This window comes from Lithobates pipiens, unplaced genomic scaffold (assembly GCF_037356315.1).
Source record: "Lithobates pipiens isolate NorthernLeopardFrog02 unplaced genomic scaffold, aLitPip1_a1.2 Scaffold_22, whole genome shotgun sequence".
Taxonomy (NCBI): Eukaryota; Metazoa; Chordata; class Amphibia; order Anura; family Ranidae; genus Lithobates; species Lithobates pipiens.
Genome location: NW_027507784.1, coordinates 332870669 through 333013168, shown reverse-complemented (window position 1 = coordinate 333013168; position 142500 = coordinate 332870669). Strand labels below are relative to the sequence as shown.

At 44.9% G+C, this 142500-nt stretch overlaps 1 protein-coding gene across 1 annotated transcript; it reads right to left on the bottom strand.

The window, feature by feature from the left end:
- Nucleotides 1-33509: 33509 nt before the first annotated feature.
- On the bottom strand, nucleotides 33510-107783 carry MAP3K2 (mitogen-activated protein kinase kinase kinase 2). The gene is made up of 16 exons (XM_077449653.1): nucleotides 107115-107783; nucleotides 99634-99752; nucleotides 99304-99344; nucleotides 93980-94079; nucleotides 82692-82805; nucleotides 81170-81269; nucleotides 78604-78728; nucleotides 72465-72544; nucleotides 72298-72365; nucleotides 67739-67831; nucleotides 53138-53344; nucleotides 50444-50592; nucleotides 44299-44430; nucleotides 41243-41372; nucleotides 40865-41042; nucleotides 33510-37812 (listed from the first exon to the last, which is right to left on the bottom strand). Exons 1-16 carry the CDS (start codon nucleotides 107116-107118, stop codon nucleotides 37587-37589), a joined length of 1866 nt encoding a protein of 621 aa, XP_077305779.1. The 5' UTR covers nucleotides 107119-107783; the 3' UTR covers nucleotides 33510-37586.
- Between the last annotated feature and the right edge of the window lie 34717 nt (nucleotides 107784-142500).

The window sequence follows — 142500 nt, the reverse complement described above, 5'->3', positions numbered from 1 at the left end:
ACTAGGGACAAAGGGGGTATGTAATTTTTTTTATTCTGTACTGTAATCTGTAAGATTACAGTTCTGTATGTGTATTGTGTGTTTTTACTTTTTTGAATTTGGCGCCAATCTCCGCTCCCGTGCGTTGTAATGTCGCAGGGAACGGTGCTCGGCGGCACTCGGCCACTGTGTGAATCGAGCGGAGGACGGCTCGCACACACAGCGTGGAGGACGTCGCTGGATCCAGGGGACAAGGTAAGCAAGTCTCCCTGTATCCTTCAATGCGATTCCGAGTCTGGCTTGGGGGTTACCGCTCATAGTACTGAAATTCCACCCCAAACCAGACTCGGGAATACCGCCAGGCAGGTTAATGAAAATGTCAGAAAAAAGTTGTAACTTGAGTGTTCACAAATTCTCAAAAAATCCGTGCTTTGTATCTCTTCACCTCAGTGCTCCTCCCCCCATAAGAAATGCTCTCGCCCCGCAGTGTGTGCCCTCACACTTATGCCGCGTACACACGTAGCCGACTATCCGGCGGACTTAGTCTGGTGGACTTCCCGCAGGACTGTCCGTCCGACTTTCTGAGCGGGCTACTTGCCCACACACGGCACTTTTTCAGCGGACTAATATGGCGTACTATCCGCTGTACTTTTGAAATGAACGGACTCGCCCACACACGCGGAGGAAAGTTCGCTCATTTCTAGCGCGTCTCCAGGTAGGCGGAGCCCGTGAAGGAGACGTCGCTGACCCCACCACCTGGTATGGACTTAAAGGGGAACCCCGAGTCTGAAAAAAATCGGCGTGAGGGTCCCCCCAGGTCCACATCAGACCCTTGTCTACCTGGAGACCCGCTCAAAATGTCCCTATATGTCGCCATGCGTCCGGTCCCCGCCATTGTGAGCGGAGGGAGCGACGAGTCAACATCTGAAGAGAAGAACAGAAGGCGACGACAGCGGCGACAGAAGACCGGGCCACCGCCTGTAAAAGAGCTATAAGAAGGCGCGGTGGCCTGGCAGAAGAACCGAAGAGGGGGACAAGACCCCCGAAGTCGGAAGAAGAGGCCGGCGGCGAGGAAGAAAGCCCCCCTTTCCTGGCCGGCCAGGTAGCGTGCTCGGACAAGGGTCTGATGTGGACCTGGGGGGGCCCCCACGCCGATTTTTTTCGGCTTTGAGGTTCCCCTTTAAGTCCATACCAGGTGGCGGGGTCAGCGACGTCTCCTTCGCGGGCCCCGCCTACCTGGAGACCCGCTCAAAACGAGTGGACTTTACTCCGGGAGGGAAAAGTCCGTTCATTTCAAAAGTACGGCGGACTGGCATACGCACGGCCGCATGGTCCGCCGAAATGCAAGTCCGGCGGGAAGATTAGAGTGCAAAACTACTTTCTAAGTCCGCCGTACTTTCGGGTCAAAAAAGTCTGCCGGAGGCTACACACGGGGGGATTGTCCGGCGGACTTGAGTTTGCCGGACTTTTCCACCCGATTGTTTGATCGTGTGTACGCGGCATTTCCAATACTTTTGGTAATATTTTTTTTTTGGAAAAGCCAGTGGCGTGTGAAAAAAGTGCACACACATAAAGATTGAGACACAAAACGTGCAAGGGGGGGTTACACTGTCCTCCACTAGGAAGGACCTTACCCTGATCCCCCGGGACGTTAGGCTCCAGACAGGGACTGAGGTTCTCACATGGGACCATCTGGCCGAAACCAGACAGTCCCCCCTTTCTCTGGAGGGTCTGCCGAAACAGACCCACCCAAGTACTTGGTGGGGCTCCCCTGAAGGGAGACCCCATGAGAGAAGGCAAACCAAGCCAGAAGGCCATGTCCACCACCTCCCAAGACTTTCAGGGTTGGCCCGACACCCTACTTATCACAACGTGACAAAACGTGTAACACATCTAACAAAAAAATGCAAAAAAGTGACAAACATAGGGAATAAATAAAAGAAAGTGGGAGAGAAGGAAGTGGGAGAGAGTGAAAAGTGACCATTGTGGAATACAATGGCCGGCCCTCCAGCCAGGAATAAAAAATTCCTCTGGTCCTAGCCAAAAGGCTCGGCCCTAGAGGCAGGTGTGAAAAACGTGTGTTGTGGTGAAGTGACCATGGTGCCATAACTCAAAAGTGATCTCCATCACAGTGAATATACGGGGCACCTCTGAACTGCCACTTCAGGGGCACATTCACCACTGGCATTTCGTCACAACCCTGACCGACAGGCCAGACTGATGCAACCCTACCCAGACAGGAAGGTATCAGAACATCACAAACGCCATATGGGGAGGTAAATTGGCAAACTCTCCCATAGGTCCCAGTGCTCCCAACTAATTATATTCGTCGGTACCGGCCAATCCCCCTCATTTTTTCTTCTTCTATTGAAAAGCCTGTGGCATGCAAAACACACCCAAAAACTTCCACCCGGTGGCAAAAAAAAAAGTGCACACACAAAGAGTGCATCACAAAAACGTGCAACGGGTGTACCACTGTCCTCCACAAGGAAGGACCTTACCCTGATCCTCCGGCTCCAGACAGGGACTGAGGTACCATACAAGGTCCATCTGGCCGAAACCAGACGACCACCTTTCTCTGGAAGGTCTGCCGAAACAGACCCACCCAAGTACTTGGTGGGGCTCCCCTGAAGGGAGACCCCCTGAGAGAGGGCGAACCAAGCCAGAAGGCCTATGTCCACCCCCTCCAAAGACTTTCAAAGTTGGCCCGAGGACCGACACCCTACTCATCACACGTGCACAGTGACAAAACAAAGACGTGACACAACACACACAAAATAAATAAAGTGGGGAAGGGATAGTGGAGAGGAGAGTGAAAAAGGTGGTCATTGTGTAACACAACAACCAGGCCCTCCGGCCAATTCCCCTCACTAACACCGAAAAGGGGCAGGCTTTCCCAATCGAAAAACTGCAAGGGGTAGAAGCCCCCCTTTCCCACCAGGAGGCATGGAGCTTCTGGCAGCTCAGAGAGAGCACTCTTCGCTATACTCTCCCCTCGCTCCCATAACTCCTACCCAATTATATTCGGAAGGTACTAGCCAAAATTCTGACCCCTCCTAATGAAGGGGTCAACTTTCCCTTCCCGAAAAACTGGCAGGTCCAGGGTTGCACCAAATCTAGGCCAGAAGGCCAGGGACCCGACCCTTCAGCCGGACCCAGTGGTTCTGCATCCCCATCAGGCGGCTTCCCTTTCGGCTACAAACCGCTCCAGGTCACCTTTACGCCAGCAGGTTTTGCATAGCAACCACCACCCCTGATCCACCTGGCAGTAGAGCAGGGACGGAAGCAAGCGCCACCTCCTGGCAACTGATAAGAACAGATACTACACTTGATCTTAGCCAAAATACTTTTGGTAATATAGTTTATCTAGAAGTAGTTGGTCACTAGGGATGAGCTTCGTGTTCGAGTCGAACATACGTTCGACTCGAACATCGGCGAATTCCGAACGTTATGGGCCATTCGCGCCAAATTCGTGTGGCGCTCACGGCCCACAATGCACTGCGTCATCGCAGTGCAATGCTGGCTCATGATTGGCCAAGCATGCACTGTGACCCCGCATGCTTGGCCAATCACAGCGCCAGCAGCGAGGAGAGCCATGATTGGCCTCCAGCACAATATACACCTGTATCTACCCTTTATTGCTGTTCTCTAATAGAGCCATCTGCAGGGCTTAGTGGGTGTTGTGTGACTCCATTACAGTATACCCCTTTATCTCTGGTGTTCTATACTAAAGGCATCTGCAAGAGTTAGTAGGTGTTGTGTGCCTCCAGCACAATATACACTACCCAACTGCTGTTTTACCCAACTCCCTTCAGGCCATTACCATGTCTGGAAGGCCAGCAAGGAGAGGCAGACAGGCGCGAGCCGATAAAAGAGGGCAAGCAGGCTCTGTGTCTAGAGACAACAGTGCTGGTCGTGGACGTGGTGCATTGTCATCAGCACGTGGCCATGGGACACGCTTGTCCTTCTTTTCGGCAGCTGGACATGTTGAACCGCAACATGCCAACGACTTGGTAGAGTGGATGACCAAGCCCTCTTCATCCTCCTCATCCTCTCTCACCCAGTCTCAGGGTACTAGCAAAGCAGCTGCCAACGCATCGTCTTCCCTCGTCTCAATGTCATCATCAGTGACTCCTTCCCTAGACCCACCACGTCCTCCTGAGGAGTCTCCTGAACTCTTTGAGCACAGTGTTGGGTACATGCTCCAGGAGGATGCCCAGTGTTTTGTAGGCTCTGATGATGACACTCAGCTAGAGGAAGGCAGTAGCGTGAATGCAGAGAGAGGGGATGCTCAAGAAGGACAGCAATCTGGCAGTCATGTTCCACAAGCTGCAGCATATTGCCAGGTTTGCTACAGCGATGAAGAGGGAGGGGATGATGAGGGCACTGACTCCACATGGGTGCCTGGTAGGAGAGAGGAGGAGGAGGAGGAGCTACATGTCCAACGAGGCAGGATGCCCTCCGGGGGCCAGCTTAGGGGCAGCACACCGACTGAATCACACCGCAGAGCTCTGCCTGTGCAGGGCGCTACCTCTGCGCGTTATTCTAAAAGTTCTTTGGTGTGGGCCTTTTTTGAGACGAGTGCATCAGATCGCACCGCTGCTATTTGCAACATATGTCTCAAGCGTATCTCGCGTGGCCAAAACATCAGCCGCTTGGGCACCACATGCTTGACCAGACATATGTTGACCTGCCATGCAGCTCGTTGGCAAGCGTACCTCAAAGACCCACACCAAAGAACAAAGCGGACCTCTCCTTGCTCCTCATCAGCTGGCATCTCCAACCCCACTAGACATTCTCTGAAACCTGCTCTGAGAGGAATGAAGGTGTAGAATTAGGTGTGTCACAGCCAAGTGCTTCCGGGCACTCTGCTAGCAGTACACCCACGTCCGATTATAGCAGGAAAATGTCCCTGCCCCAGCTGCTGGACCGGCGAAAGAAGTTCACTCCCAGCCATCCACATGCCCAGCAGTTGAATGCTAGCTTGGCTAAATTGCTAGCACTTCAACTGCTGCCTTTTCAGTTGGTAGACTCGGCCCCCTTCCGTGAGTTTGTACAATGTGCGGTTCCTCAGTGGCAGGTCCCCAAACGCCACTTTTTCTCACGGAAGGCGATTCCAGCTCTCTACCGGCATGTGGAAGGCAATGTCCTTGCCTCGCTGGACAAGGCAGTCAGCGGTAAGGTGCATATTACCGCTAACTCATGGTCCAGCAGGCATGGACAGGGACGTTACCTGTCTTTCACGGCCCATTGGGTCACTCTTCTGGCAGCTGGGAAGGATGCAGGACAAGGTGCAGTAGTGTTGGAGGTTGTTCCGCCACCACGCCTCCAAAATGCTACTATTGGTTGTGACACACCTCTCTCCTCCAAGCCCCCTCCTCTTCTTCCTCCATGGCCTCTTCCAGTGCTCTGTCCTCAGAACCAGCGGTGCTCTGTAGGCGTTCCAGGGGCTACGCAAGTACGCAGGCAAAACGATGCCATGCCGTGCTTGCGCTGGTTTGTTTGGGGGACAGGAGCCACACTGGGGCGGATGTTTTGTCAGCTCTGCAGGGGCAGGCCGAGAGGTGGTTGACGCCAAGCCAGCTTAAGCCAGGAATGGTGGTTTGCGACAATGGCACCAACCTCCTCTCCGCCCTCCGACAGAGACAACTGACCCATGTGCCCTGTGTAGCTCACGTCCTTAACCTGGTGGTGCAGCGGTTCTTGGGCAGGTACCCCGGCTTACAGGATGTCCTGAAGCAGGCCAGGAAAGTCTGTGTGCATTTCCGCCGATCATTTAATGCCTGTGCTCGGCTGGCTGAGCTCCAAAAGGAGTTGAACCTGCCCAAGAACCACCTTATATGTGACATGCCCACCAGGTGGAACTCAACGTTGGCCATTCTGCAGCGGCTGCACACGCAGCAGAGGGCCATCAATGAGTACCTGTGCGACTACGGCACCAGGACAGGGTCAGGGGAGCTCGGTTTTTTTCTCACCACGCCAGTGAGGCATGATCAGGGATGCATGCACTGTCCTGTCACCGTTTGAGGAGGCCACAAGGATGGTGAGCAGTGACAGTGCATGCATCAGTGACACTGTACCTCTTGGAGCATACGCTGCGTGGAATAATGGACAGGGCACTTGAGGCAGAACAGAGGCAGGAAGAAGAGGACTTCCTTGCCTCTCAAGGCCCCCTTTATCCAGACAGTGTTCCTGCTGTGCCACCCATCACACAGGAAGAGGATGAGGAGGACGAAGAGGAGGAGGAGGATGATTGTGTCAGCATGGAGGTGGAGGCTGGCACTCAGCAGCAGCAGTCTTGTAGGGATGATTTACAGTCCCAAGAAACACGTGGACTTGTACGTGGCTGGGAGGAGGTAGCTGCGGATCATGTTGCCCTTAGTGATCCAGAGGACTCCGGACCGAATGCCTCAGCTAACCTACGCTGCATGGCCTCCCTGATCCTGCAAAGCCTGCGGAAGGATCCTCGTATTCTTCGGATCAAGGAGAGGGACCATTACTGGCTGGCCACTCTCCTTGATCCACGGTACAAGGGTAAGGTTGCCGACCTTATCTTGCCATCGCAGAGGGAGCAGAGGATGAGACATCTCCGGGAGGCCTTGCAGAAAGGTCTGTGCAACGCGTTCCCAGAGACTGGGAGGTTACAAACTTCTGGTCCTGGACAACGTGTTGCTGAGGCATCGGTCAGAAGAAGTGGCGGAGAAGGTGGCCGTCTGACTGATGCTTTCAGACAATTTTTTAGTCCGCAGCCCCAAGGTATGATCGGTTCCAGCAACCATCGCCAGCGTCTGATTTACATGGTGCAGGAATACCTAGGGGCAAGGTCAGACTTGGACACCTTTCCCACCGAAAATCCTCTGGCTTACTGGGTCTTGAGGATGGATCACTGGCCAGAGCTTGCACAGTATGCAATTGAGCTACTGGCCTGTCCTGCATCCAGCGTTCTTTCGGAACGCACCTTCAGTGCTGCTGGTGGCTTTGTTACCGATCACAGGGTGTGCCTGTCCACCGAATCAGTTGATCAACTGACCTTCATCAAGATAAATCAGTCTTGGATCACCCACAGCTACCAAGCACCTGAAGCTGATGTAACCGAATAATTTTTTTTGAAATATCACATCCCTTCAAGACTGCCTATGCTGATGCTGAGTGACTGTCCTGTTATGTTGATTGTCTATCCTCTTCCTCCTCCGCTGATATGTTGGAAGAACATTTCTGGTTCTGGGTGATGCCATCAGCCCAATTTTTCTGCCCCTGTTTAACAGGGGCGTTTATTTACAATTTTTGATGCAATGCTTTGCAGCAGGGCTAATTCCTGCAATAAAACTAGAGTATATGGCAGAGGTTACAGTGTCGTGGCACCAGCACCAGCGCCTAAGGCCCAATTTTTCTGCCCCTGTTTAACAGGGACATGTAATTACAATTCTTGATATAATATTTCACAGGAGGGCCCCTTCCTGTGCCCACCCAGAGTAAGGCTGCTTTCACACTGGGGCGAGAGCAGCGTCGGCGGTAAAGCGCCGCTATTTTTAGCGGCGCTTTACCGTCGTTTTAGCGGCGGTGTGCGGGCGCTAGCGGGGTGGTATTAACCCCCGCTAGCGGCCGAAAAGGGGTTAAACCCGCCCGCAAAGCGCCGCTGCAGCGGCGCTTTGCCGGCGGTATTGCCGCGGTGTCCCATTGATTTCAATGGGTAGCAGCGGTATAGGAGCGGTGAATACACCGCTCCTTCACCGCTGCAAAGATGCGGCTGGCAGGACTTTTTTCACCGTCCTGCCAGCGCATCGCTCCAGTGTGAAAGCCCTCCGGCTTTCACACTGGAGTTAAAGGGGCCGGTTTTTTTCAGGCGTTACACAGGCGCTATTTATAGCGCTGTAACGCCTGAATACCGCCCCAGTGTGAAAGCAGCCTAACTGTGAGGACTTATAGTATTGTGGCACCAGCACCACAACCACCAAAGGTCAATTTTTCTACCACTGTTCAACAATGGCATGTAATTACAATTCTTGATATAATCGTTGACAGCAGGGCGCTCCAGCGCCCACCAAGAGTCACTTTGAGGGCTTACAATGTTGTGGCAAAACTAACACCTTGTTCCGCCATTTCTGCAGAGCATATAGGGCAGGCCCCTACTTTCAAACATCCAACTTACAAACATCTCCTACTTGCAAACGGAAGGAGACAGCAGCAAGTGAGATGAAAAAAGATGGACGACAAAACAAATTATACAGGGGTGATAACCCTTCCCTAAGTTTTCCAAAAAGCTTAAAAATAGTTTTTTTGACTGGAGCTACACTTTAAAAATGTACCAGTTGAAAATTACAAACAGATTCAACTTAACACAACAAACCTACACAGTCCCTGTCTTGTTTGCACCGCCTGTATACTGCTGTTCTGAGTATATAGGGCCTGGGGGCCACACGCATTTCCTTTTTTAATATGGGTACGGGGTTCCCCTTAATATGCGTACAAGACCCAAATAGGCTGGTAATGGGCAGGGAGGGCTACCCATGCCATTTTTCTCAATGATTTTCAACCATATTGCAGGAACCAGATATAACATTAAAACCGCAAGCAGTTTTAAATTATGTTATTTCCGTTTAATGTCATTTTGTGCAGGGACTGTTCTAAACACGGGAAACACGTGGCACTTCACAGGCATACTACAGACACCCCCCAGGCACCATATTTAAAGGAATATTTCACTTTTTTTTTTCACTTTAATCGTCATTAAAATCAGTGCTCCCGCCAAAACGGCCATTTTTAAAAACATTTTAGGCATTGACCCATGTCCCCTGGGGCAGGAGCCAGGTCCCCAAACCCTTTTTAGGACAGTATCTTGCATATTAGCCATTAAAATTAGCACTTTTAATTTCGAACGTTCGAGTCCCATAGACTTCAATGGGGTTCTAAAGTTCGTTCGAATTTGGGGTCCGTTCAAAAGTTCTGGTGCGAACCGAACCGGGGGGTGTTCGGCTCATCCCTATTGGTCACATTCAGCCTGACTCATTCTGTAATGTTGAAGATGTTTTGTAGCCTCTCCAAGCAGCTTCTCTTCTAATCAAAGGTGTGCATTTAAATCAGACCATCCATTAAAATGCACTTTATTTTTCGTATGCATTTTATTTGTATTTTCTAACTGACAAATAAAGCTTTTGTAAACAAAAAAAAAAAAAATGCACTTTATTTTATTTTTGTAGGTCCTCTGCCCCCAATAAAGAACTGGAAGAAACATAGGAAAAAAACATGTATTTTAATAGGAATTTTTTTTTATCAAGTCTTACCTTGGTCACTGCTACCTCCAGGGAATGCTGGGTACTCAGAATCCACGGTAATGTGCTCCTAAGTACATTCTTGGCGAATTGCAGTACCCAGCTTTCCCAAAGGGTGGCAGTAAGACACTGTGATGTCACAGCCGCCTCCAGAAAGTGGAAGGAATCCGGGGTTAGAGGAACTTTTGTATTTCTTTCACTTTTTTTATTTTATTAGGAAAGGTGGTAAGCCCAAAATAGCTGACACAAATTTTGAACAAATGGCCAGTTCACTATCCGTCAGACCTTAGAGGCCTGAACAGTAGCCAGCAGGAGTAGAAAATGCTGGCAGTAGCATAGCCCATCATTGGTGTCAGTGGAAGGAATAGTGAACCATCATTGGCGTCAATGGAAGGAATAGCAGTGCCCCATCATTGGTGTCAGCGAGAGGAATAGTGTCCCATCATTGGTATCAGTGGGAGGAATAGTGTCCCATCATTGGTGTCAGTGGGAGGAATAGTGTCCCATCATTGGTGTCAGTGGGAGGAATAGTGTCCCATCATTGGTGTCAGTGGGAGGAATAGTGCCCCATCATTGGTGTCAGTGGGAGGAATAGTGCCCCATCATTTGTGTCAGTGGGAGGAATAGTGTCCCATCATTGGTATCAGTGGGAGGAATAGTGTCCCATCATTGGTATCAGTGGGAGGAATAGTGTCCCATCATTGGTGTCAGTGGGAGGAATATTGCCCCATAATTGGTGTCAGTGAGAGGAATAGTGTCCCATCATTGGTGTCAGTGGGAGGAATAGTGTCCCATCATTGGCGTCAGTGGGAGGAATAGTGTCCCATCATTGGCGTCAGTGGGAGGAATAGTGTCCCATCATTGGCGTCAGTGGGAGGAATAGTGTCCCATCATTGGTATCAGTGGGAGGAATAGTGTCCCATCATTGGTGTCAGTGGGAGGAATAGTGTCCCATCATTGGTGTCAGTGAGAGGAATAGTGTCCCATCATTGGGTGTCAGTGGGAGGAATAGTGTCCCATCATTGGTATCAGTGGAAGGAATAGTGCCCCATCATTGGGAGGAATAGTGTCCCATCATTGGCGTCAGTGGGAGGAATAGTGTCCCATCATTGGCATCAGTGGGAGGAATAGTGTCCCATCATTGGCATCAGTGGGAGGAATAGTGTACCATCATTGGCGTCAGTGGGAGGAATAGTGTCCCATCATTGGCATCAGTGGAAGGAATAGTGCCCCATCATTGATATCAGTGGAAGGAATAGTGCCCCATCATTGATATCAGTGGAAGGAATAGTGCCCCATCATTGGCATCAGTGGAAGGAATAGTGCCCCATCATTGGTGTCAGTGGGAGGGCCACTTGAAATGGCTTGAAGGGCCAAATTCGGCCTGCAGGCCTTGCCTTGTGTTTGAGCCAAAGCCATCCTCTCATTGTGGCTGCATGGAGAAGAGCAGGATCTGGCGGAGTTCTGTCCTCCTCTCTTCTGCAGACTGCTGAGACAAAGTGGAGATGGAGACAAGAGGGTTGCTGCAGCTGCAGGATAGGTGCAAGAGCCAACATGGATTTGCCTGGAGGACCAGGTTTTCGGTGCAAGGGCCAACATGGATTGGCCTGGAGTACCAGGTTTCGGCCCGCGGGCCTCGTGTTTGACACATTTGCTTTAAGACAATCACAAATTGAGACTTTTTGGGGGTAAATCCAATTTATTTAATGCTAATTAAACACAACAGGACATGAGGGCGCTTGCATGTCAAATTACTTTGCTATATTAAATTCAGACAAGCAGTTCGATCAAGTGCAACCATTCAGTAAGAAAAAACAGGAAAAAAAAAAAAGTTTTTATAAAAAACAAAAACATCATATTTTCATCATAAAACATAACAAAATAGTGTTGGATCCAGCCTTAGACACATTATATAATATGTATTCAAGTTGATTAGGTTTCTTCGCTATGACAGGTTTTTGCTTGCTGCCACGACGGCGGCTGCCAGAAAAAAAAAAAAAAAAAAAAAAAAAAAAGCCGACCGTGGCGTCAACAAGCCTGGTTTATAAACTTCAGTACATTATATTAGGTACAAGAACACCCAGAAGCGATGAAGTAGCTCAGTATAATAAAATCTCAATGTTTTCAACAAGCATAGACAGTAGTACATCGCACCAACGCTTCCATACGCACATTTGCAGCTGCTCTGAATTATTTTTTTTTTCTGTTTTTATTTTTTTTTTTACAATCAATAAATCATTTCAAATAAAATCTTTAAAAAAAAAAAAAAAGTGCAAAACGTTTACAGAGTAATAAAAATGCTGTACAGTGAGATATACATCTATAGTGCCCAAAGACTGGCATACAATCACATTTAGAACTGCATAAAAGGCCGACGACGCTCAAAATTGATCATACGGTTCTGTGAGGTTGCTGGCGATTTCTTTTTATTTTATTTTTTGGACATCTCAGGTAACTTCGGTGTGCGTACCCCCCCCCCCCCCCCCCCACACCCCACAGTCTGTTTAAAGGCTAAACCGAAAAAAAAACATGGCATCGCCCCCACCCCTAGGAGGTTTTCCATACTCAAGAGGAAACCTCCCTCCGTTATTGTGTAAAGGACAAGGTTATGTGAGGTCCAGTATATTTAACTTGATAAAAGATCAATAGGTAAAGCCAACGGGTTTCGGGTGCTCGCAACTCTTTATCAAGGCCTAAATTGTTGGCAGCGATAGACAAAATTACTGGACATTGTGAGCAAAGGCTCAAGCATTGGTATAAGTGTCAGACTGATACCCCGCACTGACATTTCATCCTGGATCCTTTCTACCCATTGTCCAGCATTTTTGCCTGTCACAGGCAGCATTTAGTCCCCCGATAAAGAAAGGAGGGGGAGTACCCGAAACCCGTTGGTTTTACAGGCCGCTTTACACACAATACATTCACATCAATCTCTACCCTGAGGCTTAGGCCCAGTGTGGTTGGGGGTAATAAGTAAAAGCTTGCAAATGAACCATGTTTTTACTCCTCCCCCTTAAAGCAGAGTTCCAACTAAAAGTGTAACTTCTTATCCGATTCCTCCCCCCTTTGGTGCCACATTTTGCATCTTTTGGGGGGGAGAGGGAGCGGGTACCTGTTTTTTTTTTTTTACAGGTACCAGTCCCCACTTCCGGGACACGGCGAAGTACATCAGCAGCTGGCCCCCCTCATCCTCCTCCTTCTGCCGGGCCAATCAGAGAGCGCAGCGCACTTCGCGCCTGCACAGCATAGACCCGGGCATGAAGCCGAAAGGCTACACTGCCAGGCTCCCTCATCAGCAATGGTGGCGGCAGCACCCGACCAGCCGATGCAAACATCACCTGCGGTGCCGACTCCAGGACAGGTAAGTGTCCTAATGTTAAAAGTCAGCAGGTACAGTATGTGTAGATGCTGACTTAATTTTTAAAGTGGCGGGTGGGACTCCTCTTTAAGCTGCAAAGGCAGCAGAGGGTGATGTGCATATACTGCAATGCTTTGTGTCACGCCAAGGCAAAAATTATCCCTTGCTGTTCTGCTAAGGGCGCAACACCGACTGCGAATGGGACCCATTCACACTGGGTGGGGGCACCCCACAACTCCATACAAGGGTTTAAAGCAGGGATATCCAAACTACAGCCCCTCAGCTGTTGGGCAAATACACGTCCCATGAGGCATTGTAAAACTGACTTCACAGACATGACTAGGCATGATGGGAATTATAGTTCCTGGACAACTGGAGTATGGACACCCCTGGTTTAAAGGGTTAAAACAGGTGGTGAGGAAGCAATATAATGCCTTTTTTCCTCTTGCCAAATGCCTTTCGAAGAGCGATTCAACACGGCTAGCTCTTAAAAGGGCAATGCAAGCGTAAACGAGGCCCGTCTAACCAGTACACACTGAGGTGTACATGTGCCATGTTCAGCAGGCAGTACTGCCTGCCCAACATGACCCAATTACATGAGGGCGCCCTGTAAACCGCGTGCAATGAATTCAGGTACAGTGCATACAGGTGAGAAGCTGAAAAAGCATTAAAACAGGCGGTGAAGAGGCGATAAAACACCTCCTCACTGCTGGTGAAATTACATCTGAAAAAGGGATTCAAGGCAGACCACTCTTCGGTGGGACACCACGTGTGTAAACAAAGCCTTAAGGAGTTTTTAAATCTAAGGTCCCCATCTCACATCCCACTGTGTGCATGTACGAATTTACGTTAGGGACCTTAGTCACAGGCTGTGCGCTGGAGATGCCTCCCCTGTCACCTTCTTTCTCTTGGTGTCAGGAAAACTTGTCAGAAAAAGAAGACTCGTGCCGATAGTAGAGGAAGGAGGCAGCAAAAAGAAAGGACAGTGCTCTGGATTGAGACAAGTAACAGACTATAGGGGGGATATGCTTTGTTCATATTACATGTCTGAGGTTTACAACCACTTAAAAGGGTATGGTGGCATGTAGAGTGATAAGAAGCTGGCACGTGATCCAACCAATCAATGCCCCTGGCCCAAGATTCCAATATTAGTTTTATATGATGCTAATCCTCGATAAGAGAAAGGATTCGATAGCCAAAATGGATCAGAGCGCCATTTTCCTAGAAAAAGACCATCATCTTCACTAAGGCCTTTATTCAAATTTTTCAAGTGGGGGAAGCCAATTTGCAAAAATTGCCCATAACTGGCAGATCTGATGGAACCACATATTCCGATCTGCGATCTGTTTAGCCCCACCCACATATTCCCAGCGATAGCTTTAGCCCCGCCTCCCCCCACTAATTCCCAATATTTTTTTAGCCCCACCCACATATTCCCAGCCTCATCTTTTACCCTGCTCGCAAAACGCAATCACACAAGTAAAAAGATGAACTTACAGTGATTCAATATAAGTGTTCTTAATGAGAGTAAATTTTAAAGTGAACCCGCAGAAGAAAACAATTGAATACATGAGCACTTTTAGCAGATAACGAACAGAATTTTTTGCATTTCAGGAATTGCTCCTTCAGCATTCAGGAAGTGATGAGGAAATGGCATATTATATATTTACTTATTAATGTTGGTTCATGATGCCGAATAATGAATTGTAAACCTGGCTAAGGGGGCGTACAGGGCAAAGTCTGGTTACCTTAGCCGACTCATACCAAAGGAATGCCGTTGCAAACTGACTATATGGACAAGCCAGCCCACTAATCTTTCAGGAATGCACTATTTTTCTTAGATGGTCATATTGTTGCTTGCAAAGGGAGTTGAACATTTTACACACACAAATCCTATATATTATAGTTGTAACTTGGAGCACTCAGTCTCACATCAGAGCTGACATTAGGCATGTGTTTAAACCTGAGGCAATGGCCACGCCACCAAGGGTGGGACCCCGTGGTAAAACAGCATCTTTGGTTGAGTATTCTTGTTCTATTTTCTAATATTATCTTTATTTGTCATTACTTGTATTAAATGTTATACTTGTAAGTATTTGTTTTATCTCTTTGCATGTACTGAATGCAACCCCAAAAACAGTACCGAAATAGGAAGCCCTCCTAAAAAATGTTATATACTTTTTAAAGTCCTTTCATTAGCTGAAGTTCAACCCCCCCCCCCCCCCATGGTAATAATGGCCAAGACAACCAGCTCTGCATTGCGAGATGGCGGCAGGAGAGCCATTCACCACCACTTAAGCCTACCGTTCCAGATTTGATGGGGCAGTCCTGCATCGTGTGCCGCTGTGGTTGTGTCCTGGCATCAACCTAATTGGGGCGATTGTACATGAGGAATTCATTGTGGAGATCTGGGTCATGAGTAGGTAGTCCCAGCATATATAGAGGCAAGCCCAGTTAATGTGGGTGTGATTTGGGTGAGCCCACTCAATGTGGGCGGATGAAATGCAGACCATGTTAACAGTGGCCCAGGATCAGGTCACTGTCAGGGCTGGCTTAGCCCTTCCTTCTCTGGGCTGGCTACTCAGCAGTCAGCTAATTGCCAGCTCTCATCTCTCTCCACAATTACCAGCTGTTCCTGATGATGCTCGTCTGACCTGCCTACTTAAAGCTGTCCAGCTCACTTCACCTCTGCCTTCGCCTTGGTCACATCACAAGAAACCATCTCCTGCGGTTCTGTTTAAAGACTGGCTTGCTGACATCCCTTCTGGCTCCTTATCCTGCTTGCTGTTGCTCTACTTGGATCCCTGACTTCTGGCCTGGCTGATTACCCGATCTGGTTATTGAACTCTGGCCTGGCTGATTACTCGATCCGGTTACTGGACTCTGGCTATGCTTTGACTACGCTTTTTCTTTTTACCCTTTTCTTTTTATTTAACAAGTGTGATTTAATTGTACTTCTGTCTGATTCATGGTTTCTGACAGTCACAATACTAAAAGAGGTTAAGCTCACGCCATCTGCTAGAACTGCAAGTTTTCCAGATTGCGCCCCCTCCAGGTTCACTTTATGTTTGTACCATTTTCAATAGGCTTGTGTTCTCATGGGTTGTGAGTTTGCCCTGGAAGATCTAAAGGTGGCAACAGTATCGATACGATTGTACACTTTATTTTAAACGCAACTAAAAACGATCAAACTGAATTAGAAAAAAATTGCAAGTGAAAGATCTTCTATTTGAGTGCATTTGTGAGCTGTTTATAGATTTAGATCAGGGGTCTCCAAACTTTTCAGTACTAGGGTCATGTCATATATTTTATGTATAGATTTGCAGCACGAAAAAAAAAAAAAAAAAGAGTTTTCTTTGGAAGTATTTTTTTTTTTTTTTTTACTTTTTATACTTTAAAAAACAAAACCCCCCCAAAAAAACGCAATAGAATAAAGCAAGAAAATAAAAATCCAAATCAACCTGACCCCATAATAGTTCCCTTACATCAGAGGCCCTATGACAGTCCCCCTTACGTCAGGGTCCCAATCAGAGTTCCCCGTTAGGTGAAAGTCTCCATCATAGTCCCTCTTAACATCAGAGAACCCATCATAGTCCCCCCCTTGCGTCAGAGATCCTTAGACAGTCCCCCTTACGTCAGGGTCCCAATCATAGTCTCCCTTTACAAAGATTGCAACATAGTCCACCTTTACATCAGTGACCCCATCATAGTCTCGCCTTGCGTCAGAGACCCCATCATAGTACTCCCTTATGTCAGAGACTCCATCATGGTCCCCCCTTATATCTAGGTCCCCATCATAGCCCTCCTTACATCAGAGACCCCATCATAGTCCCCCTTACATTAAGGTCCCCCATCATAGTCCCCCTTACATCAGGGTCCCCCATTATAGTCTCCCTTACATCAGGGTCTCCATCACAGTCCCCTTTATATCAGAATAACTGGCTCATAGCTCGCTCCCCCCACTGTAGTTTGGAGACCCCTGAATGAGACTGGTTGTGGTGCAGAAAGGTTGATGGCTTCTGTTCCATCCAACACATATTTGTGTGTGTCAGGAGAGCCAATCATAATTGTGATCATTTTTAATACATTGCGTTTTCAATAGATATATTTCCAGTCAATAGAATAGTTCACGCCGTGTGTGTTGCACTGGTCCAAATTTTTTAATCAACAATGAATCACTTGTTTGCAATCACTTGGACCTAAATTGACCAGAAAGCCCTACGCCTATGGCCACCTTACGATTGTACTAAGCAATAATTATACCTTGAAACAATTCTTTCACAAAGAGGACCTGTAACCTGCTACATGTAACTTGATTTCACAGAGTCAGCGTTCAGATAAACGATGTGATGGTCTCCTTAAACGCATGTCACACTTGTCCCTCTTCCTACCTATCCTGCGTAAAAAAATAAAAATAAAAGCTCTGTACACTTACCTTTAGTCCTTGGTCCAGGGTCAGGTGAGCTGCCACTCCAGCTTCCCTGCATCAGAGAGCTCTCATCAAGGGCTGGGAATTCGGGGAGCCATGATATCACCCATAGGCTTCCATGATGCGGTCATCGTTGGCGCTCCCCCCTCCCCCCTGCAGTAGCGGCTCAGTGATACAGGGAAACTGGAGCTGCAGGATCACGTGATGGAGCAGAGTGGACCAAACAAACAGTTTATATACCTGGGAATCCAAAAGTTGTGACGTCACTCAGACGCCCATGGAGCTGTTATCTACACTCTCTCCTCCTCCCTGCAGCAGCTGCTCACTGACACAGAAAAGCTGGAGCTGCAGGATCATAAGACTGAAGAGATGTACTTCTACTGACAGAAGAGATGAGCACAAGAACCATTCCTACTGACTGTTAATGTCCCTTGTGCTGATTCTTCTGTTTTTTTTTTACATTAGCTACGCTTAGGCTCTAAAGATCCTCCAGGAGCGTTTGGCCAAAAAAGGGGGTGGTTGGAGGGCCTCTCTAGAAGGCCAAGCTGGTCACGCGGCCAAATATCAAGGATGAGGCTGGACAGCCAAGACTCTAAAAGTTTCCTTTCACACTTGTGCAACCCGAAAGTCGTGCAACTTTGCCGCAATTTTTGCTGCGAGTTTGACGCAATGCCTGTGTACTCTTGAGGTCTATGGACCTCAAGTCACACAGATACGAACGGTACACAATGGAAATCACGGGGTACGATTTGTCATGTGATTTTGCAGTCCCAAGTTGCAGGACAAGTCGCACAATTGTGAAAGGGGCCTTAAATGTATTTAGGCCTGGGCTCCACGCTAGTCCCAAAAAGGTCCCAGACTCACATGGCAAGAACCATTTTTCAAAGGCTCTGCCTGGATAGCTAGCCGAGACCCTCCCTTGGATGCACCTGATATTTCGGTTCCCCAGATTCAAGGAGCCCGAGGAGTGGCAGTCTTAAGCCCCATACACACGATCGGACTTTGTACAAACTTTTCCTTGGATTTTTGTACAAAGGACGTCGGCCATAAGTTTGTATTGCATACACACGATCTGACTTTTTAGGCAACAAACGCGAACGTAGTGACGTTTCAACGTACGGACAACACTTCAAAAGAGGACATTCAATTACTCCAGCGCCACCTTTGGTCAATTTCTGTATTGTGGTCTGATCTTTTGCATTGGTTCTGAGCATGCATATTTGTACTTTGTACAAAATTCCTATGGTTTTGTTTACACACGATCGGACTTTGCTCCATCGGACTTATGTTGTCAAAAAGTTTGTCCATTCACATAGCCTACAAAAGTCAGATGAAAACCGAAAAAGTTTGTCCGATGGAGCGTGCACAAGGTTGGATGTTGCCTCAAAACAGCTAATTTGCATGTTGTCAAAAAGTCTGATCGTGTGTACGGGCCTTTACAGAAGCAAGGGGCATTAGCTCCAGGTATACAGACTGTCCGAGTAACGGCTCACAATACTTCTCTATACTTTTGTATAGGTGACACAAGTACCTGTGATATATATTACGAAGACACTTGGCTTTTATAAGATATAAAAAAAATAAAAACTGTACAGTGTAAGTAACCCAACAAAGCTTCCAATATAACAGTCTGAGAACTGTACAAGAACAGCAGCAACTGTGCAATCTGCCAACAACCTGGGACAGTATAATGGAATACAGAGGACACAACAAACAGCGAGAGAAAGCACCAGATATTGCAGCACATGACATAACTGCCTTCCTCTACCAAAACCAGATCAACTTTATTTAGTATTGGAAATGAACATGTGATAAAAAAAAAAAAAGAAAAAAAGGGGACCGAGGGGTTTAGCGAGTTTCGTTAAAGCAGTCGTTTTTTTAGTCGGATGATCCATTTGAGTTTTGATCTACTGGAAAATAGGAAATCGCTAAGAAATGAAAACGTGTTATCAGCTAGTTTCACCTCAGTACTCCTCTCAAGAGCCCTCAGCCCAGATGCAAACAAATATCAAAATGCCCCGATGTGTGGCTGTGGAGAAATGGAAGGTCCCAGGCAGATTGCATTTGCATGAAGACTTCTCTAAGTAATGCCAAGTCCCCCAAAGAGACAATGCCTCCCCCACCTTCTGTCAAACACTCTCTGAAGAGTGATCCAAATGGAGATTGCTCATGTCAGACAGCAAAGCTGGTGTGAAAGAGCCCTTAAATACACACTGCTCTTGTGCAAACCAAACCATTTGTACAAAACCACTGTGTACAAAGCCTCTTAGCTCTTCCAGCTAATTCATATGATGTAATATTCAATGGTCTCAAACTGTGGCCCAGGGGCCAGATATTGCACTTGGCTTATCCTTATCTGGACCTTTGGGCACCATTCCTCCCCACAGAAGCCATCGTTGGGGCACCATTCCTGCCCACAGACGCCATCGTTGGGGCACCATTCCTCCCCACAGACGCCATCGTTGGGGCACCATTCCTCCCCACAGACGCCATCGTTGGGGCACCATTCCTCCCCACAGACGCCATCGTTGGGGCACCATTCCTCCCCACAGACGCCATCGTTGGGGCACCATTCCTCCCCACAGACGCCATCGTTGGGGCACCATTCCTCCCCACAGACGCCATCGTTGGGGCACCATTCCTCCCCACAGACGCCATCGTTGGGGCACCATTCCTCCCCACAGATGCCATCGTTGGGGCACCATTCCTCCCCACAGACGCCATCGTTGGGGCACCATTCCTCCCCACAGACGCCATCGTTGGGGCACCATTCCTCCCCACAGACGCCATCGTTGGGGCACCATTCCTCCCCACAGACGCCATCGTTGGGGCACCATTCCTCCCCACAGACGCCATCGTTGGGGCACCATTCCTCCCCACAGACGCCATCGTTGGGGCACCATTCCTCCCCACAGACGCCATCGTTGGGGCACCATTCCTCCCCACAGACGCCATCGTTGGGGCACCATTCCTCCCCACAGACACCATCGTTGGGGCACCATTCCTCCCCACAGACACCATCGTTGGGGCACCATTCCTCCCCACAGACACCATCGTTGGGGCACCATTCCTCCCCACAGACACCATCATTGAGGCACCATTCTTCCTCACAGACACCTTAGACCTTTTCCTTCCATTCAAAACAATAGTACTCTACGCCCACTGATGCCAAGATACTCCCTGCTACCACTGGCCACAGTCTGGCCCCCCTCAAATCTGACAGACAGTAAACGGCCCCTTTGCTTAGAAAGTTGGGAGACCCCTGGTTTAGAGTATACAGTCTACACAACAGCAGGTTTAACACTACAAATTTAGATGCCTGCTCTACTTTTGAAAATGCCATAAAATTATAAAACTGTCCTCCACACCACCAATATCATGCCAAGCTAAAAACTATTTGCCAGTGATAGACATTTTCTATTGAATGTAAACAAAAAGAAAAAAAAAAAAAAAAAACACAACAGCTCTGCTTTTTTTTTTAAAGAATGGTGTAGAACCGTTTCAAATCCATCACGTGACAACGAGCAGACAGGGAGGAAGTGAAGTATAATAAATAACATTCTCTTCTGAGATCCCCGACACATGAAAAGAATGAATCCCAATTCCAGACAAAACCCATTCCTTTTTGAAGCGAGAAATAGTTAGGCCCCATTCACATCTGAACGTTTTGTAGCTTGAAACCTGAAGCTACAAAATGCTGGAGGGAAAAAAATCAATTATTCTCTTATATGGAGATGGTTCACATCTCCACTCCAAAACGCCTGAAGCCAGAAGCTCCAAAAAGTCTGAAGCTCAAACAAGTTCTGGAACTTTTTTTTTTTTTTAGGCAGATTTGGGCGTTTTTCTGCTTTTTACATTGGTGATCTTTTGATCTGTACAAAATCGTGGCAAAAATGCGTCACAATCGCGGTATAATCACGCGACTTTCTGCCTGAAAACACTACGCTCAAGTGTGAATGGGGCCTTATAGCCTCGGCAAGGGTTTCACCGGCCTAAAACGCTCCTACTGGGGCTGCATGTCCTTTTCCATCTGAGCCACTGAATGGATGGCCAAAGCATTCCAATACGTCTGTTCTCAGCGTTTTTTTGTCGGACTGGACGCCCGGTGAATGTCATCTGCTGCCCCATAGAGGACAATAGACGGTCCGAACTTACAGGCGGAACTGGTCGGTCCACTGGTGTGAAAGGGTGCCTTAGAACCCCAGACACAAATGGTGATAAAAAATACATTGCTTCTCGCCAATCCTTTGATGTGGTGGTTGCATTTGTTTTTGGTAAGCTGCAATATAATAAAATGTTTGCCTTTGGGTTTAATAGCGCTATAAGCACTAAACGTGACCCCCTTAACAGACCTGTATGCAGTGACCCCGTATGTACCATGATATTAGCTGCTCACAAACACAGCCAGGAGAAAAGATTTAATCTATCCTCCACCCCCAACCTCGGTGAAGCCTGGAACTGATCATCACACCAGCAGTAGGGTGCCAAGTAGTAGAGCGGAATATGATAGAGGAAGCAGCTTACAGCTATTAAGACCGCGCAAAATCGACATTGAACGTGCGCACCCTGCAAGACGCAGTAATCATCGTGGAGCCTCGGCAATCGTTTTCAAAGGCCTTTTGTGAAAATAGTAACATTTACAGTGAAATAATGTCATATTTCCATGACTTACAACAAAACATCTTTGGCATTTAAAAAGTTTAGAAAGTGCCTCTTCTTATAAATGTGATCAAACGTTTGGTGATGTCTGTGGCTAGTCTGCGAAGGACCTGCCGAAAATACGATCCATCCAAGCCGTTTAAACCTGACGTTTAGGTATGGCAATTTTTACATAGTTACGCTGGCCTATCTTGGATCAATGCATGTATATACACTATATTGCCAAAAGTATTGGGACACCTGCCTTTACACGCACGTGAACTTTAATGTGTCAGTCCGTAGGGTTCAATATTGAGTTGGCCCACCCTTTATAACAGCTTCAACTCTTCTGGGAAGGCCGTCCACAAGGTTTAGGAGTGTGTCTATGGGAATGTTTGACCATTCTTCCAGAAGCGCATTTGTGAGGTAAGGAACTAATGTTGGATGAGAAGGCCTGGTTCGCAGTCTCCGCTCTAATTCATAAAACAAGTTTTTGGCGCAAATCAAAGATGATATTATTATGTTCCCACTACAAGAAAAAGTCTATGAGAATACATGGAGTAATCAAGTCCAAGAGAGTAATTGAATACTCTTAGTTCATTTTGTGTGTGGGGGGGGGGGGGGGGGGGAGAATCTGCATGCAGGGCTGCCACCTTAGAAGAGCTGAAACCAAGCTCCCGGATTGCTTTAGATAAGAAGAGAAGGGCGCCTCTGGGTGCAGATTTTTCCAAACGCTTTATTTACAATGCAACAATAGTAAAATTTGCACTTACATTTGGTAGGTTAAAAGTAGGCATTTATAGAGAGGTGTAGAAACACATACTCATAACGTCACAGCTCTGCGCCCTGGCCGTCTCTGCTTCCCAAGCCTCGTTTTGAATCTACATACTCTGCGTCCACCATAAGCCGGCACTTATCTAACATCAGTAGTGGACAACGCTGAGAGGAACAGGAAGGATGGCAGATGTGGACCGGATCACTGGCTGACGTTTTTAATCAGATACACGAGATGACCCCTCTTGTGATAAATGCCTACTTTTAACCTACCAAATGTGAGTGCAAATTTTACTATTGTTACATTGTAAATAAAGCGTTTGGAAAAATCTGCACCCAGAGGCGCCCCTCTCTTCTTCTCTTATCCGCTCTAATTCACCCCAAAGGCGTTCCATCAGGTTGAGGTGTAGACCAGTCAAGTTCCTCCACCCCAAACTGGCTCATTTGTGTCTTTATGGACCTTGCTTGCCTTGAGTCCTGACCTCACAAATGCGCGTCTAGAAGAATGGTCAAGCATTCCCATAGACACACTCCTAAACCTCGTGGACGGCCTTCCCAGAAGAGTTGAAGCTGTTATAGCTGCAAAGGGTGGGCCAACTCAATATTGAACCCTATGGACTTAGACACCGTTAAAGTTCATGTACGTGTAAAGGCGTCCCAATAATATTGGCAATATAGTTTATGTGAACTCCCCTAATGTTATCCAATGTGCCCATGCATGCATGGACCTTTTTAGCAGTTTAGTACATTTTTTTAGCTGCTTCCTTGTTTCCATGCCTAGGCAAATTTCCTACATCCCAGGAAGCTTCAGGAAGGGAGGAGGAGTTTTCTCAGCTAAGCACACCTTCCTGCCTGAGCTTAAAACAGATGGATTTCAGGAAATAAATGCTACAGGATCATTGGCCCTTACTCAAGATGGCCACTGCTAGAAATGCTAGGGGAGGGTTTTTCAAATAAAAGCATGGACGGATGGATGGGAGTTTACTTTGGATAATAAAACTGAAATAAACAATGTTTTTGGTGCTCAGATGCAGCGAAGTTCAACTTTAATGGCACCTGTGTCAAATTAGAGACCGCCTGTGTTCGGTAAGCAGCAGGGCAGCTACTTGGCATAGGACCCAGGAGCAAGTGGAGATCACAGTAGTAGTGGTGCCTACCTACAGCGATGTTCAGCTTCCAAGTGAATCCAAGAGGTATGGGCACATACATACTTACTAATGGTGCACAGAAATGAAAATTCCAGTGCAGAAACCGAAAATGGACACGGACGTCGAGGGGACGCCTCCTCGCTCCGACGTCGAGGGGACGCCTCCTCGCTCCGACGTCGAGGGGACGCCTCCTCGCTCCGACGTCGAGGGGACGCCTCCTCGCTCCGACGTCGAGGGGACGTGTTTTTGCATTGACCGCAACAGGACGTAGCATGCCATTATTGCCAAGGGGACGCCTCCTGGCGCCGACGTCAAGGGGACGCCTCCTGGCGCCGACGTCAAGGGGACGTGTTTTTGCATTGACAGCAACAGGATGTAGCATGCCATTATTGCCGACTTTTTGTTTCTATTGGTAAACCGCTGATAACCCCATTTTCAGCCAATATTGCACCCCTAATACTTACATTGGTCCAAGCTGGACCAGTGCAATTATGTAAAAATTGCCATAAATAAATTTCAAAGTTTTAATTATTATTAAACACTTAATATTAGTAAAACATTTTTTACAGACTGTAAAATCCCCCACACAAAGCAGAATCTACATAAAAAAAAAAAAAAAAAAAACTACAGCAGGCTCTCTGTAGACTCGGAAAGCACTTGTCCTTGCATTCAATCAAGATTGCAGCACCAGACCATACAATATACAATACAATATTAGAGGAAATCTCAATAATTACAGGAATGTACAAAAAAACTAAAAGTTTACATTTTGGCACTTCTGTGCAGCACATCAATGTACCGACGCACGTATACACACCTCATCAGACGTACAGATATGTGCAGGTATATAAATACACGTACAAAACTAGGAATCACATACACAATGTTGACACACACACACACACACACACACACACACACAGACAGTGAGTTAGAAGGCACTGTTATAAAAAACGGCTGAAGACCGAAGATGGCCGATAATGGCTTTTGACATAAACCTGTAGCTACAAAATCGACGCAACATTTTAACCCGAACGCAACATTTTCATCAAAACCACCACAAATAAACTCAGCGTCAGACGTGCCTGCATGCATTCAGATCACATCATTCATAGAGGTGGTCTCGGTTCTCAAGCAAGACTACCGGAATTAATAGAACAAGGAAACCATCACTTGCAGGGGTGTTCTTTTTATAATAAATGTGTTAGTGCAAAAAAAAAAAAAAAAAAAAAAAAAAAAGGGGGGGGGGGGGAGGGGATAAATTGGAGATTACAGAAGCCATAGACAACCTGCAGTGCATTAGCTGTGAATCAGATAACTAGGCCAATGATGGCCGTAAGGCCTCCATACTGTTTCTATACCCAGAGATACACCAATCAATTTTTATTTGAGAATTTCACTCAAAGCTATGAAGGCCAGTTCACAAAGGCGTTAGAACATAGAGCAAAACTCTTATTTTTTCATTCTGGAGTGAGGGCGGGTTATAACCCGTCGGGGTGTCTGTCTGTGTCCTACTAGGGAGATTTCCATTAATTTCTTGTCCATTAGCCAAAAATAGATAAAAAGAAAGGAGTGCCCGGTGTCCAGAGAAAAGTGACTTCTAAAGTATGGTTCATGAGCTTTTATTTAAAAAAAATTAGCAACATGTACATCAAGCCAACGCGTTTTGGAGGGAGGTGGATAGACTCCCCTTCCATCAGGGCTGTTGCTGCATACTATTTGGTGGGAACACTTCCCATGAGCAGTCATGCGGGATCAAAGTTTCTGAATGGTAGGGCTTTAGTTGTATAGGCAGCAAACCTGCTTGCTGCAAGAACAGCCCTAAAGAAGGGAGGAGTCTATTTCTCCGCCGAAACGCGTTGGCTTCATGGAAATGTTGCTAATTTTTAATAAAAGGTCCATGAACAATATATTTTTAGAAGTCACATTTCTCTGGACACTGGGTGCTCCTTTCTTTTTACTCAAGTCTACATGCTGAAACGACTTTAAGGTGGCACAGAAATCCCCCCAATGCGGCCCATCGCCACCACCACCCATCACTGGGCACTATCCTCCATAATGCACTCCTACCTCCCCCCCCCCCCCCCCACACACAAATAACCACTCAGGAGCAGTGATCAATCCAGTCAGTCCAGTGTGGTCTCCAACAAGCTAATTAGCCAAAACAGGAAGTAGAGAGGAAATCCCTCCAAAGTGAGGAAATCCCGGGTTGTCACCAAGGTCACCAGAACAAGAGACCCCATTGGAAAGATTTCCCCTCCATTTCGGTTCTGAGGACAACCCGAAAATTGGGATTTTCTTTTACGTTCACTTTCAATGATAAAAAGGTTAAAATGACCAATAGGGTGAATCTCCCCAACGTGGGGCACAGACAGCAATAAAAACTGACAGAGGTTCTAATCTGATTTTAGTTTTACTTCAAAAGATAACCCAGTTTACGCAAACGCAGTTTAGGCAAAACGCAGATTTGCTTTATGGGCTTCATGAATGCTGATGGAAGCTTGTAAAAAGCTTGCTCCGGGTATACACCGGACTTCAGAGCAGTGTTTATCAGAGGACGCCGGTGTGATCTGGGCCGTCATTTAGCTTCAGGTGGAAGAGGTTTTCTGATCCATTCACATCCATTGTTTTTATCTCTGGATCCTGGTTGTGAACGTCCTTTGTCAACTTCACTTTCTGGACCATATACAGCCTCCTTTCCAATTTATTTTCCCATAGGCCCCAATCTTTTTTTTTAGCCTACAGATATTTTGAATCTCTATGACCATGGAATTCAAATAAGAGATAATCCAAAGACCAAAACTGAAAAAGTCCAAGTACAACTAAATTTCTTTTCATTTTGGACAGAGCAAGAGAAGACTCTGCAAGGGCTAGAAAGGAGGGGTCCAAAAGCGTCAGGTTGAGAGGGGAGGGGGGTCCAAAGGCGTCAGGCTGAGAGGAGAGGGGGGTCCAAAAGCGTCAGGCTGAGAGAGGAGGGGGGGTCCAAAAGCGTCAGGCTGAGAGGGGAGGGGGGGGGGTCCAAAAGCGTCAGGCTGAGAGGGGAGGGGGGGGGGTCCAAAAGCGTCAGGCTGAGAGGGGAGGGGGGGGGTCCAAAAGCGTCAGGCTGAGAGGGGAGGGGGGGGGGTCCAAAAGCGTCAGGCTGAGAGGGGAGGGGGGGTCCAAAAGCGTCAGGCTGAGAGGGGAGGGGGGGTCCAAAAGCGTCAGGCTGAGAGGGGGGGGGGGGTCCAAAAGCGTCAGGCTGAGAGGGGAGGGGGGGGTCCAAAAGCGTCAGGCTGGGAGGGGAGGGGGGGGGGTCCAAAAGCATCAGGCTGAGAGGGGATGGGTCCAAAAGCGTCAGGCTGAGAGGGGAGGGGTCCAAAAGCGTCAGGCTGAGAGGGGAGGGGGGGTCCAAAAGCGTCAGGCTGAGAGGGGAGGGGGGGGTCCAAAAGCGTCAGGCTGAGAGGGGGGGGGGGGTCCAAAAGCGTCAGGCTGAGAGGGGAGGGGGGGTCCAAAAGCGTCAGGCTGAGAGGGGAGGGGGGGTCCAAAAGCGTCAGGCTGAGAGGGGAGGGGGGGTCCTAAAGCGTCAGGCTGAGAGGGGAGGGGGGGTCCTAAAGCGTCAGGCTGAGAGGGGAGGGGGGGTCCAAAAGCGTCAGGCTGAGAGGGGAGGGGGGGTCCAAAAGCGTCAGGCTGAGAGGGGAGGGGGGGTCCAAAAGCGTCAGGCTGAGAGGGGAGGGGGGGTCCAAAAGCGTCAGGCTGAGAGGGGAGGGGGGGTCCAAAAGCGTCAGGCTGAGAGGGGAGGGGGGTCCAAAAGCGTCAGGCTGAGAGGGGAGGGGGGTCCAAAAGCGTCAGGCTGAGAGGGGAGGGGGGTCCAAAAGCGTCAGGCTGAGAGGGGAGGGGGGTCCAAAAGCGTCAGGCTGAGAGGGGAGGGGGGTCCAAAAGCGTCAGGCTGAGAGGGGAGGGGGGTCCAAAAGCGTCAGGCTGAGAGGGGAGGGGGGTCCAAAAGCGTCAGGCTGAGAGGGGAGGGGGGTCCAAAAGCGTCAGGCTGAGAGGGGAGGGGGGTCCAAAAGCGTCAGACAGAGGGGGTAGGGGCCAGAATCTTCTAGGTTGAGAGAGAAGGAGGTAAAATCGCCAAGAATGGGAAGGAAAAATTTTAGAATCCCAATTTCATCGAGAGGTAAGATTCCCTGCAAGGTTGAGAGGGGTTAGAATCAGTTAGGGGAGGGGCTAAAACCGGTTAAGAGAGGGGGTTAAGGAAAAAGGTGAAATCTCCGTAGGGTCGAAAGGGGAGGGGTTAGAATCTCAGTAAGATTGCGAGGTGGGGTTAGAATCTGTTAGGTCAAGAGGGGAGGGGCTAAAATCTTGGTCAAGAGGGAAGTGGTTTGAATCTCTGGTTGAGAAGGAAAGGTTAGAAGCTCCAAGAATGGGAAGGAAGAGATTAGAATCCCTGTAATGTTGAGAGGGGAGTGGTTAAAATATTTTTAAGGTTTAGAAGGGAGGGGTTAGGGTCTCTTAAGGCAAAAGGGGTGGGGTTCAAAGCTGTCTTCGGTTGAAAGAGGAGCGGCTAAAACTTGTTCGTTTAGGAGGGGATAGGGTTGTATTCTCTGTAAGGTTGATAAAGAAAAAGGTTAGGAGAGGGCAGGGATTAGAATATGCTAAACTGAGAAGGAAGGGGTTAGAATCCCTTAAATTGAGGGGGGAGGGCTTAAAACCAGGCTGAGAGGAGTGGGATTAGAATCTCTATCGTGCTTTTATTGCTGTCTGTTGTATGGAGATCTCTCTTTACTACCCAGCCTGGTAACATACAAAGTGTCATTGGGACAAACAGTAAGGGGTAGTTTCCTGAAAGGAGAGACAGCAATAAAACTTTGATATGGGGTTCTAAACCATCCTTACTACATAATAAAATAACAAATATTTTTATTTTAGCAATAGATGGACTTTAAATAATTTGAAAATGGCTCGACTGAAGTGTTTTAGCTGAACTGCCTGAACAAGCAGAAGGAAGGCCGCTGCGCACAAGCGCCCCATCTAATATTAGAGTGTTAAAACAAACCCTAAAAAAGTAAGAAGAAAAAAAAAAAAAAAGTGTAATAGTCCTGTTGATTACGATTATGGGCCGCATCTTAAACTGCTGATAAATGAACACAATTGGTAGTATTACTGTAGAGAAATCAGTCAAAATCCCGATGAATATTTGTTCAGCCCAATCACTTAGAAAGGATTTGGTGGCATCACTGTGGAATGAGGACTCGCAAAGCCCAACGCTTCAAAAAGCGGCAATTGTTTCTACTGAATACGAGAACAAAATAGAAAACTACGGCTTCCAACGGGAAGGAAACCAACAGATTATTAAGCAATTAAGTTACAGTCCTAATTAGAATAGAACCAGGATACATTATAAAAAAAGCTGAACTCCAGGCACTAAATCTTTTATATAAAATATAATGTATTACCCAACAGCCACAAAAGGATATAAAATCCACTGTGTGTGCACCAATTGCCTTTATAAACCCAGATATTACCCTGTAAAAAGTAGCGGTGATGGACCAGGCAGATTTGCTCACAAGTTGAGCGTTAACCAACACGAAATTAGCTTTAACTCAAGCCTTTAGTGACCTCTGTAGGTGCTGGCACAGTGGAGCAATTCATTCTCAAAGTATACAGAAAAAAAAAAAAAAATTCTAATCTCTAATGCCGCGTACACACGACCGGACTTTGACAGCAAAGTTCCGATGGGAACGAATCCAGACAATTAGATCGTATGTGGGCTACATCGGACCTTTTCTGTCAAAAAAAATCTGACGGACTTTAGAAATAGAACATGTTTCAAATCTTTCCACCGGAACCAGTTCCTATTGAGAAAGCTGCTCGTCTGTATGCAGGTCCAACGGACCAACGACGATGCAAGGGCAGCTACTGGCTACTGAACTTCCTTTTTCTAGTCTAGTCGTACGCCATCGCGTTAAATGATCAGACTTTGGTGTGATGTCCGGTCGTGTGTATGCAGCATAACAGATGCACATAACAAGAGCATGGGAAGAGGGGAGGGAGGGGCAGAGTGCTGAGACCTCCTTTAATAACTTCACCGCATCTTTGAATTTTGAGGAGGAATTGCTCCACAGTTCCGGTAACTACAGAGGCCAGTGAAGGGTTTTAATAACGTTTCTCTATGGCTTAAGTATGTGCAATTTTTGGACTATCCATAGATTGGCAAGAGTTCTATTTATAGTCAGATGCTGAATATGTGTGAATGGGTCCTCAATGCTTGCCACAGTGCCACTAGTGTCAACCGCACTGACAGTCTGCAGCAGGGAAGCCACCAATACCCATAGGCAGTGATAGCCTACAGCAGTGATACCACCAGTATAGCATGCAGGGATAGCCTACAGCAGTGATGCCACTAATACCAAATGGGGTGAAAGCCGACCACAGTGATGTCACCAGTACCATATGCAGTGACAGCCCACCACAGTGATGTCACCAGTACTATATGCAGTGATAGCCTACCACAATGATGCATCTAGTACCATATGCAGTGATAGCCTACCACAGTGATGTCAACAGTATCATATGCAGTCATAGCCTACCATAGTGATGTCAATAGTACCATATGCAGTGATAGCCCATCACAGTGATGTCACCAGTACCATATGCAAAGATAGCCTACAGCAGTAATGCCACCAATACCATAGGCAGTGATAGCCAGCAGCATCATATGAAGTGATCGCCTTTAACAGTGATGCCACCAGTACCATATGCAGTGATAGCCTACAACAGTGACGTCACCAGTATTTCTACATGTACACCCTAAAACCAAAAAACAATTCTTTCAAGACTGCCACCGGTATGTACTGAAATAGCAGCCTGCCACTGTAACCCCACCAATACCAGCTGAACATACAAGTCACCTTGGTGATATCAATTCACATTCTACTTGTGTCCCACACAACCTGAAGGCAACAGGTGAACAATAAAAATCTGCTGTTAGGACTAGGTCTTGGAAGTCACATATCTCCAACAGTGGATATAATCTCATCAAAGACATAAAGACATGTTAGCCTGAGACCGAAGAGCGAACAACTAAGCCACAGGTTATAGAATGAAGAAACACCAACCAGGTAAATGGTAATGTGCTATATGCAGCCAATAAAATCAACAATAATACTATGAGCAACTAGGAACACTCCCGAACCAAAGGACATTGGATGGTGTGTCTGAAGAAAACGGTTCTTTCTACCAACAACAAATGCAGAAGTAATAATAGGGCTTAAAGGACAACTTCAAAAATTATACAAACCCTTCATTCTCCCCTCCTTAGTCCCCCTAAACTACCCTAGGCTAAACAATATCTCCAGGGGCTTCCCATATTGATTACATTCCAGTTTTGGGCTTCCTATGCCTGTTTTTTTAGCCTTTACTAGACTTGAATAGGATATCCCTGAACAGCTGTATCATTCTAGTCTATGGGATGTTACTGGGACGGCATGGGCAACCGGGCACTATATCTCTGCTGGCCAGGCTGCAAACAGTATGAAAGTTGTCGGTGGTAAGCGAGCCCCAGAGGGCTAAGCTAAATTAGGGTGGTTGGGAGGCTTTATATAATTAGTGAATTTGTCCTTTAATCTTTTAATTGTCAATGATCATTCTGCAACATAAAAGTGAACAGTAAAATGCACATAAAAAAAAAAAAAAAGTCAGAATGCATTTGCTTTGCGTTTTGGATTTTGCCATCAATGTTGGGAGCGAGTTGACATTGTGCAAAGCTGACTGGAATCAACTCAAGGCTGATTCAGGTCATTGACAGCACACCCCTAAATGTGCCTTAGACCACGGCGGGGGGGTAGGCAACATTGGGCACTCCAGCCGTGCTGGAACTACACATCCCAAGAGGCATTTTAAGCCTGACGGGCGCAGGCATGACTCCGAGAGGCAGGTGCACGATGGGATTAGTTGTTTTAAAACAGGTGGCGTGTCAAATGTTGCCTACCCCTGCCTGAAGGTCTTTAGAAGTAGTTTGAGAAGCTTTTGCTTGTAAAATTTGCTTTAAAAAAATAAAATAAAAAATAAAACTCGTCAGCTTGTAAAAATACCTTTTGGTAGTTCTCCCTTCTCTAGTAATCAGCATGTTAGGTGTCCTATTCCTCCCCAATGGATGACTGGTCCAGCCAAGTTGTGTGGCCACCCATCCTGTTGATGTAACCAGCATTTATGTGAGGATGTCGAAAAATAGACTTTGCACCACTCCACCCCCCCCCCCCCCCCCACATCCACAATGCAAAGCTTGTTTCATTTACCTTTTTTTGTTGCCCCCTGCTTCAATAGTCGCATAGGCGAGAATAGCGTTCTCCTGCAGCCACCTGGGAAAACCGCGTCACAAATCCCAGAAGGCATCAGCTTCCCCAGCGCATCATCAAGGGGGGTGGCTTGGAAGGACCAGGATGAGACGGCCTGGACCGGAAAACTAAGGCCCCTTTCACATGGGCGTCTCCACTAGGCAGAATTCACTTGCTCAGTGGAAGATCTCTCCGCCGATCCCCGCTGAGCAGGCGATGTCCGCTCCGCTGTGCAGTCACCACCCCGCTCTCATTTAAACAGTGCATTTTTATAGCACTGATCGCTGTATAATTGTCAATGGTCCCAAAAATCGCTGATCGCCGCCATTACTAGTACAAAAAATAATAAATCATTTTAAAAAAATGCTATAAATCTATACTTTTTTGTAGACGCTATAATTTTGTGCAAACCAATCAATATACGCTTACTGCGATTTTTTTTTACCATAAATATGTAGAAGAATACATAGCGGCCTAAACTGAGAAAAAATTAGCTTTTAAAAAAAAACTATTTATATATATATATATATATATATATATATATATATATATATATATATATATATATATATACACATATATACAGCAAAAAGTACAAAATATTGTGTTTTTTTCAAAATTGTTGCTATTTTTTTTGTTTATAGCAAAAAAATAAAAATTTAAAAAAAAGCAGAGGCACTCAAACACCACCAAAAGAAAGCTCTATTTGTGGGAAAAAAGGATGTCAATTTTCTTTGGGAGCCACGTCGCACAACCGCGCAATTGTCAGTTAAAGTGACGCAGTGCCCAATCGCAAAAAATGGCCCAGTCATTCAGCATCCAAATCTTCCAGGCCTTAAGTGGTTAGTGTATCAGATTTTATATTTTTATTGACTGTAGGAAACGCGGGAGGATTTTAAAATGACTGGTTGCTCGTTTCCTGGCCAGAATGGGGACAGGTGACTTCTGCTGCATTGCTGAATAAGGTAGACTGCTCATTTTAAAATTTAGATTTCTCAGGTTTACAACCACCATCGCATAGATCGGAAAAGAGGCCTTTGAAATCAATAGTCTGCGACTTTATGGGTTTTATTTACTAAAAGGCAAATAGATTGTGCACTTTGCAAGAGCAGCTGCTCCAGAGTTTAGTAAATGAGCAATAGCAATGCTGACTTCCATCAACCAATCACGTGCAAGCAAAAATACTGTTTTCTTTTTTTTTTGCTTTTTACGTGATTGGGTATTCTTTGCAAAGTGAATCTTTACATCATTTACTAAGCTCTGGGGCAACTGCACTTTGCAAAGTTCACAGTCTATTTGCCTTTAGTAAAAATCAACCCGTGTGTGTCCAAAGTCCCATTATTGTGAACAGAGCATCAATGAGCATTAGCGTATCGGTAGAGAAAAACGGGGAGGCTACACAAATTTTTTTTTTACAAGCTGATTTGAGTTCAGAAAAAAGTTTCCGCTAAATAGGTCTTTAGCTCAGGTATTGTGGTCTCCCGTATGACAAGCCTTCTACAAGGATTTCCACAGTTATCAGTGTTGCTATAGAAAAGTATCTGACAGAACGGAAGATAAAACAGTTGACTTAACAAAACATCACATGTCAAGAGTCAAGTCTAAATGGCAACTTGCTATTCTGTATTGATAATCAAAATGTAAAAATGCTACCCAACCTCCTTTCAGAATGGAAACTACAAATAAAAAGCCAGTTATCCTAAATTATCATCTGAATAGAAAAGCAAATCAATAACATTCACAAATGTATACATTCCAATACATCAGGAAAATTCTAGACACTTGTTAGGAGGTGTTTAAGAAATAAAAAAAATATATAAAATAAATAAAAAAGCTGAGAACGGGATGGAAATGGATATACTGAATATTCCCTCCTGCCGGGAATGCCACAAGAGGACCGTGCAATGCCGCACATGGCTCCCCTCCCCCATACTGCTTGAAGCAAAAAAGTGAACATTGTCAGTTGCTTCGATCTGCATGTACAAATACAATTTTCTATAGATTTGTGAATGTTATTAAATATCATATCATTATATATAAAGGGCATGAGTTAGTTGAACTTACAGGTCCTTCAGCTAAGAAAGGTCCCAAATTTCAAAAGTGATTCGTACGTACAATACCTTATACAGCATTGAAGTGTATGTATAGGCAAAAATTTGCATTTTTAGATAGAGTAGGAAAAAGTTTAAAACCCTGTTTGCTGTCTGCGTCCCTGTTGGGGAGAATGACGCAACCAGAAGTGAAAAGGAAATCTAACAAATCGGGACAAATTCCCCTCTTAGCCCTTGTACACACGGTTGGAGATTCCGACGGAATGTGTCCGATCGGACCGTTTTGTCGGATATTCCGACTGTGTGTGGCCTCCATCGGACTGTTTCCGTCGGAGTATCCGACGGACCAAGTTTTCCAACTTGTTGGTAAAATTTTCAGACAAAATGCTCCGATCGGACATACTCCGACCATGTGTAGAGAATTCCGATCGGACAAAGTGCCACGCATGCTCAGATCAAATTCCTACATCAAAGCTATTGGATACTAGCCTGAACGTAGTCCCGTCGTACCGAAATAAGGTAATCACGTCGGATTTTCCGACAACTTTGTCCGGCCCTGTGTATGCAACAGTTTCGGACAAAATCCGACGGATTTTGTTGTCAGAAACTCCGACCGTGTGTACAAGGGCTTAGGGGCCATCAAACTCGGTGTTCCCATTGGGAGCTTTGCCCTCAGTTCTTGCCCTTGTGCAAGCACAATTTGTATTACCTCTCACTTTCCGTCCTTGTGATAACGGTCAGCAGGGCGAATCTTCCCAGCGGGGACACAGTCCGCAATAAAAAAATAAGAAATTTAGGAGGAATTGATGTGCCACTCCATGTATAGGAGTCCAGAGTAATGCTGTTAAAAATTCATAAGAATAAATAAAGAAATCTTTATAATAATTTACAGGATTTCTCTAATATTATATATATATATATATATATATATATATAAATAAATTTCCCCCTCCACCCCATGTGTGTTAACTCAAATTTTTAACAGTAGTCCGATATTGTATTCGTGCTTTTTTAGCTTTGAGGGGGACTATCACAATATCACAATCCCAGAAATACATTGACTTTCTTGGCGACTAAATAAAATATTATTCTAGAACAGTGGTCTCCAAACTGCGGCCCTTTGCTTGTCTTCATCTGGACCTTGGGGCACTATAAACATCCACTGGCACCAACGATGGGGGCACGATTCCTCCCGCTGACACCAACGATGGGGGCACGATCCCTCCCGCTGACACCAACGATGGGGGCACGATCCCTCCCGCTGACACCAACGATGGGGGCACGATCCCTCCCGCTGACACCAACGATGGGGGCACGATCCCTCCCGCTGACAATGGGCCACGATCCCTCCCACTGACAATGGGCCACGATCCCTCCCACTGACAATGGGCCACGATCCCTCCCACTGACAATGGGCCACGATCCCTCCCACTGACAATGGGCCACGATCCCTCCCACTGACACCGACAATGGGCCACGATCCCTCCCACTGACACCGACAATGGGCCACGATCCCTCCCACTGACACCGACAATGAGCCACGATCCCTCCCACTGACAATGAGCCACGATCCCTCCCACTGACAATGAGCCACGATCCCTCCCACTGACAATGAGCCACGATCCCTCCCACTGACAATGAGCCACGATCCCTCCCACTGACAATGAGCCACGATCCCTCCCACTGACACAGACAGGCCACGATCCCTCCCACTGACACCGACGACGGGCCATGATCCCTCCCACCGACACCGACGACGGGCCATGATCCCTCCCACTGACGCCAACGACGGGACACGATCCCTCCCACTGACACCAACGACGGGACACAATTCCTCCCACTGACACCAACGACGGGCCACGATCCCTCCCACTGACACCAACGATGGGGGCACGATTCATCCCACTGACACCAACGACGGGCCAAGATCCCTCCCACTGACACCAACGATGGGGGCACGATCCCTCCCACTGACACCGACGGGCCACGATCCCTCCCACTGACACCAACGACGGGCCACGATCCCTCCCACTGACACCAACGATGGGGCACGATCCCTCCCACTGACACCAACGATGGGCCAGAATTCCTCCCACTGACACCAACGATGGGGACACTAAACTGGCCCTTTGTTTACAAAGTTTGGAGACACCTGCTCTAGATTTTCATACATGGAATGGCTCTTCTATTCCTTAACCTATAATCAATATTTCCTAAGGCCCCTCACAGAAATCCTAGGAAAACAATGATCTGCCAGTCAACTCCAATATACGTTTTAAGTACACAATGGAGTAATCTAGCACTCCTCGTGGTTTGAAAATATACTGACCAAAAAAAAAAAAAAAAGAAACCCAACAAAGGTTCTAAACCTTATGTACTCTATACATATTTTTTTATCATACATCCTAAATTAGACCCAAACATAGAAGCAAACGTCTTCTGAGTGAGGCAGGGTAGGGGCAGTAAACTCAAACTTGCCTCATGTGTACACAAATGGTTCTGCAGAGACCAGGCTCTGGATCACAGAACATGTAGTTGCTGCGGTTCTGCACTGGGGTGCTCTGCATTTGTTTGCATCCACCATAGAGAACAGTTGAGGAACACTCAATGTACTATGGGAGCTCTGGGTCACTAGGCCTGGAAGTACAGCACCAACAAACCTGCTTTACAGGTCTAAGGAAAGTTCCTCTGATCCTACAGCCCCCACCCTGCCTGCCTCATCTATTAAATCAGATCTAACATGAGTTTGGGATTCTTTTAAAGCCTCAAAGGCTTGTTCGGTAAGCACTGCGAATGGCAAAAAAAAAACAAAAAAAAAAAAAACGTACAAAGAGCAGACAGTTGGCTTATTGCACTTTGCCAGATGGATTAAGCCCAATGGATCAGATAAGTAGAACACACCGACCACACTCCACTGTCGCACTTTATTCACATCAAAGTCTGTCTTCTCTGCAAGGTGCAACTCTGCACCCAACGCGTTTCATCCACAAAATGGGCTTGGTATAGGGTACAGTGGCGTGGGGCCTGTATATTTCACTTGTCTTGTAGGGAGGAGGTGAATCCCGGAAGGTTAGTTGCCTGCAGCAATGCGGTTTGCTAATGCTTGCCAATGGATCAGGTTATGCATACACATGGAAACAGAATGACGGTCAAAAACTGAACACCAATAAAAAAAAAAAAAAAAAAAAAGGAAAAGCAGCGCTGATCCCAAGCAGTGCTTATACCGGGTACATAATCTACACAGAAAAAAAAAAAATTATTAAAAAACGGAGCTGCCTTGTGCCGACCTGCGTCTACATGTCCTTCACAACTTGTTTTGTGTCCTTCGTCCCGGAAGGTTCCCGTTACTAAAAAGGACAAGGAATGAGAATGTTCTAAAGTGCTTTGACTTGGAGTAACGTAGATGTACCATGTTCCAAGCTTTGAACATCAGGAAGTCTTTGTCTTTACCGTGACCAGTCCAAGGAGCCCTCCAATAAAATGAGCAAAAAAATCGAGAGAATCTCGGTTATCTCTCTTGTCAATACCATACGTGTCTTTAGTTGGCTTGTAAAGTGCCATCAGCTTTGGAAGGACGCAGCGGAGAGGAAGAGCTGAACGAGGGGCGGGGGGGGGGGGGGGGGAGTCACTAGTGACACTGGGCAAACGTGTGCCTTAGCAGTTCTTCAGCCGACGGCCTCAATCTGGCCTCTACAAAAATCCTTTTAAGGAAGTCCCTGGTGTGGTCGGATACGTGTGCTGGCAGCTGCGGGTTGGTGCTCTGGGTGGCAATTTTAAAGATGGCGGCCATGGCCTCAAACTCCGCCCAGGGTGGCTTCTCAGTCAGCATTTCTACAACTGTGCAGGCCACGCTCCTGGTAAAAGGAAACATAGAAATTAAAAAACAAAACAAAAAAAACAATCCCCACTGCTAACGTTTTTCATCCAACAAAAGGCGCACAATTCCTTAACCGGTTCCCGACCGGCTCCTGTAAATATACGTCGGCAGAATGGCACGGCTGGGCAAAGTAACGTACCCGTACGTTACTTTGAATTGCCAGCAATGCGCGCCTGCCGAGAGCTCCGTGACTGTGGTCGCGGGTCCCGCGGACTCGATCGCTGCGGGGATACCCGCGATCGTGTCACGGAGCTCAAAAACGGGGAGATGACAATGTAAACAGCATCGCCCCTTTCTGCCTAGTGACAGCACACTGATCACCTGCTCCCTGTCATCGGGAGCAGCGATCAGTGTGATGTCACACACGGTCACGCCCCCATACAGTTAGAAACACTTAACCCCTACACGGCCACCTAGTGGTTAACCCCTTCACTGACAGTGACATTTTTACAGTAATCAAAGCAATTTTACAGCATTGATATATGTATTAATGCCAATGGTCCCAAAAGTTGGTCAAAATTGTCCGATGTGTCTGCCAAAATGTCGCAGTCACAAAAAAAAAAAAAAAAAAAAAAAATATCGCTGATCGCCGCCATTACTAGTATAAAAAAAATAAAAGAATAAAAATGCCATAAAACTATCCCCTATTTTGTAGACGCTATAACTTTTGCGCAAACCAATCAATAAACGCTTATTGCGATTTTCTTTACCAAAAATATGTATAAGAATACGTATCGGCCTAAACTGAGGGGAAAAAAAAATGTTTTTTTTTTATATATTTTTGGGGGCTATTTATTATATCAAAAAGTAACAAATATTGCTTTTTTTTCAAAATTGTCGCTCTATTTTTGTTTATAATGCAAAAAATAAAAACCGCAGAGGTGATCAAATACCACCAAAAGAAAAGCTCCATTTGTGGGGGAAAAAAACCCACCAATTTTGTTTGGGAACCACGTCGCACGACGGCGCAATTGTCAGTTAAATCGACACAGTGCCGAATCGAAAAAAGTGCTCTGGTCAGGAAGGGGGTAAATCCTTCCGGGGCTGAAGTGGTTAAGGTCTCACTAAACCCACATCATTAAAAACGATCAATAAATGGTGTATTACATGCTGTTCATACTCACTCACTTGCTATGAGATTTGTTTTCTGTATTCTGCAAATAAAAAACTGGTTGATCCTGCTGCTCTCTGTCTCCCCCTTCTGTCCATGCCCCCAATTCAGTTAGGGATTTTGCAGAGCAGTGTTGGCAGCTTTGCACATGCTCAGTGAGTTTCTATGCTGGGCATTTCCTCCCTATCACATCTGGGCAGCCCATGCGACTATAGAATCACCCATGTGGGCGTATACACAGTGGTAAATGACAGCCCACTCCCTCCCGCGACCACCATGCCCATTAACCTCCCTCTTATTAGAAGACAAAGGCTGGAAGGGGCGTGACACAGCCTATGACTGGCAGAAATCCAACCCACACCATGTTATTGCCAAAAAACAAACAAACATTGGATTTCAAATATATATTTGCATGACAATTTAAAACATTTTATTACTATTTATTTTTACTCTAATCTAAGGCTGGATTTACATATTTGCAGTGCAGAACGTGTTCCATAGGAAACAATGTTAAATGGACTGTAGTGCAAATCTGCAAAAAGCACAAAAACTGCATAGGTGTGAATCCAGCACAAAAGCAGTTTTTTTTTTCCGCCCCATTTTGAACATGTGACCAGCAGCAGAGGACCAGAGATGACTCCTGCTTATGTTTTCCTGCAGAAAGGTTGGGAGAGAGCTGGGTCACGTGAAAGCTGTAGATCGATTAGGGGAAAAAAAAAAAAAAAAAAGGTAAAGATTTTTTTTTATTATTTTATTAAAGGATTAGTTCACTTTTCAGAAAGTTACACCCATATTCGGGGAGAGGGGGGTGTAACATGTAACACTTTATAAATGCGCCGGTCTCCTCTGTGCCAGCTAGTGGGGGTTCTTCTTCACCCGCTGTCAAAAAAAAAAAAAAAAAACGTGGCCATGCGGGGCTCCGGCTTCCCATCCGTGGCACTCAAACATATTAACTGCTTCCCGACCAACTGCTGCCGTTGTACCGCGGCAGGTTGGCACACTCCCGCAAATCGCCGTAGCTGCGCGTCGGTCCCTTTAACAGCTGTAGCATGCACCAGCTGCATGGCGGGGGAGCTGATGCGCGTGTGGTCAGCAGCCGCGATGTCTGCCGTCCACCCGTGATCGCTCCACAGAGAGCCAGAACGGGGATCTGTCAATGTAAACAAACAGATCCCTGTTCTGTCAGGGGAGCGATTGTCTGTTCCTAGTGATCTCCCAGTCAGAAACACCTCCCAGGGAACACATTTAACCCCTTGATCGCCCCCTAGTGTTAACCCCTTCCCTGCCAGTGTCATTTATACAATAATCAGTGCAATTTTATAGCTCTGATCGCTGTATAAATGTCAATGGTCCCAAAAAAAAGTGTCAAAAGTGTCTGCAGCAATGTCGCAATCCCTAAAAATCAGTGATTGCTGCCATTACTAGAAGAAAAATAATAATAATAATAGAATTGCGATAAATCTATTCCCTATTTTGTAAACGCTATAAAGTTTTGCGCAAATAATTCAATTTACACTTATTGCGATTTTTACCAAAAATATGTAGAAGAATACATATTGACCTAAACTGATGAAGACTTTTTTTTTGGGGATATTTATTAGCCCAAAAAGTAAAATAGTTCTTTTTTTTTTTTTAAATTGTCGATTTTGTTTTTGTTTATAGTGCAAAAAATAAATAAAAACTGCAGAGGTGATCAAATACCACCAAAAGAAAGCTCTATTTGAGGTAAAAAGGACAATTTTGTTTGGGTACAGCGTCGCACGACCGCGCAATTGTCATCTAAAGCAACGTAGTGTCGCATCGCAAAAAATGGCCTGATCATTAAGAAGGGGGGGGGGGGTAAATCTTCCGGGGCTGAAGTGGTTAAAAGAGAAAACTCAGTTACACTAATAAAATAATTGCTCTGTGTACTACTTACCAGATGTCCGCTTTCCGCCCATACCCTTCCCCACTGATCACTTCTGGACTCATCCAGTAGGGGGTGCCAGTGACCGACTTCATACCTGTACCAGAGAGGCAGATAGTCTGCAGACGTTTGCTGGCTCCAAAGTCTCCCAACTTTACATTGCCCGAAGAGTCTCGCAGAATGTTAGCTCCTGGCAGGTAAAACAAAGTAAAAAAATAAAAATAAAAAATGAATGTGCTGCAATATACAGTCCGAGGAAGAGCACGGTTTATACGGTGACCATGTATGTAACAGTCCTTTATTTGGGAGGTTTGGCCTCCTGCTCGGATACTATACACACAAAAGCAAAAACTTCTGCACAATCAAGCGTTCACCACAGACCACACCCACCTTTGATGTCTCGATGTACAATCATATTACTGTGCAAATAGTGCACCCCCTCCAGAATCTGGCGGGTGTACTTCCGGGTCACGAATTCTGTTAGTGCTCCGTAAGCTTTGAGTTGGTCCTTTATTGATCCCTATGTGGCAAGAGAGACATTGACACTTAGGACTATGAACTGGAGAATCCACAGAGTCCGCCGCCCCCCCCTCCCCCCTCCCATTTATAGATGGTTATAAATCATGCTGCTATGAGAAAATCGATTGTGAAAAAGAATATTTTTATACTGTGGGGCGGGAATGATCCATGATTGGATAAAGTCATGATGACAGTGTCCAATCATGACTCTGATAGTGCTCTGTGCCCTGACTGGCTGAAGCTTTCACTGCTTCAGCCAATCAGGGCTTGCAATGTGAAAACGAATATAACGGGAGGCGCTATAAAATAGATTATTAATTACGGACCAGTGAATTAATTAGCGTGTCAAAATAAATACAAAAGAACATATAAATTCCAAATAGACCTTATTATGTGACTAATACTAAACCATGACGCTAGTATTATACCTATATTTGTAAAAACCCTAGGTGCATTTGATTACACATACGTTTGTATCTTATGTATAAAACAATGTGAAACAATGTCAGCCATGGGAAACAATGTAAAACAATATGTGCACACCATATGCTAGGAAATAAATATGTAAAGTCCAACAATATATATACAATATATGCTGGTTGATGTGGTCCACTAGTATATTCACAACTTGTGCTGGAAGTGACGAATCAAAAAATAAAAAAAAGAGTGTCCAATCCCGTCAATGAATGCTAACCAATTTTTTCCTTTAAAGATAGGCCACCTTCACCGATGTGTTATATACCCAAATTGTGCTTATAAAAAAATCTGTAGGGCAATTTAATAATAAGCAATGAAGTGGTAAATCAAAAAAACATGTTTATTCTCCTGAATTAGGCTGGGTTCACACTGCTGCGGGGGGAGATCCGGATGCGATTCGCACAGCAAATCACATCCGATCTCCGTAGCAATGCGAGTTCAGCCATACAGATAGTATGGCTGAATTCGCATCGCTCCCGCAGCAAACTCGCACGGGACCCTTTTTTGGGTCCGCAACAGAATCGGATCGCATGGGGGTTCACACCATGCGATCCGATTCCTGTGCGAGTCGGCAGATCGCACTGCGATATGCCGACGGATCTGGGGGTGTCATTAACATAACATTGACACTCCCAGCCATCCGCATAGGGCAGTGTGAACTGCCGGCGGGAGGTGTGCGATGCGGGAAAACGCCGCGGATTCGCGGCGTTCCCGCATCGCAGCGGTGTGAACCGGGCCTTAAATAGAATTGTAATGTACTGTAAACATTTTGGCAGGAGGAGTATGAGGCTGGGTTCACACTGCTGCGGTGTACGAGATCGGATGCGATTCGCACCGCACTGCAAGTCACATGCGATCTCTGTGCGATGCAATTTCAGCCATACAGATAGTATGGCTGAATTCACATCGCATCAGGCCCCAAACTCGTACAGGACCCTTTTTTTGGTCCACAGCAGAATCGGATCGCATGGGTGTTCACACCATGCGATCTGATTCCTGTCCGAGTTTGCAGATCGCACTGCGATATGTGAACTGATCTGGGGGTGTCATTAACTTTTCACTGACACTCCCAGCAGTTCGCATAGGGCAGTGTGAACTGCCGCCGGGAGGTATGCGATGCGGGAACCCGCAGTAGATTCGCAGCGTTCCCGCATCGCAGCAGTGTGAACCCAGCCTAAAGGGTATGATAGCAAGTACTTTTTTCCAACTCAGTGATTGTTATTTATTTTTTTTCCCCTGACATGTTGACGTTACATATTTCACTTTGATCTTATAAGTTGCAGGAGTAAATACAGCTGGATAAAACAAATAAAAAATAAAAACCTGTGCATGTCTTCATTTCAGGCTGCAAAGTAACAAAATGATTATTTTTTACAGTACAGTCATACCCCACTTTTAAGTACGCAATGGGGGTTATTTACTAAAGCTGGAAAGTGCAAAATCAGGCTCACTTCTGCATAGAAACCAATCAGCTTCTAACCCCAACTTGTTCAATTAAGCTTTGGTAATAAAACCTGGAAGCTCATTGGTTTCTATGCAGAAGTGAGCCTGATTTTGCACTTTCCAGCTTTAGTAAATAACCCCCATTGTGTACTTAAAAGTGGGGTATGCCTGTATAGGGGCGAATTTACTAGGAATCTGGTGCAGCTGTACATGGTAGCCAATCAGCTTGTAACTTCAGCTTGCAGCCATGAAGCGGACTGGTTTCTATGCAGGGCTGCACCAGATTTTGCACTCTCCAATTTAAGCAACACCCCCCCCCCCCACCCCGCTCCCCCCGCCATAGTGTTTATGTGCGAGGATTTTGTTATTCTTGCATTCATACAAAGTTTAAACAATAATTAAACAATAGTTTACTCCACTCATTCTTCAGCGGTGATGGAAGCTGGAGACAATATTTTTCTTAAAGTGTAAGTTCACCTTTACAGAAAAATCTGTAAGGTGAACTTACACAGGACCCCCTTCCTCACCTCACCCCCCCCCCCCCCCCCACCGTCGCACTGACCTGAATGGTGGCAACCGAATCGCCCGTTCTGAGCCCCGGTATAGCCACCTCACGGCTCCAAGGCTTAGAAATCCTTTAAGCTCTCTCCTCCTCTTCCTCCCCACTGGGAGGACCAACTAGGAGGCTTCTGACTGGTCCATGCCGCCCATGTGACGGCGCTGACCAATTAGAATGCTCCTAAACGTACCTCCTCACGGGGTGCGTTTAGGAGATTAAACACAGGGGATTTCTAAGCACCCGAGCCGTGAGGCAGCTATACCGGGGCTCAGAGCGGGCAATCGCTGCCATTTTTTTTTAACCAATTTTTTCAAGGCAGACCTTTAGTATCCGGATATAATTAGGCAGAATTTTCTGTGAAAAGGGTCAAAGTGAAAAGCAACAAATCTCACAGATGTTTCTGGATAGGCCCCGGCACGTCGTGTGGACTCTGAAAATGTACACTTACCCCAGGCATATATTCCATGAATATGGAAAGCGTCCTCTCCTGGCAGTCCCTCAAGCAGCCATAATATTGTACAATGCGCTCGTGCAGCAGATTTTTCAGCAGTTGAATTTCGCACTCCAGGGCGTTCACCTCCTACAAGACCCATAGGCACAATGAATGATAAGGATTTGGTTCAAGTGTATGTCTGGGCAAAAAATGAAATAACAATATGCTGTACATCACTTCAATACACAGACTGACCTTCCTGAAGGAAATGACCTTCCATCAGATGCTCCAGAACATTACAAGCCTGGTGATGTCATCAAAAACGCCACCACTTTGAAGACGAGGCGTTTTCTGGCACTTTGTTTACATGTAACAATTTAGTTTTTGTTTTTTTGCTAAAAAACCCCCCAAACATATTCTGTTTTATTCTTTGAGGCCCTAGAGAATAAATTGGTGGGCTCTGCAATTTGTTTTGTGTTAGACGATATTTGCGCAGTGGTTTTTCAAACGCAATTTTTTGGGGGAAAAAATTAACTTAAAGCAGAGTTCCACCCAAAAAAAAAAAAAATGTACTTTGTATTACTCAGCAGCATTAAACCTAAGAAATATAAAATATAAATATAATTTTTTTTTATTTTTTTTTTACACACATTTTCATGTCTGTTGCTAAGGTGTGCCTTGTAATCTGCCTCTTCCTCTCCCATTTCCCACGGCTGCCGGGCTCGCTAGTGCTCCTGGCAAATGTTTGTCATCATTTCCCAGAAGCCAGTGGGGAGCGCCGAGGGCTTCGTTGCCACCACAGTGGGGCAGGCACTTCGACTCCACCGCCCATTGCGATGGCAATGTCAGAAGTGTACGGCACTGTGAGCCCTAACATACTGCGCATGTGCGAGAATGGGCGGTGCATGCTGGTCGCTCAGCTGCACCAGAGCCCAGAATATGGTGCTTGAGGGCTTCACATGCCCACAAGCAAGATGGAAATTACCAAGAATGAGCAATATAAAATATCGTCCTCCATTAAATCGGTAATCGAGCGGTGATTGATCTAAGAAACGCGAGTGCTATAAGATTTTGAAAATAAATATATTCATCCAAAAAAAATTTTTTTTTTTTTTTTTTTTTTAACAGTTGTAACTCCGCTTTCAATTTTTTTTTTTTTTTTAACAGAAAATTTTATTAGACAAATCAGCATTACATTGCAAAGTACAGTAGATCCGATATTACACAGTTGTAGAAAGGAAAAAAAGAAAACAAAAAAAACAAAAACACCTTCATCCAGTAACCATTCTTAAATCAATAATCCAGCAGTACAGATAACAGGAGCATCCATAACTCTATCATAAATGCAGGACATTCCCAGCGAAACTTCACAGCCATCATGCAGGTACCTGACATTTGCGCGAGCACGCGGAAGGGGGGGGGGGCCAGGGAGGAAATGGTCGGGAGAGAGAGGACAGGGCGGTCAGCCGGGGGGGGGAATCACCACCGTCTCAGCTCAACTCAAAGTTAGGGGGAGGGGGAACCAAGATCAGCGGACGCATCTATCCAGGATGACCAAATTTTATCAAATTTCCCCGGGCATTGTCTACTTTCATAGGTCAGCTTATACAGGGGGAGCACCAGGTTCACTGATTTCCTCCACAAGGCAGGGGTAGGGGGGTCCTCGAGTTTCCATTTCAATAGAATCTCGCGTCTGGCATAATACAATGCGAAGGTAAGGCACAGTTTACAGTACCTGTCCCCCTCAACGTCTGCCAAATGGCTCAATAGTAGGGTTTGAGGGTCGACCTGAAGGTTCGACCCGGTCACAGCATTTAGCGTAGAAACCACTTCCTCCCAGTAGGGCTGGATTTTGGGACATGACCAGACCATGTGCCAGAAAGTGCCCTCCTCCTGTTTACACCTTTGACAATTAGGGTCTCTTTGGGGGTAAATCCGTGCCAGCCTCTGCGGGGTGAAGTATGCCCTATGCAGGAATTTAAATTGTATAAACCTGTCTTTCGCGGCTATCATTGTTGGAATGTAAGAAGTCAGGCACTCCTCCCATTCCTCCTCCCCTAGGGACGGAATGTCCGAACTCCACTTCTCCCGGGTCCTGGTCAAACTAGTATCATGTTCCACCGTTAGGTAAAGATATAAGGTCGACAGAGTTCTCCCCATCACCCTGGAAGTCAGTAGGCGTTCAATGGAGTCCGATTCCAGAGTCAGAGGGGCAGGAAACTGAGCCCCAAAGGCGTGCTTCAGTTGCCAATATCTGAACTGGAAAGAAATTGGAAGCCCATATGTACGTCTCAGTTCTTGGAAAGTCATTAGCCTACCCTGATGAACTATGTGCTTTAAAGTAACGATTCCTCTTTTCGCCCACAGCGCTTTCAATTTTAATGCAAAAAAATGTTTATTTTATTTTTTTAAATCACTTTTATTGCTCTCACAAGGAGTATAAACAGCTTTGTGACAGCAGTAGGCATGTGACAGGTACTCTAAATAGTGAGAGCTGGGGGTCAATAAGACTCCAGGTCCCTCCTCTGCATTTAAAAGCATTCAAAACCCCCAAGATCTGTGTTTTTGAAAGTTCTCGATTTTTTAAAAATGGTGCTGAAGAGATTCAGGTACGCCGGAAGTGATATCACATCATCGCTTCCAGGTTACCATAGCGGAGACCCAATCAAAGCCTGACACAAATCATGACATTGTTTGGGTGTTCACCTAGACAGCGGATGTGCCGGATGGTAACGGGTAGCCCAGGCATCATCCCGGTACAACTACTTGAAGTGGGCTATAGCTGACTTACTGCAGCTTCTAAAGTACAACGTGACAAGCTCACGTGCAATAAAATTAGAGCAAGCCATTTCTAGTACAGGAGGGGTAAGGTAGGCCTGGAGTTTAAAGCCAAAGTAAATCTTTAGCAACGAGTTTCATCCGTATGTATGGTGTAACATGTTTCTAATCGCTATTCCCCCTTACAGCAAGTCACCTCTCCTCCTGTGGCAGCGATCAGGGGGTTCCTCTCCCTGCAGCTTCTGTCACACTTAAAGTCGATGCGGCCGTGCAAAGCGCCACCCACACATCCGCATCATTCATTTACTGCAATCTGTCAATGAATAAACTACAAGTCCCGTCTTCCAGTGTGGCAGTCGGACTTGTAGTTCTCAATGGACAAGGGTTGCGCTGATCGGCATCCTAGTAATCCATTGACACTTCTTGCAGCTCAGTAACTGACTGCCCATACAGAGGTACAGGCAGAGAGCTAAATGTAGAGTCTGCGGGAGCCCGACCTTGCACCTGTAAACCACAGATTGTGGGTGCATTACTCTGCAGGCTTCTGAGAGAAAAAAAAATTATATAAATATATAACACCGCACATTTTTTCACTTACAATTTAAAGGAGCTGTAAAGGTATTTTTTATTTTAATACATTTTAGGCATTAAAGCGGAGTTCCACTCATTTTTCAGTTTATTAAAAGTCAGCAGCTACAAAAAGTGTAGCTCCTGACTTTTAATAGACACTCACCTGTCCAACGGTCCAGCGATGCGGCCGCCTGAAGCCTCGCTCCTCTCCCTTTCCTCTCTGCGTGGCCGTCATTGCAACTGTGGGCACCCAGCTGTAACAGCTTGTGGCTTCCCAACCAGGCATGCACCGTGCATGCGCTCTCCTAGTGGCCAGGCAACAGACCTGTGACATGTCCCAAAAGATTGCAGAGGGAGGGGGGCAGCGAGAAGACAGAAGGAGGAAGTGGGATAGGAAGTACCTGTAAAACCAGGTACAAATGACATGCCAAATGTGGCATGTAAGGGGGCGAGGAGTGCTTAAAGTGGAAGTTCCACTTTTGGGTGGAACTCTGCTTTAAGATAAAAAAAACCCTGCGTTTAGCAGCCTCCCCAGCAACCCCTAATAACTTACCTGAGCCCCATCTCTCTCCAGTGATGTCCACAAGTGTCTAAGTGTCCGGGACACTTCTCCCGATTGCGCTGCTGCTGTGTCTGAGCCAATCGGCTCTCGTAGCTGTCAAAGGCAGTCAGCCAATAAGAGAAGAGAGGGGGCGTGGGGCCAGGTCGGGACTCAGTGTCTGAATGGATAGACAGAGCTCTGACTCAGCTCGGGTGGTCCCATAGAGAGCTGCTGGCTGAGGGGGTGACACGTAACATTCGGCTACCCATCACATTTTGCTACCCGCTGGAGTGCGCATGCATGACGCCGCCATATGCGTTCCAATACAGGGCCACTCACCTCACTTCAGGCACGGCCTCACTTCGCTCGCCGCGCTTTGGGCACAGCCTCACTTCACTCGGCATAATTATAATCTAACTCTATGTCCACTTGGATGGTGGGGCTTGAACCTGGACTCGGGTGGAACGCATATGGCGGTGTCGCGCATGCGCAGTCAAGCGGGTAGCCAAATGTGATGGGTCACCATATGAGATGAAACAGGGGCACTCGATAGAAGGGAGGAGCCAGGAGCAGCAAAGAAGGACCCAAGAAGAGGAGGATCGGGGCTTCTCTGTGCAAAACCAACTGTACAGAGGAGGTATAACATTTTTGTTTTTGTTTTTTAAACTAGACTTTACAATCACTTGAAAAAAATGTGCATTTATTCTATTTTTTCTACAAAAGGAGAAATTAGGCCAGGCATACATTCTGAGCGATTTTTCGTTTGAAAATCACACCTCTGTACATACTTACTGGACACATGTAATTAGATTTCTACATGATGAAATGGGTTCCCCAGTGGTACTGGACTCTAAGTTATGTATACTGGGCCCTCTACCTGATGCAGAAGTAGACAAGTTCCAAGCTACATTTATACATATATATATACATATACATTTATTTAAACTCTATTTCCGGCTAGAAAGACTGTAGCTCGAACCTGGATGCAGAATCTCCCCCTACAGTACTGGATTGGAAGAGGGACGTCAACGCTACCCTTCCGTACAAAAAGCTGATCTATAAGCATGGAGGGTGCACACAAAAATACTCAAAAGTCTGGGATAGGTGGTTGGAGGATGGAGAAACATGTACATAACAGCTAAAGGGTATCATATAAAACATTTGCTATATCACAATGAAAGGATGGGCTACGGGGGGGGTGGGTCTCCCCTTGTGCATGGAGAATAGCAATATGGGTATCTAGCTATAATCTCACCAGGAATTCATAACTGGGTGTTGATATTGGTGTCTGGGAGAACGGGTTACTTTGATTGTGAAATTTGTGCCGTTATACTATCTTTGAGGTACATGCTCAATGTTTGATGTATATTTGTGCATTTTCAGTTAATAAAGTTGGTTTTCCCAATAAAAAAAAAAAAAAAAAAAAAAAAAAAAAAATGCACCTCTGAATAATCGTTTCATTTTTGACCATTAGTGGGGCCGCAGCAAATAGAGGATTTCATCGCATTTGAGTGATTGGGCCTGTTGGAAATGGTTTAAAAACCTAACAAATTTCTAATGAATGATGGGAGAATCGTGTGAGAAATATAAAATCGAAAAATAAATTTGCATGGATTTGTGACCAGGAACAAAAATATCCCCGTCCACAAATTTTCCTTTCTGTTACATGAAATTGAAGGCTTGGTTGGTTGAATCTCAAAATCAACGGTGGCACCACCAGATTACAAAAGGCACAAATTCTTGATTGACAAATCGTTTGGTGTTCGACCCACGTATGGCCTGCATTAGCTTCTGTTTGATTTGCAACTGCCATGGTGCTGCACATGTGATCTGTTATGACGCCAGCTATTTGATGGTTTGAAAGTTTAGTTGAGAGCACAAGCAAATGACAGTGAGCAATCCAAGCATGCTGGAAATGGAACAGTTTTTTTTTTTTTTAAACCATCAAATCAATAGGTTTAGTTCCGCTTTAAACCCTTTCAGTAGCAAGAGATTGAAACCGCCCATGTAGTTCTGGCCTTAAAGACCCCCCACTGTATAATCGGCCTTTTGATATAGACAGTGGCACAGGCTGAGGGACTGAAAACCATCGAGTGTGACTTCTGCTGGTTATGACTGCAGGAACCCAGAGATTGATGCAATCAATACAGCCGTTTAGGAACATAGAACTGACTAAGGATGCTGAAACTTGTCAAACCATTAAACTGTTCAATACTATCCAACCATGGAGTAGAGAAGATTCCAGGAGCTGACAGTTGCTCAGTATCTTACCTTACTCGTCTCTGGACTGTCTGGGTCAAACAGGACTTGTTTCACTGCCAGTTCTCTGCCAGTATCTGCGTCATAGCACAGGTACACCCTGCCAAACGCCCCCTGTCCGAGAAGTTTTCCAAGCCTCCAGTTTGACGGTGCACGTGGCGCTGCAAAAAAGCACAATATAAATTAGGGGTCAGCAATTGATGTTTTCCAAGGGGCCACATACGAAACTGGGACTGCTGTGGAAGGCCGAACCTAATTCTGCTCAATAGGTCTGCCAGTATGTAAACCTATGGAAAACAACCCCCTCTGTTGGTAATAATAATAATAATAATAATAGGTACTATTTTATGCTAGAAGGGCCATAGTGCTTAAGTATAAGTCGGCTAGGCCCACTAACTTGTGGAAAAAGTCAGTAAGCCAATGCTGGGATACACCTTAATAAAGCAACATACTTATCCCGGGGATGCCCCAAGCAGTACGAAAAAGTTTGGCACCTGTGGACAGACTTGGATTCCGTGGTAGATGACCAGGAACTAGAGGATTAAAATAATTCTACCTCCCGAGTATCTATTCGGATTTATAGTGAACTGAGGTCTATACTTAAGGGGATTGTAAAGTTAATTTGTTTTTTGTTTTTTTGAAATAACAAACATGTTATACTTACCTCCACTGTGCAGCTCGTTTTGCACAGAGTGGCCCCGAACCTGCTCTTCTGGGGTCCCTTGGCGGCTGTCTTGGCTTTCTCCCGCAGGTACTTCTCACGTTCATGGGAGCTCCCTCGCATGGTGAGAAGCACCTGCTGGGGCGCTCCCGTGATACAGCCAGCGGCTATAGCCGCTCGCTGTATCACACGGCCCCGCTCCCCGGCGCTCCAGGTCAGTGGATGTGATTGACAGCAGCGCGAGCCAATAGCTGCGCTGCTTTCCATCCATCCACTCCAGCCAATCAGCGGCCAGGCTGAGTGGTGAAGAGGAAGTCGGGGACGAGCGCAGGACTTTCGAGGGGTGAGGTAAGTAAAACGGGGGGGAGGGGGGGGGCTGGGGGCGCAGGCACTGTCAGATGTTTTTTCACCTTAATGCATAGAATGCATTAAAGTGAAAAAACATTTACCTTTACAACCCCTTTAAGCGGAGTTCCACCCAAAAATGTTACTTCCGCTTTTCGGAATCCCCCCTCCAGTGTCACATTTGGCACCTTTCGGGGGTAGGGGAGAGCAGATACCTGTATAATCCAGGTATTTGCTCCCAATTCCGGGAATACATAGCCGCAGTATTCCTAGATATCTATCCCATATCCGGCACCTCCTCCGTCACCCCCCCCCCCCCCCCCACTGCTGTCTTCTGGGAGACACACAAGTCCCAGAAGACAGCAGGGGCCAGTGGGATCACGCAGAGCGACCCGTGCATGAGCAGTAGGGAACCAGACTGTGAAGCCACAAAAGCTTCACTTCCTGATTCCCTTACCGAAGATGGCGATGCCTCCACCCGAGAGCAGAGGGACAGATCGGCTTTGGGTCACAGGCGCCCTGAACAGGCAAGTGTCCATATTTTAAAAGTCAGCAACTGCAGTATTTATAGCTGCTGACTTAAAAAAAATAAAAATAAAAAAAAAAACACATTTGGTGGAACTCGCTTTAAGCTGCATGGGCAGTTGTGTGAGCTCGGAAGTCAGCGCAACACCACCCTAAACCTATTGCTCTTGTAGTGCCATGCTCTGGTAGATAGGGGGGCGAGAAGGTCCTCCAAGAAAAGTTACTCCTTATCATAATCCTATCTAATGTAGATCTGAGCAGTGTGCATTTAGAGTTCTATAATAAGATGCAAGTTGTGAGTTGTATTCTGTTACGCACGTGGCTATGTGCACCAGTTAGCCGGGGTAAGCCCCATTGGAAATGTTTTGTACCTATCAGCCATATAATTTTCTAATAAAGAGAATTTTCAAATAATAAAAATTAAATAATAATATTATTATTATTATGAGGTACGAGGGGACCCCCTCCCCAAAGCTGTAAAATAACAGCTGGACGGGGCACTTTTAACAAAAAGGTGCAGGGTTTGACAAGCAGCACCGCTTCTCAGTCTTGCCCATTGAGTTCAGTGAGGACGTGCGACAATCGTGTGTAATACACGTGACTTTGCAGCGCAGTAATGCAGCATTATAGGATTAAATCAGGTGATGAGCAGATTTAACACCTCCTCCCTGCCTGTCAAAAGCCCTCAATGGAAGGAGAGACCCTATGATCGGTACAGTGGGGATTTCTGCATATCCTGCCTTGGGGTGAAGAACAGCTGCACTGCTTCTGGGGTTTGCAGTGTGCAGGTGCCAACACAGGAAAAACAGGTAGCAGAGTGGCGGGAGAGTGTTGTGACAACTCCTAGGCAACTCTCTTCCATCAGAACCCCGACACCCCGCTGTACTGATTGGGTTCTCACCTTCCAGTTCTTGTAGCTCTCCACACAGACATCTGTCACTGTTTCTCTATGGGCCTATCAGCTTCCTTAGTGAGGAATCGGACCGGCTCGGAGAGACATGCAGGGCTACATAGGGACAGCCAAAGTGCCGGATGTGGTCCTGGGGCTGCAATCTGCCCAGGTCCGATATAAAAAAAGTTTACTGCAGTTGCTAGTTGTATCTTTATGAAACAATATCACCATTTTAATATCCAGGAAGCACAAGAGGTGATACAAAATCCAATAGAGAACTTACATCGACTGGGTGGGCTTATATCCATCACAGACAGGGTTGGATTGTCAATGTCGCTCCCTCTTCTCCTTAACCGGTTGTCCTCGTATTCTGGTGTAAAGACGCTGCTTCCGCTGCTGGTGCTTAGGGAGTGATCTGTGGGGCTGAAGCTCACAGGGGAACGGAAGTTGGTCCCTTGGGTTCTTCTGGCCCTTGGGAAGGTTTTCCTGCCTGAAATGGACATCAAAAAAGGTGTGTTGGTGGAGCAACAGACACAAACAGGAGGGGGTAAGGTTCTTATATCTGGAACTCAGAGGAAGCTATCAGCTGGGGAATCTTTGGGGCCTTTTTAAGTTTAAGTCAGCTTAATACATGCAATGTTAGAAAAGTCTCATAATAGGTTTTCTATATAAAGCAGTCACAGCCTGAGTAGAAAAGAATATGCCCTGCCAGAATGCGGCAGAGAAGGATCCTTACTCTTGGTTTAGAAGTAATTTCTTAGCAGAAGTCAAATACGACGCCTGCTAAGTTAGACCCACCTGCAATCAGCACAGTTCATACTCCCGGTTGATAGGAGAGCTCTGGTTCTGACTCAGCAGAGGGGCATCAGACCTTATCAAAGAAACCACTACTTCAATACAGAGAACAAGGGTCCTCTACAGCAGTCCCCAACCTTTTTGGCACTAGGGATCAGTTTCACAACACGCAAATTTTCTCAGGGAGAAAGGGGGAATTCAGAGTCTGTACTCACAGTCCTCTCTTTACAGTACACTTTACATAAATGCAACAGGGACTGCACTGTAAAGTGGGCATTGTGATGTAAAGGGGCACTGTATCGATTACAGGGCAGACCCCTTTACATAACAGTGCCCCTACAGTCTGCCCCGCCCCCTTCTTCCCTATTCTAATCTCTGCCTTCCCTGCACAGGACTGCGCAGGGAAGATTCTGTGATCAGTCCATGTCCTCCTCTGGCTCCTCCTGATGAGGTCATCCTATTAGCAGGAAAGGAGGAGCTCTATTCCAATCTGCGTCTCCCCCCCCCCCATCCCTGCTGACTGGTTGGCATTAGCCGGGTGGGTGGAGGAGCCGGGAGAGGAAACAGGCATGGCCACACAGCAAGTATAGCCGTGTGCGGACTGCAGTCACAGCTCATCTCCTACTGTGCGACCCGGTCAACAGGCCACAGGCCGGGGGTTGCTGACCCCTGCTATACAACATGCTGGCAGGGGACAGTTTTATTTTTACTTAGGCTGTGGCTGACTTTAAGGAAAAATAAATAAAAAAAAAAGACTGGCCATGCACGGCTCGACTTTCATCCGATTGCAGTGAATTGACTTTATTTCGAGAGGACCCGTCAACACCACTCATCAACAAACCTCAATTTAAAAAAGTAGCAAAGTAGCCAAGCAGAAAAAAAAAAAATAAACGTCTAAACTGTGCAACCAATCAGCTGTAGTCACTGTTCAGGTCTGCTGAATCTGTGGATCTCCGTCAGTCCACCTGCTGGGCTACATGAGGGAAATCTTAATATGTATGATCAGTTTAAAGTGGTTATTAAAGCCTAACCATATTTTACATTAAGGTAAAAAAATGTTTAGGTAGTAGTACAAATAATGAGATTAAAATGACAATATGGCTTGTGTCGCAATTGCATATACAGCCGGTAAAATAAATATTTAACCAGTCACCATTTTTCTAGGTAAATACATTTATAAAAAGGTGCTATTGACATGACTTTTTCACCACATGTAACAATCCAGGCAATCCATACATACAAAGAAACCAATACAAATAAACTCAGAAATGTTATGTGTAATAAAAATGGAATGACACAAGGAAAAAGTATTGAACACATGGAGGTGCAAAAAGGTATGGAAAGTCAAGACACCAGCTGAAATCTATCAGTAATTAGAACGCAATTCTGCCCCTTGTCAGTGCAAATTAATATCAGCTGGTTCAGTCTCACCTGATGGCCTATAAAAGGTGTCTCATTACCAAGGTGTCACACATGAAAAATCCCATTATGGGAGTAGCGCCGGGCTCCTGAAGAGCATGCGCTATATTTTTTGTAAATTTAGTTTTTCTTAAGACCATAGTTGGGTCTTACGGTTAATTTCAGTAAATTGTGGTCTTGGCATCAGTTTGGCTGGGCTGTATTATGTTCTGCCTGGTCATGGGTGTAGGTATCACCTTTGACAGGCATTGGAACGCAGTCTGGTTGGACGCATTGGATACCAATCTCTCTCTCTGAGCCAATCAGCGGGTGCATTGTCTCTCTGTGTGTTCCGGGAGAGGGTACTTAAGGTGTTGAGGGCACATGGTTCTGGGTTCCAGTCCAGAAGTATGTTCTGACTCCATGGTCCTGGTCCTCCTGACCAGCCCTCATGGCCTGGGGTGCGGATCCATCGGTTTCCAAGTCTCGGGCTGGCTAGCCCAAGGCACAGTAACTGGAAGGAGGATTTAATGGTGGTCCGGTGCCGTCTCAGGTTTGGAGAGGCCCAGCAACTGAAAACGCAACCAGGGGAGGACTCTTCAGAAGAGGGCCACACACAAGGCTGGCTGCTCGGTAAGAGCCTGGAAGCCAAGCTGAAAGGACACCAAGTAAATCCGCATTCATATGGTATCGTCAGACCGGCTGAAAGATACTGGTACTGCAAGAAAGTTCCTAATTTCATCCTTCAGTTACACCTAAGGTTCTGTACTAATTTAAAGTTCTACAATCTATGGCAGAGACTTTCCTCATTTAAAGTTCTACAACCAAGTCTGTGGCAGAGACTTTGTTAAGCTTAAATCACCCGTCGGCTGCTAAATCCACAAACAGGGATTTATCCGGTAGTTGAAATATCCAGTTGTGAGTGGCTATTCCCTGGATCATCTAGAAAGAGACATTTCAAATGTCAGCAGTTTCCAAAAGTACCGGAGCTTTACTACCCATACCCTCTATCAGGGGTTGACAAATTTGCTTGGAATCTAGGAGCCAGCTAAAAAAAGTTAGGAGCCAGGTCCGTGACGGCGATCTGGACCTGTCCCTGGCCTGACATGGAGACGAGTGAGGGGAAGATAACCCCCAGCCCCCCACCTGTCTCCAAGTCATTGCCCATAGCTCTTAGAGGGACATTTTTAAATTGCATTTTAGTGTAAATATGAGATGTGAGGTTCTCTCTGACCCCAGATCTCATATATAAAAAGAGGACCTGTCATGCTTTTTTCTATTACAAGGGATTTTTACATTCCTTGTAATAGGAATAAAAGTGACACACATTTTTTTTTTAAAAGAACAGTGAAAAAAATAAAAATAAAAGTTAAAATAAGAAAAAAAAATGTTTTAAATGCGCCCCGTCTCGCCAAGCTTGCGTGCAGAAGCGAACGCATATATGAAAGCGGTGTTCAAACCACACATGTGAGGTATCGCTGCGATCGGTAGAGTAAGAGCAATAATTCTAGCCCCAGACCTCCTCTGTAACTCAAAACGTGCAACCTATAGAATTTTTTAAACGTCGCCTATGGAGATTTTAAAGGGTAAAAGTTTGTCGCCATTCCATGACCGGGCGCAATTTTGAAGCGTGACATGTTGGGTATCGATTTACTCGGCGTAACATTATCTTTCACAATATAAAAAAAAAAAAAATTGGGCTAACTTTACTGTTGTCTTTTTTTTTTATTAAATAAACAAATTTTCCCCCAAAAAAGTGCGCTTGTAAGTCCGCTGTGCAAATACGGTGTGACAGACAGTATTGCAACGACCACCATTTTACTCTCTAGGGTGTTATATATATATTTTTTTTATTTTTTGTTTAGGGGTTCTAAGTAAAGGGATGGAGAAAGACTGGCAGGCAATCTATTAGCATTGTTGGTTGTAATTCCAACGGCCACCACAAGAGGGCGCCAGATTCCAGAAGGAACCATAGGATCACAGAAGGCCTCAAAGCCGGGGGCTCAATTACCGGCCGCCTGCGGCGCGGCCCGACGCGATCGCGCGGGGGGGGTCCACGGAGACGGGATACCCCCAGCTATGCTGCCCCAGGCGCAAGGTCGCTGATTCTAGTCGCCAATGCGACCTGGCGACCGGGTTTTGTCGAGCACTGCCCTCTATTCCAAACTGAGAGACTGTGTTCCATTCAACGTTTTATGCAAATAAAACTTCCTAAAAGGGATTCAAGTGTCGGTCTCTGCAGTTTATTGGGCTCTCAACCTCGGGAAACCCCTAGACAAGAACGAGGTGGAGAAGGTAAACTGAGCCCAGCAAAACCAGCAGCTCCTTCGGGGGTCAGTGCTACACGGGTAAAAGCAAAGAGCTTTTTCAAGACCTTTGCAACCTTATTGTTGTAAAACATACTACTGATGGCATTGGTTACAGAAAGATTTCTAAACTTTTGAATGTTCCATTGAGCACTGTTGGGCCCATAATCCAAAAGTGGAAAGAACATAATTTCACCATAAACCGGCCACAACCAGGTGTGCTCCTCGCAAGATTTCTGACAGAGGAGTAAAAAGAATTATCACAAGAGTTGTCCAAGAGCCAAGGACCCTCTGTGGAGAGCTTCATAAAGATCTGGAATTAGCAGGTACAATTGTTTCAAAGAAAACAATAAGTAATGCAGTCACTCGCCATGGCCTGTATGCACGCTCACCCCGCAAGACTCCATTGCTGAAGAAAAAGCATGTGGAAGGTCTTTTAAAGTTTACTGCACAACACTTAGGCAAGCCTGTGTAATACTGGAAGAATATAGTCTGGTCAGATGAGTCTAAAATTGAACTCTTTGGATGCCATAATACACACCATGTTTGGAGGTCAAATGGCCCATCACCCCAAAAACACCCCACCCCATACCAACAGTGAGGTTTGGAGGTGGGAACATCATGGTGTGGGGCTGTTTTTCAGCATACAGTGCTGGCAAACTTCATATGATGGAAGGAAGGATGAATGGAAAAATGTAACAAGACATTCTTGATAAAAATCTGCTGCCATCTACCAGGATGACGAAGATGAAACGAAGGGGGGACATTTCAGCAAGACAATGATCCCAACACACAAAGCCAAGGAAACTCAATAGGGTTCAAAGAAAGAAAAAACTGCTAGAATGGCCCAGCCAATCATCTGACTTGAATCCAATAGAAAATCTATGGAAAGAACTAAAGATCAGAGTTCAAAGAAGAGACCCACAGAACCTTCAAGATTTGAAGACCGTGTGGAAGAATGGGCCAAAAATCACACCTGAGCAACGCATGCGACTCGTTTCTCCATACAGTAAGGGTCTTGAAGCGGTCAATGCCAATAAAGGATTTTGTACCAAGTATTGAATGAATTTCAGTTAGCGTGTCCAATATATAGTTAGTCAGGTTGAAAAAAAGACACAAGTCCATCAATCAAAAATAAAAATTATATTATAATAAATTATATATATATACACATATATACATATATACACACACACACACACACACACACATACATACATACACACACACACACAAACATACAAATAATATACACAATCCTTCAGGAAGGCGAAAACCCCCAGCAAAGCATGATCAAATTCGTTACAGCACGGGAAAAATTCCTTCCTGATCCCCTGAGAGGTAATCTGATTTTCCCCGGATCAACTTTACCTAGAAATAGTATTAGTAAAATTAGTATCCGGTTATATTCTGTACATTTAGTAAAGAATCCAGGTCTTTTTAACGCAATCTACTGAGCTGGCCAGAACAAACTCTGCAGGGAGTCTATTCCACATTTTCACAGCTCTTACTGTGAAGAAACCTTTCCGTATTTAGAGATGAAATCTTTTTCCTCTAGAATACTTTTTCCCTGTGTCATTCCATTTTAGAACACGTAACTTAAAGTGGTTGTAAAGGCAAACAAAATTCGCTGCCAGCCCCTCTGTTTTATCATGCCCTAACTTATTGTGTACATGTTGGTGTAAAACGATGCCTGTATTTACCTCATCTCAGAGCTCTTCTGGCAGGTCATGTGACCTCCAGCCACTCTCCGTCTCTGATCTTAGAGCTACAGCGGGAGGGGACGAGATCCCCCTCGGTAGTCAGCAGGGGAGGTCATGTGACCACTGTGCAGGCCATTCAGCCCCTCCCACTGTAGGCCTTTAGATGGGAGAGGAGTGGCCGGGGGTCACGTGACCAGCCAGAAGAGATCGGAGATAAGGTAATTACAGGCTGCGTTTAACACTAACCTGTACACCGTGTGTTACGGCATGATAAAACAGAGAGGCTGGCAGTGATAATCATTTAACTTTACTGCCAGCTAATAGTGGCAAAAGGGGAAGGGAGGGGCGGCTCACACACAGGAGCTGACGGGCAGGGGAAAGAGGTGATCAGCGGGTGACCGAGGCACGTTAACTGACCACAGTGATCATGAATGAGCAGCCATAATTACCGTGGTCAGCAGATACAGAGGGACACAGGAACAGGCAGGATCAGCCAATTTTTACACAACTTAGAAAGGGTTCTTTGTATGAATGGATTGCATGGGTGGTTACCGACATGTGGGGGAAATTTCATGTCAATAGCACCTTTAGAAATACACTTACCTAGAAAAAGGGTGAAGCGTTCAATACTTATTTTACCCGCTGTATATTATTTTTTATTTGCCTTTTTTCTCTCCCTCATGAAAGTGGAGTTGACCTTTAAGCTGTTGCACAATTTGTTCTGATGCACCTGTAAAGTATCTCCCCAATTTACACTGAAAGCTCACTTTGGTTCTATTTAGAGTAGGTCTGTCATGTGGTCCACACTACAAATCAAGGTACGCCAAGCTATTCACCAACCAGATACGGTCTTGCCAGGGCATTTCCTAGACAGTAAATACTTTCACTGCCGAACAAATTGTAAGGTTTATAATACACACACACACACACACACACACACACACACACACACACACACACACACACACATATGACGGTGCCAAATATTGAACAAATGCTTCCAGCTACAGCAAATGCACAAGGAGTCATTGAAAGATGAACTTCAGCCAGAAAGCAAATACGGTGCCTTGAAAAAGTATTCATAACCCTTAATTTTGAGACATTTTGTCATGTTACAACCAGAAAACGTAAATGCATTTTATTAGGATTTTATGTGATAGACCAACACAAACTGTCACATAATTGTGAAGTGTAAGGAAAATTATAAATAGTTTTACATTTTTTTTTTTAAATAAATATCTGAAAAGTGTGGGGTACATTTGCATGGCGCCCCCCGGAGTCAATACTTTGTAGAACCCCCTTTCTCTGCAATTACAGCTGCAAGTCTTTTTGGGGATGTCTCTACCAGCTTTGCACATCTAGAGAGGGACATTTCTGCCCATTTTTCTTTGCAAAATATCTCAAGCTCTGTCAGATTGGATGGAGAGCGTCTGTGAAAAGCAATTTTCAAGTCTTGCCACAGATTCTCAATTGGATTTAGGTCTGGACTTTGACTGGGCCATTCTAACACATGAATATGCTTTGATCTAAACCATTCCATTGTAGCTCTGGCTGTATATTTCGGGTCGTTGTCCTGCTGGAAGGTGAACCTCCACCGCAGGTTTTCTTCTAAGATTTCCCTGTATTTGGCTCCGTCCATCTTCCCATCAACTCTGACCAGCTTCACTGTCCATGCTGAAGAAAAGCATCTCCACAATATGATGCTGCCACTACCATGTTTCACGGTGGGGATGGTGTGTTCAGGGTGATGTGCAGTATTAGTTTTCCGTCAAACAGAGTTTTGCTTTTAGGCCAAAAAGTTAAATTGTGGTCTCATCTGACCACATGGCCTCTCAAACTGCAACCAGGACTTTTTACGGCTTTCTTTCACCAAGGTCTTTCTTCTTGTCACTCTTCCATAAAGGGCAGATTTGTGGAGAGACGACCAATAGTTGTCCTGTGGACAGATTCTCCCCCCTGAGCTGTGGATCTCTGCAGCTCCTCCAGAGTTACCATGGGCCTCTTGGCTGCTTCTCTGATGAATGCTCTCCTTGCCCGGCCAGTTTAGGTGGACGGCCATGTCTTGGTAGGTTTGCAGTTGTGCCATACTCTTTCCATTTTCAGATGATGGATTGAACAGAGCTCCGTGAGATGTTCAAAGCTTGGGATATTTTTTAAATAACCTAACCCTGCTTTATACTTCTCCACAACTTTATCCCTGACCTGTCTGGTGTGTGTTCCTTGGCCTTCATGATGCTGTTTGTTCAATAAGGGTCTCTAACAAACCTCTGATGGCTTCACAGAACAGCTGTATTTATACTGAGATTAGATTACACACAGGTGGACTCTATTTACTAATTAGGTGACATCTGAAGGCAATTGGTTCCACTAGATTTTAGTTAGGGGTATCAGAGTAAAGGGGGGCTAAATACAAATGTACCCCACACTTCTCACATATTTGTTTGTAAAAACATTTAAAAACCATTTATGATTTTCCTTCCACTTCACAATTATGTGCCACTTTGTGTTGGTCTATCACATAAAATCCCAATTAAAAGAAGTTTACGTTGTTTGGTTGTAACATGACCAAATGTGGAAAATTTCATAGGGTATGAATACTTTTTCAAGGCACTGTATGATTATATTAGAAAGTTACTGGTTTACCTTTTCGAGAAAGTTACTGGTTTACCTTTTCGAGAAACAATCTCAGAATCTCGCTTAAGTAAAATTTTCCAATACGTTGGCTCTCATAAACATATCCCCTATTCCTCCCTTCAGCACAGTTTCCATATTGTGCAATCAAGCAGCATGGGCAGGTACGCCCTTGCACAGCACCCGTCACAACCTGCCCTACAGCCACTGATTGGCAGCTATGTGAATAGCTGCTCATGTTAGCACAGTATTATGTGTCTGAGATACACAGATAACTACCCTGTGGTCGGCCTGCATAGATGCCACTGTGTCCTGTATTCCCATATTCATAGGAAATGTAGCCCCCATCCCCCCAATCGGATGTGACATGCAGCGCCTGCAAAGAGCCTCCCCTAGTGCCCCGGAACAATGCTTTTTTTTTTTATGGCGTTTATAAAACACAGGGAGGAAAAAAAAAAAAAAAGTAAGGCATTTGGCTCCTTTAAGACCCCTTTCACACCACACCGCCGATAGCGTGGGCGGTAAAACGCTGCTATTTTTAGCGGCGTTTTACCGCCGGATTTGCGGTGCATTTCGGCCACTAGCGGGGAGCTTTTACCCCCACTAGCGGCCGCGAAAGGGTTAAAACCGCCGGCAATACGCCGCAATAGCGGCGTTTTGCCGGCGGTATTACGGCGCTGCCCCATTGATTTCAATGGGGAGCAGCGGTGGAGGAGCGGTAAACACACCGCTCCTTCACCGCTCCAAAGAAGCTGCTGGCAGGACTTTTTTCCGACATCCTGCCAGCGCACCGCTGTAGTGTGAAAGCCCTCAGGCTTTCACACTACAGACAATGGTGCAGCTTCTTTAGGGCGTTTTGCAGGCGCCATTTCTAACGCTATAACGCCTGCAAAACGCCCTGGTGTGAAAGGGGTCTTATTGTCCAAGGGGAGATGGGAATCTAAAGTAGGCAGGATCCTGGAGTTTATCTTTATAAGTCAGAGAAAAGATATACCTGTGCTCAAATCCCAATAGCTTGCAGAGGTATTTAAAGTGGTTGTAAACCGCCGGGTGAGTTAATTTTCCTTACCTGCAAGGTAAAGGCATAATATGTGCTAGTATGCATTGCATACTAGCACATTTTATGAAATCTAAGCATTACAGAGTTGCGCTGTCACTGCTGGAGGCCGCTTCCAATCTTCACCCTTCTCCCTTCCGGGTCTGCGCACTGCGGCTGTGTGACTGTCCGGAGCCACGATTATATCACTCTCATGCATGTGTGGGGGAGCCACAGTTTTACGGCACAGGACCGGAGGAACGGCCCGGGCAAACTGATGCACTGATGATGTCATCAGTTGCATATATGGTAAATATCTCCTAAATGCGCAAGTTTAGGAGATATTTACAGTACCTAAAAAGGTAAGACTACTTATTATAGGCTTACCTATAGGTACTAGTCAGAGATGGAAGTTTTCTTCCACTTTAAACGATCAGGTGCTAAAGGGGTGTGACCACATATTAACACCACAAAATCCGGACGGACACTCTGCACACTGCTACACCTTTCCCAGCAAACTATGCAATGAAAAACAGGGCTTATTATTCATATATATTGCAATACATGTTTAACCGCTTGCCGACCAGCCACCGCAGTTTTACTGTGGCAGAATGGCATGGCTGGGCAAAACGTTATGTTACGTCGCTTCGCTTTTTGGCCACTAGGGGCGCCCGCGATCGCTCATGACAGAGTGAGAACCGGGGTCTGGGTATGTAAAAGCACACAGATCCCAGTTCTTTCAGGGGAGAGGCAACAGATTGTGTGTACTAATGCTGGCCATACATTATAGAAAAAAATAAAAATGAATCGGGTGAAATTCGGCCATTAGACCATTTGTTAATTTTTTCGGCCAGTTAATGGGCACAAAATCGATAATGGTTTGGACGTTTTTGAAGGACAAGTTTGGAAATTTTCTGCCGAGTGAACGATAAATTGAAAGGTTAATGCGTTTCCCGTCCGACCTGTCTGCACTAGGTATATGTTAAAAAACACACAACATGTATTTATGTCCATTTAACGATTTATCGGTCATTACATGATGGCAGCATCATTGGCCGAACGTTTGTTTTTCTAAATTGGGTTCACCCGATTTTTCGGATAGTGTATGGCCAGCATAAGTATGAACACCGATCTGTCTCCTCCTAGTCAGTCCCATCCCCCTACAGTTAGAACACACACTAGGGAAACACATCTAACTCCTTCATTGCCCCCTAGTGTTAACCACATTCCCTGCCAGTGACATTTACATAGTAATCAGTGCATTTTTTTTTAGCTCTGATCGCTGTAGAATTGTCAATGGTTTCAAAAATGTGTCAAAAGCGTCTGACGTGGACGCCATAATGTCACAGTCCCGAAAAAAAAAAAAAAAAAAAAAAAAAAAAAAACACAGATCACTGCTATTACAAAAAAAAAAATAAAAAAAAAAAGATATATATATATATATATATATATATATATATATATATATATATATATATATATATATATATATATATATATATATATATATATATATATATATATATATATATATATATATATATATATATATATATATATATATATATATATATATATATATATATATATATATATATATAATATGCCAGCAAGATGGTGTTTTGTTCAAGGTCTCCACACAGTTCGAACACACCGGATGATATGTTTAGAGATTCATGGAATGAAACCTCGAAGAAGCGGCTTGTGCCGCGAAACATGTTGGCAATCTCCATGTAATATATTCGATATTATGTCTGACCATCTATCGTGCACATGTGATTTTATATATTTATGGGATGTTTGCCCTTTATTTTCCTTTTGTGCAAGTTTGTCTTTCATATTTGAATAAACGCTTCTTTAATTGATAGATCTGTATGTTCAACCATCAGGAAATTACCATTTAACGCCTAGTCATTTCACTTACCTCTATTTACTACTCGTTATATAGTAGACACGCACTGCCAAAAAAATTTATGTTTCATTTTTTCGCTTTTCAGGTCATTCGTTATGATTGCAATCAAAAATTTGAAAGAAAAACTGAACATTTGAAAGAATAAACGATTAGATTATCGGTATTGGAATTTTCTTTCAAATTTGGCTGTTAGTGAATGTAAAAAACACAAATTTATCGAAACTTAAGAGTTATCCAAAATAACGAATGCCCTATCTAAACAAATGGAACAGAACAAAATTTTAAAAAAATTTTTATTATTATTAATGTGTTACCTTCCATTCGTTTAGATGCAGCATTTGTTATTTCGGATAATTCGTATTCATTACGTTCACTAACAGCAAAATTTGAAAGGAAATTCCATTACCTATAATTTAAAAGAGGAGCTGCACCTAAAAAAAAAATATTAAAAGCCAGCAGCTACTAATATTGCAGCTGCTGACTTTTAATAATATCACACTTACCTGTCCCAGGTTCCAGCGATGTCGGCGGCAGATGACGAGCGAGCGATCGCTCGTCTCGCTGCAGCCACCGCCTCCATCCTCTGTCAGGGAATCGGGAAGTGAAGCATGAGGGCTTCACTGCCCGGTTCCCTACTGCGCATGCGCGAGTCGCGCTGCGCTGGTTCCCCGCTGTGTCTCTGGGAACTGTGTATTTCCCAGAACACAACGGGGGGGGGCGGAGCAATGCGGGGGTCTGCGGCGGTCTGGCCGGAAGTGGGTGCAGTTACCTGGATTATCCAGGTAACTGCACCCCCCTCCCCCCCGAAAGGTGCCGATTGTGGCACCGGAGGGGGGGAGGGATAATACTAGCGGAACTTCCCCTTTAGGGTGAAGAACCGCTTTAATAGTTAGTAATGGTTAAGTTATTATTAGTTGGTTATTTCAGATTTTCGAATTTCGGAATATTAAGAAAAATTCATGAAACGATATTTCCGAATTTACGAATGTGTCGAAATTCGTTAAAGAACGAATTCGGAATGAAACGAATTGCACATGTCTATTATATAGGGCTGTGTCCCCCAATGGTTGTTGAGCTGTCTTGGCCTTCCTCGGTGGCCGTGACTATACGTATACGCGCGTGTGTGTGTGTGTGTGTGTGTGTATGTATGTGTGTGTATGTGTGTGTATGTGTGTGTATATATATATATATATGTATATATATATATATATATATATATATATATATATATATATATATATATATATATATATATATATATATATATATATATATATATATATATATATATATATATATATATATATATATATATTATACACACACACACACATACACACATACAGTGCCTTGCGAAAGTATTCGGCCCCCTTGAACTTTTCAACCTTTTGCCACATTTCAGGCTTCAAACATAAAGATATAAAATTTTTATTTTTTGTGAAGAATCACCAACAAGTGGGACACAATTGTGAAGTGGAACGAAATCTATTGGATTTTTGAAACTTTAACTAATAAAAAACTGAAAAGTGGGGCGTGCAAAATGATTCGGCCCCCTTGCGTTAATACTTTGTAGAGCCACCTTTTGCTGCGATTACAGCTGCAAGTCGCTTGGGGTATGTCTCTATCAGTTTTGCACATCGAGAGACTGAAATTCTTGCCCATTCTTCCTTGCAAAACAGCTGGAGCTCAGTGAGGTTGGATGGAGAGCGTTTGTGAACAGCAGTTTTCAGCTCTTTCCACAGATTCTCGATTGGATTCAGGTCTGGACTTTGACTTGGCCATTCTAACACCTGGATACGTTTATTTGTGAACCATTCCTTTGTAGATTTTGCTGTATGTTTGGGATCATTGTCTTGTTGGAAGATAAATCTCCGTCCCAGTTTCAGGTCTTTTGCAGACTCCAACAGGTTTTCATCCAGAATGGTCCTGTATTTGGCTGCATCCATCTTCCCCTCAATTTTAACCATCTTCCCTGTCCCTGCTGAAGAAAAGCAGGCCCAAACCATGATGCTGCCACCACCATGTGTGACAGTGGGGATGGTGTGTTGAGGGTGATGAGCTGTGTTGCTTTTACGCCAAACATATCGTTTTGCATTGTGGGCAAAAAGTTTGATTTTGGTTTCATCTGACCAGAGCACCTTCTTCCACATGTTTGGTGTGTCTCCCAGGTGGCTTGTGGCAAACTTTAGACGAGACTTTTTATGGATATCTTTGAGAAATGGCTTTCTTCTTGCCACTCTTCCATAAAGACCAGATTTGTGCAGTGTACGACTGATTGTTGTCCTATGGACAGACTCTCCCACCTCAGCTGTAGTTCTCTGCAGTTCATCCAGAGTGATCATGGGCCTCTTGGCTGCATCTCTGATCAGTCTTCTCCTTGTCTGAGCTGAAAGTTTAGAGGGACGGCCGGGTCTTGGTAGATTTGCAGTGGTCTGATACTCCTTCCATTTCAAAATGATCGCTTGCACAGTGCTCCTTGGGATGTTTAAAGCTTGGGAAATCTTTTTGTATCCAAATCCGGCTTTAAACTTCTCCACAACAGTATTACGGACCTGCCTGGTGTGTTCCTTGGTCTTCATGATGCTCTCTGCGCTTTCAACAGAATCCTGAGACTATGACAGAGCAGGTGCATTTATACAGAGACTTGATTACACACAGGTGGATTCTATTTATCACCATCAGTCATTTAGGACAACATTGGATCATTCAGAGATCCTCGCTGAACTTCTGGAGTGAGTTTGCTGCACTGAAAGTAAAGGGGCCGAATAATTTTGCACGCACCACTTTTCAGTTTTTTATTTGCTAAAAAAGTTTAAATTATCCAATAGATTTCGTTCCACTTCACAATTGTGTCCCACTTGTTGGTGATTCTTCCCAAAAAATTAAAATGTTATATCTTTATGTTTGAAGCCTGAAATGTGGCAAAAGGTTGAAAAGTTCAAGGGGGGCCGAATACTCCCCATATCTTTGCTCTATATTTAAAAGTCCACACATCCTCACTAGTGTTTATGTACCCATCCTTTGCGCTCACCACCACACCCCCCCAAGCGCTGGGAGCTGAAGGGAAAATCCCACCAAAAATCACAGATCTATGCTCTCTCACCATCATTGTAATCCTGGTGAAGATAAGACACGTGGTATCTTCGTGGGTAGGTGCCGCCTTTCCCAAATTTTTCGAACACTGGAATGTCATATTCTAGGGAGGGACAAACAAAAAATAAAAATAATAATAAAGCCATAATGCTACAGAGGGAAGAAAAAATAAAAATAAAAAAAAAAGGCATGGCAACCAACTGAATCTCTCTTGATATACTTTATTGTCATTGTGACAGATAACGTTTAAAGGTCACTTAGAGAAAAGGCAAGAAAAACATGTTGTGAAAGGGAGGGGAATAAAAAAAAAAAAATGAATGTGAAGACTATTAAAATAAATAATAAAAAAAAAAAGAAAAAAAAAAAAAGAAAGAAAAAAGACGGCAATCATCAGTTAGACCCCTTTCACACTGAGGCGTTTTCCAGGCGCTTTAGGGTTAAAAAAAGAGCCTGAAAGAAGCCACATCTGCAATCCCAATGTAAAAAGCCCAAGTGCTTTAAGAGCCCTTTCACGATGTCAGCGCCCGAAAAACGCTCGTAAAGCGCCGCTTAAACTAGCAGCGCTTTACCAGCATTTTTCGAGCGCTATTGGGGCGCTTTTAACCCCTGCTAGTGGCCAAATAAAGGGTTGAAAGCGCCTACAAAGCGCTGCTGCCAAAAGCACTTTTCAGGCACTTCCCATTGATTTCAATGGGAAGGGGCGCTTTAGGAACTGTGTATTCACCGCTCCAAAAGTGCTGCAAAGAAGCTGCTTGCAGGACTTTTTTTTGACGCCCTGCCAGTGCAGCTCCTCAGTGTGAAAGCACTCTGGCTTTTACATTGGGATTGCAGTTGCGGCTTCTTTCAGGCGCTTTTTTTCCTTAAAGCTAAAGCGCCTGAAAAACACCCCAGTGTGAAAGGGATCTCAGTGTGGAAGCACTCGGGCTTTCACATTGGGATTGCAGATGAGGCTTCTTTCAAGCGCTTCACAGGCGCTTTTTTTAACGCTAAAGCGCCTGAAAAACGCTTTTATTAAAGTGCAAGTTCAGGCAAACCCTAACTCTAAATCTGCTCTCTGCCACATTATAAACCCAATCTATCTAATCCTGTAAAGCAAAAATCGCTATACACGCACCTATTCTGCAACCGGTCTGGTCCCAGCATCAGCTGTCAGCGGCAGCTTCAATGTGGAGGTGGGTGCAGGAGGCAGCCGACAACGGAAGCCCCATAGTAAGACTATGGGTGACATCGCTTCCCATCCATGTCACAGCCGTCGTCGGTCCCTCTCCTGTACACAGCTTCCACCGCTGGAAACCAGTCGAGATCTGCTGCAGAATAGGCAAGAATAGCGATTTTGCTTTACAGGGTTAGATAGATTTGGTTTAGAATGTGGCAGAGAGCAGGTTTAGCGTTGGGTTTTGCCTGGACTTACACTTTAACCCTAACTTTACTCTAATCAGCCTTAATTACCTTCCTATTCTCCTTCGCTATTTAATTCTTTTCCTGCAGATTTTTTTTTCCACTTCTATTTTATGAACGATTAATAATTCTAACTTTTTTTTTTTTTAGCTTTGTTCATTCAAATTTTTATACCTTTAAGCTCAGTTCACATTTTTGCAATGCAAGAACCCTGCCAATCCACTGCGGGTTCCCGCATTGCACCCGACTCGCAGGCAGTTCACACTGTCATATGCTAACTGCTGGGAGTGGCAATACAAAAAGTTGACACCCCCCAAATCAATTCGCATATCACAGTATGAACTGTCAATTCAGACAGGATTGCATGGGTGTGAAAACTGATGCGATCCGATTCTTGTTGTGGACCAAAAAAAAAAAAAAAAAAAAGTCCTGTGCATTGGTATGGGCTATGACAAAAAAAATAAAGAAAAATATATTGATACTAGAGCTGCCCAATTAAGCGCCAAGAATCGTTATCGCGATTTTGACTAAAGTGTTTCACAATTCTTTCTATACAAAGAATTCCTTTTGCTCTTCTGAAGCCCTCAAAAGAAAGGAACAAAAAAAAAACTGGGCAGTTTGCCAAGAATACAAACATTCTTTATCAGTTGAACTTAAGTATAAACACTGTAACAATTTGTCAAAAGAATAGACACTGTGTGTAAGTGAAAAAAGTTTAAACACTAAGAGCCGGTTCACACAGCGGGCGATGCGAGGCGACACGACTCGCCTCGCCTCGCTCTCGCAAGTCGCCCCCGTTCTGTACAATGGAACCGTTCTGAGAGGAGCGACTCGAGTCGCTCCGACTCAGAAAAAAGGTTCCTGTACTACTTCTGGGCGACCTGGGGGGCGACTTGCATTGACTTCTATACAGAAGTCATCTGCAAGTTGCCGCTGAGGTCGCGGCAGGTCGCGGCGAGGCGAGTCGGTGTCGCCTCGCCTCGCCTGCAGTGTGAACCGGCCCTAAACTTTTTTCTGACATTTGTTGGTTTCAAGTTAAAATAATTTTTTATTTAGCCAAAAAATTACTTCAAACCCCCAAACACACACATATATATATATATATATACACACACACACACACACACACACACACACACACACACACACACACAATATATATATATATATATATATATATATATATATTTTTTTTTTTTTTTTTTTTTTTTTTTTTTTAAGTAGACACCCTAGAGAATAAAATGGTGGTTGTTGCAATATTTTATGTCACAATATATTTGCGCAGCAGTCTTTCAAATGCAATTTGTTTTTTTTTAAATAAATGAAACTAACCAGTAAAGTTAGCCCATTTTTTTTTTTTGTATAATGTGAAAGATTTTACATCACGAGAATCGTGAGAGAATCATGATCTTTTTATTCGAAGCAAAAAAAAATAAAAAATCGCGATTCTCATTTTGGCCAGAATCGTGCAGCTCCAAGACCCCTTTCACACCAGGGCGTTCTGCAGGCGCTATAGCGTTAGAAATAGCGCCTGCAATCCGCCCTAAAGAAGCTGCACCATTGTGTGTAGTGTGAAAGCCCCGAGGGCTTACACACTACAGCGGTGCGCTGGCAGGACGTCAGAAAAAAGTCCTGCCAGCAGCTTCTTTGGAGCGGTGAAGGAGCGGTGTGTTTACCGCTGCTCCCCATTGAAATCAATGGGGCAGCGCTGTAATACCGCCGGTAAAACGCCGCTATTGCGGCGTATTGCCGGCGGTTTTAACCCTTTCTCGGCCGCTAGCAGGGGGTAAAAGTGCCCCGCTAGCGGACAAAATGTGCCGCAAATCCGGCGGTAAAACGCCGCTAAAAATAGCGGCGTTTTACCGCCGACGCAATGGGCGGTGTGGTGTGAAAAGGGTCTAATCGGTACTCACTGTAGAAAAAAAAAAAAAGAAATGGTATCGGTGCATCCCTAAAAGACATGCATCCATCCTAAGATACTGCAGCAGACTGTCCATAAATATAGGAGGCCGCTTCTGGCAGGAGAGTATCAATATAAAAAAATCTTGGAGGGTGACAATGACCAGCCCAAATACAGAATGTCATAGAAGTTTCTGATAGAGATATTTCCAACAGAGATACAAAAAGCAACCACAGACTGCTAGCAAAATGTAAGTCTGTGATAATAATTAAGGATGAGCTCTGGCACGTTCGCAGAGCCCGTCAGGAAGTCGGCGCAGCGCTGCGCTAATCACAGGCAGTGAGACATTTCCCGATCTCTGCAGCTGTGCATCATGACAATGTCTCACTGCCTGTGATTAGCACAGCGTAGTGCCAACTTCCTGGTGGGCTCCGCACATGGGCTGTGCCAGATCTCATCCTCAATAACAATATCAGGGCTTCCTATAAAAGATGGAATTCCCACTTGCCAATCTGAAAGTTGATCTTCCTTTTCACACAGCTTCGCCATCGTCGCTACAACCATTAGGTACTTGGCGGTAGCGATATGTGTGCGTCAGCTCAACTTTATAGCCCAGCTGCTGCATATATGCATACAGCGGTTGGGGGGGTGGACGACGACAGGTAAAGTGGTTGCATTCTGCACATGAAGGTAAAAAACACCTTGTGTGTGCAGTAGCACCCTCCATCCCAAAGAGACTTAGCCAAGCCCCCTCCCAATCCATCAATGTCCACGAGAGCCTTGCCTCTCCGGGACTCGCACTCCTAATTGGCTATTGCCAGCATGGAGCATTATTCCGCTGCTGTCAATCACAGCCAGTGAGCCAATCAGGTGGTGGGGCCGAACCGCGGCTCCGTGTGTGCATGGACACACAGAGCAGCAGTTCGGTTGCCCTCATAGCAAGCTGCTTGCTGTGGGGGCACCCGACAGGAGGGAGGAGCCAGGAGTGCCGGCGAGAGACCCGAGAAGAGGATCTAGGCCACTGTGTGCAAAACCACTCCACAGAGCAGGTAAGTATATGTTTTTTTAATGAGAAAAAAGCTTTACAATCCCTGGAATGGGGGTGAAGATCAGCTTTATTTCATGCACAGTAATTACAAAAAATACATCACACCATACAAATCAGAAGATTCACTAAACATTAACCTGACCTTTTACTTTCAGCTATCTCACGTGAAAACTATTTCAGTGACTGTGCAAGAGAGTGGACTCTAATCAGGGAAAAGCCTCACCTGAGAACTCCTGGTAATTGTCGGGGTAGCTCTGAGCCCTGGGCATCCTGGACTTGTGGTAGTTTTCACTATAAGAAACAAGAAGTAGAAGAGGCTTCAGTTTGGCTTATACCATTTAATGCTAAAATATTTAATAAAGAATAGAATTTATTTTTCCTAACACTTACCCATCTAGAGGGCTATCAAGAGATGGGCAGCTGCCAGAGCCAGAGTTTTCAGGACTGCTCAGGGATAAAGGATCCAGCATCTGTATATCAAAAATATACTTCATTAATATACAAGTATCGTTCCCAGCACTAAAGAAATTAACTTTTTTTTTAAAAATATTGCTTTGATCTACATCACACAAAACATGCAATTTATCCCATATCATTCCATATTAGACTGGCGTGTGCTGCTGGAAGATTCTGCACCTTTCAATACATACATCACGATTGTGTCCAACTGTCTCCACTCTTCTCCCCACCTCACACATAAAGGATTGGATCTCCCCCCTAATAAACACATCATTGATGTAGGACGTGGTTGCTTCCACTATCTTGTTCCAATTTCCTATAGGTCTCTGTGCAGTTGGCACAATCATCTTCAATCTCTCATCTTCTGTAATATTCCGTTGAGCTGCAGGATGGGGATCCTTCCACTATCTCACTACCATTTCCTAAACAGGCCTGTGCAGTTGGAGCAATCATCTCCTATCTTCTCATTTCCTGTAATATTCTCTTCCGCTGCTGGATTCGGCTCCTTCCACGGTCTTTGTCCTTAGTCCCAAAATGCTCTGTACAGCTGGAGCAATCGTCAGCATGCTGGAAAATTCTGTCCCTTCTACTCCATGATAGGTCTTCCCGTACTAAACTAAAACTAAAGCAGCCCAATAATGGCTTAGTGACATGAGGGGAGAGATCACAGGACTTTACTCTCTAGAAATGCTCTGCTTTACTTGGGCATAGCGAGTCTCACCCCCCAACCCATACCCCCCCCCCCCCCATTCTCCTGAAACACTCTGCTCCACTGGGGCATGCTGACCCCTCATCTTCTATGTATTGAATAAACTATTTCCGGAAAACTGTCACATTACATGTCTTTTTAATTTCGGCTGGCCATAGATTACGCAATTTTCTTTCCTTTAACCACAGGCTGAATGCCTTCTACTGCACTATTGTATTCTGATAGTTGGAAGCTTCCCCGCCACCAGAATACAACGATCACTTCTGGTGGCTATCGTAAAAACAAAAAATAAAGACAGGCTGGTTGTAGAGCTGTAAATTGTGTTTGTGAATTGCGCCCCCTATCTCTCTTATGTGTAACGCATAACTTCTATATCCTACTGATATAGAAGATGTGTTACACGCAAGAGAGATAGGGGGCGCAATTCACGAAAACAATTTACAGATATTTCTCCTATCCGAGTGAAGGGGCACATTGGATTGCAGCACACCAATACACATTAATAGGTAGATATTTTTGAGCGCCGGTATTTCATTTTTTTCTATACATTTGGTTGTAGAGCTGCACAATTAATCGTCAAGAATTGTTATCGCAATCTTAACTAAAGTGTTTCCCGATTCTCTCTATGCAAAGAATTCTCTCTGCTCTTCTGAAGTCACAGCAGACAAAAGAAAGGAAGGAAAAAACTGGGCAGTCTGCCAAGAATCAAAACATTCTTTATCAGTTGAACTTAAAGAGGAGGACCAGTTTAAACATTTTTTTTTTTTTTTTTAAAGTCAGTAGCTGCAAACACTGTAGCTGCTGACTTTTAATAAGCAGATTTACCTGTCCAGTGCTATCGCAATGTCGGCCGCCCGAGGCTGACCCGTCCCTCGGCTCACGGGTCCCAGCGCTGTCATTTTAGCTACTCTTTCCTACTGCGCGTGCGCGGGTCGCGCTGCGCTTTCTGAACGGGGCGCGCTGTGTTCTGGGACACACAGTTCTCAGAACACAGCGCGACCCATTACCCAGAAGACGCCGCACGGAGGAGAGAAGACAGAAGAAGATCACCGCAGAGGAGGAAGAGGCAGATTAGGACGATGTGCCTAGCAACAAGCATTTCTGGTAAGTTAAAAAAAAAATTCTCATATTTTTTTCTGATTTTTTTCTAAATTTTAATGTATTTTTGTTTTTCAGGGTGGCCCTCCACTTTAAGTATAAACATTGTAACAATTTGTTAATGTCAGACTTTAAGTGGTTAAACTTTTTTCACTTACACACAAACCTTTTCTGACATTTTTTATTTATTTTTTTTAAACCTGAAACCAACAAAAGTTTTTGGGGAAAAAAATTACTTAAATTAATAAAAAAAAAAAAACCCCCAAAAAACTAACCGGTAAAGTTAGCCCATTTTTTATTTATTTTTTGTATATTGTGAAAGATTTATTCTAAGCAAAAAAAATCGTGATTCTCATTTTGGCCAGAATTGTGCAGCTCTAGCTGGTTGTATTGGAGTGGATTGATAGGTCGACTTCAGTACAACCAGCCTGCCCATAGATAGATTGAAATCAGACGGTTCCTGGTTAACCTGAAGATTTGAAGACAAACTTCAATCAGTCTGACTGGCTTTACCAAGCACACAGGCACATTACTTCGTGGCTGGGGGGGGGGGGGGTCTTTGGCCACGTGCTGAATTATCTAAGACCTAAAACAAACATGTAATCTATTGCATTAACCACTTTCCAACCAGGTTATAGCCGAATGATGGCTACAACGCGGACGGCTAGTTCTGAGAGGCTGCCATCATGCCAGCCACTGGAGGCGAGCGGTGCGCTCAGTGATCACAGTATACTGAGGACACTGCTGATGACAGACTGAGAAATAACCATTCAGCAGCTCTTTACCACATGATCAGCTGTGTCCAATCACAGATGTAAATAGAATCCGGTTATCGGAATTCCTTTCCTTGTGCAGACAGCATTAGGAGGAGAGAAGAAAGCCGATAACGGCTTCTCTAAAAAGGGAAATCTACACTAATTAGGGCACCGATTATCAGTGCAGCCAATGTGTGCCCACCAGTGCCGCCCATTGGGGCCTATCAGTGCAGCTTCATCAGCGAAGGAGAAAAATTACCAGTTTCCAAATTTTATAACAAACTAGGAAAACTTTTTTTTTTTCCAGAAATTTTCTGTTTTTGTTTAATTAGCAAAAAATCCAGTGGTGATTAAATAGCAGCAAAATTTGATTATTTTTCATCATACCTACCTGTAAAATCCTTTTGAGTACATCATGGGACACAGAGTTAGGCTAATTTTCATTACCTACTGGGTTATACTTCAACTCCAGGGGAATGGACACTGGTAGACCAAAAGGTGTTTAGACAGGAAGTGTTACCATATATAACCCTTCCCATACAGGAAGTACTTCAGTTTTGTAGCAAGTACTGAATCCTCGAAAAGAGGGGGGAAGGACCTCAATGTTCATTACCTGCCGGGACGTCCCAGAGCAATATCCTTGAGGGGAGGGAGACACACCCTGCCAAACAATAGCCATCAGACCTTATACGGCAGCCCGCAGTACACTGCGGTCGAAAGCAGAATCCTCGGCTGCTCGAACATCCACTCGATAACATTTTGTGAACGAAGACCAGGTAACAGCCTTACAAATCAGCCACAGATACCCGATGGTGAAAAGCACAGGAGGTTTTTATACTCCTGGTAGAATGAGCTCTCACCCCAAAAAGGAAGGAGCTTTATGTTTCAGACCATAGGCCTGAATGACCAATTGACGGACCCAATTGGCAATGGAAGCTTTGGAAGCTGCCTGCCCCTTCTTGGGTCCTTTTGGTAAAACAAAAAAGAAAGAGTCTGATCCTCGGATCTCTGCAGATCTAGACGAATAAACCTTGACTGCCCAAACATCGTCCAAAGAAAGCAGTGGTCTCTTCCACTGAACAAGGCTGAGAGAAAAAAGAAGGCAAAATAATGTCCTGATTTACAGTGCCTTGCAAAAGTATTCACCCCCTTGGCTTTTTACCTATTGAGTTACATTACAGCCTTTAGTTCAATGTTTTTTTTAATCTGAATATGTGATGGATCAGAACACAATAGTCTAAGTTGATGAAGTAAAATTTGAACCAATTACCTTCAGAAGTCACATAATTAGTGAAATGTTGTCCACCTGTGTGCAATCTAAGTGTCACATGATCTGTCATTACATATACACACACCCTTTTTGAAAGGCCCCAGAGGCTGCAACACCTAAGCAAGAGGGACCACTAACCAAACACTGCCATGAAGACCAAGGAACTCTCCAAACAAGAGACGATGTTGTTGAGAAACACAAGTCAGGGTCAGGTTATAAAAAAAATATCCAAATCTTTGATGATCCCTAGGAGCACCATCAAATCCATCATAACCAAATGGAAAGAACATGGCACAACAGCAAAACTGCCAAGAGACGGGCGCACACCAAAACTCACGGACCGGGCAAGGAGGGCATTAATCAGAGAGGAGCACAGAGACCTAAGGTAACCCTGGAGGAGCTGCAGAGTTCCACAGCAGAGACTGGAGTATCTGTACATAGGACGACAATAAGCCGTACGCTCCATAGAGTTGGGCTTTATGGCAGAGTGACCAGAAGAAAGACATTACTTTCAGCAAAAAAACAAAATGGCACGTTCTGAGTTTGTGAAAAGTCATGTGGGAGACTCCCAAATTGTATGGAGGAAGGTGCTCTGGTCTGATGAGAATAAAATTTTACTTTTTGGCCATAAAAGAAAACGCTATGTCTGGCGCAAACCCAACACATCACCCAAAGAACACCAAACATGGTGGTGGCAGCATCATGCTGTGGGGATGTTTTTCAGCAGTCGGGACTGGGAGACTGGTCAGAGTTGAGGGAAAGATGGATGGTGCTAAATACAGGGATATTCTTGAGTAAAACCTGTACCACTCTGTGTGATTTGAGGCTAGGATGGAGGTTCACCTTCCAGCAGGACAATGACCCCAAACACACTGCTAAAGCAACACTTGAGTGGTTTAAGAGGAAACATGTAAATGTGTTGGAATGGTCTAGTCAAAGCCCAGACCTCAATCCAATAGAAAATCTGTGGTCAGACTTAAAGATTACTGTTCACAAGTGCAAACCACCCAACTTGAAGGAGCTGGAGCAGTTTGGAATAGAGGAATGAGCAAAAATCCCAGTGGTAAGATGTGGCAAGCTCATAGAGACTTATCCAAAGCAACTTGGAGCTGTGATAGTCGCAAAAGGTGGCTCTACAAAGTATTGACTATAGGGGGGTGAATAGTTCTGCACATTGACTTTTTCTGCTATTTTGTCTTATTTGTTGTTTGCTTAATAAATAATAATAAAAAAACAATAAAAAAATTTTTTTTTAAAAAGCAAATCCTCAAACAATCCATGTTAATTCCAGTTTTGGGAGACAACAAAACATGAAAAATGCAAAGGTGGGTGAATACTTTTGCAAAGCACTGTAACCCAGCAGGTAATGAATATTAGCCTAACTGTGTCCCACGATGTATGAAAAAGAAAGAAAGCTCTATTTGTAGCAAAGGAGGGACACAGAGGTGGAAAGGTGCTGCTCACCCCAAAAGTACAAAAAAGAAACAATATTTGTATAAAAAAAATTATAAAAAATTGTGTTTGTGTTCAGTGTGGCATGACCGTGCAATTCTCAAAGTGCAACAGCGCTGAAAGCGGAAAACTGGCCTGGTCAGGAAGGGGCTAAAAGTGCCCAGTAGGAAAGTGGTTACTAATCATTGGAAGTACATTTATATTTCTAAGACCCCTTTCACACTGGGGCCGCCCGTGCATTAGCGGTAAAGCACTGCTCGTTTTAGCTGTGCTTAACCACTGTTTAAGGGATTAAGAACTTCCGCGTTGCGGCATTTCCGAAACGCTTTTCATTCATTGTAATGGGCAGGGGCATTCTGGCAGATTTGTATACAGCGCTCCCAAACCACTCCCAAAGATGCTGCTTGCAGGACTTTTTCTAATGTCCAGCAAGCGCACCTCCCCAGTGTGAAAGCACTCAGGCTTTTAACACTTGGGTGGCATGGTAGGCAGTTTGCAGGCGCTATTTCACCTAAAAACTGCCTCATTGTGAAAGGGGTCTCATTGTGGAGTGAAGATCAAAAAAAAAAAAAAGCTGAAGACCCCTGCCTCTCCACCCTCTCTACACCCTATTGTTTGCACACATAGCACAAAAGGTGGAGAGGCCTTTGAGAATAAATAAGACTATAAAAATACATGCAATAGATAAAAAGTGAAGCTACTTAAAAGTTCTCCTGCTGTAGGGTACAATTTGTCACAAAAGCAAGAGAATTTGGTAAGGCTTAGTAACAATGATAAGAAGCTTACCTGGTCCATGCTCTCCGGAATGAACTCCCCTTCACTGTTAATGCTGGTAAAAGAGCCATTTCGAACAACATGGTGCAGTTCTTCTGGAATGTATCCTGGCGGAGGGGAACTCCGATCCCTAGTAACTATAAATAGCATAAATCTTAAAAAGAGGAATTCAAAAAAAATAAAAAATTCTTCCTCAACTGCAGTGATGCATTAAACATTTAGTGGTGTGAATATCAGTTCTCAAAGTGTGGGTGGCTTTAACTGTGATTCCTAAAAGCTACAAAAAGCACCCACAATATTCAGTGTATAACCGAATACTCTGAGACTTCAGGCATACTTGATGAGATGATTGGAGACATGCAAAAGGGGTGGTTGGGGACTGAAGACGCACTACATGCGATAGAGCGAGAGACTGCAGAGACATGAGACGGCAGATAGCCATCAATGTAGCCTCTTTACGAACGAATACTTCCACCACTGACTGGGGGGGGGGGGCTGCAAAAGGGCCATATAACAGGTACCAAAGGGCTGTCTGTGGCATTTGGGATGCATTTTTTTTTTTAAGCACCAGGGTTCTGTATCATTCTCCCACAGCGAAAACCAGAGAGAAAGGTTCTATCAATCACGAGTCAATCACAGTGCTGTCCATGAACATGCTTCTAAAGGTGTTGCAATTGTCAGTTAAAACAACGCAGTGCCATATCGCAAAAAATGGCCTGGTCATGAAGGGGGCAAACAAAAGGGAATACGAGCGCACAGGCTCATGGTACAATAACGTATTTTTATTAGATGTAAAAGGATAAAAATCGATATGCTCACAAGTGAAGGTGAATCGACAGCGTCAAACAGTTCCTCCAATAGAGAGCCTTAACATGAGACATCTGTGCTTCGGAGTGGATGAGAGATCCGCTAGATGGATGGGCTGGCTCCACAGACACAGACTCAAACAATCAGCTGCCGACAACCCGCAAGCGAGCCGCTTACTGACTGAAGAGATGGCTGGTCAGGAGAGGGCGCCTGCAACACTTGCCCCAAGAAGAGCTCTGATGGAGCCAACTGACAGAGGACGCTGTAGTTGTCAGGAAAACGCATTTCAGAGGGCGTGGCCTCTTTCCTCAGATCTGCCCCCTGTTATCCTGGGAGCCCTATTGTAGCTGAGATTGATTGTCCTGGGTTTTTTAACCCTATACTGGGGTAGCCAGTATAAGTAGGTTTATTATTCATTTTTTATTAATTTGTATTGTATAATGGATTCATCATATGAGCTTTCTAGTATAAATTGATAAACGGCTATATTTTTAATTATCTTTAATTTTTAATTAGTTTTAATCATTTGTACCCTAATACAATCTATCTTGAAGTTTTATTACATATCAACTAGTAAACTAAATATATAAACTTCCCTTTAAGACAAACTAGGGGTTAAAAAACAAAAAAGAGGAAACGAAATATATATATATACATACACATATATATATACATACACATATATATATATATATACATACACACACACACATACATATACACACATACATATATACATATATATATATATATATATATATATATATATATATATATATATATATCCCCAACGAATGAACCACATATTATTCTGTACTTATTAAATTTTATTGACATTTACGATTCATTAAAATTTTTTATTATTTTTCATTTTTGATAAAAATTTTCGCCAAGAGAATATATATGCAATTCTTTCTACTGATATATCTTAGACAAATTGTATGCTGTTCTTAATTGAAATCTAGTCGTCACATTATTCCCTATATGTTTCCAGTAGAAGTTCGATAAACTCTGATTATAGGGTTAAAAAACCCCAGGACAATCAATCTCAGCTACAAAAGGGTTTTCTGGATAACGGAGGGCGGATCTGAGGAAGGAGGCCACGCCCTCCGAAACGCGTTATCCTGACAACTACAGCGTCCTCTGTCAGTTGGCTCCATCATAGCTCTCCCTGGGTCAAGTGTTGCAGGCGCCCCACAGCCCTCTCCTGACCGGCCGTCTCTTCAGTCAGTGGGTGGCTCGCTCGCGGTTTGTCGGCAGCTGCTTGATGAGCCTGTGTCAATGGAGCCAGCCCATCCATCTCTCATCCACTCCGAAGCACGGATGTGTCCCTCTTTAAGGCTCTCTACTGGAGGAACTGTTTGACGCTGTCGATTCACCTTCACTTTTTTTCACCTTCGCTCAGCCGCCATGATACACCGTGGTCAGCTTACAGAGGGGAGGATATAGCCAGGCAGGATCAGCCACGTATTTTAGGTGTTACGGGGGGGGGGGGGGGGGGGCAATAACACAGCACAAGCACTGTGCTGTATAACATGCTTTTTTTTATTTTTTTTAGGTTAACAAACACTTTAAGCACTGGGGGCTGGAGGGGGAGGTATTTAGCCCTCTTACATGGCATGAAAGCACCAGTAGGATGTCATCAGTGTGACAGTTGTGTCATCTCCTAGCCATGCCAGTTACTTCTTTGCTTTCCAAGAAAAACAAAGGCAATGTGTAAGACAACAGAGGTGGGCAACAAATGTCCTACAGATATTTCATTAGAACATACCAGGAATCGCAGTCCTGTCTTTCCTCTCCGTTCCTCCAAATACTGTGTTATCGAGGTCCTCCAGGCAGGGCATGTGCTCCATGTCACATGGGCTGGGGACCTATATAAAAAGAAAAAAAAAAAAAGTCAGACAAAGTACAACATATTCCACACATACAGCAGGAATTTAACAGCCAAGAGAATTGTAAAGAAACAACTGTATACAAGGTAAAAAGAAAAAAAAAAAAAAAAAAAAAAAAACACACACCATAAACACCTAGTTATTGTAGGTGCAGAACAAGAGCTGAAGCAGCCTTTTTTCTGCCAATCTGTTCTGCCAATGAAGTGCCACTGTAGTAGCAGAAAAAGGCAGCAGACAGAAATGGCACTTTGTGCTCTGGCATTAGACACATACGCACCATATATATGCTTTGTTCATATTCTACATATGAGGTTTACAAATCGTTCTGCAAGCAGCCAGGAGTGCCAGCAGGGAACCCAAGAAGAGGGGGGGTTGCTCTGTGCAAAGCCATTACACAGAGCAGGCAAGTATAACATGTTTGTTATTTAGAAAAAAAATAAAAATGCTCTTTTTTGATCACTTTTAAACAGCACACCTTTTAGTAAAAGTCAATCCTTATAGAGAGAAACATGGAGGCTTCCACCGTCATGTAAATGATAAATGCCGGGTGGTTTCCTTTTGTCCTTCTAGTGTGACATCCATACATTCTAGATAGATAACTAGCATTGTTTAATGATGGCAGTCTCCGTGTTTTTTTCACAAATCTGCTTTGATGCTTCAGCTGTAGATTTTTTTTTTTTTTAAAGCTGGTCATATATGGATCGAAATTTGCTCAGCTCAGCAGGGATCTGCCAAATTTCAGTCGCCTGCTCAACAAAAGTCAATCTGTTCACAGGAGATGTTGGCAATTTTTTTGGCAATCAGAGACTGTAGCCAATCAGCTGCAGCCGCTGATCAGTGTATAGTCCCAGCGGAGGCAATCAGAGTATGTCTCAGCAGAGGGGGGGGGGGGGGGGGGGGGGGTTTCCATCCATCCACCTTGTCTGGAGGGTCTGCCAAATCGGAGCCTATTGCCGGCAATGGCACCACCCAAATTGGTGCGGCGCCGACTTTGCTTGCAGCGCCACACCAATTCCCAAAAGGGGAGCGGCGGGCTCAGGCTCTCAGCAAGGCTGAACCAGATGCCAAGTCCAGGCATGTGGGCAGATCCTGACCACATATTTGCGATCCTTCCTTAGCCTTTACTGGCTTTGTGAAATCAGCCAACAGCAGACACAGGGTCACAGAAGAGCAGAATGAACCTCAATCCACAGAAGTACTGCCAAATGAGCTTTGATTGTACTGCTCCTTTAATTATGTTCACAACATTATAGTGAAAGAAAGTGCTTTGTGTAATACTATGTCTGACTCTCAAAAAGCTTTTAAAAGAAATTCAGCCTAGTGTAAAAAAAAAAAGGAAGAAAAAATAAATACAAATTTCTACCATTATAAATGAAAAAGACCATGGGTTCAGAATTATACCTGAGTGTGTACATGAGAAACAAGTAGAATTTTAAGGCTCTTCATATGAGAACTTCTGTCCAGCAATTCAACGGCTTTGTCCAAATCATCTTGTGTCTTCAAAGGTATTACCAGCTGCAGAAACAAAGAACGTCCACCGGTTAGTCATGTTAGATTTGCTTTCATCTACAACAGTCACCGATATATTGTATTATGGATCTCTGCTTCAGGAGACAAGTGTATAGCCATGTGCAGTTAGGAATATTAGGCTATATTTGTATTATACATCTGTGGTTTTGGATGTGCATTTGGCCATTTAGGGTATTAAAGGATAAGTCAACCTTTTAACAAAAGAATTATAAAATGCTAATTTTATTGTATTTTTTTTAACCTGCAAAAAAAAAAAATGCATTATTTTTTGTTTCTGGAGCCTGTAAAGCATTGCACAAGCAATTATCAGGTTGCTGGTGCCATGCAGGTCTCCTGCAGATCTGTCCGTGTATCTGTGTGTCCGTAACATTCCCTTTGCGCAAGTAGATACAATCTGAGAGGAAGGGAGAATGAACTACCACAGCGTTCCACAGTGCCATGGTAGTTCCTTGAAAACTATAAGCCATCAGCCCCAAATGCTGCCGCACCTTGTAGTTTTCCATTCACTGTGGATGAGTGATGTGGGCAGGCGGTGCCCCCTCTCGGCCACGTTTTTTATTTTTATTTTTTTTTTATTTTTTGTGACAGCTACCAGGGGACGAAGAACGTGGAATTTGGGGGTGGAATATTCATAACATGCTACACCCCGAATGTGGGTGTAAAATGTAACAGCTTACAAAACGTGAGGTTATCCTTTAAGAAATGATTTGCTTGGCTAGGTTAAAAATTAGGAATAATCTTCTTTGGGTTATGTGATGGAATGAGATATGTGAATATATTCTGTTTGAAGAATGCTTTACTGTGCTTCCTCTCAGATAATTAACCACTGGCACCAACAATGTTTTTCGTTTTCTGTAAGGAGACATTCTTCCCATTGAATAAGTGAAGTATGTATATCCACTTAAGCCCCGGACCAATTTGCAGCCAAAAGGACCAAGCCCCTTTTTTGCGATTCGGCACTGCGTCGCTTTAACTGACAATTGCGCGGTCATGCGATGTGGCTCCCAAACAAACAAAATTGGCGTCCTTTTTTTTCCCACAAATAGAGCTTTCTTTTGGTGGTATTTGATCAACTCTGCCGTTTTAATTTTTTGCGCTATAAACAAAAATAGAGCGACAATTTAAAAAAAAAAAAAAAAGGAATATTTTTTACTTTTTGCTATAATAAATATCCCCCAAAAAATATATATAAAAAAAATGTTTTTCCTCAGTTTAGGCCGAAACGTATTCTACATTTTTTTTATTTTTTACCAAAAATATCGCAATTCGTGATTATTGATTGGTTTGCGCAAAAGTTACAGCGTTTACAAAATAGGGGATAGTTTTATAGCATTTTTATTAATATTTTTTTTTCTACTAGTAATGGCAGCGATCAGCGAATTTTTTATTGTGACTGCGACATTATGGTGGACACATCGGACATTTTTGACACATTTTTGGGACCAGTGTCATTTATACAGCAATCAGTGCTTTTTAAATGCACCGATTCCTGTGTAAATTACACTGGCAGTGAAGGAGTTAACCACTAGGGGGCAGTGCAGGGGTTATGTGTGACGTTATGTTTTTTTTTATTATAGGGGGGCGTGGCCTGGCATGTGACATCACTGATAGTCTTTCCCTGAAACAGGGAACAGACAATCGGTGACAGCCACACAGGGAAGCACGGGGAGAGGTTTGTTTACACAGGCCTCTCCTCGTTCTTCAGCTCTGTGACCCGATCGCGGGAGACCAGCGGCGATCGGGTCCGCTGGTCCTGCGGCAGCGGAGCTCAGGAATGCCCAGCCACCGGCGCGCTCCCGACCCACGGCTGGGCACTTAACGACCAGCGCACGCCGATGTACATCCCATTTATGAAGAGGGATATCTCGGTAATGGCAGCAGCTGCTGCCACAACTGAGATATCCATCTCTTCAGGCGCCGGTCGTGTGTACGATAACGGTGGTCTCCGCGGCGGGTTCACTGCGAGATCACCGCTATCGGCGGCGGGAGAGGTGCCACCCCTCCTCCCGCCGCCGCTTACCAGAGCCGTCGGTAGCGGCGGAGGCGATTGGGTCCCATCGATGGCTGGGTATGGAGACGAGTGAGGCTAAGATGGCCCCCCACTCGTCTCCATACCATAGGAGGGCGGAAGTGACGTCAAAACGTCACTTCCACCCGTACCTCTTAAAAAGGTATATTTTCAAAAATTACATTTTTTTTTTTTATTGCATTTAAGTTCAAATATGAGATCTGAGGACTTTTTGACCCCAGATCTCATATTTAAGAGGACCTGTCATGCTTTTTTCTATTTCTATGTTTACATTGAAGCGTGACATGTTGGTATCAATTTACTCGGCGTAACATTATCTTTCACAATATAAAAAAAATTGGGCTAATTTTACTGTTTTCTTATTTTTTTATTCAAAAAAGTGAATTTTTTCCCAAAAAAGTGCACTTGTAAGACCGCTGCGCAAATACGGTGTGAAAAAAAGTATTGCAATGACCGCCATTTTATTCTCTAGGGTGTTAGAAAAAAAAAAACAATATAAAATGTTTGGGAGTTCTAAGTAATTTTCTAGCAAAAAAAAAAAAAAACTGTTTTAAACATGTAAACACCGAGTCTGAAAAAGAGGCCTGGTCCTTAACTGGTTAAAGAGCCACGTACAGGTACGTGATTGTGCCCAGCCGTGCCATTCTGCTGCCGTATATCGGCGTGAGGCTGTCCTTGAGCAGTTAAACATACTTCACTTATTCGTATATTTTATCTGCGTGGAAACACTTTAATATGTTGGCAGCTTCTCCCATCCTTTTATATCTTATTCTATACAGTTTGGTTTTGCGCATTAGTTTCCCCATTTATTTAAATTCTTTCCATTAACCCCCAGTGTGGGAGAGGGCCCTTCTCCACCGACTATCAATATAAGAGAGCCCTTCTCTCTTGACCACAAATGTAAGGAGGGACTACACAGACCACAAATGTAAAGCTGGCCATACATGGTTCTGTTTTCATTCAGCCAGCGGACGAATATAAATGAATATATTCCCCCATCCATACATTCCAAAGATTCGCCCTGCTGTGCCATTGTACTGTGACAGTGAGGATACTCTGTTGCTGTCAGAATATGCTGATCAGGGTGGCAGCCAGTGACTGCAGTTGCTGATCGAGTGACTTACCCAACAGGATGGTCGAACATAAAGGTGGTTTACCAACTTCATGTGTGCAGTGGCCACACATGGATTGAAATTCAGACGGTCTCTCCTCAAATGGCTGAATTTGGATCCATCTATGGCCACCTTAAGGGACACTTCTCTGAGCAATGTAATGGAATACTCCTATAGAGCCCTGGGTGCCAAATATGCTTAGAATGCCACATCCCCTATTCTTAGATCTCAACTTAAAGTTGTTGTTAACCCACTACTACTAAATGCACCCATCCTCTCTGTACCATTATAATAATTGTCCCTGTGCCTGTGTTCTGTGAAAAATCTGCCAGATTTGTACCTATATGAGCTCCCCTCCCAGAGCTCAGCTGTCAGCTCTCTTCTCTCTCCGGCTCACAGCTGCAGTGGGTGGGGCCGAGCCTTCCCACTGACAACCCTTGTGATTCTGCCATTTACCTGATGTTTACATGTTTTTCATGCCGGACTGGAAACTGCCATTGCAAAAGCTAATCCCCCAAGCATTACCGGATACTAGAATCAGGGGATGTAGAGCCCAGGGTGGTGTATTCACTCCCAGTCTCAAATTTCCCAAGCGTTGACGGCACCCAGAAAGCAGGGGAAGCGGAGTCTGAGCTAGTGATGTCACTTCATGTCCTGATGCCTCAAGCGCCTCCTCTTCCCGTCCCGGAGCCTCAAGCGCCGCCACTTCCCGTCCCGGCGCCGTTGGCACCCGTAAGACACTTCCTCCAGTGCACTTGCGCTGAGCTACAAAAATGCTCAGCCAGGCACATTCAGCTCCTACCATCCTCCCTCACTTTGGCAGGGGAAGCCGAGTCAGAGGTGGGAACATCACTTCCTGTCTTGACATCAGACCTCAGGGAAATGTCTTATGAAATTTATAAATAAACTTCGGAGATTGAACTAGTAATGCCAGAGCTGCCATTTGGCCCATTGGTTACATGTTGACTTTCCATCTATTTTAATGCCAAGCTAGGATTTGTGATGTCTGCACAGGAAGTCTTTTTTTTTTTTAATGACAAATTTAGCTTAAAATATTTGGAGGGAAATCTAAAGCTCCAGCGGTTTTGTAGCTCCTTGATGGATGACTCACAGACTGGTGAAAGGTTTGCTGTCCTGGCCGGGTGCCACAAGAAACACTGGGATGCCGCCAGTTTCTGTACGCTGCCCGTTGCTTATTCCAACGTGCTATACAAGATTAAACTACGAGCCTGATAGCTGCTGGAGGCAGTTTTTATGACTTTCAGGGTTGTACAAACTTATTTATAATACCACACACAACTTTTACGAGAAACTGGAACTGTTGCTTTTCTACTACTAGCACACTTTCTATGACGAGGGGGAATATACAAAACCAAAAATCTGCAGTGTGCCTGTCATAGATTTTAGATGTTTCTGAATTACTGACCTGGAAAAACACTCGGATCAGAAAGTCCTAGTGAAGTCAAAAACTCCTGATCTGCATGCTTGAGCAGTGACTCAGATTGAATGAAAATGACAACCGGGAGGCTATTGCTTTTGAGAAAGGTCTGCAATGGCGCTTTCACCTTGTACAGATTTTCTTTAACCACTTGCCGACCTGTCACAGTACATATATGCAACACAAAACACGTACATGCACATCACACGTGCCGGCTCCCGGTTGCATGCCCCTTCCACTTCAGATTGTGGATTTCGGGGATCCGGTGATCGTATGATCACAATGTCAACAAAGCTGTCAAAACTTAAAAAAAAAAAAAGGCAATGTTTCAGGGCCATGCATGACCCCTTCATCAGGCATGTGACAGGTTCTGCATGGGCCACCGAAATATCGCAGTTTTAGCTGTGGCTTTTTTGGGGCAGCACAGTGTACTGGTTAACACTTTTGCCTAGCAGCACCAGGGTCATCTGTTCGAATCCCAACCACGACAGCATCTGCTTGGAGTTTGCATAGTCTCCCTGTGCCTGCGTGGGTTTCCTCCAGGCCCTCCCGCACTCCAAAGATATGTTGTTAGGTCAATTAACTCCTGTCTAAATTGGCCCTTGTATGTATGAATGTGAGTTAGGGACCTTCGATTGTAAGCTCCTTGAGGGCAGGCACCGATTGCGTATGTAGTGTATGAGTGTTTCTCAACTCCAGTCCTCAAGGCGCCCCAACAGGTCACGTTTTCAGGATTTCCCTCAGATGAAACAGCTGTGGTAATAACTAAGGCAGTGAAACTGATCCAATGACCTGTGCAAAATAATGGAAAGTCTGAAAACATGACCTGTTGGGGCGCCTTGAAGACTGGAGTTGAGAAACACTGATGTACAATATAAATATGTAAAGCGCTGCGTAAATTGACGGCACTATACAAGTACCTGTAATAAAATAATAAAGCTGTGACGTGATAATCAAATAAAGCGTTAGACACTTTTTTTTTTGGAGATCTTTGGTTTACTGGTGATAAATTCCTTGCTTGGCATGAGAACCATCCAACGTCTAGCATTTTTCTCAATGAATGCAGAGCATTCTCTGGATTGGACGAGATGGAGTGGCAGGGCATTGATATTATGATCTCCAGCTTGTCCAATTAGAAGAGGTCTTGTATCAATTGAAAAATACAAGGGTTCTCTGAATTGTGCCCAAGCGGAGCCGTGTTCATTAAGCAGCAAGACAGCTGTTCAATACAAGACCCAGAAAACAATGAGAATCACCGCCGTAGAGGCAGATACTACAGAGATTCTTCACTTCAGAAGGGATTGGTCAGGTATGGGACATGCATACTTACATTGGTTCAAGATGGCCAATAGAACTATGCCAAAAACTAAATATCTGTAATTCAGTTTCAATACACTAGAACAGCCATGGGACCGATGATAACTTCCTATTGTCCTCCCTTCCCCACTTCTATTCCTTTAGATGTATAGAAACTCTTCAAACAAATTCCCATGTACCCCACCCCTACAACTGTTCCCCAGTTCTTTTATCACTACTAATACTTTTTCCAATGCTATACTTTTGTACCTCTAACCCAGGGGTCTCAAACTGGTGGCCCTCCAGCTGTTGCGAAACTACAAGTCCCATGAGGCATTGCAAGGCTGACAGTTATCAGCATGACTCCCACAGGCAGAGGCATGATGGGACTTGTAGTTTTGAAACAACTGGAGGGCCACCAGTTTGAGACTCCTGCTCTAACCCCTTTGACATTTTATGCCCATCATAAAAATGCACAATAGGTTCATTTGTAAACTGGACGCTTGAATCCAAAGTTTTTTTTTTCTTTTTTTTTTTTTTTTTTTTTATAAAAAGAAAAAAAAGTACCTCATCCCTAGTAGAAAGTGAATAAGTGTGGAATACATACATAATATAATTATACATACATACATATACATACACATATATATATATATATATATATATATATATATATATATATATATATATATATATATATACATACACACACATATATATATATATATATATATATATATATATATATATATATATATACAGTGGTGTGAAAAAGTGTTTGCCCCCTTCCTCATTTCCTGTTCCTTTGCATGTTTGTCACACTTAAGTGTTTCGGAACATCAAACCAATTTAAACAATAGTCAAGGACAACACAAGTAAACACAAAATGCAATTTGTAAATGAAGGTGTTTATTATTAAAGGTGAAAAAAAATCCAAACTATCATGGTCCTGTGTGAAAAAGTGATTGCCCCCTAAACCTAATAACTGGTTGGGCCACCCTTAGCAGCAACAACTGCAACCAAGCGTTTGCGATAACGTGCAATGAGGCTTTTACAGCGTCCTGGAGGAATTTTGGCCCACTCATCTTTGCAGAATTGTCCTAATTCAGTTACATTAGAGGGTTTTCGAGCATGAACGGCCTTTTTAAGGTCATACCACAACATCTCAATAGGATTCAGGTCAGGACTTTGGCTGGGCCACTCCAAAGTCTTCATTTTGTTTTTCTTCAGCCATTCGGTGGTGGACTTGCTGGTGTGTTTAGGATCATTGTCCTGCTGCAGAACCCAAGTTCGTTTCAGCTTGAGTACACGAACAGATGGTCGGACATTCTCCTTCAGGATCTCTTGGTAGACAGCAGAATTCATAGTTCCTTTTATCACGGCAAATCTTCCAGGTCCTGAAGCAGCAAAACAGCCCCAGACCATCACACTACCACCACCATATTTTACTGTTGGTATAATGTTCTTTTTATGAAATGCAGTGTTCCTTCTACGCCAGATATACTTGGACACACACCTTCCAAAGAGTTCCACTTTTGTCTCATCGGTCCACAGAATGTTGTCCCAAAAGTCTTGGGGATCATCAAGATGTGTTGTGGAGAAATTGAGACAAGCTTTGATGTTCTTTTTGCTCAGCAGTGGTTTTCTCCTTGGAACTCTGCCATGCAGGCCATTTTTGCCCAGTCTTTTCCTGATGGTGGAGGCATGAACGCTGACCTTAACTGAGGCAAGTGAGGCCTGAAGTTCCTTGGACGTTGTTGTGGGGTCTTTTGTGACCTCTTGGATGAGTCGTCGCTGCGCTCTTGGGGTAATTTTGGGCGGCCGGCCACTCCTGGGAAGGTTCACCACTGTTCCATGTCTTCGCCATTTGTGGATAATGGCTCTCACTGTGGTTCGCTGGATTCCCAAAGCTTTGGAAATGGCTTTATAACCCTTTCCAGACTGATAGATCTCAATTACTTTCTTTCTCAATTGTTCCTGAATTTCTTTGGGTCTCGGCATGATGTGTAGCTTTTAAGGATCTTCTGGTGGACCTTACTGTGTCAAGCAGCTCCTATTTAAGTGATGCCTTGATTGTGAACAGGTGTGGCAATAATCAGGCCTGGGTGTGGCTAGAGAAAGTGAACTCAGGTGTGGACAACCACAGTTATAGTATGTTTTAACAAGGGGGGCAATCACTTTTTCACACAGGGCCATGATGGTTTGGATTTTTTTTCACCTTTAATAATAAACACCTTCATTTACAAATTGCATTTTGTGTTTACTTGTGTTGTCCTTGACTATTGTTTAAATTGGTTTGATGTTCCGAAACACTTAAGTGTGACAAACATGCAAAGGAACAGGAAATGAGGAAGGGGGCAAACACTTTTTCACACCACTGTATATATATATATATATATATATATATATATATATATATATATATACACACACACACACACACACACACACATATATATACATATACACACACACACACACACACACATATATATTTAAAAACACACTATTTATTTTTATGTTTTTTTTTTTTTTTTTTTTATTAACGCAGCTTAAAATAGGATACCATACATGTGACATATTACAAAACAAATACAACATTATTACAGAATCCATCAGTAAGGTGTCTCCACTGTGTGAGTCTGAAAAACCTCAACATTTTTCAACTCAAAGAGCCTTCATCAGGAGATAAAAAATCTTTCCAGAAAGCTGTTTTTCTCCTGATGAAGACATGAGATGAAACACGTTGAGGTTTTTCAGACTGGCATTGGAAACACTTTGTCGATGGATGTTGTACTCATTATGTATTTGTAATATGATGTCACATGCATTGTAACATATTTTAAGCTGGGTTAATAAAAAATATATTTAAATACATTTTTAATGGTTATTTGGCACCTATAAAAAGTCACACTGTTACTTCAACAGATTTACTTGCAAAGTAAACACTTTGCTTATCCACTCGCCGACCACCTACCACACTTGTACTGCGGCAGGTCAGCTCTATTGCAGGAAACGACATGCCCGTCTGTCATTTTGTGCAACAGACACTGGGGGGTGGGGTGGTACCTGCTAGAGGCGCGATTCTGCACTGATTGGACACAGGGGATGCCAATCAGCGAGTCCCGATGACAGTTGGCCACCCGATCTTTCCCGGGAGAGGCAGAATGGCGGTCTGCCTTGGTAAACAAGGCAGATCGCCGTTCTGACAAGGGAGACAATAGTGATCTTGTGTTCCTGCTAAGCAGAAACACAGATCTCTGTCTTCACCCAGTCAGAGCAACTCACACACATTTAGCAAGCACCCCCTAGGGACACATTTAACCCTTTGATCACCCCTGAAGTTAACCTCTTCCCTGCCAGTGTCATTAGTACAGTAACAGTGCATATTTATAGCACTGATCGTTGTAATAATTTCACTGGTTGCCACAAAAAAAAAAGTGTCAGTTTGGTGTCCTACTAAAAATCACCGCTATTACTAGTAAAAAAAATAACTAACTAAAAATGCCATAAAAATATCCCATAGTTTGGGATCACTGGTCCCCAAAAAGTGTCAGTGTCAGGATTTGTCTGCTGCAATTTTGCAGTCCTGCTAAAAATTGCTGATCGCTGCCATTACTAGTAAAAACAATAAAAACATATTTTTGTAAAAGTCTATCCTATAGTTGTAAATGCGATAAACCAGAGCTATGCAATTAGCGGACCTCCAGCTGTTGCAGAACTACAAGTCCCATGAGGCAAAGCAAGGTTCTGACAACCATAAGCATGACACCAAAAGGCAGAGGCATGATGGGAGTTTTGCAAAAGCTGGAGGTCCGCAAATTGCATATCCCTGCGATTTAACCAAACACTTATTGGGATTTTTTATTTTTTTTTACAAAAAATATGTAGCAGAATACACACAATGGCCTATATTGATTCGATTTTTAAAAAAATTTTTATTGCATGCGTTTTTGTTTTTTTTTCAAAAATTGTCGGTCTTTTTTAGGTTATAGCGCAAAAAATAAAAACCGCAGAGGTGATCAAATAACACCAAAAGAAAGCTCTATTTGTCAAGGAAAAAAAAAGGACACATTTTATTTGGCTACAGTGTCGCACGAGCAATTGTCAGTTAAAGTAATGGAAAAAATGGCCTGGTCATTAAAGTGGGTAAAACCTTCCGGGGGTGAAGCTGTTAAGCAAGTTTGCAAAAGAGAAAAAAAAAAAAAAAGGTATTTAAAAACAGTACAATAACGTAAGGCTGAAACAACTAATCGATTAATCGACAACTTATCGATTATGAAATTAATCGATTACTATTTTCATAATCGATTAATCGGCCTGTAACAAAATGGGGTTAAAGTTAATGAGTATGATGAGATTTACCAGATTGACCCTTTAATAGTATATCTCTCCTTTAATAGTATACCTCTTCTAACAGGAAATACAGTACATCTCCTCTAACAGTATAAACACGATATCTCTCCTCTAATGGTATACACATTATATACCCTCTAATAGTATATGCAGTATATCTCTCTTCTAATAGTATATACAGTACAACCCCTCTAATATATACACAGTATATATCCCCTCTAATATATACAGTATATCTCTTCTGTCTGTTATTCTCAGAGTGGATTAGATATTTTGCTCCCTAACCATATAGTTGGTTATTTATATTTACCCCTGCATAGAGATATTTAAGAATAAAATTGCCTTTTTTTAAAACTTTACATATTAACTAAATTATACACCACACTTTAAAGGTTACTATCCAATTAATCAAAACAATAATCGGTCAACTAATTGATTATGAAAATAATCGTTAGTTGCAGCCCTACAATAATGCTTACCAGTCCTGGTAAAGTCTCTTGCTACACCCGCTGGTACAATCTTCAGCACCTGACATTTGCAGGTGTTTGAGGATACCCATGTCTGCTGCCAATCCGCCCAATCTCCCTACAACTACTGCCCTCCACCAGCAGCATATACTCCCCTTTCCTCCCCGTCACACCTACTGGCTGCTGGGAGAAAAAAAAAAAAAAAAAGAATACCCAGCATTTCTGGATATGGGGAACTAAATGTTAGGGGAAGGGTACGGATGGGGTTAAATGTTGAGTAGAGGTGGAGAGCATGGGTGCCCACACTGTACATCACAATTCTCTCCCGCTGCTGAAAACACTGCAATAATTAAACTGCTACACCGTGCTGACAAAACGGCAGCGGGCTCTTTTCATACTCCTTCTAGGGAGAATGGAAAGAAGCGTAACCATTTTTGTAAGGTAATCGTAAACGCATTTACCTCGTTATTACTGTAATGAAGATCCATGCACTGCCCGAAGGCCACCTTGGCCTTGGTGAAAAGGTCTTCCAGCAGAACCGGCCGGGGAAATTGCAGGATCCTGGAAAGACATCAAGCGATTAAGTTGGGCCTGGTTTATTTCAGACGTTAAAATGCGCTTTATTCTACATCAAAAAGGTCAATAACTGGGAAAAGGTAAAACAACGATGGACAGAATGAGTCACTGGGTTGCGGAAAAGAATAATGCAATAACAATTCATGAGCTACAAGAAAACCACTGTAGTAAATACATTTGGAGATGACAGAACACACACTAAGGAAGGCAACTGTTTTCAGGATTTAAAAAAATAATAAAAAAAAAAAAAAAAAAAAAACACACCTCTAACCAATGCTTGCAGCTTAAAATTAACATGTTACTTGCCCATTCGGGTCAAAGCAACACTTAACCACCGTTGTCTTGCCAAGCGACATATACTATACTCCCTTTCCCTTCATTCCCCATGCCAATGGCAGCGAGGAGAAATACCAGATGCTTCCCTTTTGTGTTCAGGGGATAGAGAGACATTCTGTCTAAGTAACAAGTTATAACTTGCACAAGGCTCCCCCTTGTCTTTGCTCTTGGTAGCTGGACCAAGCGGATGAGACAGCAAAAGGAAGGTCAGTGGGCAGGAGGGTGAAAGTCAAAGTGCACTCTATGCATTAAGATTATAAAAAAATAAAATAAAAACACATTCTGTGTGCAGCAGCCCCCCTAATACTTACCTGAGCCCCATCTAGCTCCAGCGACGTTGCAGGAGCATCTCAGCTGCCTGGGAGTGCCGATGGCTTCTGCTGCTGTCAAAGTCAGTCGACCAATGAGGAAAGAAAGTGGGTGAGGCCAGGCCACATCTCCATGTCTGAATGGACACAGGGAGCTGTGGCTCGGCTCAGGTTCCCCCCATAGCAAGCCGCATGCTGTGGGGGCACTCAACAGGCAGAAGGGGCCAGGGGCACCGAAGAGGGACTCGAAAAGAGGAGGATCGTGGCTGCTCTGTGCAAAATTACACAGAGCAGGCAAGAATGAGGTTTGTTATTTTTAACTAAAAAAAAAAAAAAAAAATTTGGTAAATATTAGGGATGTGCCTAAACATATCCAGGGAACTTTGATAGACAGGATTGGAAGTGTCCGGACAGCTATTGAAAGTTGTGATGTTCCCGGCGCTCTAATCAACCAGGCGGCGGCTCTCCTCTCTATTCCCCTGCACAGTGGCTGGCTGCACTAGGGACACAGGCTGGCTGCATCTGACGAGCACTGGTGAGGCTGCATTGATCTCTTGTATCATGTCCCCAGTCTCTGACCATCTCCTGTACCACGTCCCCAGTCTCTGACCATCTCCTGTACCACGTCCCCAGTCTCTGACCATCTCCTGTACCATGTCCCCAGTCTCTGACCATCTCCTGTACCAGGTCCCCAGTCTGACCATCTTCTGTACCGTGTCCCCAGTCTGACCATCTCCTGTACCAGGTCCCCAGTCTGACCATCTCCTGTATAAAAATATATATATTTTTTTAAAATAAGTTTCGCTATCGGTCATTTTCTGCCTAGTGTATTTTTCCATATCCGTTTCGGCACCAAAAAACCCATTCGGTGCACCCCTAGTAAATATTAATGTTTTTATTTCTTTTGCTCAGCAATACCTGCCGATCCTGACAGTCGTCTTTAATCCCTGTTTTAATCTAATCATGCCAAGTTACTGCAGTAGATCCATACTGGCATAGTCAACTGCATATCTGGGCTCATGGAGTTACAGGAGTGTGCTTGTACCTCCTATACTTAGATTTAGCTACCATGCTTCAGTCTAAGCGAAAGTGGCTCCTGCACATCCCTGCCTACCGACTATGTAGGGGGAGATGTACTAAAACATAGGGCACTCTGAACCTGGTGCAGCTGTGCATAGTAACCAATCAGCTTCTAACTTCAGCTTGTTCAATTAAGCTTTGCCAATAAAATCTAATAGCCGATTGGTTACTACGAACAGCTGCACCAGACTCCTGTTTGCACCAGTTTTAGTAAATCTCCCCCCACTGTCTGTACCTCTATATTGGCTTTCAGGTGAAACCTGGAGGAAGTGTCAATGGACTACGGCTCTTGAAGTCCATTGATAACTCAATGCGGTGGAAGACAGGACTTTATTCGTTCACAGAGCTCCGCCTACATCATCTAGGTCTGTAACGTCAATGGTGCTAAAGCTCTCCTGGGACCTGTGATGTCAGTGGAAGCAAAAAAAGGGTCATCTGCAGTCTCTCCACCCCTTTAAAGCAATACTAAGGGTCCTTTCACACGGGACGGATCTGTGATGATCTGCCCTGTGAACATCCGCTTGCTCATAGGGGATCGCTCCATTGATCCCCGCTGAGCCGGCGGATGACTGGGCGTTTTTTGTTTTTTTTACCTCCAAGCAGAGAATGCAAGAAGGTAAAACAGAAGCTTCAGGCTTACAACCACTTTAAAACGGTGAAAGAAAAGAGGGACTCAGTGGTCACATAACCACAACTAAAAAAAAAAAAAAAAAAAAAAAAAAGGAACGTCCGTGTCTCTTTTTTATTTAATTTTTTTTTTACTGAAAATGGGGCTAAATGTATATAGATGGCGACAAATGTGTGTGTTTTTTTTATTTTTATTTTTTTTAAATAAAACTTGCCCATGATTAATAGATTGATCTTCCCATTTGTTGAATTACTGAAGTATCTAGAAAGCATTAATGGCTCTGTGAGGGAACACAATGTGAGATATGAAATGACCTTTGGTCCCATGGGACAGGAGTGTAATCACAGCACATAGCAGGCACTTGTTTTCTCTGTCTTGGAATGTGAGGGAGCTGGAAATGTACAGGGACCAACACTGATAAGAACCAGTGCAGGAATACATTATCCATTCCCCTTAACCGCTGTTTACTGCAACCAGTCATCGCCCCCCCCCCCCCCCCAATTGCAATAGCAAAGCATCTTTTAAACTCTTAGAGACACGATTCCTATTGAAGTGGTATTTAAGCTAGAAGGTTTTTGTTTTTTGTTTTTTGTTTTTTTTACCATAAAAGAGGAAGTAAACTTCCCTGAAATTTACCTAAAGGCAAGCCTATAATAAGGCTTACCTATTAGGTAATATAAACATCTATTTAGGAGACATTTACATTACATGCAGCCAGTGACTTCACTGACACATGGGAAGGAATGGCCACCGGTGCTGTTCCTTCCGAGCCCGCCCTGTGCCATGAATGGCGGCTTCCACGTGCATGAGCGAGAGTGACGTCTTTGCGGCTCCGGCCAGTCACAGAGCCGGAGCCCGTGAACCTGGTGAAGATGGAACAGCTTTGTGTGCATACTAGCACATTATGACTTTACCTTGCAGGAAGGAAAAAAAAACAAAAAAAAAACAGGCAACGGTATACAACAGCTTTAATGCATTCTATCATTTAGGTATCAAAAACTTTATGTGATCTGCTCTATCCCCTTCATCCCCCGTCCCCACCCATACATACCTGAGCCAGAGAGAGCAGCGTCTCTCTCTCTCTCTCCTCATTGGTTTAGAGACAGAGGCTCCAGCTGCTGTCAACCGCAGACAGTAAAGAGGAGGGCATGCCGAGCGGTCAATGGACACACAGAAGGTCTCGGGAGAGAGCATGCAAGAGTTCCCCAATAGCAAGCAGCTTGCTATTGGAGGCACTCGGAGGGGTGGGGGGGGTTTGGAACCAGGAGCAACAGCAGGGGACCCGAGAAATGGAGGATCAGGGCTGCTCTGTGTAAAACCATCACACAGAGCAGGTAAGCATAACATGTTTGATATTTAAAAAATAATAATCCTAGGTTTACAAATCACTTTAATATTCACTGCAAATTGACACAGTTTCATGAAAATGAGCACTCTGCCCACAGGAACCATTATGGTTTTAGGTTCTGTTCTCTCTAGAACAGGGGTGCCCAACCAGTGGCCCGGGGGCCACACGTGGCCCACGGAGCCCTCTGATGTGGCCCGCGACCTCCTGCTCTGGGATAGAACTGAAAGAATACTGTTATTAAAGGTCAGTTTATTGCTAAAAATCACAGTACATATATGGGCATATCTTTTCTGCAGTGGTTACTGGGCTGCTTACAAACTGATCCGCAGGTGCACTGAGCCATAGACTTCTATTATTACCTGCGAGTTCGGTGAGCTTTCTGAAAGTGCACCAAACCTGCATAATATAATAGAAGTCTATTGCAAACTGCAGGAAAGCCAAAGGTACACTGCGTTGCACAAGTGTAAACCGCAGCGCATCAGTGTGAAAGCAGCCTTGGACCCTTTTCACACAGATAGTCTGACAGTCCAACCAACTGGACCCTCCACTCACCTGTAAGTAGTGGCAGACATAAACCGACTTGTGTTCTACCTCCAATACGATACGCTAAAAAGTATCGTGGGCTGCGTCCATGTCCACTCTGAAAAATGCAGAGTGGACATGGACATGCCATCCACCCGCTCATTGTGGCCCGCGACCATTTACCAAGTCGCTCAAGTGGCCCTTGCTCTTCAAAAGGTTGGGCACCCCTGCTCTAGAACATTCAAACATGAAACCCAACTGGTTGCTCCACTCAAAACCGATTAATACTTCTGCAACCACTACCCACTTCTTGTGACAGCAAGCAGGGATTCTCTAAAAACGCACATTTTTTTAGCTGCAAAAATGTGCATTTATCTTTTTTTTTTTTTTTTTGAACTTATCCTTTAAAAAGGGGACACTAAAGCTTCAGGCTTTTCTTTTTGTTTTTTTAACAAAACATGTCCTACTTAGCTCCACTGCGCAGTTGGTTTTGCACAGAGGGGCCCCAATCCTCCTCTTCTGGGGTCCCCAAGTGGCATTTGTGGCCCCTCCTCTTCTCGAGTGCCCCAGAGAAGCGCTCTTCTTCAGGAAACCCGTGCGGGCGTGCTCCCATGTCCCACTGCTGCGTCTATTGACACAGACAGCAGGACTCGGCCCAGCCCCCCGGCTGCCACGTCATTGGATTTGATTGACAGCAGCAGGAGCCAACGGCTGCGCTGCTATCAATCTATCCAATCAGGACCCGAGACACCACCTGGAGATGTGCTCGTCCATATCACGGGAAAGAACCGGTTCAGGTAAAACGGTGGGTTGGTGCACTACAAGAGGTTTTTCAGCTGAATGCATAGAATGCATTAAAGTGAAAGACCTCAAGGGTTTCCAACCACTTTAAGTACCCCTGACTGCACAAAACGGTCAGCCAGGATGAGTTGGATCCCTTGCTCATAAGCAACTGATATTTTACAGTTTAACTCATTCTAATCTTACCTTTTCTCTCCACGATGTTCAAATTTAACACGGACATCATTCTGCAAATGGAAAAAGTTAAATTAACACAGGCAATGCAAAAGAGCCAGGAGGAGGGAAAAGAGCAAGAAGCAAAAAGAGAGCCAGGGATGGGGAGAGCAAAAAAACAATGGGGGGGGGGGGGGGGGTGGAAGGACAGCGTAATGAGGAATGGATTTAACAGACGTGAGGACACTCAGAAGTATATATCCAGCTTATTGCCCCTTCCCTTAATCATCTGAACGAGAAATAAAAATGACGGTGGAAGCAAACTTTCATTTTACACATAGGTGAGACTGACGTGCGACTTACCTGTTTCTTGGGTGAGGTGGATTTAGAGCTGCCAGATTCATGCAGACTCAGGGCAGGTCTGCTGGCTTTGTGCAAGACAACCAGATCCTGCATGATTGAATCCAGGGCCTGCTGCTCATCTGTGAAATGAAGGGATGGTAGAGAGTCAGACACAGCACACACCAAGGAATAACGCATCTCTAACTGCAAATGACAGCAGCAAAATCTATCTATCTGCCCCATTTCAATATTAAGTATGATTATATTAAAGCTGTAGTATTCAACATTTCCAAGTTTTACAATTCCTGGTACAAATATTTTATAGAATTTTTGAAAATAACAAAGAAGCATCCAAACTGCCCATGCAGGGGGCTTGGGAGTGGCAGCATGGCAACACCATGCATTACTATTAGGCCTCATTCAAGCTGCGTTGGGGATGCAGAAGAGCATATGGACAGCATATACCTACAGCTGAATTGCTTTCCAAAACTGATCAAATCTTGCAGAAAGAACGCAGCCTCTGCACAATTTTTGCCAAGTCCTGCCTTTCCCTCTCTCCCTTATAATTCAAGGCAGTAAAATGTGTAAAGCAAACAGGGATCCTTAATGCCTTTCCTGTTCTCAGTTATGGTTGGGGAGACGTGCTATAGATTATAGTTGGCAATATAAGGCAGACTGTAGATAAACTGAATTTAAAAAAATGCAACGTTTACTGCCATAAATTAGGTTTTATATAGTGCACTGCATTAGAGTAATCAGTGGAGATCACAGACTGCCAGGAGAAAACACCTCAAGCATTATTTTAGTCTTGCCCATCCCCAAATTACATATTACAGGAGAGAAAACTGTGGAAAATGGAACAGCGACAGTCTTTTGACTCTCCAAGGACCACATGACATGGTCATTTATGACTCCTGGGACGTAACACGTTGGGGTTGATTTACTAAAGCAGTAGTGACTAGGGATGCACCGATACTGGCATCGTTGCCGATATTTCGCATTTTCAGGGATATAGGTACTCGTGAAAATGCACCAATACCAGAAACTGATACCGGAAAAGAGACGTGAGCTTGGGCGCAGCTCGGGAATTGGATAAGGTTGTGGCCTCTCCATACGGCTGTGAGTTCCATTTCCTTCATGACGTGTTTTGCTGCTGCTGCGTCTGCTACATGGCGAGCGTCCTCCTTACACCATGTCCCCTCATATTATGGCAAAAATATGTAATTTTTCATAATTTTTTTAAAAAGTGGTCACATGACCAAAATCAGGTATCGGCGAGTACATGATGTCAAGTATCGGTATTCTGCGTCAAAAAAGTGGTATCGGTGCATCCCTAGTAGTGACTGTTTACATGATTGGTGTAGAAACAAAAAAAACAAAAAAAAAAAAAAAAAAAAAAGGTAAAAAACTTTTTTTTTGTTCTGGTTTCCCACATCATTGAAAGTAAGAGAAAAAAAATAAAAAATTTGGGTTGTCCCCAGAAAAGTAAAAGAGGGGAAATCTTCCAATGGGGACACTTTTTGGTGACCTGGGGGTCCCTAAGGAATTCCCTTAATTTGCAGGGTTTGACTCTGTTCCCGATTGGGTACGGGACAGGAAGTCAAAGGAAAGCTCCCCAATGGGACACAGATGGTGGGGAAAAAAAATAAAATAAAAGGCAGGTTATAACCCCTACTCTATGTAAAATGAAAAAAAAAATGAAAAAAAAAAAAGAAGTGGTCTATAGTTTTACTTTCCCCTTTGTCTATATTCCTTTAAACCTTGCCCACCCTTTGCCCTAGCCTCACTTTAAAAAGTTCTGAATGCCCAGGGGACAGGAAACATCAGCGATCGGGTGACCACTGTGGTTGGCTGCCACAGTGATCACATGATCCGCTGCCGATCCTGCCAGCTACTAATAGTTAGACTGAACCGAGAGCGGCCTTTGACAGTTCAGTCTGTGCTGGGAGGGAGCAGCAAGTGCACTCTGAGCACAGAGACACCAGCCAAGCGATGCACATGTGTGGCTGGTTGGCGTTAAGGCCCACCCTTTTCCCGTCGCATGTGTGTTATGCAGTGGGCAAGGGATTTTATTCAACTCCATTGAATCAAAACAAATATGTCGATAAAATGGATTAATTGCTATTCTCAGAGTTTGCAGTCCCAAGGCACACAGACAAGTTGAATGTAAACAAATAAATGTTTACATTGATGAAAAAAGCGATGACCTACAAAAAAAGTGGGGCTCAGAATGGCAGTCCTCAATATAGAGAGAGAAAGACAAGGTGAAGTTGCAGAAAGCCAGACAGAACTTAAATTTCCTGGCTGGAGGATGTCCACCATCATCTAGCTCAGGGGTGCCCAACCTTTTGAAGAGCGAGGGCCACTTAAGCAACTTGGTAACTAGTCACGGGCCACAACGAGCGGGCGGATGACAGGTCCAAGTCCACTCTGCATATGCAGAGCTGACACAGACACAGCCCGCTCAACTCTATGGGCCCTCAAATAAGATCTTCCCAGATGGAAGGGGTCGGAGGTTCTGATCGCGTCGAAACCGATCGTGTAAAAAGCAGCCCAAGGCTGCTTTCACACTGACGTGTCATGGTTTACCCACACTGAGGGTTCAGCGCAGTGCGCCTGTGGCTTAGCTGTACTTTGCCACTTGCTTCCTCTACCGCCGGCTTCATTCATAACACTCTTGCTCTGAGATAGGGGGTTGGCATTCCACAATCTGGACTTGCCAACCCGCCATCCCAGAGCAGGAGGTCGCGGGCCACATCAGAGGGCTCCGTGGGCCACATGTGGCCCCCGGGCCACTGGTTGGGCACCTCTGATCTAGCTCATTAGCCACCTCACCACTGGGCACTTTTGCCCCCTTCCTCCCCAGGCCAATTTTCAACTTTCAGCGTTGTCGCGCTTTGAATGACAGTTGCAGTCATGAAAGACTGTACCCAAACTAAATTTTTTTTATCTTTGAGACAGATAGGTCTTTCTTTTGGTGTTATTTAACCACTGTTATTTTTGCCAAAAAACTAAAAAAAAAAAAAAAAATAAAAAAAAAAACCGAAAAGTTTTTCTTGGTTTTCTGTTCTAAAATTGTGTAAATAAGTAATTTTTGCTCCTGCACTGATGGGCGCTGATGAGGCTGCACTGGTATGTGACAGGCACTGCCAGGCACTGAGTAGCATCACTGCCCTGCACTGCTTGGGCGGCACTTGTAATCAGTGCCCCGATTATTTCTGCAGATCTTCCCTGTGAAGAAATGCCACCGATTGGCTCTCCTCTTGCGGTCAGCGTGAGGAGAGCAATCCGAAAACTGGCATTTCCTTGTTTACAAGTGATCAGCTGTGACTGGACACATCTGATCGCATGGGTAAAGAGCCTCGTTATCAGCTCTTTATTGAGATCGGTAATATGCGTGCTCCTGCAAGTGCGGCGAGAGTGGGATGCCATCACACGACGTCGTCCCAGAATGAGAGAAACACATTGTGCCTGTCAATTGACATACGGCGGGCAGGAGGTGATCAATTCCCAACCTGACAGTCCCTGGTTCTTTCAATCATGAAGGTTTAGCATTACACACGGGTGTTAAATGTGGTAGTAAAGTCTGTACAGTATTTCTATATTTACTTACAGGTAATCTTATAATAAAGCTTATCTGTAGTGTAAATTAATATCTCCTAAGCATGTACCGTTTAAGAGATATTCTAGGGAGCATCAGCCAGTGACGGCAATGCTCTGAAGTAACGGCATACCCGTGCCGTTCCTTCAAAGCTCTGTGCCGTGGCTCCCGCATGCATGCGTGGGAATTACATCATCGCAGCTTGGCCAGAGCACGCAAATCCAGAAGGAAGACCGGGTAAAGATGGAAACCTTATCAGCGTTGGCAGCGCTCCACTAGTGGGATTGGTTTCAAGGCAAGTCTTTCATAATGTACTAGTATGCCATCAATACTAGTACATTATGCCTTTGCCTTGCAGAGTGTTTTATTTTTTTGTTTTTTTTAAATTAACCATTACTACCGCTTTAACCAGGAGTGATCTGCATGCAAATATATTCAACACCCAATCCGTCAGACTGACCCCACCCATCAAAGCAATAAAACATTTACATAACTTCATCTAATCCAGCCCACTGTGGGGGCTCGAGAGAAGTACTGAGGCAGGGTGCTGTGATATGTTCAGGAAGCTACGTATAGCCCCCCCTGCCAATCGCCCCTCCCCCTTTTTAGCTATGCTCTGCCTGTGTCTCATCAGATTAGATGACCCGTCAGAATTTGTAACAGAAGTGACGTTCCATCGCCACCATCTTGCTACACCCCACACTCCTTCACAGTAAGGATACAGTGAGAAGGCGGCAAGCGGACATCTTGTTACACCCACAGGAGTCTTGCATGTCACACTTATTTTTAAACAGTAAACTGAGCTTATATAGTGAAAAAGAGTATCTTTAAAAATCCGTCTGTTTAGATGTTGTTAAAATTTTATAAGCAACGGCAAACCTGTTGATCTCACAGGTTTGCTAATCTGACAGGACACCGCTGCTTTGAAAAAAATCATCAAAACAGTCTGACGGATTTCAAAATACTAAAATTTCACTACATAAGCTCAGTTTACTGTTAAAAATAAATGTGAAATGACTCTGGTGGGTGTAAGACGTCCACTTGCCGCCTTCTCACTGTATCCTTACTGTGGACGAGTGCGGGGTGTAGCAAGATGGCGGCAGCGACGGAAGGTCGCTTCCGTTACAAATTCTAACGAAAAACACCCGCATTGCTAAAGAAACACCCAGTACGGATTTTCTCTGGCACTGAGCGATCAGTGGTCTTTGATCGGTCGGTTCTCAGTGTTGTAGCCAGCGGGGGACAGATGCAGCATCCACCTATGCAAGTAGGATTTAGAGAAAAAAAAAAAAAAAAAAAAAAAAAAAAAAAAAAAAAAAAAACAACACACACAAAATTTCTCTTTTAAAGCTATCCCTGAATAATATAATCCAATATACAAGTGGAATGCAACCAAGAAAGCTGGGCGAATCCAGGGAAGCTCAGTGGATTCAAGTGTATATAAACCACCTAGCTGCTGTTGCAGATTCGGAGTTCCTTAGCAGGTGAAAGAGAACTTAGCGGCTACCTTAGTTACCTCACCTCTCTTTCATTCAGGATTCCGCTCTATCCAACACACAATGCTCGCAGTGAGACATGACATCATGTGTTTGTATACCAAGATCTATACTCGGGCATGTTTGTACTGCGCAGACAATGGCGCCTTTTCAGGATGAGGCGACTGAGAAGACAGTGGCCTGCTAATCCTTTGAGCTTTCTAAAGAACCTCATTACAGATGTATGAATTTAACCAGTTCCTGGCACAGGCAGTCAGATATCATGTGATCCGACCAGAAACCAGCCCACGTTCTATGCCAATTCTTATCCAATGTTTAGAGCTAGGACAAAAGTGCAGAACTGCATTCTGCAGTGCTTTCGGGTTGGATCAGAGCGATACTCTGTGCCAGTGCGGACCAATCAGAATTGCTCTGATTTGATTGCCCTGGAAGCTGGAAATCACTCAAGCAGACACCACCACGCCAGGGATCTCCACTTCCTTCCAGGTCCTGTGCCAAGAGGCTGCCCTGCTGCATTCTGCAATCAGGAGGTCCGCTTCTTTGCGTGGGCGCCATTCAGAGAACGCTTTGTATTTTTCAACAAAAATGCAAGGCGTTCTCGGATTGGACAAGGTGAACAGGTGATGTCACAGTACTGCCTCTCCACCTTGCCTAATCAGAGAACGCTTTGCATTTATTCAGAAAATTGCATGGGTACCATTCAGAGAACGTTTTGCATCTTCTGAATGAATGCAAAGCGTTCTCCGATTGGACGAGGTGGAGAGGCAGTACTTTGACATCACCTGTTCACCTTGTCCAATCAGAGAACACCTTGCGTTTTGTTGACAATGTAAAGATTTCTCTGAATGGTGCCCAATCCAAGTGGCCAACCTCCTATGTTCAGAATAAAGCAGGGTAGCCGTTCAACAAAGGACGTGAAAGAGAAGATCACCGGAAAAGCCAGGTATGGTATAAGCATGGTTGCATTGGATTGGTCCAAGCCAGGCCAATGTAACCAAGTGTAAAGTATCCACACCTGGAAATCTTCTTTAACCACTTTCCTACCAGGAACTTTCGCTCCCTTCTTGCCCAGGCCAATTTTCAGCTTTCAGCACTGTTGCACTTTGAATGACAACTCTGTAGCCATATTAAATGTATTTTTTTGAGACAGACACATTTCTTTTAGCAGTATTTAAACACCCAAAAATGGAACTTCCTCTTTAAGGGAATGGTGAACCCCTGACATGCCACATTTGGCATGTAATTTTTGTTTGGGGGGGGGGGGGCACCCCTTTTTAGTGGGTTCTAGCTCCCACTTCCACCTGGTGCACCGCGGCACCGGAAGCAAGTTAACCTCTCCCCCTCCCTCTCGGCAATCATCTGAGACGCGTCACAGGTCCCAGATGATTGGCCGGCCAGTCACCGCGTGTGGCTCGTTCAGTGCGTTCCCGGCTGCGAAGCCACAGCCAGGTGCCCACAGTGAAAATGCCAGTGCTGCAGAGAGGAGGGGGAGAGGAGCGGGGCTTCGTTCCCCCACATTGCTGGACCGTGGGACAGGCAAGTTTCCGATTATTAAAAGTCAGCAGCTGCAGTATTTAATTTTTAAGTGGAACTCCGCTTTTAATAATAATAAAAAAAAACTGAAAATTACAGAAAAAAAATATATATAAAAACAGCTCTTTCTTCGTTTCGGTTATAAAGTTTTGCAAATATGTAATTTTTCTTATTTTTACTGATGTGTGCCGATGAGGCAGCACTGATGATCAGGGTACTGATGATCAGTGCCCAGATTATCAGTGTAAATGTCCATTGTCCCCTGTCGCAGGATAGCTGGTTATCAGCTTTCCTTTCCACACACAGTGACAGCGCTGAGGAAAGGAAGTGCCGATAAGCAGAATTTGTTTACATGCGATAAGCTATGATTGGACACAGCTGATCACATGGGAAAGGGATGCTGTGATCGGCCCTTTACCTCGAATTGTGACCAGCTGTGTCCAAAGGGCAGCGATCAAAGCACACCCAATAGGTGCCCCAAGGGCACGCAGGGGGGGGGGGGGGGGGGGCATGAATTCCAGAAGTGTATGACCACACTGTATCTGTCTTTTGGCTATAGTGTTATTCGACAAGTTGTTAAATTGATGCAAGAAAAAAACCCTGCTGATCTTTCAGAAATCCAGTGAGCTCCTCACTTCCTGGATGTGAGCGGACAACACTGCCTCTGCTACATAGAAATCCCAAGCAGTACTGTCAGCCTAGCCCCATTCTCCCACGCTGGACTACAGAACACCCCCTTATAGAACACTACATTTCACAACATCTCCATAACTCAGCACTCGCCCCCCCCCCCTCCACATCACCTGCCTACTGTCTCTGTACATATAGAATACTCTAATTGCCTTATCACAGGACAAAAATAAAAGACTCACCCATAATGGCAGCCGGTTAGTAGCAGTATCTCAGGCAGAGGATCCCATGGGGTAGTGAAGTCTCTCCTCCTAGAAGTACAGAAGGAACAATCTTAATTTGGGTTTGGGGTAAACAATCCAAATGCAGCCTATCCCTCCTATATCAGAGACTAAGAAAAGCTTCATATAAAAATTGTAAACACCGCGCCGTACCGCCATGTGCACGATACAACGCAAGGGTTTCCCTACATTCTTGGGCAATATTCCCTGAGGACCACAAGGGGGTGGGGGGGGGGGAGCAGTTTTAGACACAAACAAGATCAGAATGCAAGAGACCAAGCATGGAGACGTGAAAACCAGTTAGGCTTGAAATTCTGGAAAAACAAAAAAGCATGCATTAATAAAAAAAAACATAAAAAGGGAGATTTCTATAAAAAAATAAATACAGCTATGATGTCTGCTGAAAGGTCAGCTCTCTCTGGGAGAAGATCGGGCTCCTTGGTTTAATATGGCCGTGTATCTCTTCTGTAGTATAAAAATAATAGTACACCATGTGCAGACTAAACACTAAATACTGGAACATTCAAAGCAAAGCGACTTCTCCGGGGAGTTCCCACATGTTGCAGGCTGAGAAGGTTTTGAGACAACGACTGACCACTAGGAGTAGGATTCAAGCCCAGAGCCCTACAGGGGCCATGCAGAGAGTACAGCCCGACATTGCCGGGACCCGCTGCTGCTTACAGCCACCCGTTCAGATGGATTAACACCCGACATTAGAAAAACATCAGTAACATTAGCTGTAGAATGAGTTTTGTAGTGTTTTTTTTATTTTTTATTTTTTTTAGCAAAACCATACTCCCACAAAAGCTTATGGCTCAAAATCACTGATAAAAAAAAAAAAAAAAAAAACCACAACACTAGAAGCCACACGATCAGGGTGGAAAAAAGACTTTATGATTTCTTCTTGGCCATTTTTTAAAGTGGTTGTAAACCCTTACAAACCCACTTTGACCTACAGGTAAGCCTAGGCCAGTGATGGCGAACCTTGGCACCCCAGATGTTTTGGAACTACATTTCCCATGATGCTCTTGCACTCTGCGGTGTAGTGGAGCATCATGGGAAATGTAGTTCCAAAACATCTGGGGGTGCCCAAGGTTCACCATCACTGGCCTAGATTAAGGATTAGATTAAGGCTTACCTGTAGGTCCAAGAAATATCTCCTAAACCTACACGGTTTAGGAGACGTTTACAAAAAGACAGCCACCGCCGTAGACAGCGGCGCGCAGGCGCACTGAGCAGGCCGCGGCGATATGCCGCTCGTGTCGGCACCCGAGCGCATGCGCGGGAGTGGCGTCATGGCGGCTCCAGCGAATCACAGCGCCGGAGCAGCGAGACCCGGAAGTTGCTCCGGGATCCATGGCAACGGCGAAGAGGAAGACGGAGGACCGCTTCGGGGGCTTTGTTCTCAGTTAAGTTATTCATATGCATAGCATACTAGCTCATTATGCCTTTGCCTTGCAGGGTGTGTTTTTATTTTATTTTTATATTGCCTTTACTTCCTCTTTAACCTTTTCAATACAGGGCACTTATACACCTTTCTGCCCAGACCAATTTTGAGCTTTCAGCGCTGTCGCACTTTGAATGACAATTGCGCGGTCATGCTACACCGTACCCAAATGAAATTTTTATCATTTTTTTCCCACAAATAGAGCTTTCTTTTGGTGGTATTTGATCACCTCTACGGTTTTTATTTTTTGCTAAACAAATAAAAAAATACCGAAAATTTTGGGAAATTTTTTTTTTTTGTTTCAGTTTCAAAACTTAGCAAATAAGTACGTTTTCTCCTTCACTGATGGGCACTGATGGTGTTACACTGATGGGCACCAATGAAGTGGCACTGATGAGGTGGCACTGATGGACAACGATATGTGGCACTGATAGGTGGCACAAATTGGCACTGATAGCTGGCACGGATTGGCATGGATGGGCATGGATAGGTGGCACAGGTGGGCATGGGTTAGTCGGCACAGGTGGGCATGGATGGGCACTGATAGGCGGCACAGATGGGAACTGATAGGCGGCACAGATGGGAACTGATAGGCGGCATTGTATTATAATATATTGTACTAATGGATGCCAATCAGTGATGCCCATTGTGGGCACTGATTGGCATCCATTATGGGCACTGACTGGAATCCCTGGTGGTCTAGGGTGGCATACCTTGTCCTGGGCATCCCTGGTGGTCTGGTGGCGTCTCTGGTGGTCCAGTGTGGGCATCCTCGGGGGGACTGTGCTGATAATCGATCAGCACAGACCCCCGTCAGAGGAGCAGCCGATCGGCTCTCCTCTACTCGCGTCTGACAGACGCGAGTGAGGAAAAGCCGATCACCGGCTTTTCCTATTTACACTGATCAGCCATGATTGGACACGGCTGATCACGTGGTAAAGAGTCTCCGTCGGAGACTCTTTACCGAGATCGTAGTTGCCGGGTGTCAGACTGACACCCCGCAACAACGATCGGCGCGCAGCGGCTCATAATCCTGATCACGTCATATGACGTCCGGTCAGGATTATGCAACCACTTTGCCACCGTCTATTTGTTATAGGGCGGGCGGCAAGTGGTTAAGACAATATGAATGATAAACAAAAAAAAAAAAAAAACTTCTCTCACTCATGGTCAGTGTTTGGCTAAAGCCATTTATTATCAATCAACTGCGTTTACTCTTTTTAAAAGAGGAAGTAAACCCACTGACACTTTTTTTTTTAATAACCCTGTAAGGCAAAAGGCATAACGAGCTAGTATGCACCGCATGCTAGCTCATTATGAAATACTTGTCTTAGAACGAGGCGCCGGCCTCTCACCCAATCCGCGCCAAGGGGTAAGATGTCAGCTCCCTCGGCGTGTATCGCGGCTCCAGCGATGTGAGTGGCTGGAGCTGAGATGTCATTGCTCCCGCTGCAGTCAGCGGCTCAATGCGAGGGGAATATCTCCTAAACCATACAGGATTTCAGATCCATCATGGCAGCGTCTGTCAGCGGGCATCCCCTCACCCACTGCCGCCACGTCCCACACCTTGTTGTGTCACTGCCGCATCACCAGCCATCCCATTAAAGTGAATGGAACTGTCGGCGAGTCAACAGCTGGTCAGAGGAGGAACCGCTGCGGGACAGAGATGACAGTTGCTTTTTAAAAATCAGGATTTAAAATCAAGCCTTTTTTTCTAGCGATTTAAATCAAATCCATCCAGCGCATGATTCTGGATAAAAACGAGAACGACAATTTTTTTTGCTTAGAATAAAGATCACGATTTTCGGCGCAACATCGTCTTTCACATTATACCAAAAAAAATTGGGCCAACTTTACCGCTTAATATTTTTTAATCCAATGAAGTGTGTTTTTCCCCAAAAAATTGCATTTGAAAGACTGCTGCACAAATACAGCGAGACATAAAAGATTGCAAAGACCGCCATTTTATTCTCTATTGTCTCTACTGAAAAAACAATGTTTGGGGGTTCTAATTAATTTTCCAGCAAAAAAATACTGATTTTAACTTGGTTAGTGGTTAAACTGAACTTATTTGCAGACTGAAGTTCATCCCTTTGATCTAAATAAAAGAACCAAAATGATACAATGTTTCTCTATCTCTCAGCGTGCTGAGCAATGTTGTGATAAACTTTGTCAGCTGTTTTTTTTTTTTTTTTGTTTTGTTTTTTTACAGCTGTTAGAGAACGGCTCTGCACTTGTTACATGAATTGTGGAAATGCCCGATTAGGATTGTGATTGAATCGAGATCGTGATTTTTTATTTTTTTTTTAACAATTGCACAGCTCTAACAATGAATAGCCACTTTTTTTTTGTGTTTTTAAGTTTTAGGCCCCTTTCACACTGGGGTGTTTTTATCAGGCGCTACTAGCGCCTGTATAGCACCTGAAAAAAATCTGGCCCCTTTCACACTGGAGCGGTGCACTAGCAGGACGGTGAAAAAAAGTCCTACTAGCCGCATCTACACCGCTCCTACCCACTGAAATCAATGGGGCAGCGCAGCTATACCGCCCGCAAAGCGCCGCTGCAGTTTCAACCCTTTTTCGCCTGCTAGCGGGGGTTAAAACCTCCCCGCTAGTGGCCGCATATCTCCGCAAAAACAACGGTAAAGCTCTGCTAAAAATAGCGGCGCTTTACTGCCGATGCCGCCCCCGTGTGAAAGGGGCCTTAGGCTCCATGCACACTGGATGTTAAAGTAATGTTATAAAAACAGCAGTAGCTTTGCAGTGAGTCTTTTAAAGTTTTTTTTGCAATAGCGTTTATCGTTTTTTGTTTTTTTTATAAATGGACCAAAAACATTAAAAAAACGCTGGGGAGCCACATTTTTGAGCATTTGTTGTGTGGTCAGAAAAAACGACTCCTGAACGTGATTTTATGGTATTCAGAAAACAGCCCATAAACTTCATTGTATATTATATTATAAGAGCTGCACGATGATTGCCAAAATGAGAAACACTATTTTTCTGCTTAGAATAAAAAGATCACGATTCTCGCAACGTAAAATCTTTCACATTATACAAAAAAAAAGGGCTAATTTTACTGGTTTTTTTTTTTTTTTTTTTTTTAAATAAATTAAACTAAAGTTAGAGAATTCAGAGAGAATTCTTGGCATAGAAAGAATTGGGAAATACTTTAGTCAAGATCGCGATAACGATTCTTGGCGATTAATTGTGCAGCTCTAATTTTATATATATTATATAAATTTTTTTGCAAAAAAAATAAATAAATAAATAAATAAAAAAAAAAGATACACCCAAGCACATAAATCCCCAACCCAAAATTTTGAGGCCCCACATATACACACGACCGTAAACTCACGTGTCGGGGGGCCTACGTGCGATAACGACGATTGCGATACACATTACATATTGCCGCACATGCTGGAGTGAGAGAAATAATCACCAGACCTCCTCCGTAACGCTAAACTGATATCTATAGGGGACTTTTGAAGCGTCACCTATAGAAAATATAGGGGTACCGAAGTTTCTTGCCATTTCACAGGCGCACAAAAATTTAAGGTTTAAAATGTTGGATACTTACTCGGTGCAAGCCCCCCCCCCCCCCCCTTTATATTTTACCAAAAATCTGGGTAGTTTATTGCATTTGTTTGCCCTAAAAATCACTTTAGTGCGTTAGTGAACTTTTGCGGTGATATTGTGACATGAAAAAATTTAAACAACCACTATTTTATTCTCTAGGGTGTCTGCTTTCACAAAATATATAATGTTTGCGGGTTTTGTGTAATCTTCAGGCCTAAAATTATTTTAAAATGTGTGCAAAAAAAAGAAAAAAAAAAAAAAAAAAAAAAAGGCAAAAAAGGCCTTAGTGAAAAAAAGGTTAAAAGAATGCAAAGAGCTCTGTGAATGGACAAGGGGAGATCCAGTCATTAATCTGGCCCTCTCCCCTTTGTCTATTCACAGCAGCCCTTTCACGATGATGGGGGCAACAGGATTTCTTCACTGTGACTACGGCCTCTCATCCCCACAGCACCAAAAGATCACAGCTCTGTGTATTATCTGGCATCATTAACCTACTAGGGTACTTATACTCCCCCCTTCCTGCCCAGGCCAATTTTCAGCTGTCAGTGCTCTCACACTTTGAACGACAATTGCACGGTCATGCAACACTGCACCCATATGACATTTTTATATATTTAATTTTCACACAAATAGGGCTCTCCTTTTGGTTATATTTGATCACCACTGGGTTTTTTATTTTTTTCTAAACAAAAACGAAAAAAAAAGACCGAAAAACGTGAAAAAATTTATACTTTTTTTTTTTTTCTTCATAGTTGGTTATAAAATTTTGCAAGCGGGTCAATTTTCTCCTTCACTGATTGGTGCGGATGAAGCAGCACTGATTAGGCGGCCCTGGTGGGCACTGTTGGTACTGCACTGATAATAAATGCTGATGTCCGTTTAACACAATCAGGAGATCGATTTTCTTTTCTCCACAAGGAGAAAAAACAAAAGCTGAATAACTGGCTTGTGATGACATCTGTGATTAGCTGTTATTCGACACAGCGGATAATGTGGTAAAGGGCTGCTGTGATTGGCCCTTTACCCCGGATCTGTGATCAGCTGCCACAAGAGGACATCAATAAAAGTAAATCCGCGCGGTAGCCATCATTCGGATATAGCGTGGGCGGCAACAGGTTAAAGGGAGGATTTGTACAGTAAACAAGCAGCCAGCCAGATATTGGATACTTTTCATTAGAGGAAAATTATTTGACTGGTGCTGTATCACCCATCCCCCACCTCCTAAAAAAATAAATCTGCAGTTCAGCTTTAACCACTTCCAGCCCAATTCTGACATTCCTCTCCTACATGTAAAAAAAAAAACAGCATTTTTTTGTCTAGAAAATTATTTAGATCCTCCAAATACACAGTGCCTTGCGGAAGTATTCGCCCGCCTTGAACTTTTCAACCTTTTGCCACATTTCAGGCTTCAAACATAAAGATATAAAATTTTTATTTTTTGTGAAGAATCAGCAACAAGTGGGACACAATTGTGAAGTGGAACGAAATCTATTGGATTTTTGAAACTTTTTTAACTAATAAAAAAATGAAAAGTGGGGCGTGCAAAATGATTGGGCCCCCTTGCGTTAATACTTTGTAGAGCCACCTTTTGCTGCGATTACAGCTGCAAGTCGCTTGGGGTATGTCTCTATCAGTTTTGCACATCGAGAGACTGAAATTCTTGCCCATTCTTCCTTGCAAAACAGCTCGAGCTCAGTGAGGTTGGATGGAGAGCGTTTGTGAACAGCAGTTTTCAGCTCTTTCCACAGATTCTCGATTGGATTCAGGTCTGGACTTTGACTTGGCCATTCTAACACCTGGATACGTTTATTTGTGAACCATTCCTTTGTAGATTTTGCTGTATGTTTGGGATCATTGTCTTGTTGGAAGATAAATCTCCGTCCCAGTTTCAGGTCTTTTGCAGACTCCAACAGGTTTTCATCCAGAATGGTCCTGTATTTGGCTGCATCCATCTTCCCCTCAATTTTAACCATCTTCCCTGTCCCTGCTGAAGAAAAGCAGGCCCAAACCATGATGCTGCCACCACCATGTTTGACAGTGGGGATGGTGTGTTGATGGTGATGAGCTGTGTTGCTTTTACGCCAAACATATCGTTTTGCATTGTGGGCAAAAAGTTTGATTTTGGTTTCATCTGACCAGAGCACCTTCTTCCACATGTTTGGTGTGTCTCCCAGGTGGCTTGTGGCAAACTTTAGACGAGACTTTTTATGGATATATCTTTGAGAAATGGCTTTCTTCTTGCCACTCTTCCATAAAGGCCAGATTTGTGCAGTGTACGACTGATTGTTGTCCTATGGACAGACTCTCCCACCTCAGCTGTAGTTCTCTGCAGTTCATCCAGAGTGATCATGGGCCTCTTGGCTGCATCTCTGATCAGTCTTCTCCTTGTCTGAGCTGAAAGTTTAGAGGGACGGCCAGGTCTTGGTAGATTTGCAGTGGTCTGATACTCCTTCCATTTCAAAATGATCGCTTGCACAGTGCTCCTTGGGATGTTTAAAGCTTGGGAAATCTTTTTGTATCCAAATCCGGCTTTAAACTTCTCCAAAACAGTATTATGGACCTGCCTGGTGTGTTCCTTGGTCTTGATGATGCTCTCTGTGCTTTCAACAGAACCCTGAGACTATCACAGAGCAGGTGCATTTATACAGAGACTTGATTACACACAGGTGTATTCTATTTATCACCATCAGTCATTTAGGACAACATTGGATCATTCAGAGATCCTCGCTGAACTTCTGGAGTGAGTTTGCTGCACTGAAAGTAAAGGGGCCGAATAATTTTGCACGCACCACTTTTCAGTTTTTTATTTGCTAAAAAAGTTTAAAATATCCAATAGATTTCGTTCCACTTCACAATTGTGTCCCACTTGTTGGTGATTCTTCACAAAAAATTAAAATTTTATCTCTTTATGTTTGAAGCCTGAAATGTGGAAAAAGGTTGAAAAGTTCAAGGGGGCCGAATACTTTCGCAAGGCACTGTATATATATATATATATATTTTTTTTTATTATATATATTTATATATTATTTTTATATTTTTTTTATTATTTTTTTGAGCAGAGAACCTAGAGAATAAAATGGTGGGTGTTTTAATTTTCTTTGTCACACGGTATACATTAATCAGCAATTTTTCAAATGCAATTTCTTCGGAAAAAATACACTTTCATGAAATGCAAAAAAAAAAAAAACGCAATATAATACCCAAATTGTTTGGTAAAATACACGATGTTATGGCGAGTAAATAGATATCTAACATGTCATGCTTTCAAATTGCACATGCTCGTGGAATGGCGTCAAACTACGGTACTTAAAAAAATCACCATAGGCAAGGTCTTAAAGAGGAAGTAAACCCTAATGGGTTTACTTCCTCTTTGTCTCCCTGCGAAGGTAAAGCATAATGGGCTACTATGCATCGCATAGTAGTCCATTATGTGTCACTTACCTGACACAGGAGCCAGCGATGCCACCGCTGTCCCCAGTAGTCCGGAGCGCCCATCTTCTTCCGGATATCGCTGCTCCGGCCACTCACAGTTCCGGAGCAGCCATGACGTCACTCCCGCGCATGGGAACCGCCACTAACGGCATATCGCCATTAGCAGTGGCATGCTGCTAACGGCGATAGTGCGCCTGTGCGCCGTAGACAGCTGTCACTGTCTTTTAGTAAATATCTCCTAAATCGTGTAGGTTTAGGAGATATTTCTTGGACCTACAGGTAAGCCTTAATCTAGGCTTACCTGTAGGTCAAAGTGGTTTGTAAGGGTTTACAACCACTTTAAACGCCTTTACAGGTTATCAGTTTACTAGTTACAGAAGAGCAGCAGTGCTAAAATTATTGCTATCACTAGAACGTTTGCGGCGATACCTCACATGTGATGCGAACACCGCTTACATATGAGTGCATGACGTATGCATGCGCTCGCTTTTGCGCGTGAGCACGAAGGGATGGAGGGGCTTTAAAAAATAAAATAAAAATGTAACCACTTCCCACCCGGCCAATGTACATATACGGCCGGGTGGGAGCCGCCTCCTTCTGACTGGACGTTCAGGAACGTCCTTCAGGAGGGGGATCCCGCGCAGCGGCGTGATCCCGATGCGCTCGTGTCACCCGGACACGGCGCATCTCGGATCGGCAGGAGGGCTCCGATTGGCCCTCCTGATCACATGACGGCCGTGTCCAATCACAGCCGCCATGTCATCAAAACAAACAGCCGGTTGCTAGGCAAAAAGGCTCTCCTCTCCTCACACGGAAGTCGTCGCTGAGGAGAGGAGAGCAGATCACTGCAGCCGGCTGGTGATCAGCGAGTATGAGATGTTTTTACAGCTTTTTATTTACTGATCACCAGTCTAGTGTCAACACACATGTCACCAAAACACACGTCCCCAAATAAAAAAAAAAAAACATATTTCTCACTAAAATCACATGTCCCAATGATTATCTGCACACATATGTCCATGATCATTTGCGTACATATGTCCGTGATCACACAAACCAATTATTATACACTTAACGGAGAATACATTTTGGCTTAAATTTATGACAAAATTTGATTTTATTGGATTTCTTTTAAAATAGAAAAAAGAAAATATTGTTTTTTTTCCCAAATTTCCGCGCTTATATCGCAAAAAATAAAAAAAACGGAGTCGTGAATAAATACCACCAAAATAAAGCTCTATTTGTGCAAACAAAATGATAACAATTGAATCTGGGTACAGCGTAGCACGACCGCGCAATTGTCATTAAAAGTGCGGGAGCGCTGAAAGCTGAAAATTGGGCTGGGAAGGAAGGGGGCAAAAGTGCCCTGTATTGTAGTGGTTAAAAGCTTTGGATTTTTACACTGTCCTTTTAATTTTTTTTGATCACTTTTATGCCTATTACAAGGAATGTAAACATCCCATGTAATAGTTAGGGACCTTAGATTGTAAGCTCCTTGAGGGTTGGGACTGATGTGAATGTAGTGGTTCTCAACCCTGTTCTCAAGTAGCCCCCCGCCCCTCCCCCCCCCCCAGCATGCCATGTTTGCAGGTTTTCTTTTATCTTGCACAGGTGCTTTAAATCAGAGTCAATGGCTTAGTAATTTGGACAGCTATTTTAAGACCCCTTTCACACTGGGGCGTTTTTCAAGCGCTTTAGCCTTAAAAAAAGCGCCTGTAAAGCGCTTGAAAGAAGCCTCATCTGCAGTCCCAATGTGAAAGCCCAAGTGCTTTAAGAGCCCTTTCACAATGTCAGCGCCCGAAAAACGCTCGTAAAGCGCCGCTTAAACTAGCAGCGCTTTACCAGCGTTTTTCGAGCGTTATTGGGGCGCTTTTAACCCCTGCTAGTGGCCAAATAAAGGGTTAAAAGCGCCCACAAAACGCTGCTGCCAATAGCGTTTTTCAGGCGCTTCCTATTGATTTCAATGGGAAGGGGCGCTTTAGGAGCGGTGTATTCACCGCTCCAAAAGCGCTGCAAAGAAGCTGCTTGCAGGACTTTTTTTGACGCTCTGCCAGCGCAGCGCCTCAGTGTGAAAGCACTCGGGATTTTACATTGGGATTGCAGTTGCAGCTTCTTTCAGGCGTTTTTTTTAACGCTAAAGCGCATGAAAAACGGCCCAGTGTGAAAGGGATCTCGGTGTGAAAGCACTCGGGCTTTTACATTAGAATTGCAGTTGCGGCTTCTTTCAGGCGCTTTTTTTTAACGCTAAAGCGCATGAAAAACGCCCCAGTGTGAAAGGGGTCTAAGAGAAATTCCCAAAACAAGGCCTGTTGGGGGTACTTGAGGACTGATGTTCAGAACCTCTGCTATGCAACCCAGGAGGCACAAGCCTCTTCTAATACATCTGAATGGGTGGCTGTATGCAGTGGCAGCAGGTCCCGGGAATGTCAGGCTCTGCACGCTGTATGGCCTCTGTAGGGCTGTGTGCTGGAAGCCCAATACTAGTGAACAGTCGTAGTTTCATTTTGGGAACTCCCCGGGAGGAGTTCAAAGTGGTTGTAAACTCTTTACAACCACTTTTTACTACAAGCGAGCCTATAATTAGGCTTACCTGTAGCTACACTGGATATCTCCTAAATCTGCATGGTTTAGGAGATATCCCTGTATTTGCATGTGCCAACGTCATCGACATGCGCGCACTTAAGCAAACTGAAGCAACGGCGTGTATGTCTTCAGATTGTGGCGTTAGCGGCTCTCCCGCGCACGCGTGGGAGTGACGTCATCGTGGCTCCGGCCAATCAAAGCGCTGGAGCCGCGATATGCAGACGTAACCCCCGGGAGCGATGTCGGCCGCCAGAGCGGTGAACGAGTAGGCTGCGGGGGCTTCGATCTCAGGTAAGTAATTCTAATTCATAATGAGCTATGCATAATAAATCATTATGACTTTGTCTTGCAGGTTGTTTTTTTTTTGTATTTTTTTTTTGGGGGGGGGGGGGGGGGGGGGTTTACAACTACTTTAAGGCCGAGTTCACACCAACTGCGACTGCGGCTGACAGCAAGGGGTCCAGTGCGTCCCTGTAAATCTGATTCAGGTGCAAATCACATTCGAATTGGCACCTGAAAAACAGAGCCAAAGATGTACAGGACCCTTTTAAAGCACAGACCGTGGTTGCCCCGAAGCACTGTGAACCGGTGTCTTATCATATAAGGTCCCCCATCCGATAGTGTCCGCTGTGTACTGCGCATGCGCAGTACACAGCAACACAGATTCCGAAAAATTGCCGAAGATGAACGACGCCTGCGCACTGAGTCCAGGTTCTATCCCCACCATCCAAGTGGACATAGAGTAAGAATATAAAAGAGCCGAGCGCAGCGAGGCCGAGGCCGAAGCGTGGCGAGCGAAGCTCGCCCGCGAGGGGCCCTCTAATATTCACAACCCTATGTCCACTTGGATGGTGGGGCTACCACCTCCACTCATGGTGCAGGCGCCGTTCAGCTTCGGAGATTTTCTGAAGCTTCGTCTGCTCCGTACTGCGCATGCGCAGTACGGGCTGGACACTATATGATGGCAGAACACTATGCCAGAACACCGGCTCCATTGAGAGACGGTCACAATCTCCTGTCATGCGACTTGGATGCGGGGAAAACACATCCAATTCACATCAGTGTAGGTTTACAACCCCTTCAGGCTGGGTTTAGTTACACCACTTTTACCTACAGGTAAGATTATAATAAAGGCTTACCTGTAGGTCAGGGATATGCAATTAGCGGACCTCCAGCTGTTGCAAAACTACAAGTCCCATCATGCTTCTGCCTCTGGGTTTCATGCTTGTGGCTGTCAGAGACTTGCTATGCCTCATGGGACTTGGAGTTCTGCAACAGCTGGAGGTCCGCTAATTGCATATCCCTACTGTAGGTACTGGAAATATCTCCTAAACCTATATGGTTTAGGAGATATTTACCCTATATACGCTTGCGCTGACATCGGTGCATGCGCACTGAAGGGCACGATCTAAAGGGCCCCTGCCGTGACTGGCAGCTCCCACGTTCAATGCATGGGAGTGACGTAACGCAGCTCTGGCCAGTCACAGAGCCGGAGTACACGGCCCCGGAAGAAAGAGTGAAGAAGATGGCTGGGGCCACCAGCGGGGACATCGCAGGCTTCGTTTGCAGGTAAGTGCCACATAATGGGCTAGGATGCGTTTACCATAAAATCCAGACTGATGGAAAAACCCTATTTTCCCATCCATATGGAAAATCGGATAGGATGAAGAATGGACAGGCGGGTCATGCACCATAATTCAAAAGTTCTGACGCGAAGTCCACAACATAATCTCCAGGGTATCTACCTTCACATTAGAATTCCCTCCTTCGCAATTTCTTACACCATACCACTATATACCCAGGCGCTCAAAACGTCAAATCTCTTGCCATCTACATGCTGAACGCTGCGAAGCTATGTGTCCCAACCTTGCGGGGGCAAACCCCCCCCCAAAGAATGGCTTCAGAAAATTGCCAAAATGGAAGAGCTCATCTCCCATGACAACATCTCAAAACACACCACTTCCTGGTCTTGTTGAGAACCCCCTCTGAATATATTCAAACCATGGACTCCAAATCTTAATGAAGGAGGGAAACGCTACCCAGGCCCCCCCCCCCCTTTTTTTTCCCCCTTCTCAAGATGACCTAACACCCAACCACCCTACTTAAAAGCCCCGGGGACAGCTGAGGAGACCAGGGTCAGGGTAAACCAGGGTCAGAAAGGAGGCATGTACACCCCCCGCCCCCCCGTTTGTCTACCCCTGCCCAAATCCTGATCACTCTCACACGTACCCTTTCCCCCACTACCCACCCCCCACTTTCCAATCCCTTCTTTACCCTCTCATGTCCCACCACCCATCATTACCACCCCAAATCAACTAATGTGCCTAAACCCTGGCTGTCAGCAGGTCTAAGAACCATGGAAACCCTCCAAACGCATATAAATTCCACCCCATGTAACCCATCACTCCGCAGACTATTCTCATCCACCTCTACACAGAGACTCCCCCACCCAACCTCTCTCATCTCAAGAAGCCAACTAATTCACAACACAGTCAATGCCAACACGGATTTTGCTTCTCTAAGGGTCCGTTCACACAGGGGCAACTTGGGATCCGACTTCAAGTCGCCCCGAGTCGCCTCAGGTCGGACAACATTTAAAAACCCATGTAAGTGAATGAGAGCTGTCTTAATGCACACTACTGAAGTCGCTCAGACTTCAAAAGACGTTCCTGTACTACTTGAATCCGACTTGTAGGCGACCGGTACCCATTGATTTCAATGGAGGTCGCCTCCAAGTCGGATTTCTGTCTATACGGAGGCGACTTTGACAGAATTATTAGCTCTGAAGGGGGAACTCCACGCCAAATTTCTGAAAAAAATTTGGCGTGGGTTTCCCCTCCGAGAGCATACCAGGCCCTTAGGTCTGGTATGGATTCCAAGGGGAACCCCCTATGCCGAAAAAACGGCGTGGGGTCCCCCCCAGATCCACACCAGACCCTTATCCGAGCACGCTACCCGGCCAGCCAGGAAAGGGGGTGGGGACGAGCGGGCGCCCCCCCCCCCTCCTGAGCCGTACCAGGCCGCGTGCCCTCAACATGGGGGGGTGCCTTGGGGGAGGAGGGGGCGTGCGGCCCCCCCACCCCAAAGCACCTTCTCCAACAAGGGCAAGGGCGGGGTCACCATGTGACATCAACCCATGTGACCAACCCATGTGACATCAACCCATGTGACACCGCCCCATTGTCCCTATATAAGTGGCAGCGCAGCGCGTCTCTGGCATTGCGGCCGGAGAGCTCGTCGAGTCAACATCTCAAGGAGAAGAAGAAGGACAAGAAGAACGGAAGGCGCCGGCGGCGACAGAAGACCGGGCCACCGCCTGTAAAAGAGCTATAAGAAGGCGCGGTGGCCCGGCAGAAGAACCGAAGAGGGGGACAAGACCCCCGAAGTCAGGAGAAGAGGCTGGCGGCGAGGAAGAAAGCCGGACTCCTCCGCTAGCAAAAGAGCTACAAGAAGATAGCGGAGGAGTCCGGCGAGAAGACCCCCGAAGACGGAAGACCCCCGGAGCTGTGCAATAAAATATTTTTTCCCTGTGTTGTGTTTTTTTTGTACTTTTTTTCACAGGTGAATGGGTAGGGGTACATTGTACCCCATACTCATTCACATAGGGTGGGGGGCCGGTATCCGGGGGCCCCCTTATTAAAGGGGGCTCCCGGATTCCGATAAGCCCCCCGCCCGCAGACCCCGACAACCAACGGCCAGGGTTGTCGGGAAGAGGCCCTTGTCCTCATCGACATGGGGACAAGGTGCTTTGGGGTGGGGGGGCCGCACGCCCCCCTCCCCCAAGGCACCCCCCCATGTTGAGGGCACGCGGCCTGGTAAGGCTCAGGAGGGGGGGGCCGCCCGCTCGTCCCCACCCCCTTTCCTGGCCGGCCGGGTAGCGTGCTCGGATAAGGGTCTGTTGTGGATCTGGGGGGACCCCCACGCCGTTTTTTCGGCGTAGGGGGTTCCCCTTGGAATCCATACCAGACCTAAGGGCCTGGTATGCTCTCGGAGGGGGAACCCACGCCAAATTTTTTTCAGAAATTTGGAGTGGAGTTCCCCCTTGAGCTCATTCTCTGCTTGGCCACGGCAAAAGTCGCCTGCCCTGGGGCGACTTGTAAGTCGTCCCAAGTCAGGTTGAAGTCATCACAAGTCGTGTTGAAGTCGTCCCAAGTCGCGCTGTGATCTTAACTCAAGTCGTGTCCAAGTTGCCTCACTCAAGTCGCCTACAAGTCGTGTTGCCCCTGTGTGAACGGACCCTAAAAATGAGGTCCCTCCAGGCCTACAAGTTAAAAAAGTTTGTTTAAGGGATTGTAAAGACAATTTTTTATTTTTTTATTTTTAAATAACAAACATGTTATACTTACCTCCACCGTGCACATAGGATGCATTAAGGTGAAAAAACACGAACCTTTACAACTCCTTTAATTCTCACCATATAACCTATACTATTACTCCCTTGTATTTCCTTCAGTGCATTATAACAAATTTTGTCATTATATTTGGATTGAATGGTAAACCACTGTTACAGTTTTGGTTTTTGCAGCTTCAGGCAGCTGGGCTCATGTAAATTCTGGTATTGTACACCGACCCATCTCTGTATTCATACCTTGAACATCCTTAATGTTATGGAAAACGAAAAACGAACATGCGGTCCGTTTTCATACAATTTTCATAGAGGACAGCGGGGCTTTGACAGGTCCCATTTCGCACCGTGAGCGGACACGGACCCGTCATCCGCACCGTGAGCGGACACGGACCCGTCATCCGCACCGTGAGCGGACACGGACCCGTCATCCGCACCGTGAGCGGACACGGACCCGTCATCCGCACCGTGAGCGGACACGGACCCGTCATCCGCACCGTGAGCGGACACGGACCTGTCATTTGCCTGCTCAGTGGGGCTCATTGGATTGATCCCCCGCTAAGCAAAGTGGAGTCCATACATGGACAAGCCTGTGTAAAAAGACCCCCCCCCCCCCCCCAAGTCTGAATACCGGGGGTATGGCAGCAGAAAGCGACCATAATGCCAGTATTTTTTTTTTAAACAGTGGGCGGTCCACTTTCAGATAAAAGTGGTCTCTGTAGCAGTTTTGCCGCAATATCACTTAGCTGCGGGAGGGGGTCCCCCCGCCACCGTAGCCGTCGGTAGCAGCAGAGACGATCAGGTCCACTCCCCTCTGAGACATGGAATCGAGTGAGGGAAAGATGGCCCCCGTTCAGCTCCATAAACACTGGATGATGGTAGCGATGTCAAACGTGACTTCCGCCCAATGGTCTTAAAGGGAGATTTATTGCATTTTAGTGTAAATATGAGAATTGAGGTCTTTATGACCCCAGATCTCATATTTAAGAGGTGCTGTCATGCTTTTTTTTTTATATTACAAGGGATGTTTACATTCCTTGTAATAGGAATAAAAAAGTGACCCAAATTATTATATATTTTTTTTTAAAAGGACAGTGTAAAAATAAAAAAATTAAAGCGCCCCGTCCCGCCGAGCTCGCGCGCAGAAGTGAACGCTTACGTAAGCTGCTCCCGCATATGAAAACAGTGTTCAAACCACACTTGTGAGGTATCGCCGCGATCAGTAAAGTGAGAGAAATACTTCTAGCGAAACCACCTCTGTAACGCAAAACTGGTAACCTGTAGACATTTTTAAACAATCGCCTATGAATATTTTTTTAAGGGTTAAAGTTTGTCACCATTCCACGTGCGGGCGCAATTTTGAAGTGTGACATAATGGGTATCAATTTACTCAGCGTACATAATGTAAAAAAAAGAAAAAATTGGGCTAACTTTACGGTCTTTATTTTTTTTTAATAAAAAAAAAAAAAAAAAGTGCATTTCCCCCCCACCCCCAAAAAAAAAAAAAATCAGCTTGTAAGACTGCTGCGCAAATATGGTGTGACAAAGTATTGCGACTAGTATTATTCTCTAAGGCAGTGATGGTGAACCTTGGCACCCCAGATGTTTTGGAACTACATTGACCATGATGCTCCACTACACTGCAGAGTACATGAACATCATGGGAAATGTAGTTCCAAAACATCTGGGGTTCGCCATCACTGCTCTAGGGCGTCTGGAAAAAAAAAAAAAAAAAATTATGTTTGGGGGTTTCAAGTCATTTTATAGAAAAAAATAAATAAACGATTTTCACTTGTAAACAAGTTTGAAAAATAAGCCTGGTCCTTAACCACTTTGCGCCCGCGCTATAGCCAAAAAAGACGGCTAACAGTGCGACGCTCAATTGCTGAGAGGGCGTCCCTGGACGTCATCCTGTTTACATTCCCCACTGGGCGCTGCCGTGGGTGCTTGGCGAGGGAAACCTGTGTTGGCCCCGTCTCTTGGACACAGCCACAGATCGTGCTGAATGGCCAATCACAGTGGCCATTTAGCACTCGATCGCAGTGTCCAATGAGAGATGATCTCATATGTAAAACATATGAGATCATCTCATTGCCGGCTCTCCCTCCTCACACAGAGACAACGTGTGAGGAGGGAGAGCTTCAGTGCTGCAGTGGGAGTGAAAAAAAAAAAAAAAATCAGGTACACTAACACAACGCCATCTGTCCCCAGTGCCACATATCAGTGCCATCTGTTAGTGTTATGTGCCACATCAGTCACGTGTCATCAGTGCCACATCAGTCACGTGTCATCAGTGCCACATCAGTCACGTGTCATTGTCTTGGTGCTCCAGGTTCTTCAAAAGTCTAATAGTTAGTCAACAAGTTAGATGTGAATTTTTGCTCCTAGATCACCTGAAGGTGCTCCCTGCATGTTGGGCCTCTGTATGTGGCCAGGTTGTGAAAAAGTCCCACAAATGTGGTATTGTAATACTCAGGAGTAGCAGAACATAATTTGGGGGGTGTCATTTGTGGTATACACATGCCATGTGAGAGAAATAACCAATTACAATGACAATTTTGTGGGTGATAAATTTTTTTATGATTTGCACCACAACTTGTAGACTCTCTAACTTTTACAAAGACCAAATAATATCCACTAATTTGGGTTATTTTTAACCAAAGATATGTGGCAGTATAAATTGTGGCCAAAATCTATGATGAAAAAAAATAATTTGCAAAAGTTTGTCACAGAAAAAAAAAATTTTTTTTCAAAGGTAATCAAATACCACCAAAAGAAAGCTCTATTTGTAAGAAGAAAAAAAAAAGGGACAAAAAATTAATTTGGGCACAGTGTTACATGACTGAGTAATTGTCAAAGTCTGAGAGCACTGAAACCTGAAAATTGGTCTGGGCAGGAGGGGGGTTTAAGTGCCCAGTTGTCAAGTGGTTAAAGTGGTTGTAAACCCACAAAAAAATAAAAATAAAAAAAAACACGGAAAAAAAACTGCAAGACAAAAAAGGTACGATAAGCTGGCATACTAGCTCATTATGTATCACTAACCTTAGAGCAAAGACCCCGAAGCGGTCCGTGTACACCACTCCGGCCGGCGACATCGCTCTCCCTGAGTTACTTGCGGGTATCGCGGGCACCGGCGCTGTGATTGGCCGGAGCCGCGATGACGTCACATGGAAGCCGCCTGTAACAGCACAGTTTAACTGAAGCAAATGGTACATACGTGCCGTTGCTTCAGTGCGCATGTGCTGATGATTTCGGCACATGCAGTTACGGGGGAGATCTCCTAAAAGTTTTAGGAGATATCCGGGGTAGTTACAGGTAGGCCTCATTATAGGGTTACCTGTGGCAAAAAGGGGATTGTAAAGGGTTTACAACCACTTTAAGTAGTTAATATTCTATCCACCAATCAGGTGTTCTCCTTCGCCATACATACAACCCAAAGATTCAACTGAAGCAAATGAGTTAATCCAGTGTTCATGTATTGGTGGGAAAAAAGTTTGGGAAGTGAAAACGTCCTCCTCATAAAAACATTAACTTTGGACGCTGGTATAATTCACCGTTTTATAGGCATTCCGCAAACAGGAGTCGCCTAATCAAAGTACTCTGGGAAGCTTACCTACATCAACCCCCAACTCATCTTTTATTGGTCTAATTATTATTATTATACAGGATTTAATGAGGTAAAACGGAAACCTATGCTGATGTTGCTGTAGGTTACCACGCATTGTCGATCACTGGATTCCGGCCTAATTAAATCGAAACTGAAGTATCTCGATCAACATTACATGTCACTAAACCCACATCATTAAAAACGATCAGTAAAAGGTGTATTGTATGCGGTTCATACTCAGTCAGTCACTATGAAATTCGTTTTCGGCAAAAAAACTGGTTGATTTTGTTGCTCTCTATCTCCCCCTCCTGTCCATGTCCCCACTGCAGTTGGCAGCTACTGCACGTGCTCAGTTTTCAGTGTATTTTCTAGAGCTGCACGATTCTGGCTAAAATGAGAATCACGATTTTTTGGCTTAGAAGATAGATTCACGATTCTCTCACGATTCTCGCGGTGTATCATCTTTCACATTAAAACAAAAAAAATAAAAATTGTGCTAACTTTACTGTTTACTGTGCTCGTTAAATGTAAAGGACTTATTCTTGCTGGTAGTTAGAATCTTTAATATTTGCAAACTAAATGAAGATTTTTCTATTTAGAATAAGCTGTCAGGTTAGTAGAACTGCACAATTAATCGTCAAGAATCGTTATCGCGATCTTGACTAAAGCGTTTCACAATTCTTTCTATGCAAAAGATTCTCTCTGCTCTTCTGAAGCCACAGCAGTCAAAAGGAAGGAAAACAAACTGGACAGTCTGCCAAAAATGTATAACATTCTCTTATCAGTTGAACTTAAGGCTCGGTTCACACAGGGGGCGACACGACTTGCCGCACCGCGACCTGCCGCGACCTCAGCGGCGACTTGCAAATGACTTCTGTATAGAAGTCAATGCAAGTCGCCCCGAGGTCGCCCAAAAGTAGTACAGGAACCTTTTTTCTAAGTCGGAGCGACTCGAGTCGCTCCTCTCAGAACGGTTCCGTAGTACAGAACGGGGGCGGCGCGGCAAGTCGTGCCGCCCCCTGTGTGAACCGAGCCCAAGTATAAACATTGTAACAATCTGTCAATGGAATACACTAAATACATTTTTTTTTTTGCTAGAAAATTACTTAGAACCCCCAAACACACACATACATACATAATTAGTAGACACTAGGGCTGAAACAACTAATCGGTTATGAAATTAATCGATTATTATTTTCATAATCGATAAATCGGCCACTAACATAATGGGGTTAAAAAAAAAAAAAATTAGCCCTTTATATTTCAAAAAGAGCAAATCGCTACTGTAAATATTACTTTCAGTCTCATATTAAAAAAATAAGTAATTATTTGCTCTTTTTGTACTAATTTTAGTTTTTTTAACCCCATTATGTTACTGAACATCTCAGGCCTGGGTCACACCTTTGTGTTTTTGGTGCTTTTTGCAGAAACACACTACAGTTCATTTACATGGTTTCCTATGAGACACGTTCACATCCATGATTTTTTTTCAGCTGCTTGCAAAAGCAGCTGTATTTGGAAAAGACAAGTACTTTTTTTTTTTTTTTTTTTTAACACAAAACTGTGCTATTTTGTTTTTTTGGTTCAATATACTTCAATGGAGAAGCTGCAGAAAAGCATGGAATAATACGTTTTTGCGGCAATTTGTGTTTTTGAATCTGCCCAACAACAAATTGGAAAAAAATAATAAAAAAAAAATACAAATCGCAGCAAAATTACCTTTTTTTCCTTTTTTTAAGGTTATTAACCGATTAATCGAAAACAATAATCGGCCAACTAATCGATTATGAAAATAATCGTTAGTTGCAGCCCTAGTAGACACCAGAGAATAAAATCGTGGTTGTTGCAATATACTATGCCACACTGTATTTGTGCAGTGGTCTTTCAAATGCAAATTTTTTGGAAAAAATTACTTGAATGAATAAAAAAATAAAATAAATAAAAAAAACAGTAAAATTACCCCATGTTTTGTTTTTGTTTTCCTCTAGAAATGAGAATCTGGATCTTTTTATTCTAACCAAAAAACAAAAAAACATTTTTATATTCTGTTAAATGAGAATCGGGGTCTTTTTATGCTAAGCAAAAAAAAATCCTGATTCTCATTTTGGCCAGAATCATGCAGCTCTAAAACAGCGATATCGGAACCGATTCAATCATACAGTTTGTAGTGTACATAGATTTTCAAAACGAAAAAAAAAGATTAATTCTAAATAAATTCAGGAATACTCTTATAAATAAAAGAATATTCCTGAACTTTGGTTCATCTCATGATTACTGTGAAATTGTGTAAATGCATCAATGCAGTGCATGTTATCTCAGCTTGCATTCACTGAATGAGTTTACCAAAAATTTAAATATTGCAGAATATACAGCCTTGTGCTACATAACTAAGCTCCATTTCATGCTGAATAAACTAAATTATGAATGTATCTTAAATAGAAAAAACATGGGATGCCTCCCGCCAGAACACCCCGGTCAGTACTTCCAGCCATTGGCTGAGAGCGCTGACCTGGAGCTGGTTGGCGGCTGGTTTTCCAGCACGCTCGTCAGACAGAAGCCTACAAAACAGCCAGCTTCCGTCGGACCGGCTGCTATACACACAGGCCGACTGTCAGCCCGTTATTATTCAACCAACCAATGTCACCCAGCATTCGTCCCGTGTGTATGGGGCTTTAGAAACGTGCCGGTTTTTATTCTCTTTACAGGGAAACAAAAACCCGACACATCCACGCAGGCAGGACAGAGCTCTGCATGGTTTTGTCTTCCTCCTCGATGATCAGCGGGTGCCGGTGGTTAATCATTGCCCGGCACCCGCTGATCGGTTTGTGCTCTGACTAATCAGCACTGGATCACATATTAGATACATGATCCTTCAGAGGAGAGCTGCTCTGTTGCTGTACTCATACTGCGAGGTGGCCAGAAGCTGAAATATAACAGACTTAAATTGGTTGTACACCCTGTACAACCACCTTTACCTACAGGTAAGCCTATATTAAGGCTTACCTTGTAGGTGCCAGAAATATCTGTTAAACCTCCACGGTTTAGGGCAGGGATCCTCAAACTACGGCCCTCCAGCTGTTGTGAAACTACACATCCCATGAGGAATTATAAAACTCTGACATTCACAGACATGACTAGGCATGATGGGAATTGTAGTTCCTGAACAACTGTAGGGCTGTAGTTTGAAGACCCATGGTTTAGGAGATATTTACCAAAAAAAAAAAAAAAAAACAAGCGTCGATGTCATTGGCGCATGCGCACTTTAGAAAGGGCACACCGTGCCGTTTCTAATAGGAGCCATGCCGTGACTGGCGGCTCCCGCTCGCATGCGTGGAAGTGGCGTTACGTTCCCTGCTTGTGGGGACAACAGACATTGCAGGCTTCAGTTTCAGGTAGGTGACAAATAAAGGGCTACTATGAGATGCATAGTAGCCCATTATGCCAAAGCTCGTTTGGGTGTGCTTCTCCTGTGGATCACAGGAGTGCAGTTCGTTCTGCACCAGTTTACAGCTGAGAGCGGGTTGAAGCCCGCTGTCGGCTGATGTCACAGATCCAGTCCAGGATCGGGAAAGATTGCAACCATATGGACGGGATCCGCCCACATACCCAGACCGGCAGCCAGCTCAGCCTCTCAGGGAGCCACTGACAGCCTGAGCCGACTGCTCCCGCCCCCTCCACAGCCCAGCGCTGCAGTGAGCGGAGGGGGGGGGGGGGAGCTGACAGCCAACAGCTATCTGCTAAGGGAGTTGTGAGAAACAAGCCGGCGAGGGACAGATGCAGTAGCATCCACCTAGGTAAGTATGAATCTATAATTAAAAAGAAATAAATACCTTACTTTCCTTTTAATGGCAGGATCAACCAGTAAAAAAACAAAAAATAAAGACAAACTGATGCAGCCACCACATTTAAGAATTGATAAGCTGCAATAAAATGCATTTTTGTTTTGGGCCTTAAAGCGGGAGTAAACCCGCTGATGTGTTTATTTTTTTTTCCCCCACCTGCACCACATACTAGCTCATTATGAAATACTTACCTTAGCACGAGGCCCCCGACATCTGGCCCGATCCACGCCGAGGGAGCTGACATGTTCCCTCTGCGTTTCTTCCGGGTACTCACAGTGCCGGAGCCGCGATATCGTCACTCCCACGCAGGGTCCGGCATCTGCCGGGCTTTCAGCCGAGAATCCCGTGTGCATGCGCCACTACAGTCAGGGGAATATCTTCTAAACCGTACAGGTTTAGGAGATTTTTTTTTTTTTTACCTACAGGTAAACCTTATTATAGGCTTTCCTGTAGGTAAAAGTCCCAAAAATACTATACAACCGCTTTAAAGTGGTTGTAAAGGCACAACGTAAGTATTAGGGGGCTGTTTCACACAGAAGGTAAAAAAAAAAAAAAAAGTGCAGCAGCCCCCCAATACTTACCAGAGCCCCCCCTCCATCCAGGGATGTCCAGGAGAGCCTCGTTTCTCCAAGGGCTCGCACTCCTCATTGGCTTTTGGAGGGAGCCATTGGCTCCCGCTCCCGTCAATCACAGCCAGTGAGCCAATCAGGAGACTGGGGGGGGGGACCACGCCGCAGCTGCTTGGTGTGGGGTCACTTGGCAGGAGGGAGAAGCCAGGAACCCGAGAAGAGGAGGATCGGGGGTGTTCTGTGCAAAACCATTACACAGAGCAGGTAAGTATAACATGTTTGTTATTTTTTTTTAAAACAATAAGCCTTAGTGCTGATTCACACTACCGCGGCTTGGGTATCCGACCTCAAGTCGCTTGGCATCAGAAATTCCATTGAAGTGAATGAGAGCCGTCTTTAACGTACACTACTCCGACTTCAGAAAAGGTTCCTGTACTACTTCAATCCGACTTCTAGGCGACTTGTAGCCATTGATTTCAATTTAAGTCGCCTCCAAAGTAGGAACCCCCGTCTTAAAAACCACTTTGACCTACAGGTAAACCTAGATTAAGGCTTACCTGTAGGTCTAAGAAATATCTCCTAAACCGTGTCTTTTTGGCAAAAGACAGGCACCGCTCGCCGTAGACAGCGGCGCGCAGGCGCACTGAGCGCGCCGCTGTTAACGGCGGTATGCCGCGAGTGGCAGCTCCCGTGAGCATGCGCGGGAGTGACGTCATCACGGCTCCGCCGAATGACAGCGCCGGAGCAGCGAGACCCACCAAGAAGACGGAGGCTCTGTACACAAGGGGATAGCGGTGACTTCGCTGGCTCCTGTGTCAGGTAAGTGACACATAATGGACTACTATGCGATGCACAGTAGTCCATTATGCTTTACCTTTGCAGGGAAACAAAGAGGAAGTAACACCCATCAGGGTTTACTTCCTCTTTAACTGAAGCAACAATGCAGGAAGAGAAAATTGTTTTCTCAGGCAAAACCCCTCCCTCCCCCAGAGCTGAGTGTTGTTTGATTGGCCACTGGAAAGTCGCCTGTCCTGGAGGAAACTTGAAGTCGCCTTGTAAGTCGCGCTGCGGTGCGCGCTCAGGTCACGTTCCAGGTCGCCTCGCAAAGTCGTGTTGCCGCTGTGTGAACCGGTGTCTTGTCAAATAGCGTCCTCCATCAGATAGTGTCCCCTGCGTACTGCGCATGCGCAGTACACAGCAACACAGATTCCCAAAAATTGCCGAGGATGAACGGCGCCTGCGCCATGAGTCCAGGTTCTATCCCCACTATCCAAGTGGACATAGAGTTAGAATAAAAAAAGAGCCGAGCGCAGCGAGGCCGAGCCCGAAGAGTGGCGAGCGAAGCTCGCCCGCGAGGGGCCCTCTAAAATTCACAACCCTATGTCCGCTTGGATGGTGGGGCTAACACCTCCACTCACGGCGCAGGCGCCGTTCAGCTTCGGAGATTTTCCGAAGCTTCGTCTGCTCCGTACTGCGCATGCGCAGTACGGAGCGGACACCATTTGATGGGCGGACTCTATTAGGCAGAACACCGGCACTTAGTGTCACGATAACGCCACTTTAGCAGTGGCTGCTGGTCCCCAAATAAAGGCTCCGTTTGCCAACATGCGTTTGACCAACATAAAAAAAAGAATACCCGTGTGCGGTGAAGGTTTAATAAACATGTGAGCGGATGATGCTCTTGTATTACTACTACAACAGATCCCACACAAAAGGGAAGCTTTGCTCCACCACACACACACACACACAGGAGATTTCATCACCAAAATTCAACCTCACACAAGTCAGGACGGCACCAGCGTCAGATTTCACAACAAATAACGCCGTCACCTAGTCACTCATCATATGTAATGTACACCCTGCATCTCCTACAGGCCAGAAAAAAAAAAAATTGATAACCAGTCACTTACCAAAACCAACCTTCACAATCATAAATCAGAGAGAACCCAGACAAAAGGGCTGAACAATAGTAACAGAAAACATAGTAACGCGACACTATAGAGCAGGGGTGCTCAACCTGTGGCTCTCCAGCTGTCGCGGAACTACAAGTCCCATGAGGCATAGCAAGACTCCGACAGCCACAAGCATGACACCCAGAGGCAGAGGCATGATGGGACTTGTAGTTTTACAACAGCTGGAGAGCCACAGGTTGAGCATCCCTGCTATAGAGAGTCACACTTTACACTGACAGCTATAGCACATGAGCGGTCTGGAATGTGACTTCAGACAGTCCTGAAGGCGGCACTGACACAGGTATGCGACCACAACACTCAGTACAGGATGCAGTGCCTTCCAAAATGAAGAGCAGCACAACACACCTCTGCTTTACCACACCATGACCTGGAAACCATCTACGATTTGTATGGACTTGTGGGAACACAAACACAGGCTCTGCCTTAACCACTTAAGCCCCGGACCAATTTGCAGCCAAAAGGACCAGGCCCCTTTTTGCGATTCGGCACTGCGTTGCTTTAACTGACAATTGCGTGGTCGTGCGACGTGGCTCCCAAATAAAATCGACGTCCTTTTTTTTCCCCCCACAAATAGAGATTTCTTTTGGTGGTATTTGATCACCTCTGCGGTTTTTATTTTTTGCGCTATAAACAAAAATAGAGCGACAATTTTGGAAAAAGAAATGCAATATTTTTTTATTTTTTGCCATAATAAATACCCCCCAAAAATATATATATAAAAAAAAACATTTTTTTTCCCCTCAGTTTAGGCCGATACTTATTCTTCTACATATTTTTGAAAAAAATAAAAAATAAAATCGCAATTAGCGATTATTGATTTTTTTGCACAAAAGTTATAGCGTTTACAAAATAGGGGATAGTTTTATAGCATTTTTATTAATATTTTCTTTTTTTTACTAGTAATGGTGGCAATCAGCAATTTTTATTGTGACTGCGACATTATGGCGGACACATCGGACGTTTTTGGGACCATTGCCATTTATACAGCAATCAGTGCTATTTAAATGCACTGATTCCTGTGTAAATGACACTGGCAGTGAAGGAGTTAACCACTAGGGGGCGGGGAGGGGTTAAGTGTGACGTGGGTGTGTTTTTTTTTTTTACTGTTGGGGGCGTGGCTTGTCATGTGACATCACTGATAGTCTCTTCCCTATAACAGGGAAGAGACTATCAGTGACAGGCTCAGTAGGAAGCACAAGGAGAGGTTTGTTTACACTTACCTCTCCTCATTCTTCAGCTCTGTGACCTGATCGTGGGACACCAGCGGTGATCGGGTTCACGGGTTCCGCAGCCACGGACCTCACAACCGGGTTGCGAGCGCGCCGGCGGAGCACGCGACCCATGGCTGGGCACTTAAAGAGCCATGTACAGGTACGCGATTGTGCCCAGCCGTGCCATTCTCCCAACGTAAATGTGTAGGAGGTGGTCCTTAAGCGGTTAAAGGAGTTGTAAAGGCAGGTTTTTTTTGTTTTGTTTTTTATCTTAAAGAGGAAGTAAACTCTCCCACTCTAATGCTTCTTTTGATTTAGTCCATTATAAGTAATTATCAGACTATAGCCACTGTAATCCAGCCCAAATCACATATTACTTACTGTTTACAGAAACTTTAAAAAAAAACTTGTTTCCAGGGGTTAGGCAGCGCTATCTTAAAGAGGAAGTAAACCCTGATGGGTTTACTTCCTCTTTTTTTCCCTGCAAAGGTAAAGCATAATGGACTACTATGCATCGCATAGTAGCTCATTATGTGTCACTTACCTGACACAGGAGCCAGCGAAGTCGCCGCTGATCCCTGTAGTCCGCCGCGTCCATCTTGCTGGTGGCGTCTCGCAGCTCCGACCAATGACAGCGGCGAAGCCGCGATGACGTCACTCCCGCGCATGCGCACGGGAGTCGCGCCTCGCAGCTCCGCCGCTGTCATACGGCGAGGCCGCGATGACGTCACTCCCGCGCATGCGCACGGGAGTCGACAAATTTGGCAAATCCATTCTTGGACTTGCCGCATTTAGTGCGCATGCGCGCCGCTGTCAGCAAATATCTCCTAAACCATATAGGTTTAGGAGATATTACTTGGACCTACAGGTAAGCCTTAATCTAGGCTTACCTGTAGGTCAAAGTTGTTTGGAAGGGTTTACTTCCATTTTAAGTACTGTTTTCTGAGTCCACAGTGGGGTGTATTTCCGCCCTTACATGGAGCACTTCCTGTATTGTTAACCAAGCCTCCTTTTCAATCCAACGTTTCTATGGCAACCCTGCTTCCCTGTTCATAGCTGTTTTATTTCATAGTATTTACTTGTGCTGATTATCTAGTGTTTGCATTTGTCAGTCTTATCAGCTTCAGCTGATAAGACTGCAGGAATGCTGTCCCATGCCCTGCTTTACACTGCATGTGATGTCACATGGTGTGTAATAGGAAGCTCTGAGTGATTCTGCAGTCTCCTGGGATTTCAGTGGTGTGCCAATAGATAAAGTACACAGAGTGTGTCCCATAAATCAGGGGAGATCTGGGCATGCTCAGTGACATCATTCTAGAGAACAAAATGGATTAGAACAATACTAAGCAAGTAAGGAGATATCTACAAGCAGTGCTCATTAGGGATTTTTTATGCCGATTTACATGGGACAAAGTTGTGGGGGAGGGTTTACAACCACTTTAAAGCGGAGGGTCGGTTATAAAAAAAAAAAAAAAAAAAAAAAAGTCAGCAGCTGCAAACACTGCAGCTGCTGACTTAATAAACACACTCACCTGTCCAGGGCGCCCGCGATGTCGGCCGCCCGAGGCCGACCCGTCCCTCGGCTCTCGGGTCCCGGCGCCGCCATCCCTTGTAAGGGAAACAGGCAGTGGAGCCTTATGGCTTCACTGCCCGTTTCCTACTGCGCATGCGCGAGTCCCGCAGCTACTGCGCATGCGCGAGTCCCGCAGCTCTTTCCGAATGGGACGAGCTGTGTTCTGGAACACACAGTTCCCAGAACACAGCGCGACTCATTACCCAGAAGACGCCGCGACGAAGACAGAAGACAGAAGATCTCCGCGGAGAAGGAAGAGGAAGATTAGGATAAAGTGCCTAGCAACAGGCATTTCTGGTAAGTAAAAAAAAAAAAAAAATTCTCTTTTTTTTTTTTTAGATTTTTTGTAATTTTTAACATTTTTTTTGTTTTTCAGGGTGGCCCTCCCCTTTAATGCATTCTATGACGTGGCTCCCAAACAAAATTGACATCCTTTTTTTCCCCCCACTAATAGAGCGCTCTTTTGGTGGTATTTGATCACCTCTGCGGTTTTTATATTTTGCGCTATAAACAAAAAAAAAAAAAAAAAAAAATGAGCAACAATTTTTATATTTTTTTAAAAAGCATTATTTTTTACATTTTGCTATAATAAATATCCCCCAAAAATATTTTAAAAAGTGGCGGCAGGGGGGGTTGGGCTGTGGGAAGTCCCCTCCCGCCACTTCGGAAACCATTCGGACCGGTTTCATGAGAAAGACAGCCGTCGGCTGAAAAAAATAAAAATAAACGGTAGCGGGGTTATGGCTGATATCTTCAGTCATAAGCCCGGTAAACCACTCACGGACCGCAACACATACATATATAATCCCCGTTGGCAAATGGTTAATTAAAAAGTTGAATATAATACATTTATAAAAATGTATATACACCTTTTAAAAAAAAAAAAACGTTCAATTTCGGTCACGTGCAGCCTGAATTTTTGGTTTCGGTAGTTGAATTTTTATTACGGTGTAACACTAACAATAAATCGGTGTTGTTGGCTATAGCTGGCAGCACTGATTGTTCAGGAAAAACCCGGCAGGCTGGCTGTACACAAACCGATTGATAGACTTGTGTACAACCAGCTAGCCCATAATAGGATCCAAATTCGGCCAGTCTCTGCTGAACTTTGATTTATGGCCGGCTTAAGCAAGACATACCTCTTCTCATCTGCAGCAGTATGTTAATCTAAGGCAATCCCCTATAGCGACACATATAAACACTATGTGTGGCCCCCCCCCAAGGAAGATACAAGGGGCTGCAGTTGAGGTCAGTAGATTGATAAGTCCTTAGAGCCCTGGTGCCGAGGCTGCAGCCCCTGTAGTCTGTTTTCCTTACTTAGACCAGTTAAGACTGGATTATGGTGGTGAAATGGGTTGGTGGTGTACTTCCTTTTTCTGCGCTGTCCTTCCATTCCTCTTCTGTTTTTTTTGTTTTTTTAAATCTGATATTTTACAACAGACCGCGCTGTGAGAAATATCAAATGTCATTTTTCAGGGGGGATTTGGGGCAGCAAGGAGCACAGGAAGCACCGATTTGTTAAAAGACTAACAGCAGTCTGATGTAATGTGTCCCCAGTCTATGACGTCTCCTGAAGCACAGCCCAAGTCTCCAATCTATGGTTTCAAAACAGGCGGCTCAGCTGTCACCGTCTCCTGGCCAACCACCTAAACAACAGCTATAGCAGGTGTTGACAAATTTACTTTGAATTTAGGAGCCAGATTTTTTTTTTTGTTTTGTTTTTGAGTGGTATGGATTGTCAGCTCCCAGGGTAAGGCCACTCATTTTCACCCCCTATCCCTAACTCACAATGGAGCACCCAGTCAATTACTCCATTGAAACGCTGTTACATCAGGGTTATGGGCGGACCAGAAAGAGTAAGGCTGGCAACAGATGGAACTGGTTGCCACTGGCAGGTGGCACTGGTTGCCACTGGCAGGCACGTGGAACTGCCAGATGGCGGTGGCAGGTGGCACTGATTGGCGGTGGCACTGGCAGGTGGTGGCACTGGTTGGCACGTGGAACTGCCAGTTGGCATTGGCAGGTGACACTGGTTGGCATTGGCAGGTGGCCTTGGTTGGCGGTGGCACTAGTTGTCACTGGCAGATGGCACTGGTTGGTGTTGGCAGGTGGCACTGGTTGGCGGTGGCACTAGTTGGCACTGATTGGCGGTGGCACTGGCAGGTGGCACTGGTTGGTGGTGGCAGGTGGCACTGACGGTGGCACTGGTAGGTGGCACTGGTTGGTGGTGGCAGGTGGCACTGACAGTGGCACTGGTAGGTGGCACTGATTGGTAGTGGCAGGTGGCATCGATCGGCGGTGGCACTGGTTGGCACTGGCAGATGCCACTGGTTGGTGCTGGCAGGTGGCACTGGCAGGTTTCACACGGAGCACTCTGTTACTGAAATGTAACAGAGGAGCTGTCAGAATTGAGCTTAATGTCGGAATGGGCGGTACCCAGCCGGGGTGTGAAACTGACAAGTAACAGAGAGGCGGATATGTCAGATTTGAGCTTGATGTCGGGGTGGGCGGGACCCGGCCGGGTGGACGGGACTCAGCAGCTATCAAACACCGGCTGTGTTTGATAGCGGCCAGGAGCTGTCCACCCCGGCCGGGTCCCGCCCACCCCGACATCAAGCTGAAATCTGACAGATCCTCCTCTCTTCATTGCTTGTCAGTTTCACACACTCAGCGCGGCGCCGCTGAGTGTGGAGGAGGGAGGAGGACGGCAGTCAGTGTTAATGCTGCTGCATGTCTGGGGCATCGATAGTGAGTGGGCTGGTGGCAGCTTAGGCGCCAGGTTGCGATTTCTGGACGCATTGGCGACCTGGCGCCTGGGGTTTGTCGAGCCCTGTCTTAAGGCATCAGCCTACCAAACATTTTGGACAATTTCATGCTCCCAACTTTGTGGGAACAGTTTGGGAACGGCCCCTTCCAACGTGACTGCGCACCAGTGCACAAAGCAAGGTCCAAAAAGACATGGATGAGTGAGTTTAGGGTAGTGGAACTTGACTGGCCTGCCTGACCTCAACCTGATAGAACACTTTTGGGATGAATTAGAGCGGAGACTGCGAACCAGGCCTTCTCATCCAACATCAGTGCCCAACCTCACAAATGCAATTCTGGAAGAATGGTCAAACATTCCCATAGACACACTCCTTAACCTTGTGGACGGCCTTCCCAGAAGAGTTTTAGCTGTTATAGCTCCAAAGGGTGGGCCAACTCAATATTGAACCCTACGAACTAGCTGGATACACACTACACAATTTTATGTATTTTCCTACAGATTTAATAAAACCATATAATATGAGGTCAAACCCTAAGAGTTTTAATTTGCAGGCAATCAGGCAGGCCCTTACACTACATGGTTTTGGTAAATCTAAAATGATATCTGACAAAAGTCGTATAATGTGTATGGGGTCTAAGACTAAAAGCATGTGTCCCAATACTTTTGGGAATATAGTGTATAAACGTCCCAAACACTGTATTCTCCCAACATACAAGAAGTGTGGGTGGAATCATCCAGCAAACACTGACATATAAAATAGAATAGATTTCTAAACATATGACCTATCTGTCATGTGACCCAGATAGATGATAATCACAGATGGAAGGTATTGCTCCAGCACAGCGATCTGTCATAAGACTTCCACAACTCAAACCAAAACCGAGATTCACAGAAATCATCGAGATGATATAACATGCAAATGACATTTATGACAGCATCAGTCAGACATCTAGAACTGACACCCAGACAAATCCTCTAAATATCAAAATTATTTTATCAACCAATAACCAGAAGAAAACATGAATAGTTTAGTGGCAACAGATACAGGCAATGGTGACCTCAGCTACACACGGTGCAGGTCTACAGAAGGACAATCAGCTATATAGATGGTGCAGCTCTACAGAAGAACAATAAATTATAGATGGTACAGGAAGGACAATCAGCTATAGATGGTGCAGGTCTACAGATGAAGGACAATCAGCTATACAAGATACAGGTCTACAGAAGGACAATCGGCTATAGATGGTGCAGGTCTACAGAAGAACAATAAAATTATAGATGGTAAAGGAAGGACAATGAGCTATAGATGGAACAGGTCTACAGAAGGGGGATAATGGGCTATAGTTGGTGCAGGTCTACAGATGAAGGACAATCGTCTATAGATGGTGCAGGTCTACAAAAGGACAATCAGCTAAAGATGATACAGGTCTACAGATGAAGGACAATCAGCTATAGATGGTGAAGGTCTACAGAAGGAGGACAGTCATCTATAGATGGTGAGGGTCTACAGAAGGAGGACAGTCATCTATAGATGGTGAGGGTCTACAGAAGGAGGACAATCATCTATAGATGGTGAGGTTCTACAGATGAACGACAATCAGCTATAGATGGTGAGGTTCTACAGAAGGAGGACAATCAGCTATAGATGGTGAGGGTCTACAGAAGGAGGACAATCATCTATAGATGGTGAGGGTCTACAGAAGGAGGACAACCAGCTATACATGGTGAAGGTCTACAGATGAAGGACAATCAGCTATAGATTGTGAGGTTCTACAGATGAAGGACAATCAGCTATAGATGGTGAGGTTCTACAGATGAAGGACAACCATCTATAGATGGTGAGGGTCTACAGAAGGAGGACAACCAGCTATAGATGGTGAAGGTCTACAGATGAAGGACAATCAGCTATAGATTGTGAGGTTCTACAGATGAAGGACAATCAGCTATAGATGGTGAGGTTCTACAGAAGGAGGACAATCAGCTATAGATGGTGAGGGTCTACAGAAGGAGGACAATCAGCTATAGATGGTGAGGGTCTACAGAAGGAGGACAATCATCTATAGATGGTGAGGGTCTACAGAAGGAGGACAACCAGCTATACATGGTGAAGGTCTACAGATGAAGGACAATCAGCTATAGATTGTGAGGTTCTACAGATGAAGGACAATCAGCTATAGATGGTGAGGTTCTACAGATGAAGGACAACCATCTATAGATGGTGAGGGTCTACAGAAGGAGGACAACCATCTATAGATGGTGAGGGTCTACAGAAGGAGGACAACCATCTATAGATGGTGAGGGTCTACAGAAGGAGGACAACCATCTATAGATGGTGAGGGTCTACAGAAGGAGGACAACCAGCTATAGATGGGGAGGTTCTACAGATGAAGGACAATCATCTATAGATGGTGAGGGTCTACAGAAGGAGGACAATCATCTATAGATGGTGAGGGTCTACAGAAGGAGGACAATCATCTATAGATGGTGAGGGTCTACAGAAGGAGGACAATCATCTATAGATGGTGAGGGTCTACAGAAGGAGGACAATCATCTATAGATGGTGAGGGTCTACAGAAGGAGGACAATCATCTATAGATGGTGAGGGTCTACAGAAGGAGGACAATCATCTATAGATGGTGAGGGTCTACAGAAGGAGGACAATCATCTATAGATGGTGAGGGTCTACAGATGAAGGACAATCATCTATAGATGGTGAGGGTCTACAGATGAAGAACAATCAGCTATACAAGGTGCAGAACTCCAAACAGAAGACAATTGGCTACACATGGTGAAACCTACAGACGGGTGACAATCTGCACATCATTGAACAGATAACATGTTGGATAACAAAAGATTTCCAAGATGGATCAGAGTTATATGACGAGACGTGTCCCAAAGAGCACACATGTAGAATGAGACGTGCACAGAGAGCCGACCTCTCAGATTCTGTCCAAAATAAACCAAAAAGTATGAAGAGGAAATAAGGTGACAGATTGGGAGATTTACTAAAAAACTGGAGCACTCAGAATCTGGTGAAGCTGTGCATGGGAACCAATCAGCTTCTAACTTCAGCTTGTTCCATGAAGCTTTCGCAATAAAACCTGGAAGCCAATTGGTTACTATGCAGACATGAGCCTGATTTTACACTCTCCAGTTTTAGTAAATGAACCCTGGGGAGCAAAAGTGATATATACAGTGAGGGGGGGGGGGGAGACAGAGGTGAGGCGATGTATACAGTGAGGGGGGGGGGGACAGAGGTGAGGCGATGTATACAGTGAGGGGGGGGGGACAGAGGTGAGGCGATGTATACAGTGAGGGGGGGGGACAGAGGTGAGGCGATGTATACAGTGAGGGGGGGGGACAGAGGTGAGGCGATGTATACAGTGAGGGGGGGGGGACAGAGGTGAGGCGATGTATACAGTGAGAGGGGGGACAGAGGTGAGGCGATGTATACAGTGAGGGGGGGACAGAGGAGAGGCGATGTATACAGTGAGGGGGGGACAGAGGTGAGGCGATGTATACAGTGAGGGGGGGACAGAGGTGAGGCGATGTATACAGTGAGGGGGGAGGACAGAGGTGAGGCGATGTATACAGTGAGGGGGGGACAGAGGTGAGGCGATGTATACAGTGAGAGGGGGGGACAGAGGTGAGGCGATGTATACAGTGAGGGGGGGACAGAGGAGAGGCGATGTATACAGTGAGGGGGGGACAGAGGAGAGGCGATGTATACAGTGAGGGGGGGACAGAGGAGAGGCGATGTATACAGTGAGGGGGGGACAGAGGAGAGGCGATGTATACAGTGAGGGGGGGACAGAGGAGAGGCGATGTATACAGTGAGGGGGGGACAGAGGTGAGGCGATGTATACAGTGAGGGGGGGACAGAGGTGAGGCGATGTATACAGTGAAAGGGGGGGGACAGAGGTGAGGCGATGTATACAGTGAGGGGGGGACAGAGGTGAGGCGATGTATACAGTGAGGGGGGGACAGAGGTGAGGCGATGTATACAGTGAGGGGGGGACAGAGGTGAGGCGATGTATACAGTGAGGGGGGACAGAGGTGAGGCGATGTATACAGTGAGGGGGGGACAGAGGTGAGGCGATGTATACAGTGGAGGGGGGGACAGAGGTGAGGCGATGTATACAGTGAGAGGGGGGGACAGAGGTGAGGCGATGTATACAGTGAGAGGGGGGGACAGAGGTGAGGCGATGTATACAGTGAGAGGGGGGACAGAGGTGAGGCGATGTATACAGTGAGGGGGGGACAGAGGTGAGGCGATGTATACAGTGAGGGGGGGACAGAGGTGAGGCGATGTATACAGTGAGGGGGGACAGAGGTGAGGCGATGTATACAGTGAGGGGGGAGGACAGAGGTGAGGCGATGTATACAGTGAGGGGGGGGACAGAGGTGAGGCGATGTATACAGT

Coding starts and splice junctions, on each gene's coding strand:
- MAP3K2 (XM_077449653.1), bottom strand. Junction 99,345..99,633: donor CCACCTCACCCAAGAAACAG/GTAAGTCGCACG, acceptor TTCCATTTGCAG/AATGATGTCCGTGTTAAATT. Junction 41,043..41,242: donor TGTACATCGAGACATCAAAG/GTGGGTGTGGTC, acceptor TTTACCTGCCAG/GAGCTAACATTCTGCGAGAC.